At 43.4% G+C, this 144,179-nt stretch overlaps 2 protein-coding genes across 8 annotated transcripts; both read left to right on the forward strand.

The window, feature by feature from the left end:
• The first annotated feature begins 16,448 nt into the window (after window positions 1–16,448).
• APTX (APRATAXIN-like protein) lies at window positions 16,449–77,322 on the forward strand. 3 transcript variants are annotated; one of them, XM_087384584.1, is made up of 9 exons: window positions 16,449–16,571; window positions 16,786–17,020; window positions 54,430–54,671; window positions 61,933–62,882; window positions 69,945–70,303; window positions 70,391–70,501; window positions 70,584–70,765; window positions 72,850–73,020; window positions 76,611–77,322. In XM_087384584.1, exons 2-9 carry the CDS (start codon window positions 16,858–16,860, stop codon window positions 76,926–76,928), a joined length of 2,496 nt encoding a protein of 831 aa, XP_087240710.1. In that variant the 5' UTR covers window positions 16,449–16,571; window positions 16,786–16,857; the 3' UTR covers window positions 76,929–77,322. The 3 variants fall into 3 exon arrangements, with proteins under 3 accessions (XP_087240710.1, XP_087240712.1, XP_087240709.1); XM_087384586.1 differs by having other exon boundaries at window positions 61,933–62,584; window positions 62,726–62,882; window positions 69,945–70,501; XM_087384583.1 differs by having other exon boundaries at window positions 69,945–70,501.
• Window positions 77,323–99,002: 21,680 nt separating this feature from the next.
• On the forward strand, window positions 99,003–116,759 carry CNX3 (cofactor of nitrate reductase and xanthine dehydrogenase 3). 5 transcript variants are annotated; one of them, XM_087385452.1, is made up of 3 exons: window positions 99,003–99,402; window positions 99,457–100,163; window positions 115,968–116,759. In XM_087385452.1, exons 1-2 carry the CDS (start codon window positions 99,247–99,249, stop codon window positions 100,126–100,128), a joined length of 828 nt encoding a protein of 275 aa, XP_087241578.1. In that variant the 5' UTR covers window positions 99,003–99,246; the 3' UTR covers window positions 100,129–100,163; window positions 115,968–116,759. The 5 variants fall into 5 exon arrangements, with proteins under 5 accessions (XP_087241578.1, XP_087241579.1, XP_087241574.1 ...); XM_087385453.1 differs by having other exon boundaries at window positions 99,478–100,163; XM_087385448.1 differs by having other exon boundaries at window positions 99,003–100,163.
• Window positions 116,760–144,179: the final 27,420 nt, after the last annotated feature.

A 144,179-nucleotide genomic window follows, 5' to 3' on the forward strand; every position in this document is an offset into this window, starting at 1 on the left:
CAGATTTTTACAGTGAGCTCTTTCAGACAAAGAGGATGACTCTAGCTGGTCTTGTGGCCTGAGGTAGTTTGGGATCACGTCCCGATAGTAGTCTTATAGGATTTGTGCAGCAGTCTAGAGGAGCCGTTCACAGATGAGGAGCTTTGGGAATCCCTCAAGGCTCTCCTGACCCAAAAGTGTCCTGGCGAGGAAGGCTTGACTCTAGCCTTCTTCCAAAACTTTTGGGAGATCATTTTCACCCCTTTCTGACTAGCTTGCTAAGAAATTTTTGACATGGTCTCCCTCCCTTAGTCCCTGAGCCAGTCCCTGTGCAAAGGATGGATTTGTTTGATCCCAAAAGGGGGAGATAGGTCAAGAATCCAGCAGTGGAGATAGATCACTTCGCTTGATACTGCATACAAGATCCTCGCCAAGGTCTTGAGTTTGCAGTTACAACCCCATCTTACTGACATCATTCATGACATGCAGACCGGGTTTGTCCAGGAGCACAACATCTTGGACAACATCTTCACATTCTGGCTGGATTGGTCTAAGGAGGAGTCACAGCCATTGGCCATCCCCCTCTTGGATTTTGAGAAGGCCTATGACATGCTGGAGTGGTTCTTCCTAGAGGGTACTACACGAAGATTGTGTTTCTCAGACAAATGGGTCAGAGGAGTTTCTACACTTTATGCATGGAGCTTTAGCCAGACAGATGCTTATCGGAGGACACATGGGCGAGGCCTTCCCTCTCTCTCACTCGGTCTGCCATGGCTACCCCCTTGCTCCCTTCCTCTTCTTATTTGTGGCGGAGGCTTTGGGCTACTACTTGAGATCACAGGTAGCAGGCCTCACAGGGTTGAGGCTCCCAATCAAGCAAGAGGAGGAGTTGCTAGACTCTGAGTTTGTAGATGACATGGCCTTGTATGTAGAGGACACCACAATGAGTTTGCAGAGATTCAAGGGAGCCCTAACTATCTATTGTGAGTCCTCGAGTGCGCAGATCAACTGGACAAAGTGCATAGGTTTCTTCATAGGCTTTGAGGAGACATAGGAGATTCATGAGTGGGGGAGCGACTTTGGCTTTAGATGGATACCGCGAGGCCATACAGCAAGATACCTCGAATCCCAGGTTGGTATTGACATTACAGTAGAGCAGCAGATCGCCTCGATCCTTGAGAGTGTTTGGTGCAAGCTTCTCTACTCTAGCTTGGCCAAACTCTCCCTAACAGGTCATGCCTTAGTGGCAAACCAAGTCCTTCTTTCCACGGCCCAGTATATTGCCTCCTCTTGGTGTTGTCATAGAGGATTCATTAGGCAACTCCGATGATTGGTTTGGAATTTCCTTTGGGTAGGTTTGGACAGCACGAGGAATACTAAAGCCCAGGTCACTTGGTAGACCATGATCATGCTGCGAGCACTCAGAGGCTTGGGTATCATTGATCCAAAGATGCACTATAGAGCCCTCTTGGGCAAGTTGGTTATTTGTTGCAACCTCGCCCCGTGTACAGCCTTGGAAGCTCCTCTCACGCAGCAAGGGCTTCTTAGGAACACCCCACGCACTAGGGGTCAGTGGCAAATTTCATACAGAAGGATCTTCTCAGAGGCCCCATTTAAGAGATTAGCAGGGGGCCTCATCCGTGCTCAACCCAAATGTAGAGAGGAGTTTGAGTGTTAGCCCCTTGTTTGGCACCCTGAGATCCAAGATCAGGAGGGGCGTATGCTCGGATACCAGACTCACATTGGTTGGGCACAGTGGGAGACTATGGGATAGTGGACTGACCGGGTCCTTTGGTAGATGGAGCAGATTACCCACTATGGAGGTAGGGACAAGGCTTGGCGGCATAGTGCATCTGCAAGGGGTAGGGGAGTAGTAGATGAGAGAGATTGACCTAGCCATCCCTGAGTCTTGGTGGGAGGGACTTCACGTGTGGATGGACAGTAGATGGTTGGGCCAGTTTTCTCAGACTAGTGTCCCCTTGAGGATAATGATGCAGTGAGGTAGCATGCAGCTCAGTTTTTCCTGTGTAGGACCTGGAGGCCTACTTCAGGCACTCACTGAGAGAGACCCTAAGATGGATGGGAGTCTTGATGGGATTCACTGCCAGATGATCAGAGTGGTGGGACATTTGGGGAAGGAGTGGCACATTGACCCTCCCAACATCTCAAAGCAGGATGCCCCATATTGCACCTCTGGATTTGGGAGGGTAGGCCCTTGAGGGAGGTCCAGTGGGATCTGTGAGAGTGGTTCTGGCCCTTGAGGGAGGTCCAGTGGGATCTGGGAGAGTGGTTTTTCCAAGGGCAGCCTTGTTGAGCAGATAGACGAGGTGCCCTTCTTTTCCTACACCACACGAATTGGCAAGAGGCTTCAGATGGACTCTTTGATGTGGACCCCTTTGAGGTAGAGGCATTGGGTGGCCCAAAGAGTGCCTCAGGAACCATACTTCTTCTAGCTAGCTACCCATGGAGGCTTGCCCATCGGCCTATGGTTGGAGCAAATGTGGGTGGAGGGGCAATGTCACTGTTGCTCTGCTGGTTTTCTGGAGATGACCTCGCACTGCCTCTGGAGCTATCACAATGCAGTGAGGATTTGGATGGGAGCCCGCAGGATTATGATCCGTATGTAGAGTCTTCAAAGGGACTACACTTAAGGGATGGTGGCCAGGTTGACTGAGGGAGGACACGCATTCTAGATTGATGAGATCTCCCCAACTTACCGAATACAGGGTGAGAGCATTCAGAGGATAGAGCTCCATGAGGCTGTCCCTCTCCTGATAACTCCTCCTCCTCTAGAGGACATCGTATGGGAGGTAGTAGCCAGTATCACTGTGTGGAACATTTGGGTTGCTCGCTGTAGTCTGGTGATGGGTGAGCATCTGGTTCCACCCTCAGCTACCTTGGCTACCATCTAGTAGGATATCATCTACACCCTCTGCTCCACCTGGGAGCATGGGGCCCCAGGCTCTAGGGCAATTATCGCGAGGCATGCTCAATTTTGCAAGGCTTGGCTTGTAGGATTTTTTTACATTTTTACTCCATGAGGGATTTGCTGGTTGTATAGTCCCCCCACTTGGCTATTAGCCCCAGTACCAGAGAGCCCTTGAATCCTTATGTTACAATGAAGAACATCATCAATGATTGTGGCATTCCACAAGAATCTGCTCGTAAAAAGGGGCAAGTGACAAAGGAACTTACTGCATCACAAGGGAAGTGACAAGCTAAAGCAATTGGAGAGCCCCAATGGGTTCCCAAGGGCAAACCCTCAAGTTTTGCCTCTATTGCGGATTCCATTAACATCAAACTTGATAGTAACACATGAATCTACTCCTAAAAAGGAAGTAGTGCCACAAGAACCTATTGTTGCTCCTACTCTAAAGGTACTGGTTCAAATGTGGCAATCCACACAAGGGTCACATGGGATCAAGCTAAGCCACTAGGTTACCAAGACCTCAAGGCCACACTATTCCCAGTGGATGCTCATGCCAAACGGCAAGTCCCCTGCAGGTGCCTTCTTTTTTTAATTGCTTGGGAAGCTTTGCTACCAGTTGTTTCTTCTCCTTCTAGTTGATGTCCTTGGTTTGAGGTGGGCCCTTCTTAGAAGCCTCTAATGAGCCTTGAGACTTAGTAATTCCATTGGCTTTGATCGAGTCAATTACTTTGGCCAACACAACACGGCACTCAGGATTGATTTCCCTTCTTTTTAAATTTCTTTTGAGTAACTTGACATGCTCCAACCATACTTTGCACTTAGCCTTGGTATGACCATGTTCTTCACATAAGAAACTTTGAATCTATGGTGGCCCATATTTTTCCCCTTTGTCATTCTTAACTTTGCCTTTGCTTTGTTCGTGCCTTGCCTCCATCCTTGGGCTTGGTATCCTATGTTACTAACATTTGTGGTGCAGTTTTTATTGTACCAACACTCGAAATCGTCATGCCCAAACTTGATACACTTGTTACAATATTTGGTCTGACATCCATCTTGTGTGTGTCCTTATTGAGAACAGTTGTTGCACCACTTCCCATTCATATTGGGTTACCTCAAATACCCAATTCCTTCAATGCCTTCTCAAGGTTGGATTTAACTTTCTTAAATGAGGCATCCTCTTCATCACTCTCCTTGTACTTGAACAATTTTAAAGTCGTCTTTGCCAAAGTATAAGGAAAGTAGTTCATATGCTTTTCCTTGATTGTGGTTCCATTAATCTATCAAGCTCACAAGAAACTTGATACAAACTTGATACACTTGTTTTTTAATTGCTTTTGAGTAACTTGACATGCTCCAACCATACTTTGCACTTAGCCTTGGTATGACCATGTTCTTCACATAAGAAACTTTGAATCTATGGTGGCCCATATTTTTCCCCTTTGTCATTCTTAACTTTGCCTTTGCTTTGTTCATGCCTTGCCTCCATCCTTGGGCTTGGTATCCTATGTTACTAACATTTGTGGTGCAGTTTTTATTGTACCAACACTCGAAATCGTCATGCCCAAACTTGATACACTTGTTACAATATTTGGTCTGACATCCATCTTGTGTGTGTCCTTATTGAGAACAGTTGTTGCACCACTTCCCATTCATATTGGGTTACCTCAAATACCCAATTCCTTCAATGCCTTCTCAAGGTTGGATTTAACTTTCTTAAATGAGGCATCCTCTTCATCACTCTCCTTGTACTTGAACAATTTTAAAGTCGTCTTTGCCAAAGTATAAGGAAAGTAGTTCATATGCTTTTCCTTGATTGTGGTTCCATTAATCTATCAAGCTCACAAGAAACTCTACAAATGATTGTAAGGATCTTGAAACTTCACTTTGATAGGTTGTGCAACCTTTGATTTAATGAGTACCAGCTTAGGACACTTTGGTGACAATCGTCCCACATCAGTTGGGTTAGGAACCTTTAGGTTGAGGGGTGTTGGTCTTGGTCCCCCTATTCTAGCCCTAGGACCAACAGGTGTGGGATTTTTGGGTTGGGCTCATCTCATTCTAGGCTGGGTCCGATAGGTGTGGGTCTTAGGACTATTTGGTCACAGTCATCCCATTTCAGCCAAAGTATGACTTGGTACTTGGATTGTAGCAGCACGATGACCCAATTGGAGTTGGGTAACCACTCGTTCCATGTTGACAACTATCACTATGGACATGCATGTGTGTTCACCACTGGTACTCAACCACTGTGTCATCGAGAAGACACAAGTGGTTGCTTAGGTTCTAATATATCTTCTAGTTGGACTCACCTTCCACTAATGGGTGCTAGTATTAATATGTTGATCCAAGTTATTGTCGTAGAGCTTGTCACTTGTCAGCATGAATTGCTACTTTCAATGCATGTGCACTCAATTCTATGGACTGCCATGCTCAATCCACTGAATTCCCAACTCATTCTTTTGACACATCGATCCCTTATAGAATCCCCAAATCTTGAGAATCTTTTCCCCTCACCCCGCGGTTGACCGTTGTACCTAGTGCTTGGTGCTCTTTGCATGCACAATGCTAGTTAGAAATAACACTCAAGTGGTAGATGCCCTTTCTTGCACTCCAAGTGTATGCTTGGTATGCAAGACATACTCAATGCTCAAGTTTGAGTTAAATGCCATTTCTATCATGAGGGTTTGTGCTCATGCATGAAATTGTATGGAGATGACCGAATGAGCATGCACAAAGGAAACATGAGCATTGCAAGAAATCAAATTGGTGTATGGCTCATACTCTTACTCTCTCTTGCCTCGACTTGAGTTACAACACTGACTAAGAGTAGCAAGGCTAAACCTTATCTAGCCTAATTGACTCAGACTTACACAACTGACAAAAGTAAGGGAAGTGAGCTTGTTCTAGATTGGACCCTTGACTCAAATATCTTACATCTCTAGACTAGTCAGTTATGGTGAACGCCTTTTGATCTTGAACTTGGGAACCCATGAAACCTCTACCAAGTATTAGCTCCATGGCGTGGCTTCTATTGGCTCTTCCCTGATGCTCGCGGTCATGCCACTCGACTTCTCGGTGGGAGCTCCTGGATCACCTATGCCTGGTTACTCAAACCTGTCTCAAATAGATCGATAACCTGAGGCCAACTCTCAACTTGTAGGTAGAAGACCACCACCAGTCAATCAACTCCAAGACGAGCCTCACCATGAACTTTGGCAATTCATTTGATTCTCAAAATAAGCATCCATGAAGAGTTATTTTCCAACATTCCCCCCTATAATCCAAACCAGGGGGGGAAATCAAACTAAGAGGTCAACTAGAACACTATTGCAAAAAAGGAAAGACTAGACCAACACAATTCAAGATAGCTGGAAAAATAAGCACCAAGAATTGAAACTACACAATTCAAGACAAGTGCCAGAGCACCATATGAATTTAAAATGCCAAGTCATCATCCACAACCACAATGTGCTCAACATGTTCATTTGGAATGGATTCATCTATTGCACAACTCTTCTCATCCTTTTGGAATGGATTCATCTACTGCACAGGCTCTTCTCATCCTTATGGCACCTCTAGCAATGCTCCTCCACGTCGCTCAGCTTGCCACAGTGGCCACAACCTTCATGCTCTTTCTCAAAGTGTTGCCCTTCTTCTTCTCTTCAATTGAGTATGATTGTTCCCCCCACGACTACAAAAGATTCTTCTCTTGACTTCTTAGCTCGTAATAATGATACGGCATCAAGAAAATCCATGACATCATCTAATTGTAAAACTCTCATTGTTTTTCTATACCAAGAGGTAGATTTGCAAGCAAATTTGCTTTTTAATCATCCCCATCAATACAAATCCAAGAACCTTATGTTGTTTAAGTAAGACGGGAAAAGATTCAAGAACCTTAAGCTGTTTAAGTAGGATGATTAAAAAGCAAAATTGCTTTTTAATCATCCTCATCAACTACAGATCTAAGAACCTTAAGTTGTTTAAGTAAGGACTCGAAAACATTTAAGAACATAAGTAGAAGTTCATCTTATTTCATTGAAATGCTAAAGAGCTCTTGCTTCAAAGATGCCTTTGAATGCTTTCATCTTTACCCCAAACAAGGATTCAAGGATCTCCCAATGCAATTGTCTGCATCTAATTTTGTAACATCGAGATAATGAAAACAATCCTCTCCAAGTGCATGTTCTAACATTCTTATCTCCTCATTTTTGTCTCCTAAGCTACCATCTTATCCACATCTGGTTCTTTGTCTTCTTCTTAGCTCCAAAAAATAGACCCCGTAAACCCTTGTGCATGAACCATAGTCAACTTAAAAGCTACCAAGAAGCGAAGTTATGATTGAATGTCATGACAAAACCTTGTACCTTGTTCTTCCAGGAATCCATTACACTAGTCCACAAATTCTCCTTTGAGCTGGCAGAAGAGAAATAGCATAGACAACTCTTTAAAACTGGCAACATATACTCAAGACCTCGCAATTGACCAAAAACTTTACAAGTTCTATGCAAGGTTAGCTATCCCATCATCAAGCTAGGAGTGTCATGGCAATTGCACTCCGAGTTTTCTCTACACTTGTTAGTGTGGAGGTTAGGGTAAAGTGGTCAATCGCCTTAGCTTCTTTTAAAGAACGTTAAAGTATGTACATGTGGGTTTGGAGGCATCACGTGATAGCATGTCACAATTAATTCACAAGGTGTTAGAAATGGTGAAGCTAAGAATTATGTGAGTTAGCGGACCAAAATTGTGATGGGAGAGGGGTAATACTAAAATAAGTGAGATTTAATGCAGTGAGGTTACAATCTCCTCAAAGACCGAAACATGGATCATTACCACTGTAGTACAAGGGGACGGAACAAGTGCAAGGCGGCAATGGTATTGTATTAGCAAATGTGTGCACATTCGACCCCTTACCAGGCTTGAGATTTAGCTAATTCTAGCAACTAATTTTGATTAGCAAAAATTGTAAATAAAATTCACCTTTTTGGACTTATGATTGACAACATTGAAGGATTTAAATAGGGTGGGGATCCCACAAGGGCCCTGCCCACTGGACCATCATAGTAGGGATGAAGTTGTCATTGTATCATAGCCTATCTTATGTATGCGTACACAATGGAGTGGTTCGTCCAATAAGCATGCGATATCCCAGTTTGAATGTTTGATGGTGCTATGACGCTCCAAATGTGGTCCAACTATTTGTTTTTGTAGTTGCAGGCATAGCATGAGTTTTTCCATTATTATTTCCAAATTTTTTGAGTTGGACGAGTGCTTACCCATGTCTATGTTGAAGTCTCCTAACAATATTGTGCAGTAATCTGTCTTTCTTGTGTTTATTATTATGTTTTGAAGGTAACCTAGGAATAGATTACATTTTTGAGATGGTGGCCTATATCCATTGTAGATTTGAAGCCTTTTGTTGTGAATGGTTGTGTTGATCCTTGTGATTTCTATTCCTTGCATGAATGTATCGACATTATGTATCAGTAATCATTCTTATAGTAGTGTACATTGGCCTGAGTGAGAGAAATTTTCAATGACATTGGATCTTGAAAGGGCGAGCTGGCGATGGTTTTTTGTTTTGGTTTCTTGTAGGCAAACAATGTCGAAGCCCACAAGTGTTCTTGCTTCTCTAATATCTAAGATGTATTTCTGTAGCGATCTTGTGTTTCGTGATGTGATCAAGATGTTGTGTTTTCCTTGTCGCTTATGTGAAGCAACTATAGTCTTCCAAGGGGCATTGGTGAGTCTTTGCATTTCCTTTTGCACATCTTTGTCGATGTGAAATTTTTCATTATGAAGGTTCTCTAATAAGTACAAACTCTGAATTTCTTTAACACGTGATAGGGCTGTGTACAACAAGCCATGGCCACCATGAACCCCCTTTAGGGAAATGCAAGTCATTGTAATGTGAGCCCCTAGGTTCTATGTATTGTCCTTGTTGTTGCTGGCTGAATAGAAAATTGTTCTCGAGTAAGGATACTTGTTTTTAATGGGCCTATCTGCATGTCTTTCACGATCTTGAAGATAGGTGTCCATTGCAGTGCAATGCGCTCTTTCGTAAGCTTCACTATTATTCCATCGACCCACCGTCTTTGGAAGGGAAAAGTATCCACACAATGTCCCTCCCCATGGGCGATGATGCAGTCATGAAAACTCCATCGGCCCCATTAACCAACCCCTCTTGTTGGTCGATGTTGCCACAGCATAGCTCGACCAACATACCCTCTTTTATTTCAATTTTGGTATGTAGGCCGCACGTGTTTTTTGGATCCATCCAGCACCTTGCTTATACTATATGTTGCATTCGAGAAATGGTCTTTTGCTACAAGGACGTGCTTTTGTCCTTTGCATAATTGGATCACCATGTCATTGTGTTTTTTGTTTGGGAGTTTGTGTAGTATAGGTGTGGAAGTGTGTGATCAAGTGGGACAAGAGGGACTCACCTTTTATTCATGTACTCTATTTCTTCCATTGTGTGGTTACATTTTCTGAAGGAGTTCCAGCCGAATGTTAATGAATGTGTTGTTGTTTTGACACATGACTGATGTGAGCTCATAACATTTAGGTTTTGTGTGCCAATATGTGTTGGCAAGGCAATCAAGGTCATTTTCCATTATTTTGAAAACCCATGAGTCTTTCACTAGCTTTGCTTGGTAGAAGTCCCCACATGCAATGACATCCAAATCACCAAAAAATCCAAGTGCAATGACATCCAAATCACCAAAAAAGTGCTCATGGTCTCTTTTGAAAGCGTACATCCTCATGTTAGCAAAGTTTAATGTTCTTCTATTGACCCACGAGATTTCATTTTTAAAAAAAAAGTTGTACTTGTGGATATAGGCTTGTTAGCGTGTCCAACTTGTCCTTTAAAAGAGATGTCAAGTTACTTATATGTGGGGGCAGATGCAACATTGAGTGAATTGTGTTTCCATCATTAATGTTACGCTCTACTTTTCCAGTGTAGGTCAGCATCAACAATTTGGGTAGATTGCAATCGATGTCTGAGAGTACACGGTTGTAATGTCGTAATAGACCTTGCATTAACAGTAGTAGCAGATAAGTTTTCCCAGTGTCAACCCCTCCAGTCAAGAACAAATGTATTTTTCATGTGGATGTAAACGTTTTCTTAGCATGATGTCGTCAAAGAGCTCACATTGTTCTCTGTTCAATGTTCTTATCTTTTGGAAGGACTCGTTGTTGTCCATGAGTACTTGTTTTTTGACGGAAATGGTGAATTGGTCATTTTTTATAGCCTTTGACAATGTGGGCATATCTAATAATATGTCATATAAATCCTCCTTCAGGATTTTGTTGTTATCATCAATGGCCTCGGCGTTGTCATGCAGTTTGTCCACATCATCATTTTGATATTAGTCATAGTTGTACTTCTTCCTGTTCTCATGTATAATAGATTCTCTTATGTAATAAGCATTTCTCCAACTCCCATGTTGCCATAGCTCCATTGACTGTGTAATCATGTTGTCCATTTTTGTGACGTATGAAGTACTCTGGGTGCATATGTGATGAGGCATATAACTATTGTAAGCTTTTGAGTATTCATAAGAGGACTATATGTGAGTCTTTCATAACTCCACCCTTTTCCCTTATAATTTGTCTTAGATACTGAATCAGCATTTAAAGATAAAAAAACACTAATAAGTTCTTGACTGTGGGTTTTACTATCCCAAGATCATTGACTTGGATTAGTCCTTAATGGAGAAAAGGAAAATTGCTTATGGTGGACATTATAGATTTACACTTTCAATGCTATCTAATCTAGTTGATCTTGTCCTTTTATGTATGTGTGTGTGTGTGTGTGTGTGTGTGTGTGTGTGTGTGTGTGTGTGTGTGTGTGTGTGTCTGTGTGTGTGTACATACACACACTTATATTGTCATCAATGGAAGTCCGTCACTTTCCCTTTTGTTGGGCCGAGGAGAAACTATGTGGATCTGAACACTCTACTTCTTCATTGCTTCTGCCATCGATGGCATTTGTGACTTTCTTTAGCTATAGGACCTTCCTTTTGATGCTATAGAGTGAAATGCTATATGGAGGGTATTTTTGTTGCATGCACTCTTTAATAGTGTTGGTTTTTATATGCCCTTCCTACATCACAAGCTCTTCCAAGGAATCCTCCATGTTTGTAGTCCATCGCTTCCTTTTGTTCTTGCGTTCCACAAACGTGAAAGGGCAAACGATCATACTTGACCCTAGAATCAAAATACGCATGGTAAGACTTCTGGCACAATGGCTGCTACACTTATACAATTCATATATCCTATTATCACTCTTAGCATATAGTTCCAGCCTAATGCATACGTGGCTACTAAAGCATACAATGCAAATAAGTCAAGAGGCTTTAGCATAAAGTTTTCATCTTCCATGCAAAGCTTTCAAAATCTTTGATTCCTAGATAGATGCTCTCGAATGTTGTGTTGCTAAAAGTATTTTTCCATTCAATGAAGCTCGTGTTTTTTAACGCCATCAAGTCCTTTAGTTTTCTACATATGGATGATTTCAAGGTGTTAGTTGATATGTGATAGCAAAACAGCGAGAAGAACTCTTACAAGTACCTCTCAAGGAAAGTGAATGAGAAATTATGCTTTTATGGAGCACGGACACTTCCTTATAAACTTCAAATTATAGAAGCACAAAATCAAGAGTTTGCAGGAGGAAATTAAACTTTTATGAAAGATAGGAACCTTTCTTACAAACTTTGTATTGTAGAAGCACACAATCAATAGAAGTTTTATTAGTAAACGTAGAGTTGAGATGAAACCCTCAATGAATGGGACATTACAATTCTATGTACAAAAGCACACACTTCGTAGAAGTCTTTATTAGCAAACATAGAATATATACAAAGTGCTTCTTTGCAAGTACTTTTCTCACTAGAATTTTGTTTACATTAATTGAGCTGCTCACTTTGTGTCCTCAGCAAAGCAGCAGGAGGAATAAGCTAGTGATGCAACCGAACGTGTTTGTCAAAAAGCGTCCTTCAACCTTCTTGACAAAAAGATATGATTTCAGTAAGAATGTGTTTCCGTGAAGCGATTCTACAAATGAATGTGGAAGCTTTAGGACTTTGTCAACAATTGCATCCTTGAGGATGATGTTGATCGTCCCACCTTCAAATGTTGTTATGAGGGCCTTCACCTTGGGGATTTTGATCAAAGAACATGCTTTATCACAAGACAGGAAAAATACATTGTCTACATCTCTTGATATTTGCTTCCCCTGCAGATGCCACATGCACCCTTGTACGAGGCTAAATTAACACCCATCACTATTAAAGTCTCGATCACCTACAAAGTATTGTGATGGTCTTATTAATATTCTCATGCAAATTCAACTGTGAAACTACTTGGATTACAAGCCTCCCACATAGAACAAAACTTGGTTGCCATAGCCAAGGTGCTGGATGTGGGCACTGAACACATGCAACAAATAGGCTCCGAGTGATGAGTCCTTGACGAGTACAATTATAGTCATGTCCAACATATTTAACAAAATAGATCTTCTTGCAACCAACCTTGTGTAATATGATATGGGCTTCTCCAAAAACCTTAAATTTGTCAGCGATCTTAAGAAAGACGAAACGTCGGTTGCTCCAAAAGGTGAGCTGTATGCATGTTTCAAAATTGGTGACTATGATTTAAATAAACACAAAAAAAGTGCAAGAAGTAATTATCATATTCAAAGCTAGTGTGGGAGGTCTTACTATTATAAGATCTTATGGGAAGTCCCCAGCTCCCACGATGACCTCGTCACATTGCTTGTAAGAAGCCCCCAACTTTATGATAGTCACGGCTAGAGTGGCTAAAGGCAATTGATTTCCCTCACCCTATTTATCAGATCCCTACACCTCTCTTTATATTGGTAGATGGATCCTCGAGGATAAATTTCTAGCACTACATCAAAGGGTGCTATCCTGTCAACCCTTGTTGAAGGATCGAAAGCAATACTGTAGTCAATGGTTCCACCATCATCCCTGGGGTTTCTAGGGCAAACACAGAAGGAAATGTGATACTCACAGCTCCAAGCAAGCTATTTGCATATTAGAATATCCAAAAAATCTCAGCAACCAAGGCCGACCCTATCAACTAGATCTGCTTTCGGGCGTCTTTGATAATTCACATTGTTCAACATAAAAGCTTTATATTTGTTTAGGACTTTTCCATCGAAGAAGCAGTTCTTGACCGTCAAATCAATTTCATAAACCTGAAGGACTCTAACAAATGGCTCTATTTCTGGGCCGCACCAATTATGTGCTTCATGTAAAGCAAGCATGTTAATAGTCTCTATACATTGGGGGTACTCCTCTTTTGCTTCAACTAATTTGGGCTTCTTGTCATGAGAAGGATCTGTTTCACATAGCTTTCTCTTCGGAGATACCTTCATGATCACGGGGGCTTTCATAATGGGGGGCGGTGAGCAACTTAGAAGGGAATGCAACCCCACCTATGAGAGAAGGACTAGCAACATGAACGCTCACAGGGGAGATGTCGGTTGCAAGAATGCTATCTCTCTTTGTTTGAGGATTAACAACATCTGTTTCAAACAAAGTTAGCACGGTACAATTTAGTCCCACCACGTACAAAGCATTGGGAATGAGGCATCTTCTGAATCAATGACATGATGCAACCAACCCATCATTGTTTTAACTATTCTTTGTTATCATTGTTGGTTCTCTATCATTACTTTCTTCATTGCTTGTAGGGGGCTCGAAAGAAAATCTCAATTAAAATGATTGGATTTTTTGAACTCTTGTTTGGAAAAATGAGACAGGAAATACCATATATAAAAGCCTCATGTACATAAACAATGTGGGGGGTGCCCTATATCCAAATGAGTACATTCACAAACACTTTGATCATGGAATTTTGTTTCTTTGCATCACTCATTTCTCCCATAGCAACTAAGTTGCTTTATTGAGAGACTCATACAAATGCTTCCATGACACACCATCTAGCCACATTGTTTTCAGATCTTTGAGATTATGTAATTTTATTTCGCTTTAAAATTTCAAACAAATTGTTCTATGCCTCTCTTTTCTCCAATCGTTCATTTCTCCCACTATTAAATTTGTTTTCAAAGACTACAGCAAGTTATTCAACATTTTGTTCAAATTTGCTTTTGTTTGTGTATGGCCACAAAATGTGTGGGAGTACATAACCTACATGCCACTATACCTATCACATCTTCCCACAAACAATCACATGCAATGCAATCAAAGAAATGCACCACAAATGCACACACAATACACACAACTGCAGAAAGCTACTATTTAGAAAGCAACCCACAAATGCACACGCAATACATGCGATTGCAGAAACAAACACATATCAAACACGTAATCGCAGAGAGAAACATACAACAGATCTCACAGATACGTCGTCTGCATCCTTTCCTCTAAACTCGACAAGATACACACAATTAGATAGGTGAACATGCAACAAACGTCACTGACACATCTTTTCCACCCTCTCCTCTGAACCCATCTACAAAATACATGCAAATACAGAGACAAATACCAAGCAAACCTCAATGACATGTTCTCTGTACCGTCTTCTGTGCCCTTTCCTCTACACTGGAACGTCCCTTGCACCTGTTTACAAAACCATATGTCTCCATCCATATTGCCAACCGTCTATATCACATCTCACCATCTAAGAACCGCCTATTTCAAGTTCATACGATCGACCAGACCCCTCCTAACAATTAATGAACATCTCGGCACCCCCTCCCATTTCATGTCAACCATAGGAACCCAACACAAACCGACGCCAAAACTGTCCACCACCGAAAAGGCCCCTTCACGACTCTCAATAATAGGAACAGAGCACACCACACACAACAATAGTGCTTAAGTTCATACCATTGACCAGACCCCTCGTAAACGATCAACAAACATGGCACCCCCTCTCCTTTCATGTCAACCACAACAACCCAACACAAACTGACGCAACAACGCTTGCAATAATCCCTATTCACCTACAATCTAAGGCTCTCCACTCTGAAATGTAACACCCAAAGTCACGACATAGAGAGTGACATCCGCAATCGTGCATGCGTGTGCTAGCAAACCGTCCACACAGAAAAGCAAACGGAAAAGCACCTTGCAACCATGCATGCATCAAAAAATGAAAACTAGAGAAAGCTTCAGGACCTTCCGAATTGGCCATTTTTGTATCGAAATCCTCACAACACGACTAGCACAAAGCATAAACAACCATGACAAGCTGATTGTAGACAAACTGCTCTTATATAATCATCCAACCATGCACATAATGCAAATCTAGATCGTGTTAGAGCAGATAGCGATCTGTTTGACACGACCATCCCCCTTTACTACTTCAATTTGCGATTTTCTAAAGAGGTGCAAGCCAAGAATGGCTACCCTCTTCAACAATCATGAACAACCTACTCGATATGCAACAAAAACAGAGATGGTCCTCCATCACGATGCAGAGCGACATCTACTCCTCCATTGCCACGCCCGTTGCGATCTAAAAGAAGATATCCACAATTCGGAGGTGCACAACAAGGTCTACTCCTCTATTATCACGACCACACACAACCATCACCACAACACCTCCGACCACGCACAACCATCACCACAACACCTCCGACCACTGCAGAGAATATAGTCGCTAGACCCCAAAAACTACCAACACATTCAAAACTCCGAATGAGTTCAAAGAATCTTCCCTAATCACACACCCTAAAACCTAAAATTCAACTGACCATGGGCTTAACACAAGTCAAAGTGACCAAACCCAAACGAAATATTCGTATGGGTGTCATTAGGCAAATGAAGCCCTATGGACCCTTGCAGAGCCAAAAAATCTTGGACTTCGAAATCTCAAATTGCCTTTATTGATGGGAAAGAACACTAAAATTTGCAATGACTAGGTCAAATCTCCTAACTCTATACATTGTATATGCCCACACTTCTATGGTTGGGTTGTCACATCGGGTAGCGACTGTTCTTCCAAATGGTATGTGAAGTGTTGCTATCATAGGAAGAGCATGCACTTTACAAATTGCATACAAATTAGGCAAAAAAGGTTGGATGGCATGTAGTGATCGGACAAGAGATGGGCGTAGATTGTGATTGGCTTGCCCTACTGTCCCATACATTCTAGACCAACCAACCGTTTGACGAACATTGATGCGTAGGATGACCTCCGCCCGGTGTGAACAAGAGACCACCCAACCATCCATCTTGCAATGGAACCTAGGGTAGTCTGAACCCACCCTATGTGGAATCCCACGACACATGGTGTGGACAACATGTTTACGGGTTCACATTGCTTGCCCACATTCCGTTGGGAAGGGTTGTGCTTCGACTTGGACCAATAAAAACTTTGGGGCCGGACTATATTTCCCAAAAAATTTATCCGAGTGCTGCTTGTTCAGTGGGTGGCTTGATTAATGCACCTACGAAGGGATACCTCTTTCCATTGAGCTAATGGGTGGTTGTTGATCGGAGCTTCCTGTCTCCCGAAATACTGTTTGATCCATGCAAACTGCAATTCTCTTAGCTACTGTTGTTGCTCAGCTCGAAATTTTTGTATCGAGCCTGCACTAAGTTGTCTCTCTGGAGCATACAAATATTCTGCAAGTCTTCAAAGAACAAGCGAGTAATCAATCGTGGTATGAGCACAGTTCTTTCTTAGCTTGAAGTTATATGCTGCTTTACCAACAAAGGCTTTATCCTCTGTAGAGCTTGCTTTGTTTGGTATGAGTCAGCGGCCCTGTGAACTTGCAGGCGTATCAAGTTTCAACCTTTAATCTAGGTTGCTTTAGGGGTTTCGTATACGAGTATCTTGCTCATTACACAAACAGACTTAGCATTTCTTTCTTCCAGGGAAAGATATCCGGGGCATCCGTCCGTCAGGCTTTGGAATTAGTCGGGGTCCAACGTTCTTTAATTTGGGCGATGGGTGAGCGCGCACAAGACGAGCGTGAGGCTGATATAGGCTCTGCGGAATTTTATGGAACGAAGTCCGAGTGCAAAGACGGCTACCATGGTCCAGCAAACAACTCAGAACACTGCCCCACAGAGATCAATGATCTTCAAGCAAACATTTTAAAAACGCCGGGTCTTTGACTTCACTTCTTTTGAGTTGACAGGGTGCAAAATAGTTTAAACAGAAATGATCGAGTTGAGATTTAGAAATGCATATGTATTAACACGTTCCTAAGCTATAGTTTACAGAGATATGACACCAATATGATTAGACTCTGTCCAAAGTCACTAAGATCTCGCATTGTCTTAGCGTCTTTAATATCAAGACCGGCCACAATGGAGAGGCCGTGTTCAAGCGGATTGCATACTACTGGGAGATTTCTTATTAGGCACTCTACGGAATTATGGTTGTAGCTCATTATACTCGAGGTATTAGGGGTGCTGCTTGTCCACATGTCGTTGGTTGCAATGTAAATGGTCATGCAGCCTTGGGGAATGTATGGTAGAGGTGGAATAAGTTCTCAACTTATGGGAAATTGAATGTTCCCATTATTGGCTGGCCAGTTGGTGGCCGCGTTGGTAGCATGGTTTATAGGTGAACAATTTGTTTTCCAACCGAATTTTTGCTTGTGTAGAAAGGTGACGAGCTTATTTCAAAATTTTCCTCTCCATTTTGAAGCCCTAAGACACTTTGACTTTTTTTTTTTACTCTTCCTTGAAGACTAAATATGCAAATCTTCCTTTACTCATTCCAAGCAGAATAAATTGGAAATCCTTGTTCAGTAAACGTCATTCTGTTGTGGCTTTTCCACAACATGTTTCAACCTTCCCCGTCCTAGCCCTCCAAGGATACCCTACCTACGTCAAAACATTATTTTTTAAACAAACTACCTATTTCATGTAGATTTGAGATTTAGTAGAAGTTTAGGTTAACCTAAGTTTGCAATTTGTTTTTGTACAGTTCTACCTCTCTCTTTTATGATCTTCTGCGCTCTAGTTGTGAAGCATGTTATGTCCACATATCGACATAACATGGCTAGTATTATGGAGGTCAGGTTAACCTATGGTCTCGTGTTCTAACTTTGGGACAGTTGGGACACGTGGCACCCTTGGTACACTAAGGTTGACACACCTGAGATTCCCAGCATCTATATAAGTGAGAGCAATTACTCACTTGGGGCATTCTTGGGAATAGGGCTTCCCAAGAATACCCCGTTAGGTTGAGAGCCTGTCTGGGTGTGTGTCTCCCTAACAGCATCTGTGCGTAGATGGGGGTGCATGGTAGCTTGAGAGCCCGTCTAGCCTAACAACATCTCTGCGCAGATGAGGCTGCATGGTATGGGACATGTAGTCTTACGTCTCTATAGGAAAATGTTTTTTGTGAACATGGGATAGGGCTCCTAATTTTGGGAATAATAGTGGTAGAAGTAGGTCGGGAAATTGAAGGCCAAATTTTACTATTGGGATGGACTATGGTCGGAGGTTACCTGACTTCTACTCTGGAGCGATCCTGAGGGATCTTCGGTTGGGTGGTGACACACTAGCCAATACGATATGCGTCCCTGTGTTTATATACTGATGATTGATTGTGCGTGCAGATTAGCACGGAGATAAGAGCCTTCAGGCTAGTGGTGACTAACCTATAGGGGTTGTTTCATTTGGTATCAGAGCCATCTTTATCCTCTTGTTTGTGAGAGCTTCGCTCGTTTGCATGATTTTTACAATTGCATGCATGTGATTGGCTAGTGTGAGCTGCTGGAACAGATCTGCTGGAGGCGACTGGCAAAAAACGGAAAATAGAGGGTAGTTGGTTTCGCCTCCTGGCAGCACATGGCACAGCTTGGAACAGTCACGAATCTGTTACTGCAAATTATGGTGCCAAGTTTGGATGGCTTGGCTGTCTACTTGCTCCTGGAATTGGCGCTGCAGGAATCTGGCATAATTTATGCTGTTCTGTCTGCTTGATGGCTTCAGGACCATGCATGGGACTCCAAGGGTTGGGTGGGGCCTGTTAGAAGCTGAAGCGAAGATGGACTCAGTTGCTTATAGGGCAATCCTACTCTTTTGGGTAAATAGAGGTTGCATGAGGTCATGCATTTACTTTTTGGGGAAGCAAAGCCTTAAAAAGTTACTTTACTAGTTGGGACTGCTAAAGGCCTCTACTTCACAGCTTGGTTTGTGCCTGAAGCTAGCTTCATGAAAGCACTAAAGGTGCATGCATGCTTACTTGCCATGCTATCATAGGACTACATAGTAGTTCTAAAGTTGACAAGTGGCTACATACATGCATGTAAGAGTACTTTAGTGGAAAATGCCATGCGTGGCATACATGGCGAAAAGGATCCCTACTAGAATTAAGTTCTTCGTTCAATTTTAGCAAAGCCAATTTTTAGTCCTTAAATACACTCCTTAAATACACTTTAAAAGTTAGACCAACCCTTTTGGAAAGTTCTAAAAGAAAGATAAGGTATGCCGTCATACCTTTTCCCATACCCACCTAGCAAGGTATGTAGCCCATGCATGCACCTACTTTTCTCCCTCTATTTCACACCTTTTGAACTCACCAACTAGCATCTTGTCCAGTTCATGTCCAGCACCCGTAAACTACCCTATTCTCCACCAAATTGCCCTCTCTTGGTTGGAAATAATGCCCAGATCATGCTGCCCCCACCCTCAGTACAACCTCAGCAGCCCACCTTCATTCCAAGCCCTCTCGAGATCCAGTTCCCACCTGGACCAGGACATCTTAGGCCCCCGCCAGATGCTTGGGACTCCCTATTGGCTGAGATACACAGCATCCGGGCCCGTCAGACAGAGCTGACACATTACACCCAGGAGCAGGCTTGCATTATACAGGAGCAGGGCACCCTTATCTAGGGACTCAGACACGACATCACAGCTTCGAGAGGAGCTCGAGACCCTCAGAGCAGCGCTTGGAGGGACCCTAGTCACAGAGATGGAGGCACAGATAGCCACAATACAATCGGCTATAGCAGAGACGACTAGATGGATGGATGTGGCGAAACGGGAGCCCGCAAAGGCAACCGTTTCAGCCGCCATATAGGAGAGCAGCAGAGGGCTTCGAAGGCCTTCAACATGCAGGTACGAGGGATCACGCGAGATAGCACCAGCACCACGACGACGCCCATGGAGGAGGCGATCACCTTTGTGACCACCACCATGCGAGTCCCCGACCATGGCAGAGGGAGCATGGCGTGCTGGAAGAGATCCCAACCGAGAGCAGCCCCTAGTCATTCGCTTCAGAGATTCACATGCTCGACTAGCGACACTCCGACGCCGAGCCTCTCTACGAGAGCATCCCACCCTGTCCATGGACGAGGATTTGACTAACTGCTGTATCCGGTCTTGCTTCATCTCCATTGACATAATCCCAAAGATGTTTGCCAACCAAGATATTGCCTGTGTGAGAACTCTGAACACCTCATTGGGGTTGTTTTGAGCCATTTTCACTAGATAATCTCAAAAAATACAGCAAGCTGACCAAGTAAAATCCCTTCTTGGGATCTAAAATGCACAAGTAAAATCTACAAAGAAAATCTGCCCACAGTGACAAATATTGTCACAGTCTATCAAAGGCTCAAAATGCACTTCAATTATCCTGCAAATGGTTTCAATTTGCCAAAAAACACTGCAAAATTTGCCAATGTCTGCAATGTCACTCAAAATGAGTCCAAAAATTGCTTGCAACAGTCCCAAAATGCTTGTACACTGCGAAATTGCATCAGAATGCCAAAAGTCCCAATTTCTTTAGGAAAATTGCATTCAAAAGAGAGCGAATTGGCTGAAAGCCCAAAAAATGCAAGAAATTGCAGTGTAAAGCAAAAAGCCCCAATTTTTTGCAAGAAATTGCAACTCAAAAAGGGGCAAATTGACTGAAAGCCCCAATTTGCAATTTATCTGCAAATGAACCAAATTCTACTGCCAATGTGTGCAAATGAGCACACCCACAATCTCAAAATGCACCTGCTTGAATCCACAGCCAAACAATGGCTCAAAATGCACTAGAGTAAAATATTTGCAAAAATTCCCAAATGCTCAAATGTGACTCAAATTGAGTCCAAAAAGCCTGCAAAGCTCCCAAATTGCTCTTCTATTGCAAAATTGCAATCCAAGTGCAAAAGCCCCAATTTCTTGCCAGAAATTGCAATCTGCCTGCAATACTTGTCCAAGAATGCACAGAAGCCCTAAATTTTTGTTCCAAAAAATGCAATGTGTCTACAAAAGATTATCTGCTACCAAAATAGAGGTACGTGTACCTTGAGTCTGCTGCTGGATGTACGGACAACAGCTCAAATTTCTAGACAAATAGCCCGTACACTGTGTACGGACTGTACGGAAATGTCCGAAGGTACATATGTGGGTCACAGATTTCGAGGCAAGTATAGGTCGCACGTGCTATCTAAGCTGTATGGCATGTACGACGTAGATGTACGGAGAATGTACGGTCAGCGTCAGTTGTATGGACTGGTAGCTCGCGTTCAAACTGAAGAGTTTTACGGATGCAGGTACGGCACTGCATGTGTGGTTGTACGGACAGGCACAGTTGGAAGTATGTATGGATGGACAACAGGGCTCTGCGTTGCAAGCTGTATGGTGCCGTAGGCTTGTATGGACGGAGTGTTGTACGGGGTAGATCGCCGTATGTTGTATGGGCTACGTGCGAATGGGAACTTGCAGGTGTACGGATGATTACAATGTTGCTTGTACGGCTGATGGCATCGTGAGTAGGTACGGAATCTGTACTATTGTACGGACGGCTGTTGCATGGATGTACGGGCTCGGAGCAGGGAGCTGGGTGGTGGGAGGAAGGAGCTGGGCCAGAAGGACGGGTTGCTCTGATACCAAATGATAGAAATGGGTGATAGAGAGCAAGAAGAGAGAGTGAGCAGAATGTCGTATGTGCAATAGAATAGAGTGTGAACAATATAAAGGGGGGGTAAGGTTTTGTCTAAGTGACAAACCTTATCCTTCACTAACCGTAGTTAGTGAACTAACTGTGGTTAGGGGGAAAAACCTCTAAATGAGGGAAAAGCGCCCCCAACCTACTTACTGACTTTACATTGGTCACTGCCTAGAATTTATCAATAATTCTAACAACTCTCCCTGGATGCAGGATCCAGGAGTTTTACATCAAGTTCCGTGATCGAGGTACCCTTGAAGCAGTGTGGTTGGCCGAAGATTTTTTCCAGGAGTTTCCCTAGTTATTGGCGGACTACTTGGAAGCAATGAACCTACCACCAAGTTAAGGAGGGGGGAATGTCACATGCACCCCTGCACTTGGGTGCAAAGTGACACACTGGCTACATCGATAAGTGCGTAATTGTTCCCTAATAGGAGATTTTGTCGTATGCTGTGCCCCTTTGTGAGCCCTTGTCCAGGGAGAGTCAGGCACAAGCTACATAAGTCAGTCTCTTAGCCTTAGGTGAAGATCAGTCCTTGTTCACTAGTACCCACTTGGAGAACTGTAGGGTAGTGTTTCCGTCTTAGGTTTAGGGATAGGTTTAGGTCCAGCCTAGGATAGGAGCCCTTTTGGGCCCCCTCAAAGCTGGAACAAGTGAAGAGAATGGCAGGGGAAGGGCTGCCTTTATAGGCTGCTGTGCACCCCTTCCTAGGCTACATTTATGGGGCCTAGGGCTGCCTTTATGGGGCCTAGCGCTGCCATTTATGGGGCCTAGGGCTGCCTTTATGGGACCTAGCCAACCAGCCCCAAAAGCCCTATAAGAAGGGGCCTCCAGGCCCCCTTTCCTTATTCAGTTTCCCCCCTCCTTCAGCCTCAGCTCCTCCTCAGCCCCCTCTGAACAGCCTGAGAATCACCCCCAGTGGCCCTCTGACCAGCCTCAGCCTTTGGCATCAGTTCAGCACTTTGGGAAGGTGTTCATGCAGCGCATTGGACCGGAAGTCAGGACAGTGAACGGAGTAAGGTTTGGGGTCTGTTTTAGCAGCTCTTTTCAGTTATCTTTTACAGTTTTACACAGCTCATTCTCAGCTCTTTATTTCAGTCATCTCTTAGCTCTCTTATAGGATCTATCACTCCTAGCTTTCACTCTCTCACTCACGCAGTAACCCTGCATTCTGATGGACAGCACAAGCCTCTCCCTTGCCTTACGGAAGCGTCCTGCATGGTCAGTGTGGACAGCATCAAGGTCTCGGTATTGGTCGGCGTTGCCTCTCAGGTCTTTAGGTCTGCTATACGTGTGCACAATGAGCTCTTCAGAAGCGCGTTTTCCGTGCTCTCTGGAAGAGTGTTCTTTGTATTTTTCAGTTCTCCAAGTATAAAGCAAATTCTCCCCTGATTGGGGGAGGGGGCCCTCAGTGGGTACAGGGACGCAATCGGTTGTCGACTCTACTCTCTCTCTACCCTCATCTCCTTTCTCTCTCTATGGTGTACAACGCTAATTCCTCTCTAAAGGTTTAAAGAAGGTCTTGCTGTGAATTATTACCGTTGCATGTTACTGTTCTAAGGACTCTGGTCATGTTTGGGTTGCAAATATTGATTTGTAAGGATTTCCCACCAAAATTTCTAAGTCTAACTATTTCTCATATGACTTCTATGCGTTTTAGAGCTTGAGAGATAGGTTGGTGCCGATATTGTAGGCCATCTTTTGGTGGTTCTAGTGATGCTCTATAGGCCATGGTATGTGGCTTGTAGGCATAAATATAGGCACTTGTAGTTTTAGTGCCTTTTAGGTCACTTAGGACACTCAGTCCTATGTGATATCTAGGACACTTAGTCCTTGGTCTAGGTACAAGTACTTTTGTACTCTTTCATTTATTCATCTATCCTAGTTGACGTGACGGTAGACTCTATCGACTCTTTGTACCTTGCTCTCACTCTCTTTCTATTCATTGATCCTACAGTGGTATCAGAGCCCGGATCTGCTTCCTGTCCCCGTACAATCTGTACAAATGCCCGTACATTTTCATACCAGCTGTCCGTACATTTTCGTACTTGCGTCGCCGCACACTGTACCTACAATAGTACATCGTACAACTCTCGTATCTGCGCCACCGTACAGTCGTACAACAGTCTTTGCACTTGTCGGTACTGGCATCCGTACTGCGCTCAGGACACCGTACTTGCCCCGTACCTGCATCCGTACAGGCGTCGTACAACTTCTGTACATGCACTCTGTACAGGCATCATACATGTTTCTATAATGTGCTTTCGTACATTCATACAGACGTACACCGTACAGCTTGGTACATGCGTTTCGTACACCCTACAGCTCTGCATCTGTACAGTTGTACTTGCTCCGGGATTTGGTACAGCATTTGGCACGTGTGAAATTACTTGTAGTCTTTTACTGTTCTTTGATAGTTTTTACTGTCAAACCCTAATTTCCGACAGAAAATTTAGGGTTTTTGACATTTGAATCTTCAACCTGTCAATACAATACTTTGGACAAGGTTGACAACTGAAACCCTTCCAAAAATTAAAGTTTTCAGTTAATTTTAGGTTCAGGACTGTCACATTGTGCCACATCATCACTCAGGTCAACAAAATTTGGGGCTTTTGTGTTGGGAGCTCAATTTCAATTGGTGTTTGGGATAGTAACTCATACTTTTGCAGTTTCAAGCCTTGAGGCTATACATTGGGTCAGATTATCATTCATTGGGTCACATTTGCAAAAATTTCAGCAAAATTTGGGGCTTTTCTGCATTTGCCCTCATTAAATTTGGGGCTTTTGCTAGATTTGCTGTTTTTGCAGTGAACATTGCTTGCCACAGTCACATTTGGGTCAGATCTGCATTTGCCCTTTGTTTTGGGTTGGAAATTTGCAGATATTTGCTGTCATTTTTGAACAGCCAGCTTTTTGCAGTGATAGCCTTGAGGCTTTTGGGTTTTCAGGTCTCTTTCAGGGTATCACATTTGCTATGGCTGGGAACAATCAAGATCTATTTGGCGTTCTTCGTGAAGATGATAAGTTGGATGGCACCAACTATCCGATATGGTCTTATCTTATGAAACATATTCTTGTTGCAAAGCATTTGTGGAATATTGTTTCTGGGGTTGATCTGAGGCCAGCCAATGCTACAGTGGTTGCTTCTGCTGCTGGTCTCTCTGCAAGGGCTACTCCTCCTGATGCCTCATCTTCTAGCACTCCTGCTACTATTCCAACTCAGGAACAGTCAAGATGCAAGACATGCAAATGCACATTCATGTATTGCTTTTGTGCATAGCAGCTGCAATTCCTCCCATGCATCTAGAAATACAGCAGATAAGGCAAAGAAGAAAAGATGCAACTATTGTCGCAAGCTTGGACATGACATTTCAGAATGTAGGAAGCGCATTGCTTCAGAGATAAAGAAAGAAGGATTGACAATTAATGCCTCTCATGCTATTGAATCCCATGAGCCAGAAGATGCTTCACATGCACATGCTCTTCAAGATGATTGGGCATGGGCTGTCCATTGCTCATTTGATCCCTCCAAAGCTGATGCACTCTTTACTACTAATGATGCTCAGTCCTGGTACTTTGATAGTGGTGCTTCCAAGCATGTCACATCTTGCAAACAGTTGTTTCACTCTTTAGCTGATGCATCTCGAGGGGGGACTGTCACATGTGCTAATAATGCTTCATATGTTGTAAAAGGAATTGGAGATGTGCAGGTCACATCTATTTCAAGTCATCCTGTCACTTTGACAAATGTTCTTTTTGTGCCTGGAATTGAAGTCAACTTGATCTCAATTTCAGCAATTGCTACTTCAGGTTTCAGAGTTATTTTTGATGGCTATAGATGCCTAGTTTATGATCTTCGTGATGACATCTTCGTGATGACAATGCCATAGTTCTCACTCGCACTTGCAAAAGTTGCAAAAGGGGCTTATCGCCTTGATCATCACTCGGCTGCACTTTCTCTTGAAGCATTTGCTATTTCAGATTCACAGCTTGCTGAAACTCATCTTTGGCATGAGAGAATGGGTCATCTCAATTATAGAGCTCTTGCAAAGCTACATTCACAGCAGATGGCAAATGATGTACCTCAAACTCACACAGTTTCCAAACATGTGTGTGAGGGTTGTCTTTTGGGTAAGATGCATCGGTTTCCTTTTCAAAAGAATTGTCCAAAACTCTCACAAAGGAAATTGCAGCTAATACACAGTGATGTCTGTGGCCCAATGAGGACAAATGCCATTGGGGGGTACAAATATTTTATGACTCTCATTGATGATTTCACAAGATATTGCTGGGTATATCCTTTAAAAGCCAAATCTAAAGTTTTCTCATGCTTTCAGAGGTGGCTAAATATGGTTGAGAATGAATCAGGATGCAAGCTTGTCACTCTCAACACAGATAGGGGGGGAGAGTATATGTTAAAGGAGTTTGATGCATTTCTGTCTTCACGGGGCATTATTCACTCATGCACTACTCCTTACACTCCTTTGTAGAATCCTGTTTTTATAAGGAAAAATAGGTCCACAATGGAGATTGCCAGATGCATGCTTAAGGCCAAGTCTTTGCCCAATAAATTTTGGCTTGATGCAGTGCTGTGTGCCAACTATGTGCTGAATTTTTTTTGCCGAAAAAACAGTGCTAATTATATTACTTCGAGAACAAGATACAAGAGGTCAGCTTGTAGCTGACGGCTGCGTTCACAAATCGGACGCAGCCCTAACAGGTAGCAAAATAAAAACCCATCCTCTCACGGAGGGATAAGACGAGTATGAATGAACAGCCATCGGGGTGGTGAGTAATGCCACCGAAGGCCCTGCGTAGTCTGTGCGAAGAAGAGGCCCTGTGTGTCCCAAGCCCGGAGGAAGCGTCTCCGCTTCTCCTGACCGGCCCGGGAGTCTCCCTGAATCTGGTCCCACTGGCCTCTAAGAGTATGAATAATCTCGCTCCAAATCTCCGCCATGATCTGGGCAGTAGATAAGGAGGTGCCACCTAGGATCCGCGCGCAGCGTGAGGTCCAGATGTGCCACCCTGTGATGCTGCTAATAATCTCCCAGACTGGCTGCCTCTCCCGGACTCCTGTATCAGCCTCTGCTAGGTGCTGTGGGATGCCCTCGAGCGGTCCCCACGTCCCCTGTGTAATAAGGAAAGTGGGGTCCCGCTGGCGTGCCTCGAATAGGTGATGAAGACCAGGTGCAGTGCTGCACCAACAGAACGCGCCCCAAGTGATCAATCCTAGCTCTGGTGCTGCGCGAGTAAGAATCCCAAAAGTCCACCTCCACACTTCCTGGGCGCGCGTGCAGCTCCACAGGCAGTGTTTTGGTGTCTCCTCCTCCTCATGGCAAATCTGGCAGCAACCGTCCTGGCCTAACTATCTCAACCAGCTCCCCACTGGAAGACCTTTGTGGGCAAGAAGCCACAGGAAGTATGAGATCTTCCGCGGCCGCCAGCTCTCCCACAAGGCCTTCCAGAATGCCTGCAAAAAGAACCTGGAAATACCCTGTGCATACCAGCTGGGTCGCTGGGTGGGGGGGCGGCACTGCATCCTCCCGAGAACTCGCCTGCCCAGAGTCGTACTGTAGGGGAAGAAGGAGGTCGGCCCCTGTCCTGTCACAATCTCTGGCCACCACCACTCTCCTGGGTCCCACTCAAGCTCTGACAGGGCCCGCCCCTCCCAGAGCCAAAGGCGCCAAAGCTGCACCTGGTCCTGCTCGATGCTAGGGTCGGTACACCAGACCTTCCCCAAGAGGCCTACGATCCGAACCCTCTGCCACGGGAGTAGGGGGTCGATGAGCGCACCCTCTCTCCTGAGTCGGCCATCCCCAGAGACCGCGAAGAAGGAGATAGAAGAGTCATCCAAGCGTCCTGCGATCACCAGTGGAATGCCGCGGGGGGTGAACTGTCCTAGCCAGCGGGTGTCACCAGGCATGAGAATATGATGCTCAGGTGGAACCAACCAGGCAGCTGGGATCGCACCGTCGATCTCCGTACGTCTCGCCTGGGCTCCACGTGCACCTCCAGCTGCGTCTGCAAGATCAGTCATCTCCAGATGTCTGTATGTATCCCTCCAGACACGAAGGGATCGGGCTGGCCCCCTCATCCAGCCGTCCCACCTGATATGTGATCTCTCCCCCAACTGAAGACCCTCGGCATCTCTGACCTGACCGTTCCAGATAAGCGGCTGACGATCGATCTCCTCCTGACAGCTGGGAGGGGACTGAATGAGACTGAGACGCAGCCGCCTCCAAACCATGAGGAGGCTACGAACGAGTGGGGAGCGGGGCTGAGTGAGCGGGGCGGAAGTGAAGATCCACCTGAAGGACGGTAGCCACTCTCCACCTCGGCGCGGGACACAAGAGCCGACTCCCTGCTGAAGTAACATCTTCCACGTCTGCCCCCCTGGGGTCAAACCGCGGATGATAAGCTTGCCTAACAAGGCCTGACTCTGAAGCTCTGGATCAATGACCCCCAGACCACCCTCAACCTGCGGAAGAATGACTGTCTGCCAAGCAACCCTGGCTCTGGTATCTCTATGCCCATCCTCCCCAGACCAAAGGAAGTTCCGAACCAACCTCCTGAGCTGTGCCACGCTGGATCTCGAGAAGCACCAGCAGGAAGCCACATACCAAGCCGTGGCTAGAAGGACCTGGTTCACTACCAAGGCACGACCTGCAAGGGAAAGCTTAGCAGTGCTCCAGAAAGCCAGCTTCCGTCGGATGGAATCTAGCACCGGGAGAAACTGCTGAGCTGGCGTAATGTCTAGGCCAACCTGGAAGCCAAGGTATCTAGCTGTCTGTCCACGTGGAATCCATCTGAAGCCCAGAAATTGCCCCCACTGAGAACACGCCCCCGGGTCTGTGAGAAAACCAACTGATTTGTTCCAGTTGATTTTCGCACCAGCGGCCGAGCAGAAAACCTCCAGGGCCATTCGTACCCTCTCTAGCATCCTCTCATCGTCCTGGACATAAAGGGCTGTATCATCTGCGTACTCTGAGTCCAGAAGCTCCGTGTCCTCCCGGAGTGGAAGGCGAACACCCCTGAGCCCTGTGGACCTCGCCCGAAGGTAGTAAGTCATGGCCTCGGCGAAGAAGAGAAACAGATAAGGAGCCAGGGGACAGCCCTGACGTACTGATCTCTCCAAGCTGAAGCGCTCACCCATCCTGCCTCCAATGATGACTCTGCTAGACGCTGTCCTGTACAAAGCTGAGATACCCTGAATCCAGCTTGCCGGGAAACCTAGCCGCTCCAGAGTCCCCTCCAAAAAGGACCAATCCACGCGATCGTAGGCCTTCTCGAAGTCGAGAAGTAAAATGGCAAGGTGTGATCCGCTGTACTGAGCCCACTCCGCCGCCTCTGAAAAGGTGAAGACATTATCCAGGATACTGCGATCCTGGACAAAGCCTGTCTGAGTGTCATGGACGAGGTCTGGAAGTAGAGGTCGAACTCTGGCACTGATCATCTTGGCGAGGATTTTGTAGGCAGTGGTAAGGAGAGTGATCGGACGCCACTGGCGGATCTCCTGTCTATCTCCTCCCTTCGGGATGAGGCAAATCAGTCCCGAGGAAAGGCTCTCTGGCATCTGACCGCTGCTGAAAATCCCCTGCAGAGCTGCAAGGAGGGGCTGATGGATCTGGTCCCAGAAGGAGGTGAAGAATGCTCGGGATAGCCCATCCTCACCTGGGCATTTCTGCCCATCAATAGCCATCAAGGCCTCCAACATCTGATCCGAGGTGAACGGCGTCAACAACGTCGCCTGCATGCTAGGCTGGACCAGGGATGGAATGTGCCTCCACACCTCCTCACGGGCACGACTAGCACGAGGGGCAAGTGGCTCCTGCTGGAAGAGGGTTCTGTAGAAGTCAGTGGCCAACCCCAGGACCTCCCCCGGGTCCGTAACGATGTGACCATCCGCTGTCCTGAGACTCCGAAGCTGATCACCTGCAGCTCTCTGGCCGTGTGTCCTGAAGAACTCCCTGCACATCCGGTCACCCTTCCGGGCCCAGAAGGAGAGAGAGGCGTGATAGGAGAACTCGGAGCGACGCTGGAGGGTCTCCTCCAAGAGGGCTCTGGCTCGAAGGGCCTGGATCCGAAGCTCCTCCGAGCCCGGGGAAGACTGCTGAAGTCGCTGAATGGAGGCGAGGTCCCTCCGAAGAGCTCTCTCTCTGCCCCACCAATCCTGTCGAACCTGTAGGGCTGCGAGCTGGCAGATCTGGCTGGACTCCTGCAGAGCCTGCGCGACCGAGTCTACCAGATCCGCGCCCTCCCCCCAGTCTCTGTCCCAAAGACTGCAAATGCTGCTACGGACGTCCACCCTCGAGAAGATGGAATCGGGAATCCTGCATGATCGGGGGGGGAGAGTCTGGGCTGCCGAATCTAATGATAGGAGCACAGGCGCATGGTCGGAGAGTGTCGTCCCTGGAACAATGCCCGCCTGGCCACCTCTGCTGATGGCCCAATCACTGACATAAAACCTATCAAGCCGCTCCAGGAGTCTGCCTCCTTCCCTGCGGAAGCCCCAAGAGAAGTCCAGGCTCCCGTGCCAACGCCGGAAGGACGGGTCTCTCCAACTGTCCCTCCCTCCTGTCGCGAAGATGAAAGAGTCCCAAGCTGACTGCTCTGCCTGAGCCATACCTGTGAACTCCGGATCTCTACCCTGCTGGTCCTCCAAGGTCTCCAGGTTGTTGAAGTCTCCTCCAACAATCCAGGAATCCATGTCTGGAAGAATCCCTGTAAGTGTCCTCCAGAAGGTGGCTCTGCATCGGAGGTCTGTGGGAGCATAAATGTTGAGGATTCCTATTTTGGATCCCTCCAAATTCAGGCCTACCCAAAGAGCTCGGCCTGGGATCAACGTGCCATGACCGAAAACTAACTGAGCTAGCTGCTCGCACACGGAGGTACAGACCCCCCCGCTCCTCCCCTGTGCGCCGATCGAAGGCTCCCAATAAGTGTAGGAGCGTCCAGGGAGAACCTTCCCGCAGCTACGGGCATGAGCCGCAGAAAGCTTGTGCTCCTGGAGCAGCAGTACATCCAATCGACCAATCACTGCAGGCTGAAGTTCCTGACGCAAAATGAGCTTCCTGGGACCACGGGTGCCCGAAGAGTGAAACCCGTTCACATTCCAGGATACGAGGTGTAGGCTCATGGAGAGGGATGGGGGGCTGCGAACAGCTGTCTGCTCGCAGTCGAGGTCGAAGAAGAATCAGACATATCGGAGTGGAGGCGCTGCCGCTTATGAGAAGGTTTGGAGGGGGAGACGGGGTCGTCCTGCCCGTTCTTCAACACCTTCAGCAATGGCGAGAGGCCTCTAGTGCCATGAGCAAATGCTTTCTCGAGCCAGCTCGAGATCTCTGAAGTGGTCATCCCGTAGAAGGTTCGGAGTTTCTGTTGGGACCAAGCTCTGACATCCTGGGGAAGAGGCCATGACAGGGGGGGTCTGAGGATCACGATCAATCGGAAACGTTTGGCAGCGCAACGCCACCGCAAGCGCACATCGCCCTCGGACCACTGAGTCTCGAGGAGCTGCCCACCGGACGGGCCTATCCAGGAGCAAATCTGGGCGTGTGTCTGCTCTCTGAGAGCCTCCCACACCGAGTCGTCTGTCCAGGTCTCGGTGCCATCGCTGAGGAACGTGAAGGCGAAGCTAGGGCCATCCCTGGGAGCCAAGGCAGCAATCTTCCCATCCGCCCCTTTGCGGAGCATGAAGATACTAATGTCGAGACAAGCCGGGAAGGTCCCAAGGTCGGCCACATCCAGGTAGTCCCAGGGGCCAGATCTGTAAAAGTCTCGAGGGAGCTCTCTCTCCTGGAGCTGAGACCCAGCTGAATCTGCCACTGAGGGGCTAGCGGGAAGGGAAACCTGCTCCACTGGTGGTACAGACTCCGGGTGTCCTGCAATCGGGGGGGGGAGGGGGAGGAGGCTGCGGGATAGGCGACTCGGGCTCCACGGAGGCGACTGGCGGAGAAGGTGGAGGAGGTGGAGCGGAGGCTGCACTCGGCTGGAAAGGCGACGGTGCAGCTAACTCTGTAGGAGAGGCGAGGGGAGCAGGGGGGGAGGGGGATGGGGATGCATCTGGAACTGGGGCTGAGGGGGAGGGGGAGGGGGAGGAGACTGAGGAAAAGGAGGCGGGGGCTGAAACTGCGGGGCGGGCGAAGGGGGGGGAAACTGGGGAGAAGGCGGGGGGGTGGGAGAGAGGAGGATCTGAGGCTGTGGAGGGCGGGCTGCCGTCGAAGAAGAAGCTCTCCCAGGTCCCTGGGGCATCTGCCTGTCAGGTCTCTGGAGTGCTGCTGCAGGAAGGGTGACCTCTGCCTCCTTGCCTTTATCCGAAATCTTCTTATTCTTTCCTCTTTTCCTTCGAACCTCGGTCCAACCGCCCACCACCTCTGGCCTAGGCTCCGACTGCCTCGGCTCCTCCTGACGTGGCTGTCCGGGGGGGGGAGGTGGGGGCGGAGGGGGCGGGGGCGGGGGCGGGGAGGGTCGAGACGAGCTGGCGAAGCGTGGACAAGCAGCCGCCAAGTGCCCAAAGCCGTGGCACCGCAGGCACTGACCTGGCTGTCCGGTGACTATCATGCTCTAGGTGATACTGCCGGCACCTGTCACGATCTCGATCACTGCAGGGAGAGTCGCAGGATCCGCCACAGCCACACGGACTCGGGGAGCTCCTGCCGTGGTCACCGCGTCGGCAAAGGTGTCGTGCATAACCCAGCCAAAATGGGAGCCCAAGTCCCTGACAATCGGCCGCAGCTCAGTAGCAAGCCCTGGAAAAACTAGTGTCACTGGGTGGCGAGGTATACGGAACCGAATATCGAAATCCGCTGCGCTGAAACCACGGTACCACGGGACTATCATGATGATCTTCCCATCCACCGATGTGGGGGAACCGGCAATCAGATTGCTCGCAGCTTTCTCACTGGAGAGTTTGAGCCAGAAGATGCCCCTTCCCATAAGGGCCACCTCCTCAATATGGCCATCCTCTAGCAAGAGAGTGGACTGGAGCCAGTCCCTGATGGTAGACCTGGAGGGGGAGTGTCCAATGACTCTACCGTAAACAGAGGTACGAGCAAAGTCACTGGCTACCTCCTGAACACGGAATGATTGTTGCTCTGTCAGGATAACGCGGTAGGCATCTGGAGAGGGAGGGTCCGACTGGGCCTCCGGATCCGGGCTGGGGGCCGCCATACCGCCAAGACTAACTGCAAGCTTCCGATGAAGAAAAACAGGCTGCCACCCAAGAAGGGGATGAAACGGCGGTGGAGCCTGGGGGTGAGGCGGGCGAGGCGAAATGAAGGGGCGGAAGGGTCGAAGCGGAGGGCGGGGCGAAGGCTGCGGGGTGCGGGGAGTACGGAAGGGCGCGGGAGGGCGGGGGGGGGGGCGAGGTTGGAATGGCGGGGGTGGAGGGGTGAAGCGGGGGGCGGGGGGAGCGGAATGAGGCGGAGGCGGGTGAAGCGAGGGGGTGAAGGAGCAGCGAGGGGGCGGGTTGGAGCGGGGTGGAGGGCGAGTGAGCAGCGAGGGGCGGAATGGAGCGGAGGCGGGGCGAGGGCGAGGCGGGCTGGAGAGAAGGGGGGGGGGGACGAGGCGAGGCGAGGCGGGTTGGAGTGGAGGGGGTGGTTGGAGCGGCGGCGAGGGGCGGGTGGAGCGGGGGCGAGGGGCGGGTTGGAGCAAGGGGGCGGGATGGAGCGGAGGCAAGGGGGCGGGATGGAGCGAGGGGGCGGGATGGAGCGAGGGGCGGCTGGAGCGGGGGCGAGGGGCGGGTTGGAGCGAGGGGGCGGGATGGAGCGGAGGCAAGGGGGCGGGATGGAGCGAGGGGGCGGGATGGAGCGAGGGGCGGCTGGAGCGGAGGTGAGGCGAGGGGTAGCGGGGTGCCGGCGGGGGGGGGGAGGAGAGGGGACGGGGGTCGAGGGCGGAAGGGAGGGGTGGAGGTGGTCGCGGCGAGGGGGGGGAGCGAGGGGGGAGGTAGGGGCTAACGGCGAGGGGGGGAGGGGAAGCTCGCAGGAGCGTTTCGCCAACTATGTGCTGAATAGATCACCTACACGGGCATTGAAGACTGTTATACCTTATGAAGCATGGAAAGGTAGGAAGCCTTCACTTTCACACATGAGAGTTTCTGGGTCTCTTGCATATGTTCATGTACCATCTCAGCTGAGACATAAGCTTGATGACAAGGCAATCAAATGCATATTTATTGGTTACAGCCAGGAGAGTAGAGGGTATCAGTTATACCAACCAAATACTGGGAAGATTATTGTCAGTAGAGATGTAATCTTTGCTAACATTCAGCTTCTCCTCTTGTGGACTGTAAAGCTAAGCTAGATGTTGACATATTTGATGCTTTTGACTCTTGGTTACCTTTGCCGTCATCAGAGGAAGACTTTGACCAGCAACATGAGTCTCCTGCAGGCCTTTCAACAACCAATGATTAGCGAGTACCCCATGCTGATTTGCAGGTTTCTCTTCCAGCACAAAATGATCCCACTATTCATGATGCAGTGATTGAAGAAAGAGCTGTCAATAGACAGCAAAGGCAAGTTCCCAGATGGCTTCTTGATACATTGAGGGACAGCAAACAAGATCAGCCTTTTGCTGCCCGGACAAGATCAGGGAATAGACAGATGCATGGTCACTTTCTTGAGTTTGCACTCTTGCTACAGCTTGCAATGAAGAGCCTTTGTGCCATAAAGATGCTTTTGACAGCAAAGAGTGTATGGATGCAATGAGAGCTGAGTTACAATCCATTGCCAAAAATGACACATGGGAATTAGTAGATCTCCCTTCCGGCAAGCATGCCATTGGTACTCGGTGAATCTACAAATTAAAAAGGAAATCTGATGGTAGTATAGATCGATACAAAGCCTGTCTTGTTGCAAAAGGGTATGCCCAACAACAAGGCATAGACTTGGAGGAGACATTTGCTCCCACATCTAGGATTACTACCATCAGATGTGTCATTGCCATTGCAGCCCATCACCATTGGCGAGTGCCCCAACTTGACATCAACACTGCTTTTCTTCATGGGGATTTGCAGGCTTTGAGGTTGTTAATTTTGAAAACAAGGTATGCCAGCTTAGAAAAGCCCTTTATGGTTTGAAGCAAGCACCTAGGGCATGGTATGCCAAAATTCATGCACACTTACTATCTCTTGGTTTTCAGAATAGCCCCACAGAACCCACTCTTTATGTCCGTGGGAGTGGATCTGATTTTTTAGTGCTGATTTTATATGTGGATGATATGCTCATCACGGGCCGAGATACTCAGCATATTGCAGCTTTCAAGGCTGATTTGCAGCAGGTTTTTGAAATGTCAGACATGGGACAGCTCCACTATTATTTGGGCATTCCATTTGCTCATGTTGAGGGGGGTATCATGATGTCACAGTCCAGGTATATTGTACAACTCCTTGATCGTTTTCAGTTCGAGGATTGCAAGCCAATCTCTACTCCAATAGACCCTCGCTTCAAATTCTTAGCTCATGATGGGAGCCCACCATGTGATATCACTCTTTATCAGCAGGCTGTTGGATGCCTTATTTATTTATGTCACACCAGACCTGAGTTACAGTATGCAGTTTCTCAGCTCAGCAGATTCATGCACATGCCTAGTTCACAGCATTGGCAAGCAATGAAGAGAGTCTTCAGATATCTCAGAGGCACTCAAGATTTAGCCCTCTTCTATGGTGATCAGGGTTCACTTACCATGCATGCTTACACGGATAGTGACTGGGCAGGATGTTTCGACACCAGGGTGTCACATACTGGCAATTGTTTTTTGCTTGGCAATCCATGTATCTCTTGGCTCAGCAAGAGCCCATCCCATGGAGGGGGGTTTGTAGGCCATCTTCTAGTGGTTCTAGTGATGCCCTATAGGCCATGGTATGTGCCTTGTAGGCATAAATAGAGGCACTTGTAGTTTTAGTGACTTTTAGGCCACTTAGGACACTTAGTCCTAGGTCTAGGTACAAGTGCTTTTGTACTCTTTCATTTATTCATCTATCCTAGTTGACGTGACGGCATACTCTATCGACTCTTTGTACCTTGCTCTCACTCTGTTTCTATTCATCGATCCTACAGTTATAGTGATATTACGACACCCGACCCTGATATATTGATGAGACTGTGCCCGTGCCCTGCCAATGGTTGCTTTCTAATATTTTCAGCAGTTTTCTTCTACTTTGGATTCTCTTTTATATTTTCATTCATTGGGGAGATCATTGTAAATTCGACTATATATTTATGTTCTAGGACTTCAATGTTGCCTTGGGTTCTGAGTATGGATCAGTATAGCTATTGTATTTCATGAACATCGTTCTAATAATGAAATATACTTGGGATTGGCACAGGTAGGCAGTCTACCTCATTCACACCCAGCGGGTGCTAGAGTCTTTTCTTTTTCTCTCCTCTACTCTATCCTTTCTGTGGAAATTGAATAATATGTGTGTGATTGTTAATTTCTCAGTAATGGCTATCTGGAATTCTAAGTTTACTAAGTAATTTAACTAAAAATTGCATTTCCGCATAAGCACGACTCTGATAGGTTTCAGAGGATGGTTTCCTTTCCAATTGAAGAGCTTGGTAAAATGTAGAACATAGGCTTATGTCAGCTTAGGAATTCTTGTGTGCGTGATTCTGTGTTGTGTGAGAGTCCGTGTTTACCCCAAACTTTAAAATTGTGCCAGAAGTACCAATTGAAGATCAACAAATAAAGTAACCCTTGCAGCCAAGAAGATTGTGCCCACCAAGAAGCGAAAGACTGAGAGGCATGTTGACTGGATGAGACCTATTCACTTGGAGGTTGAGGAGGAGACTCCTTTGACACAGGATGTAACAATAGTGAGTCTTAGTTTAGCAGTCAGTCAAATAATAGGCCCTGAGAGTCTATAAAAGGGTCACACTATTTGTAACCAATTCAGTATTTTTTTGTACATTTAGTAGTGTTATTAGGCTTTCATGAGGGCTTACCACATGGAACCCTTGTTGTATTATCCCATAGACAATTAGGTGCCGGCTCACTTTCCTAGAACTGTAAAGGGGGCTTCAGCTGTACTTGCAAGGCATTAAGTCAAGGACATTATCTGCTTTCCTAATTGTTTGGTACTTTCAAGCATCAGCGCACATGCAAGGACAACTAAATCTAGCCTTGGCTACCTGGCCTCCTGGGAGCTCACATACCATGGTGAATCTTCCTTCTTCTATTTCTGCTATTTCTTCTATCTAGTTTCTCAGTTTCCCTAAACTAGTTACTGTTGCCAAAGGGCCTCTGTGCAAAAATTCATTGCCAAAGGTGCTAGGAATCCTGTTCTGTCATGTGTCACCCATCTAGAGGGTTGAAGTTTCAAAATGCTAAAAAAGTGGAGCTTTTGGGTTCAACAGAGACCTCGACTTTTTGGTCCTCCCGATGTTCTGGAATTTCAAAAAATTGAAGAAATTGAACCTGCATTGGAGCTTTTGGACTGGTGCTGCTGGAAGCACCCTAGTGCTGACGATATACTTTTTTGAATGCACCAAATACTTGGATTGTCCTGGTTGTCCTAGCCTCTAGGTCCTGCTCCTGCAGTTTGGTAGAGATTGGAGGGCAGATAGGGAGCATCATTCGACTGGCAGAGAATCCTTAAACTGCTGTGATCTGCATATTCACAGTTCTATTTCCCACCAATCGAAGTGTACAGTGTCGCTTAATCACTTGGATGAGGATGGCATAGCTGTGACAGTGATTTGATCTAATTCTCTTGAGCTTTGGGCAGTTGGTTCCTAGAAACAGGCGCAATCAGCAAGCTGGTTATGGTTATTGCCTAATTCTGAAATCCAGTGCATCTGTGCTGAATTCCACCTCCGTTTGGCTTATGGATTCTCTATTTGTAGGGAGATTGCCTAATTCCGAAGGAAATTTCACTTGTGAAATTGGGACAGAATCTGGAATTTGTGGCTTTCGGTTATAATCTCTAATTTCAGGACTGTTCTATGATTAAATACCCCTGAAGAATCTTTCCATTCACATTTGGCTGTACGGACGACTCCCGTGGTATGGTGGCTACGCAGGCTGATCGTATGGACCGTATGGATTGGCTGATAGACTATACAGATGTGATGTATGGCTGATGCTGTGTATGGGTTGTATGGGTTCCCAGACTGTGTACAGACTGCTACCGTATGGCTGTTGTACGGGCAGTCTATGCTGTTATATGCTGCTGTACGGGCTGAGTATGCTAATGTATGGGCAAGATAATGCACCATTGAGAATGGGTTGTACAAGCTCGAGTATGAGCTTAGTTCGATGTCCCTAGGTTGACTAGGACAAGCTAGTTGCTTTCTCTTGATCCTGCTCCTTGATTGTGAGCTGTCTTGGAGAGACTTTGTTGGCAGGGTGGTTTACAGTAGATGCTTCCAGTCTGAGTGCAAGTTTCCGAGATTGTAGGCTGATCATTTATGCTTTTGCCCATTGCTTGGGAATGTGAGTGGTCCAGTGGACACCCAAGGCAGTCAGGGGAGTTGTGTGACCCTGCATGGGTTGCTAGTAACAACTCCAAACTTCATGCAAGCATTTGGATGCCTTTTGCTTTGTGAAGTGAGAGCAGAGCCCAGCAGGGTTATTGCTTGTGGTATTGATGCCCTTTGGAAGTGAGATACACACCAAATGCAAGTGAGCTTAATTCGAGTGTGTATCCTATTTGCTGGGTTCTCCAACTAATAAAGAAATACCGAAAGGGGTGCCAAGGTTTGGGGCCGGTTTGAGTTATTGTCTTGAGCATGAGCATTCCAGCTCCCATTCTACCGGTTGTTTATTTGCTGAATTGTTATTGTGGCTGGATGATTGTCTAATAAAGCCCTCTTGTGGCGTTGGGCTTTATTTTCCCAATTTGGGCGCTGAATTCCGTTTCCAAGTCTAGTGGGTCCTTTTAGAGTGGAGCACCGCTTTGTTGGTGCTTTTGCTCTTGTGGGAACTGCTTTTTGGCACTTGCCTCCTAAAATTTGGGCCTATTTGCACTCCTCTAGGTCCTACACACTAAATAGAGAATATCCAACAATTTAACCCATTAGAGGTAGACAAATGTAGGCATTTTGATTCTTGGACTATTCCTAGTCCCTTGTGGGCGTCCCCACAATTCTCTTAACCAAAAATGAAACTCTTTCTAGTTAACCGAAGTCAACTTTCTTTGACTGAAGTCAATCTAATAAAGATTTCTCTTTATTTCTTGGGATAACTATGATTTCGTGACATCCCCTCGGCTTCTAATTTGTTGTCCTCAAATAAAAAGCTTCTTGGACAAGTGTAAAACTTGAGGATATTCCAAGAAGAATTCTTCATGTAGCCCCATGGCATCAAGTGCTGAATAGTTTTTGAACTTGACAAGGTACCCGCGGTAATCTTGCCTTGAGTTCTTTCTTTTCTTTGGAGGTTCCCCTCCATCTCTTCCACCTCTGGTGGCCTTTGCTAACTTCCGATCATTAATTTAGATTTGTCTTGTGGCTTTCTCTGCTGCCTTTTTGGTTGACTGGCCCTCTAGGGCATTGGGCAGCCACATGCCCCTTTTTTCCACATCTAAAGTACTTCCTTTCCTTGCAGAGAATCTTTGGCGTTTCTTGCTCTTCAAGAGCACTGGGCAGCCATGGGCCCTTCTTTCTTGGCAAATCCATGCCCTTTTTCTTGGCAAATCCATACGCTTTTACTTGTGGAGTTGACTGCTTCTAAGACAACCATGGTAGAAATCCATTAATTTTCAAATTTGCCTTAACCTCTTTCTTACAGATAATCCTCAAATAGTTTTGGAATAAGATTGGCTGTTTCTTTCAAGGGCTTTGTATTCCCCTTGGCTTCTTTAGTTTCAACGTGATCTTCAAATCCGAATTAAAGAAAAGCATATTAAGCTCCATGGACTTCTCATTTATGAGTAGTGTCTTCCTAAAACAAATTCAAGAAAACAATCCACTATTCTCCTTGCATTGTTGTACAAGGGTTAGCTCTTCAAATAAACACGAGGCAAGCTTTATCAACACAAAAGAGATACTTAGCCTTAGACGTTTGTGAAAACTATTTCGTGGAGCCTTTCTTTGTCTTCTTTCTTTGAGAGACTCTTCAAGTTTTCTCAAGTGGAGTGATCTGCAAGACATGCCCATACATCTCCGCACATCTACCTCGAGACATGCCACGATACCTCGATCGAGGTATGTCAGCAGCAGCCGGATGCCACATGTCTCGATTGATGTATTCGACCTGCGGCCAAGTCATCGGTCCAGCATACCTCAATCGAGGTATGTCAGCTGCCCTGTCGGATCGCACATACCTTGATCGAGGTATAGCTGGACATGCCACGCTACCTCGATCGAGGTGTAGCTGGATTGCCACAATACCTCGAACGAGGTATATGTGGCATGTATAGGTGGCATGCTAGCAAACCTCGATCGAGGTATAGGCTTGGTCCAGTGAAAAAAGCCCAGCACCTCGATCGAGGTATTGGCTTGGCTCGGTTGTCCTCGTGTGTGATTTTCATTGGAACTTATACCTCGATCGAGGTATTGCAGACCGAAGCAAAACCTTTGTATTTTCACTCGAGCGGGTGTCACACTCACCCGAAAGTGGTCTGGAAGTGAACACCCTTAGCTTGCTACCACCCATCACGCCTTATACACCGTTTTTTCCCTAGTGGTATGCACATCTGCAAAAAAACACGCCCTTAGGTATGTTATCTATCTAGTGCAATGTATGGATGCAAGTACAATGCATGATGCACGGATGTACGGCGACGCATGTACGGAGTTGTAAGATGGCTGTACGTAACGCAGGTACGTAGATGTACGGTGGTCCAGGTACAGAGCTGAGTGTACGTCTATACGTCGGCGCAGGTACGTAATGCAGTACGCCGAAGTACGGAACGTAGGTACGTAGATGTACAGTGGTTCAGGTATGGAGCTAAGTGTACGTTTGTACGTCGGCACAGGTACGGAATGCAGTACGGGGGAAGTACGGAACGTAGGTATGGAAGTACAGCACAAGTACGTTGTTTTGTGCGGGCCGTGTGTACGAGCGTCCGTACAGTCGTACGGACTGTACGGATGGAGGAGCAGGTAGGTTGAGAGGAGCTGGTGCAAGTCTAGGAGCAGGAGACGAGTCAAACTTGGCTCTAATACCACTGTAGGATCGAATGAAAGAGAGAGAGAGTGCAGGTAGCAAAGAGTCGCACGAGTCTTAGCCGTCAAAACTAGGATAATGAAAAAATAGGAGTACAAGGTACTTGTACCTAGAACTAGGACTAAGTGTCCTAGGTGTCACATAGGACTAAGTGTCCTAGGTGTTACATAGGACTAAGTGTCCTATGTGGCCTAAAAGGCACTAACACTACAAGTGCCTACATTTATGCCTACAAGGCACATACCATGGCCTATAGGGCATCACTAGAACCACTAGAGGATGGCCTACAGTCCTAGATTTTATGGATGAAAGTCACTGTTTGAAAGATGGCATCAAGTTGTAGTGGTGTCATTGTGAACTCTACCTCTCATGCGGGACTGAGGGCTTGCTCCGAATCATCCTAGATCCCATGGTCACTTGTAGTTGCTCAAATGTTTTCCACATTGCTATCAGTAGATCACATACCCAGAAAGGTGCTGCATATATGGTAGTTGGTTGCACTAGCGTATCGAAAAGCCAGCACTCCATCGATGGATTCTGGAAGTGTGCCTAGAAACACTCTCTCCAATCGGGTTAGAGCACCCCGTCCCCGTGTGAGTTGTGCCTGGGCTGCATGTGTCATAGTGAAAAGGGGTCTTGTGAAGACTGCTCCCAAATATGTGTATGACTGCACTATCTCCACGGCTCGGTTCGATAAGTGAAACTGGGGAGAGCAGGGGGGTGGCTGTAGATGGGGAGGGCAGGGTGCCGGCTAGCGGGGGGGAGGCGGAGTCCTAGCAGGGAGGGGGGAGGCAGGACAACAGAGAGGAGGTGAAGGCAGAGCAGCAAAGCGGGAGCAGCAGGGTGGGAGGGGGCGGAGGAGCAGAGCGGAAGGGGCAGAGGAGTAGAGTGAGAGGATGTGCAGATGGGGAGGGCAGGGTGTGGCTGCAGACGGGTGGCTACAGATGGGGAGGGTGGGGTGCTCGCTAGGGGGGTGGATTTGGAGCAGCAGGGGGGAGGTGGAGTCATGGCAGTGAGGGGGGAGGCGGAACAACAGAGAGGAGGTGAAGGCGGAGCAGCGGAGCAGAGAGAGGATGCATGTTTATGTGACTATCTTTGTTCCTTTTGTTGGTGCCTGGCAATTCCCCCCTATAAATTTTGTTTTTCATTGAAGAGGGCTTGTCTGAGTCCCACTAAAGGGCTATGCTGAGAGTGTGAAGCTATCGATGGCCGAGCCTATGGCTGAGACTATACCGTAGATGCTATGGCTGATCTGTCCCCACTAAAGGTAAGATCCTGTAGAGGCTATGGTGTCTGATCCTGAGAGTGCTGCGTGGGCTTCTAGGGCTATTGCGGTTATCTGGAGCTGCTGCATGGATTGCATCGATTGTGGCTGAAGGTGCTACTGCTGCTGCTGTAGGTGTTACCACTGCATTGCTGCATGCTGCTGGAGTGGAGCCACACCATTAGAGGGACTGCTGCTGCTTTGGGGGAGGCTCCTGCTGAAGGAGGGAATCTTGAAGGGACCACGACTATCCTGGGAGATAATAGAATGAGAGGGGACTGCCCTCTTTTATAGATACCAAGCCAGTTTGTGGCCTTTGAGATGCCACAGACTGGCTCGACCTGACAGACTGACCCGACCGTTACTGATGTGGGATTATGTTACGCTCTAGCCGAGGTAGCATGACCTCGGAAGAATCAGTCGACATTTCCCTTATAGGATCTATCTTTGTAATATATGTGTTTGCGCTTTATGTAAATGATCGGGAGGGATTAATGTCAAGGTCCTAGGTGAGGGCTGATAGCACCAGACTAGATAGATCTGAGACCAGGGGCCTAGTGCAAAGAATGTGCCTAGGGGCAAGGAATTAAATGCATCCCAAGAGAGGGGTGAAATGTTGCATTAGAAAGGCCCTATATGGATGACATGTGGCATCTAGATCTATCTAGGGAATTGGGGTCTGTCAAGGCTTGTGAGAGAATGGAAGAATTGTGGATTTACGTGATTTTGATATAGCTCTCTCTCTCATGCTTGAAGCCTTGGTAGTTTGGCTGGGTGGAAAAGAAAGGTGCTACTCCCGTGATTTGCAGTAGAGCCTAGGACAGAGAAATCAGTTAACATTTGGTATCAGAGCCCAAGGTTGGGAAGGAGAGAATGAATTGACGCTGGTCAGCGGAAAGTCCTAAGGGAGACACCGATTGATGCAGCGGCCCGTGAGCGGCGAAATTGAAGGCTGGCTGGTCGACGAGCAGTGACGGGTTGATGGCGCTTGTAAGAGCTCACAAGCGGGATGTTCGACAATTGCTCAAGGATTAGTGTTGGCCGTCGCGTGGGTAGGGATTCACGTGAAGGGTCGCGTGAGCTCGTGAAGGACCTGTGTGCACGTCGTCCGGGGGAGTGGCCAGAACTGTCGGTGCACGGATTGGTGGTTTGGGAGCGCTGGTGGCGAATCACCCGAGGGTGACGACGAGAAGACTGCCGACGAGATCCGTGAGGAGCGGCGCTCACGTGAAAGGTTTTGACGTGCTGCGGTGATTCGACGCAGATGGTCCGTGGGCTGGGCGATATATTCGTCGACAGTCCATAGGTTGGCGTGGACAGCACAATCTGGAGGATACGCGACACCAAAGAAGGCTTTTTATTCGCAGGCAGACAGAGCGTGGAGGTTGCAGGAATTGGAGACTCGAACTGCTTGGAACAAAAAAAAAGGGTGTGGTTGTTCGTGGATGACCAGGAAGCTCTCTTCAAACCCCATTAGTTTCATGTTGTTTTTTTCCCTCCTTGATTTAGTCTGGTGAGGCTATATTTTTTTGTAGATAGGACCTCGTGGATAATCAGCCTCAGCCTGTATGAGGCTTTAATGCTGTAGTAAGGACAGATTATGCTTGAGGATATGCCTGTGGGCTTCAGTCAGAGTAAAATGCAGTAGTTTCCCTAGTATAGGGAAAGGCGGGATTGAATATATATGCCTGTGTCAAATACGTAATTAGTGTGCATGTCAGATTGCAGGAGTTCCCTAGTATAGGGAATTGTGTTCGGAGTGTCAGTACCCTGAATTGTGTCAGCTTGTGATTACAGTGTTCTAGGGGTGTTTTATTTTAATTAAAAAAAAAAAAAAAGCCCCAAACCAAAACACCTACTGAACTAAATGGAAGCAGAAGAAGGAGCTTCCAGGAGGGACCCTGGTGAATCAGGAGTCCGGCCGACCCAGCAGGGATCGCGCCCAGTAGCTCACACTTTATCTGGCAGGATTGCATTGTTGGAGGATGCCTTGCAACAGTTGTTAGCGCAGCAATTACAAGCCAATGCAGGGCAGTCCGAACTTAGGAGAGTGCTACAGAGTATGTCTGCCAGACCTTCTCGAGAGGAGAAGGGAAAGGCTCCAATGGAACCGGAGTCTAGTGTCCATACGGTCGAGCCTAGGAAGGCTAAAGTGCCAAATATTGCAAATTACAGACCGGAAAAGTATTCTGGTCGGATGAACGACCGTAGCTCCGATGTCATTGAGACATGGTTACACAAATGGGACGAGGCGTTCGCCATTTGTGAGATCAGAAATGACATCAAAAAGATCCGCGAGGCCACCCATATGTTTAGTGAGGCAGCGGATCGGTGGTGGATTAAGCAACAAAAAGATGGCATAGCATCCACTACCTGGGAGGGGTTTAAAAGAGAGTTCAGGAAACACTTCTTACCTCCTGACGAGGCATCCCGAGCTTGGAATCAATATAGGAACCTTCGTCAGAGAAATTTATCAGTGGCAGAATACACTGATAAGTTTCGAGAGAGTGTAATGAAGGTTGACGAACCCCTGCCTCAATCAATCCAAGTGAAAGATTTCATATTTGGATTGAATGACCGAATAAAAATGGAAGTTCGGGCTAAGTACGCGAACACGCTAGATGATGCAATAGCTATAGCCCTGAACTACGAAGATGCCAAGGGCAGCAAGCCAAGTGGGTTTGCACAGGTCGGAACCCAGTATGGGTATCCGAAGAAATCTGGGTTTAAGAAGAAGTGGGCTAGTAGAGGGAGTGGTTCGCAGCCGAGTGGTCAAGCCAAGCAGGCGAGACCGGCTGAAACTCCTAAACCAAGTACCACCATTGGAGTGAAGAGAAAAGTAACTCCAATGGCAGCCCGGGCTTGGTCTAAGTCTCCCTTGAACCCGGAACAAAGGGAAAAAGCGAGGAGAGAAGGCTTATGCTTTGGTTGCCTTCAACCTCATCAGTGGAGAGATTGTCCACGTAATAAAGATCGTCGGATGGCTGAGATGGTGATCTCAGAGTGCGACGTGGAGATGCAGGGAAGTCCCAGAGCAGAAGAGATGCAGATTCAGCTAGCGGGATCTTCTCAGAGGTTAGTACCTTGTTTGTTCTGTGTGTCTGTTACTAAGTTAGTGACGAGTGCACCTGATAACATCCTATCTAAGCCCGCAGCAACGGGGTATACAGCCTTCAATGATACGGAGTTAATCAAAATGAAAGGGCAAGTGGCCAGTCATGATGTCATTGTGTTGTTTGACTCAGCGTCAACTCACAATGTGATTAACTCCAAGCTCGTGAAGAGGCTGAAATTAAAGACAAGTCCATCTGACTATGTGTATACAGTCAGGATGGCTGATGGAAGTTCAACTGAAGTATGGGACCAAAGGGTTACCCAGTTGGAGCTTCAGATTCAGGACTATACTGAGAAGCTTGATTTTGAAATAACCAAGCTTGCTCATGCGGATATAGCCCTGGGAATGGCGTGGCATTCTAGTAAGAATCCAGCCATTGATTGGAAAAAGCACGTATATCAATTCAAGATGAATGATGTGCTTTATGTCTTGCGAGGTGAAAAAGATATACCTCAGGGACCGTTGGTTTCCGTGATGGAAATCAGAAAAGCTCAAGTAGAGTTTTTGTACCTTTGCACCGCATCGGTAGAGCCGGTGGAGGAGTCTTCGGCTAGCACTGATGTTACGCAAAGTGGTGAGATGGCCAAGCTGGCTAATCTTATAACAGAGGAGTTCTCTGAATGCTTTAGGGATGAACTACCTTATGGGTTACCTCCAGAGCGGAATGTTCAGCATAAGATTGAACTGATCCCGGGGGCAGAACCTGTAAATAGACCTCCCTATAGAATGAGCTTTACTGAAGAAGCGGAGGTGCGTAGGCAACTGGAAGAATACCTCAAGCTGGGGCAGATTCAACCAAGTTTTTCACCTTTTGCTTTACCAGTGATATTAAAGAGGAAAAAGGATGATACGTTTCGTCTCTGTATAGATTACAGAGCATTAAATAATATCACTGTTAAGCACAGGTATCCGATGGCTCGGATTGATGATTTGCTAGATGCATTACATGGAGCCGTGATTTTCAGCAAGATAGATCTTAAGTGCGGCTATCATCAGATCCGGATTAGAGCCGAGGATGTGCATAAAACCGCTTTTAGAAGCAGGTTTGGTCATTATGAGTTTTTGGTAATGCCCTTCGGACTTACCAATGCTCCAGCGACCTTCGTCATGCTTATGAATGATTTACTACGTCCGTATATCGGAAAGTTCGTAGTACATTTTATTGACGATATCTTGATATTCAGTAAAAGTGTTACTGAGCATTGTGAACACTTAAGGATAGTGTTCAGTACTTTGAGGAAAGCCAGTCTTTACGTGAATAAAAAGAAAACTATACTGTGTATGGTTAGGCTTGAGTACTTAGGATTCATAATTACTCCACAGGGGGTAGAAATGGATCCGAAGAAAGTGGCTGCGATACTGACTTGGCCAATCCCTCAGAGTCTGACCGCGTTGCGATCATTCTTGGGATTTGTCCAGTTTTATAGAAGGCATATCAAAGGATATTCCGGAATAGTATCGCCATTGACTGATCTGACCTCAGATAAAGTACCTTTGTTTGGGGGCAGAATCAACAGGAAAGTTTTAACACCATAAAACAAGCTGTGGTCTCAGGACCGGTGTTAAAAATAGTTGATCCCCAGAAACCGTTGTTCCTAGAAACCGATGCAAGTGGCATTGCGGTAGGAGCAGTCCTCCTTCAAGAGGGAAGGCCAGTAGCCTTTGAAAGCAAGAAGCTTTCTCCCTCTCAAAGGAATTGGCCAACTCATGAATTGGAGTTGTATGCTGTTATCCATGCTTTGAAAACATGGAGGCATTATCTGTATGGTTCGGAGTTTTATGTGGATGTAGATCATGATACTCTGAAACATTTTTGTAAACAGCCTGACTTGAGGGGCCGCCAAGCTAGGTGGGCAGAGCTCATGCAGGAGTTTAATTTAACGATTCGGTACCGAAGAGGAAAAGACAATAAGGTAGCTGATGCGTTATCTCGCATTATGCACAACCTGAGTTTCACGGTATTAGAGAGTGCTCTAATGACCGAGATCAGAGAAACTCAGAAGGTGGACGAGTTTGTCCAGAGCTTATGGCCTAAAGCTCATGTGTTAAAACCCGGGGAAAGTGAAAAGGATGACCTGGCATCCAGAAAAGGCCAAACTTATGCAAGATATACCATAAGGGATGGTATGCTAGTTAGAAATGGCAAGGTTGTAGTACCTGGTCAGAATGATCTCAGGCAGAGAGTCATTCGACAATGCCATGATAGCCCGTGTGCGGGACATCCAGGGGTCGAGAAGACATATGATCTCGTGAAGCGAGATTTTTTTTGGCCAAAGATGAAAAAGCATATTCATGAATATGTGACACGGTGTTTCTCGTGTCAGGTAAGTAAGGCCGAGCGGGTGAAGCCACCCGGACTTTTACAGCCCTTGGAAATACCACTAAGTAAGTGGGAGAGCATTTCCATGGACTTTATTGTAGGGTTACCTGCAACACAAGGAGAGTATAATTCTATCCTTGTGGTGGTTGATCGTCTAACCAAGATGGCTCACTTCATTCCGACTAGAGAGTCTGTTAGTGCCCCGCAAGTGGCGGATTTGTTTATTAGACATATATTTTGTCTGCATGGATTGCCTAGATCCATAGTGTCAGACAGAGATGTCAGGTTTACCGGTCATTTTTGGACAGCGGTATTTGAGACACTAAGGACTGAGTTGGGAATGAGTAGTGGGGATCATCCTGAGACGGATGGTCAGACGGAGAGAGTCAACCAGACTTTAGAGGATATGCTGAGAGCATATGTATCATTGAGGCAACATACGTGGGACAAGTGGTTGCCATTGTTGGAGTTTGCCTACAATGATAGGAAACACTCATCTACTGGGTTCAGTCCGTTTGAGCTGAACTATGGTTATAGACCAGCCAATCCGACTATAGTTGGAGTACCTCAGAAAGTGCCTAGTGCCGCGAACTTTGTAGTTCAGATGCGGGAGATGCTAGCACTTGCGAGAGCTAACATCCGCCAGGCGATGGATAGAGCCAAGGTGTATGCGGATGAAAATCGGTCTATAAGAGTATTTGAAGAAGGAGAAAAAGTTTTTCTCAGAATTCCTTCACACTCGAAGTCGTTGACTTCAGGAGAGTGTGCTAAGTTATCACCTCGATACTGTGGGCCGTGGTTAATTCTGAAAAGAATAGGCAGTGTAGCCTATAAATTAGAATTGCCACAGGGGTGTAAGGTGCACCCGGTTTTTCATGTTTCACGTTTAAAGAAATTTTTACATACTGGTGACTCACTAATCGAAGGTGTGGTTTTGTTTCAGGAGATAGAGGATATTGCAAGGCGCAAACCAACAAGAATCCTGGACCGAGGAACAATGCAAATACGAAATCGGAAGATACCCACGGTGTTGGTTGCATGGCATGGTCAGCCTCTATCCGAAGCTACCTGGGAATCCGTATATCAGTTGCGGAGAGTATTTCCAGACTTTATCATTGAGGACGCTGATTTCTGAAGAGGGAAGGAATGTTACGCTCTAGCCGAGGTAGCATGACCTCGGAAGAATCAGTCGACATTTCCCTTATAGGATCTATCTTTGTAATATATGTGTTTGCGCTTTATGTAAATGATCGGGAGGGATTAATGTCAAGGTCCTAGGTGAGGGCTGATAGCACCAGACTAGATAGATCTGAGACCAGGGGCCTAGTGCAAAGAATGTGCCTAGGGGCAAGGAATTAAATGCATCCCAAGAGAGGGGTGAAATGTTGCATTAGAAAGGCCCTATATGGATGACATGTGGCATCTAGATCTATCTAGGGAATTGGGGTCTGTCAAGGCTTGTGAGAGAATGGAAGAATTGTGGATTTACGTGATTTTGATATAGCTCTCTCTCTCATGCTTGAAGCCTTGGTAGTTTGGCTGGGTGGAAAAGAAAGGTGCTACTCCCGTGATTTGCAGTAGAGCCTAGGACAGAGAAATCAGTTAACAGATTACTGCTGCTGTTGACCCGACCCGCCATGTGGCAGCATGCAGTCTTTCCCTTTCCCTTCTCCGCCTTCCTCCCCATCCACCCATCTCCTATGCCAGAGGGCTCTAAGAGGCAGGATAAATCAGAGGGGCTGACCCTAGTTCCTTGCGGAACAGGGGACGGGAGCGCTGAAACGGAGCCCAAACTACCGGCAGTTGGAGGAGAAGGGGGGCGGGTGTGAAGGCGAATACATGAAACCGCTGATCCTGTCTGTAGATTGCTGTCTGTTGTCCTGTACTGCTGTGCTGTTGCTGTTGCTGACGGTGCAGACTTGCTCTGCTGTACAGCTGCTGCTGTGGGCTGCACAACGCATGGGCTGCAAAACTTGGGACAGAGAGAACATCTCCTTCTGCTGAACTTGTGGGCTGCAGAATGCATGGGCTGCAAAACTTGGGACAGAGAGAACATCTCCTTCTGCTGAACTTGGAACAGAGGGCAGAGCTGAAGACCCCTGTCCGAGAAGTGCCTGGAGAAAGAGGGGAGAGGAGAGTGTAGATGGAGGAAAGAGGCACAGCTAGGAAGCCCACTCACACGTGTGAACCAAGTAGTATTTTGGCGATTATCTTTTGCATTAGACGACTTGTAGTCATAACAGACTCTTTAGTAAGTCAATTCACCTGCATGCAATATGTGCAGATGCAACTTAGAACACTTTGAATGCACGTGTCATCTTCAAAGATACAGAGCACAAACTAAGCAATTGTGAAATAGAAGCTAAATAACTAGCTTCACTAATAGGTGAACTGATTTATTGCTAACTGTTGAAAATTAAATAAGAAGTTATCTGTACGTATAAGGACAGCATTTTGGAAGAAAAAGACCAAGAAATGCAAGCCGAGGGGATTGGGCAAGAGAAAGTTAATTGAAAAAATATTTGTGAAAGCTTTTTCTTTTCTTAATATTTATTGCAGAGCCAAATATGACTAATATTTAGCGCTCTGACATGGAACATGTGATTAAAAATGGATCCCAAAGCGCCATCAGTGAGCTCCAATGACTTGCACTACAAAAGGTTATTGATGTTTGAATGAAAGAACGGTAAAGATAGAGATGAGATAGAGTAGACGTAGAGATAAATAGAATCGCAGATGAACGTATATTTACATAAGACCTAGAAGAAGAAATATGTTTGCTAGATAAGCATAAGAACTACATTATGGAAGAGAAAGAGCTCATGTAGAAGTTGAATGCTAGAACCAATCTTTGATAGCAACTTCCAAGTGATGAAAGTTTTCTTGGGGTGTATTGCTTCTAAAATTCATACCATCTTGTCACCTCTCATCATGACAAAAATTCCATTTTAATGGAGTACATCATGCTTTTCTTCCATGTAACTTTTTAACTTTTCCCAGACTTCAACTAAGAGTAAGAGTGAGAATATTATTGGAAAATTGGTCATCTATAGATTTGTGCACCCCCCCTGGTCCTAGTAAGAGTGGAAATACAATTAAATAGGTGATCATCTATAGATTTGCGCCGATCTGGTCCTCCCCCCTGTCCCCCCTGTCCCCACTGGAGCGGCAGGCGGGAGAGGGCGGAGGAGCAGAGTCAGAGGACGTGCAGATGGGGAGGGCAGGGTGTGGCTGCAGATGGGGAGGGTGGGTGGCCTGCTGGGGGGGTGGAGTTGGAGCAGCAGGTGGGAGGCGGAGTCATAACAGGGAGGGGGGAGGTGGAACAGCAGAGAGGAGGTGAAGGCAGAGCAGCAGAGCGGGAGGCAACGGAGCAGAGAGAGGATGCATGTTTATGCGACATCTTCGTTCCTTCTGTTGGTGCTGGGCAATTCGCCTCTGTATTGTTCTTTTTCATTGAAGAGGGCTTGTCTGAGTCCTAAAGGGCTCTGCTGAGGGTGTGAAGCTACCGATGGCCGAGCCTATGGCTGAGACTATACTGTAGATGCTATGGCTGATGATCTGTCCCCACAAAAGCTAATGTTCTTTCTAGGGCTACTGTGGGGCTATCTGGAGCTGCTGCATGGATTTCATTGATTGTGGCTGAAGGTGCTACTGCTGCTGCTGTAGGTGTTGCCACTGCATTGCTGTATGCTGCTGGACTGGAGCCACCCTTATAGGGACTGCTGCTGCTTTGGGGGAGGCTTCTGCTGAAGGAGGGAATCTTGAAGGGACCACGGCTATCCTGGGAGATAATAGATTGAGAGGGGAATGGCGTCTTTTATAGATATAGGCTGACTGTTTGCCAAGACAGTTTGTGGCCTTTGAGATGCCACAGACTGGCCCGAGCTGACAGACTGACCCGACTGTTACTGATGTGGACTTACGTCGCTGCTGACTGCTCTGTTGACCCGACCTGCCAGCATGCGATTGGTCCTGGAGTCTGTGCCTGTCTGTAGACTGCTGCTTCTTGTCCTGTACTGCGGTGCTGTTGCTGTTGCCGACGACACATACTTGCTCTGCTGTACAGCTGCTGCTGTGGGCTGCACAATGCATGGGCTGCAAAACTTGGGACAGAGAGAACATCTCCTTTTGCTGAACTTGGAACAGAGGGCAGAGCTGAAGACCCCTGTCCGAGAAGTGCCAGGAGAAACAGGGGAGAGGAGAGTGTAGATGATACGCTCACTAACGTATAAGCTGTTCCAATTAACCCAATCTACGATCAATCACGGTGCAGGCACATGTTTCCTCCCAGCCAAATCTGGTGTTAGCAAGCTCTCACAAAATCTGAATCACACGTGAAAAGCTTCTGCTTGCAAATCCACCAAGCCCCAATTTCCTAGATGGATCTAGTATGCCACATGTCCTCATTCTAGGGTACCTCTTAAATGCACCATATACCCCTCTCTTGGGATATCCATTACTTCACTTGCCCCTAGACACATTACACATTCAATGCATTTAAGATCCATAGCCTTAGACCCATCTAGTCCGTGACCTGTCACCCTCATCAAGGACCTTGACATTAACCCCTTTGACCATTTACATGAAGCCCAATAAATATAATATAAACATTGATCCTTAAAAGGAAAATGTCGACTGACCCTTGCGAGGTCATGTTCAGAATAGAAATGTGCAGCCTTCAATGTTCAGGCCCTGGATCGCCTCTATTCAACACCATGCCAGTTCGATATATTTAAATCCCCTCAAAAGCACCTCCAAACTGGTTTTCTGTCAAGTTCCGTCCAGTTTCGTCAATATATGGACGGAAAAAAACGGGATTTCGTCACTGATTGACAGAATTCTATGTACTGTAAATTTTGATTTTCCCAAACGTTGTGTTGACCTGGTCACGCCCACGGGAGTGCTGGGATATCTCAGGGCAAGCCAATACGAGCATGTAACACTTGCGTAGAGAACCCTGTGCTAACTGTGTAACATTTTCTAGCGTAGGTTCGACCCGCAGCTAACAGAGGAGATTATGCATTCCTAGAATCAACTCCAGTGTGTCCAACCAACTAGAGTGTCTTACGAAATACGTGCACCTGCTACTCTCCCACGATGGCCAAGCAACTAGTCTTACACAACATGCGTAATTGGACGAGAGTTGCGCCGCTTGTCTCTCTGTGGGGATTGTCCGAAGCTGAAGATGGACCAGAAATAGCTCGGTTGCGCTTCGTTCATTGGTTATTCGTCGGGAATAGATGAAGCATCGAGTGGATTGTCAGCAGTTGCGATGGCCCCTAACTATTCGTCGTGTGTCACGGTTGCTTCTTCGCTTGACGATCCCCTACGGGCACAATGATCCTCACGTGGCTCTGATACCAAATGAAACGCTCACTAACGTATAAGTCGTTCCAATTAACCAAACCTACAAAAAATTATTTGCAGGCACACGTGTCTTTCCTCCTAGCCAAATCTTGGTGTTAGCAAGCTCTCACAAAATCTGAATTGCACGTGAAGAGCTTCTGCTTGCAAATCCACCAAGCCCCAATTCCCTAGATGGATCTAGTATGCCACATGTCCTCATTCTAGGGTACCTCTTAAATGCACCATATGCCCCTCTCTTGGGATATCCATTACTTTACTTGCCCCTAGGCACATTACACATTCAATGCATTTAAGACCCATAGCCTTAGACCCATCTAGTCTGTGTCCTGTCACCCTCATCAAGGACCTTGACATTAACCCCTTTGACCATTTACATGAAGCCCAATAAATTTTAGATCACATGTTCCATGTCAAAGAGCTTCTATTTCACAATTGCTTAGTTTGTGCTCTGTATCTTTGAAGATAACACATGCATGCAAAGTGTTCTATAGTTGCATCTGCACATATTGCATGCATGCAAATTGACTTACTAAAGAGTCTTTTATTGGAGAATCAAAGCACGTATTTCTAGCTTACAACTCAAGCTTGGAACCATGTTAGAAGAGTAATGAGCTTGCATCAACCACCAGCCTTGACCACAGTCATCTAATGCAAAAGATAATTGCCAAAATACTACTCGGTTGACACATGTGAGTGGGCTTCCTAGCTGTGCCTCTTTCCTCCATCTATTGTTACGCCCAAGTTAAGGTAACATGACCTCGGAAGGGTCAGTCAACATTTTCCTTTAAAGGATCAATGTTTATATTTATGGGCACAACACGACTACGACATAACCGAGCGCGCCACTTATCAAGACATAGCACGATGGGAGCTCACTAATAACACAGACGCTTTGCTATGTCAATAGAGAACTTCTTTTTCAATCAAATTATGGTCCGCCAAGTACCATCCGCAATGTGGGTTCGCATACAAAAAGGCCAATTGAAAGGGAGTTCACAAGCCAAAGATGCTTTGGTGGACACAAACGTAGAAAAACTCGAATATTGCTTGAGAAAATATGAACACGTAGAACACTACCTCTACCTGCAAGCTACACCTCTAAAGCCACCTCCCCCGGCTCTGCTCTTATAATATGCCTCGTCCAGCTTGCTACTCGGCCACACGAACGTCAAGTGTAGGCCATCTTCACCCAGTTCTAGTGATGCCCTATGGACCCTGGTATGTACCTTGTAGGCATAGTTATAGGCACTTACCTTGTATCCCCTTGTCTTGCTCACAAGCCAAGGGAAAGAAAGTTTTGCCAGAAACCTAAAGCCATGGCCTTCATTTTTGGAAATTCAACTATTTTCTTGCAAGTTTTTAATGGTTTATTGTCGTCTTACTGGTTGTTATCATCTTATTTGTTGTTGATCATGTTGTTGACGGATAGAACTTTGGCTCGATGCAGAGAAGTGCCAGGCTGATGTTTTAGATGGAGCTGGGTTGAAAGACGACAATTCATCATTGACTTATGGTGAGCGGCCACCTTGTGATCATACGATTGTTGCTTCCAATGCAGCAACAAGTTCTAGCCATGAGAGTTCAAGAAATGTTTGTTTGATCCTTGTGGGGTTGCCTGGAAGTGGGAAAAGCACCTTTTGTGCGAAAATCTTGCAAAGTCAAGCTCCAAAGTGGAAACGCATATGCCAGGTTTCGTCGAAAAACCAGCTGGTGAACTTGAACTTACGTGTTGTTTGCTTATCATATGTAAAGTGAGATGTAGATGATCTCTCTATCATACATGCATTGTGGGTATTTGAGTGGTTCTTTTTGTTCTCTAGGGATATTCAGAAAACAATATCAAAAAATTGCCGCATTCTTGGAATTGGCGGGCAATTTTTTTTAAAGTAGATGAGGCAGCTACTACTTCATAAGCTAAAAAGTAAAATTTATATTCAAGGAAGTGTACTCTAATACCATTGCAATGGAAAATATTGAAATTGAAATTGATATTTTTCTTTGAAACTCAGAGAACTCCCTAGTTTGTAGCTTTAATATTAGTTTTCTTTCTTCAATGCATGAAGCTTCCATTTGTAAATTTCAGCAAAGTATGTGGTGACCTCGTGCTTAATAAGCTTTGAAATCCCAACCGAATAACAAAAATCTTGATAGCAATCAAGAAGAAACAAAGTAGCAATTGCAAGAAGTTTGTTTGCAATCTCTTTTGAGAGAAATTAACTCTAAGAGGAAGGCTTGTTTCAATTTTAGGCACAAATTTAAAAAAGACAGATGAGATCTATATATGAGCTGAAATAAAAAGATCTTGACATTCATTTGGAAAAGGAAAATTGCACCAAGCTTGTAGATGTTGAAGATGTATAGTGTTTGCCAACCTAGGGACCGGTTATTCCAATAAAGAATTGGTATTCCCAAGGGCACTAATTGTGTTGTATTCTTACCATAGCGAGGGTCAAGCCACTTATGTACCCTTTGTGCCTATGACTGCTTGTAGCGGGGCTTCAGTAACTTCCCTAAACCTGCCCTTAGACAGCAATTAACTGGATCTTAGCTTGAAGTGTTATTCACTCTATCTGATATCCATTACTCCTAGTTTATTGCGTAACCCAACTAACTAGGGTTAGCATGAGACGTAACACTTCACAATTGTTTCAAATGCGGATTGACCACATAATGTCAATATAGATTCTGTTGGTAAAGAATACGATGAATATAAAGTGCTCTAATTATGAGAATAGCAAGATGGTCTCTAGCGATTAGTCTATGAGAAAACGAATTCTTAGTGAATCCATGATTTGGCATCAATTATAGCTCATATGCGGACTCTTTTTTTTTTCTTTTTGGGTATAGTCTTTTTTTTGTGCACAGAAAAGTGCATTGCATTTGCTCATCCCTATTGGACTGTTGGTGGTCAACACCTCTGCCTGAAAGCTTGGCGAAGTTGGGGACCAACCTTTGGGTTTCATCAATATTTGAAATTGAAATTCTTGTTTTACTAAAAATGTCATTGTCAAATTTGTGCGTGAAGACACTAGCAGACTTGGGAGTGATAGATTTACCTGAGAGTAGTTTGGAGGTGAGGGGATCTCAGAGAAAGGCTCCTACCGTGAACTATGCACTTATGGTTCAAATTCAAAAGATTGTGGAGCCAAGGACCTTTTATGAAGCAAAGGGAGTACCAAAAATGGCAGGCTACTATGAGAGCAAAGTTGGAGGCCGTTTTGGAGAACCACACTTGGAACCTAGTTGAGATACCTTGAAAGAGGAAGATAATTGGAACCAAGTGGTGTACCGTGCCAAATACAAGTCTGATGGCAGTTTGGACAAGTACATCTCATTTAGCCCTGGTAAACTAATTAAGACTTTAAAAGCAAAGGGGCAAAATAAGAAGCGTCCTGTCCTATAATTTCATGTTTACAAAGTTAAAAACATAAAAGGGACTTAGGATGCTTTTACAGCTTCAAGGAAGCTGTGTTGCATGCCAATATATGTGAATCCTCCCATTATTTAGGAAGATGGGGATGGAAATGCTCTATTCATGCCATTTTAACATTTTCATTGTGCAAATGCCATGTGTGGTCGACAATTTGTTTGGAACGGTTCCCCCTAGGTCTGTGGTACCACCTACTTTAGGAGAAAGATGGGCCGCTCTGAATTGAGTGAACTCCATTTCCTTGTTATATTGATGCAAATAGGATATACTTATTGCAAAAATCCAAGGAAGCTAAACTGCAGTGTTAATTTTATATGGATTTTTTGAGGTTGAGGTTTGGATTTTAGCACTGCTAAGATAGGAGACAGAAATTTAGAACAACAAAGTGTAGAGGGAGAAACGAAGCAACAGAAAAGAAGACAAGGAAGCGAAGAAGGCAAGAATGAGGTTCAGGGATGCAAAATGGGAGCAAAGGGTATGATTTTTTGATAAAATTTTCAGTCAAGAAGTAATGATCTCATCTAGACTTGGCCATGCGTATGTAGTAAAACTAGTTAGGTAGCCTTTACAAGCAAAGGGGAAAGATGAGAGGCAGACGGCACGGCATATAACCTAATGTTTATAAAGTACAAACTCCGGGCAGATAGCTGTATTGACAAAAGAATATGTTTTATCTGAATTTTGTAACTTTAGCATATATCTCGAAGTCATGTTTTACAAAATTGAATTTAGCACATAGCAATTTGAATTCGGCACGTAGCAATTCACATTCAGCAAATAGCACTTTGCATTCTGCACATAGTACTTTGCATTAACCACATAACCACACATTTGTGTGGGGGGAGAGTTGGCACACACTTTCTCTCCACAAATTATAAGACCAAGGAACGTGCCCTTCCTTGGGTTCAGTTCAATCTCCATTTAGCATAAAGCAATTTGAATTTGGCACATAGTACTTTGAAACTTGGGAATGAAGTCCATCCTCTAATCCATTGAAATGCAACATTAGACAATGAGATCTAATTCCTATAGAAGTTTGCAACTCATGTAATGAGTCGATGCAATACCCCAAGCATGTTATTGCCTAGCAGAATTAGACATTAGCACAATCAGTAGTGATATGCAAAATCTCTAGTAGAACCTACAATGCCTTGACTACAAAAAAAATGGGAATATAGAAAATTTGAAGCCGTAAGGCATGCACTGTGGGTGCCTTCGTTTTCATTTGTATCCATACTTCCATTATGCAGTTTTCTATCACATAGCTATTGGAGCTTGCATCAATGGTGAGGAAAAATCGGCCGCCCCTTTCAACACAAAAAGAAAGGGGATTGCAGTGTGTGCTAAATACATACCACAAAGTTTGAGAGGGTCTTGTAGCTTGACAGCCAGTCTTTCAACGAGTATTTGGAGACGTGTATGAGTAGTGTCGTCAAGTGTTCGGAACTAATAATGTCTTCAGCTTTCACCAGGTTGGAAAGGTCTCGAACTGCCATGCTGAAACATATGCTATCAAGAATCAGGTTTTGGAAATTGTTAAAGTAACGCTATTAAGAACTAGATCCGGGCATGCCGCTGTTAGATTGTGAAAGTGAATGATGAGTTTATGTTTGAGGGTGGAACTCGAGAAGTATTCATATAAATTTGAAGAACATCTTTTCATCTGAGATAATGAGTTGACAATTATTTTGCTGTGAGACTTCATGATATTGAAGCATCTTGACTATTGATCGCCGAGGATCACATAGATTTTGAGCAGTGTATATGGATGGATGCATGCCTCTCCTAGCCATATTTTCACTGTGTGTGTATACTATAGCTGCGGCTTTCTTGTATACTCTTTCATGGTATATTTCATGCTCGCTCCTGTCTTTTGGGGCAGCAAACTGTGGTTTGTTGTTTCAAGAGAGGGATATGGCACGGGGGCGTGAAATTCTAAGTACTTTAATGTACTACAAGACTGTGACAACTTTAGTTTTAAAAGTCCAAGCGTGGGCTTAATAATGTGTAATTAAACGTGGCATGGTGCCTAGCACATAAGCGTAATTAATCCCTAGGCCCAAAGGCATTCAAAGGAATTAAAAGAGTGGTTGTTGGGAAATGATGACGTGGTATTTTTAATGGGCCCCCTAGAGGGCCATGTACCTTCAGTGGCCCCCCTAGAGTTCCAAGTGGCTCTAGTGTCTTCTACATGCTCCTTTGCCATTCCTGGACCTTTTGAACTTCACATGTGTGGTTTTCTCTCTCATCTTTTCCCTTTGTTGAGATTTGGGGCTAGTTTTCAGCCTCTTGTAGCCGAATTTCGTTTTTCTTCATAACTCCTCACGTGTTTGGATTCCTCGACTTCCGTTTGATCCGATGGCTTCCCCTCTGCCTCCCCTTCGCAGTGATATGCTTTTCCCTCGGTGCGTTTGGTAGAACGGGCAGAGCTGAGCACTTCTTTTGCTGGTCGAATTTGCAAAAGTGGCTTTTTTTGGACTTTTTTGCTTCTACGGCCTCCTAGGCCTCTCCTCTTGCAAATCTACAGCTTTCTGTTGAGTTTCGAGTGGTCCCACACGTTGGTTGACTGGTTTTTCTCAGTTTTGGAGGACTTTCCAGCGATGAAACTTCTCCAAAACCTTCTCAATGCATTCCTCTCTAAAGCACGCTTCTTTTGAGCCCAAGAACTTCCACTTCTTCGCGATAGAAGTGCTTCTTTTCGCATTTTTTGATGGAATTCTTGCTGGTCGGCTCTTGTAAATGCTCCTTCTTCATGCCTTTGCACTCCTCTTTGGCTGAGAATGCAATTGGGCATTGGCTACTATGTCCTCTTGGCGATTGAGGACTTGGTTCGAGTTTTCAGGGCTTGGTGAGTTGTGATTTTGCTGCTGCAATTTCTTTTTGCCATAAGCTATTGGTTGGCCTCATGTGCCGCCTCTTTCTTGGTTCACAGGTGCCCAGGCAATGCTACATGAGTCATTCTTTGGTTGGATACTTTGCTGATTTTATTTTGGAGCTTTGAAAAGCTTTGCTGCAATTTCTTTTTGCCATAAGCTATTGGTTGGCCTCATGTGCCACCTCTTTCTTGGTTCAGAGGTGCCCAGGCAATGCTGCATGAGTCATTCTTTGGTTGGATACTTTGCTGATTTTATTTTGGAGCTTTGAAAAGCTTTGTGAATGCCATCTGGAAACCACTCAAAGAAAGTGCAGCTGGGGTGCAATGTGATTGCATTTGGACAGCCAATGGAATTGCCCTCGGAAAAGAGAATGCCTTTGGATTTAGCTATGGGTTAAGTGCACTTATGTGATGGTGTTCTATGCTTGAAAGCCTTGCGAAGGCTCAGTGAATTGGAGCTGCATGCTCAGTTGCAAGGAAGGTCTCCCAGATGCAACTTGTAATCATTTCACTGTGAAATATAAAGAAATACCGAAAGGGGCGCGACGGTGTTTGTTGAGCAGGGGCATTCTAGCCTCCATCCATTTTTCAGTGGTTTTGTTTGTGAACAAATGGGTAAATGCCAAATGGTGATCATGCAATGGTTAATGGTTGTGATATATGCTTTGTGATTAAAGGTTTAGTTCCACTGCCCTCTGAGTGATTAAAGGTTTAGTTCCACTGCCTCTGAGTGATTAGAGGCCGGTTTCATACTTAGAATTTCACGCTCCCATGACAGGAACTGCTTTGTCGATTGATTGCACCAGAGTTCAGCTGTTGAGGGCTTTGTCTTGCAGTTGTTCAGCTGTGTTTGGCTGGTTGGGCACTTGGTTGTGCGATTGCAGGTGTGGCTGAGACAGTGGATGCTATTGGCGTCTCTGTTGCATGCTTTGGTTGGCTGAGGATACAGGATTGTCTAGTGATTGGATGCTATTCATCGTTTGAAGTTAAGTAAGGAATTACAGGGTGGGCTGGACGGGGAGTCTGCGGCATTGGTTTACCTGTGGTGCAGCTTCCCAGAGACCTTTGTAATCAGCCGCTTGGCTTCAAATGAATGTTAAATAAATACCGCAAGGGGCACCAATGTTTGGGGCAATCGGTGTCCTTGTTTCTGAGTAGGAGCGCTCTAGCTCCCTTGTGATTTGTTCTGTGGTGCATATTTACTTGTCAATTTATTGTGTATGCTGTAATTAAGTGGATCCTACCACCCTTTACGTTGTTGAGGCTGGTTTCAGTGTTTGAAAAAAAAAATCGCAACAAAACTTTCGAAAATCCAATCATGTATATCTTGTGATATAGGAATCTATAGGGACCCCTTCTACTGACAATGTTCCTGATTTGGCAACGGATCTTGTGAGTCACCCCCTCTACAACTGAATTCACCTTAACCCACAGGAATGATAGCGTTAGTAAATGCCATTGATATCTGTAATGAAAGCAATCTTCCTGAATAAATGCTGCTGTGCACCTTGATCAGATCATCACTGAGGGCCAGTAGTGAGTTAAGCGTCCCAACTCTCAAGTCCGGGATATGTAACTGCACACACGGAAAACAATTTGGAGATCGATTATCAAAGGATATTTCCCGATCGGAGAGCATGGGTAGATGTCACGCCTCCCTTATTGATACTTGTATCTCTATTAGTTGGATTCTTGTAAAGCTTTGATGTATTAGGAATTGCATTGAAACCATCATCATTGGAAAAGGGGGTACCTTCTGGTAGCGCACTTCTAGTGTGTGTCTTTGGAGGAATGCGGTAGGCAGTAGTACTTGCTTGCGGTGGGCAAGGAAGTCAGCGGTAAGAGAAGGATACCGACTGGAAAGAAATGAAAAGAGAAGGAAGAGATCGGTGAGATGGAGACGGTTCGAGAATTCCTGGACGAGATACGGACAAGATTCATTTTCTTGTCCCTAAAAGTTTACAATAAATATTTAGAATTGAAAAGCATTGGAAAAATTATGACAGGTGGCTCAAGGAGAGCTCAACTTTCCATTTCATGGCACAATGCAACCTGCCTAAACATAAGAAGGGACTAAGAATACTCTTACAAGCTTCAGGGAAAGCTGTGCTGCATGCCAATATATGTGAACATCCCATTATTTAGGTAGACTAGGCTGGAAATGCTAGATTCATGTCATTTTACTGCCATGGGCGGTTGACAATTTGTTTGGGATGGTTTCCCCTTGCTATTTGGTACCATTTATTTAGGGAACACTTTTTTAATGTCTGTGTAATCCGGGCAGCTCTGAATTAAAGGTGATCCCATTTTCTGAACTCTTCTTGTGCCAATGCAAACAGGATGCACTTACTGCAAAAATGGAAGAAACAAACATTACAGTTGTAATTTTATTTAAAAATTTTAAAGTTGAGGTTTGGGTTATAAACTCCTAGATAGAAGGCATAAATTTTAGGATGGCAAGCATTGAACATTGCAGTTCTGTTATTTTTTTAAGAAATGAGAATACAATATTACGAATCTTAAAGTAACGTTGGCATTTTTTCTTCTTTCTGCCATGCAAGGTTTCTTAGACTTCTGACGTAAGGAAAAGAACAAATTGAACATCCTTTTACACATGAGCACACTTTCTCCTGTTGTCTGTGCAGGATGTCATATCAAATGGAAAACGGGGATCAAAAGAACAATGCTTGAGACATGCAGAAAAGGCATTGAAACAAGGTTTAAATGTGATGATAGATCGTTGTAACCTTAATAGAGATCAGCGGCTTGAATTTTTGGAGCTAGCAAGGAAGCTTCACATAGAAGTGGAAGCATTGGTTCTTGACTTACCCACAAAACTGTGCATACAGCGTGCTGTGCAGCGCACAAAGCATGAAGGAGGCTTGGAGGGCAAGGGTGCTCCACCTGCTATACAACGTATGGCCCAGAACAAAGAACTTCCATCTACTACTGAGGGTTTTTCTTCGATCATTAGGTGTCAGACTGATGTTGATGTTGAGAAAGCTTTAGGCTTGTATCTGCAATTCAATGGTTGTCGAGTGACATCCTCAGTTGAAAATGATTATCAAGAACAAAAGAAAAATATCCATATGCGATTGAAGGTTGGGGATGCTGAGAAGCCGTTTTCAGGGAATGAACTGAAAGAGAGAGATTGTGAAAGGAGCATCAAGGAAAGTAATGGAAGAGGCCTTGTAGAGAAGCCTCATTCAACACTGGAAATGAGAGACTTTGTAAGGGGAATAAACAGATGTGAACAGGATCTGAGTGTATGTAGTAAAAGGATGTCAATGGATCAAGGTGCTAGAACACTTGCTTTTCCTTCGCTTTCTACTGCTGACTTTCAATTTGATCATGAAAAAGCAGCTGACATTATCATTGAGAGAGTCTCCGATTTCCTCTTCAAATACAAGAAATGTGGTTTTAGACTTGTGTTTGTAGATTTGAAAGAGGATTCAGATATGCTGGTACGTGTCCGTCAGAGAGCTGCTAAATGTGGTCTGAATTTTGCACAGTTTTCTGTATTAGCTGGAGACATAACCAGGCTACGTTCTACTTGTGGAGTATTTTGCAACTTCATTGCAAATGCCACCAATTGGTAAGATACATTGACTTTCTGATGCCAGAAAATGGTTGCTACATTTATACTGACAGGCTTTGGCAGGGTATAGGTTGTGTTAAGGATCTCTACTGTAAAAGAGGGTAATAAATATGTGATAGCCAGAATTCATTCTCCTTTTCAGGTGGGCTGCAAAAGTATTTAGAGTTATACAGTTGTTTTCTCAACTATAAAGTTTTGTGTACTTGCAAAGCTTATAAAATTTTGAAAATGGACTGCAAAATACCTACAATTGAGGAGCAATAGATTTTTTCAAAAACCTGGGTGGACGTTAAGAGAGAACTTAGGCTTGGAAATAACCCTAAGTACTAGTGTAGAAGAGCAGGAAAGAGAGTCCTTTGGCAGTGGGTGATCATACTCCACGTTTGGAGGGTTTCTTGGTGTACTTTAGCATGTAATCGGTATACCTAAGGGTGGGGTCAGCCATTGGCCTCAATAATGGCTTAGCTTCTCAGCCTCAGCCTCTGTCCTCTCAGTTCTTTGTTTATTCTTTTTAATATTTTTGTTCAGCTATGCTCTCTCTGCCTATCGCACTCCACTCTGCTCCCTACCCCCCATGACACCCTGCTCCCCCCTGCATTGCTCCCCTTCTGCCACCTGCTCCACACAAAATCTCCCCTCTTTATTTATTTAAATTAAAAAAAAAAAACACCCCCCCGCTTCACACAGTCCACTGCTCTCTCACCAGATCCCCTTACTCTAGCCTCTACCTCGCTGCTGCCTATCCCTGCCTAGCTGCTGCCCTGCTCCTCACTTCCTGTGCCCCCCTCCCGTCGTCTACCTACATATGCTTCCCTTTTGCAAAATGTAGGGCATGAAGGCACCATACCCTTCACTGTGAGATGAAACAGCAACAATAGCAGCAACATAGGAAGAGTGAGAGAATGGGAAAACATAGCAAAAGAGACAAAGGACCCAAACAACAGAAAGAACAGAGGATCTAGTCGACAATATTAACAATTGGCAGACATGCAGTGACTGCAGACTGATAGTACTGCTGTGTAGAAGTCGGCACGACAGCATCGGTTATAGTCTCAAAAGTAGCTGCAACCTCAGTATCAGCTATAGCCTCAACATCATTATCATCAGCCTCGGTATGTCACTTCCAGTCTGAGCTTTGCTACCACAATAACCCCCTTTGACCCATATTATTCTACCTTTCTGTCTCCTCTCCCTCTCAGCCAGCCCACCTACCACCAGGCTGACCTCAGTCATGCTTCCTCCTCCCTCCCAGTCCTTTGTCATTTCCCACCACCTGCCCCTATCCCCTATATCCCTCAGCCAGCCCCCCTTCATGACCTCCGTATCCATTGCCAAGCTCCCATCGTCCCACATCCAGCCCTCCGCTCCCTACTCTACTCATACTGGCCACAACAGTTTTAGCCCCATGGATGTCTTGTAGCAGATAATGCCTCGTAAGCGTTCTTCATTGGGATGTCAGGAGTAAGCTTGGATTTGGGCAGTGGAGTGCTGTCCTTTTTTAGTTTAATCGGGCTGATTGGACGAACAGGAGCTTCCAACTGTTTGGGAGCTTCAGGCTGTTTGGGAGTCCATTTTTCCTTAGGAACCTGAGGAGGATCAGTGTTCCCTTTGGGCTTGGATCGCTTCAAGGGACAGCTTTTAACTATGTTGTCTGAAAGACCAAGCAAAAAACATGAATTGGGCAAGTTAGTATACATAGCTTTTTGTTCTCTAATCACTCCACCCCTATGATTGAGGATTACAATGGTTTCAGGAAACTCTTCGGCTAAATCTAGTTGCACACAGACCTGAGGATTACCTATGGGATTAATGAGCTGCTCTCTTTCGACACTGACTACCTCTTCTAGGCTGCTGCAGCAAATTGAAGCAGCTTGATCACAGAGCAAGAACGGCAAGTCAGGAAGGTCTAGAGATAGCCGGCAGATAGTAGAAATACCTTGTGGTAAGATCAAAGTACCACACTCTGGTGGGACTTTGGATCTATGTCTCTTTTGTTGTGTCCATAGTTTTGGACGGAAATATATTGTTTTGGTAGCTTCTATATCTGGCTGGTTCATTGTCTATTGATGAGTCTGCACATCTATTTGATGAACATAAGTTAAAGAAGTTTGTGATTCCACTCCACACACACACTGTGTGAGATCCTGGGCTATTCTATCAATCTTCTGCTTTGCGTACTCTCTGTTGGTTGATTTCTAACACCAAGCCCAATCCACCTCTAAAAGATGAGGGGCCCAACATGGGCTGCCAAACATACCAGCTAGACATGGACCAAAGGATCAAAGAGAAGAGACTTTGTCTAGATATCCTACAAATGAGAATGAAAGCACTAGTGCTAAGCCTAGAAAGTGTGGCACATCCCCTGGTCAGTTGGGCCTCCATCATCCTGATCTCATTGTGAAGATTGAGCCTAAGAAAAACACTCCCCAAGTATGTGTGATCTACAACAGTCTCTGTTGGCATAGGTGACCTGCCCTCTCTGCCTAATTGCCCTCGATGTGTTGAAGATCATAACCTTGGTTTTACCAAGAAAAAGGTGTGAAGGTTGGAGGCTCTCAACTGAAGAGGAGAGTAAGACCATGTTCTCCACAAGAGAACCGACGAGAGATGAGCCTGTCCCTCCTCCGCCAGCCTAGGTGAGCTGCCAATGAGTGAGCTAAGTCCGCAGGTCTCTAGCCAAGTTCACCTCCAAGATGAGGCCCAATTGTTGCCGCTGGTGCTGTTCCTTTCTGCACCTCAAAGGCTGCTCCAAAGGTAAGATATGAGGGCACAAAGGCCCTCGTTTTATAGTCCCCAAGGGCTGTCAGAATACCGACCAGTCAGCCCTAATGGGCTGACTGGCTTGCTGGCTGACTTGGTTGGCTGGTCCAACCAGCCCTATATAAGGGCCTATGCCAGGCCCTTTCGAGCTGCTGCCTTGTCACAGTCAGAGCCTATTGCAGGCCATGGCCACCTGGTAGCTGCTCCTGATCCGCCTATGTACATCATGCTTCAAGGGCCTGTTTGCAGACCAAGATCCTGCCCATAGCCCTCGCCATGCTGTCACCTGTTGCCCAGAGCCTCTCAGCCATGTGGCACCTCTTGCCATCCAGGGGCTGTTGCCCTTGCCATCCATTCTGCATAGTCTTGCCATCTGAGGCAGCCTCTAGAGCTCCAGGTATTTGTCTTTTCTTTCTCTGATCTTTGCACCCATGGCAGCCATAGTGCTGCCCATGTGGCGTTCTCTCAAAACTTAGCCCCCCCCCCCCCCCCCCCTTCAATGCTCTCCTCATATGGGGGTGTACAGATGGGGAGGTGACCTTTCCAACACCCCCTCTCACCGACACATCTCGGCATTGGGCCTGCAATAGGCCCCCGCCTGGTAGCTGCTCCTGATCCGCCTATGTACGTCATGCTTCAAGGGCCTGTTTGCAGACCAAGATCCTGCCCATAGCCCTCGCCATGTTGTCACCTGTTGCCCAGAGCCTCTCAGCCATGTGGCACCCTCTTGCCATCCAGGGGCTGTTGCCCTTGCCATCCATTCTGCATAGTCTTGCCATCTGAGGCAGCCTCTAGAGCTCCAGGTACTTGTCTTTTCTTTCTCTGATCTTTGCACCCATGGCAGCCATAGTGCTGCCCATGTGGCGTTCTCTCAAAACTTAGTCCCCCCCCCCCCCCCCCCCCCCCAATGCTCTCCTCATATGGGGGTGTACAGATGGGGAGGTGACCTTTCCAACACCCCCTCTCACCGACACATCTCGGCCCAATGCCAACACGTCGATGACGATGCTTCAGTAACTCCTTGGTCGTAGTCCTCTGGAACATTTTGATGTCGTAATCTTTTCCTGGCCTTTCATCCAGTGGCTCCTGCTCCACTAGGTCTGGTTTCGTTTTCGCACACCATTCTAATACACATGTCCATCACTAGTAGCACCTCTTGGCACCACCACCTTGTGTCACATTCCCGCCTTTGAACTCGAGCAATCCAGACGCCATGATCCCCCCTCATAATGAGTGAATAACCTGTAGTCTTCCAGGCACCATGCTCCGAGGGTCTGTTTCAACCGTCCTTCCTTTGGCAAGGTCCGCAACAAAAGAATATCTCCAGATAACTTGGGCCACAAACTCTCACTGAGCTCTCTAGCAGGTACTCTTTTGGCTTCAGTACATCTTGTCCATCACCTTTCAGTAATCTGTGAAGAAGCACCCCCACTTCCCCTTCTACCTTCGAAGAAGGCCAATTAATCTCGCATTACGTGAGACATATGAAGAGCAGATTCTGTCCACAACATGCTATAAAGGCTCAAATTAAGAACATCAAGTACATACCAGATCCTTGTACTGTCTATGTGCTTGCTCTAAAAGCAAACCATGCACCTCATCGAGGCACATAGCAATAACCAATGTAATCCTATACTGCCCCCTTATGAATTACAGCATCCATCTGAACATGAAACCCTAGGGCACTCCATGGAATCCACCCTCGTGTCAGTATCAACAGCCATGCATCTGGGAGATTCCAAGCACTCCATGTTGTCCTTCACCTTCACAAAGGTCTTTGATTCCTTGTTGACCCACATCTCAATGTCAGACATCATCACTGTGGTTTCTAGGTCGGCATATCTGACCTCAATAACACAAGGAGATGTCACCAAGAATAGTTATTCGCTTTGGCTTTAATGTTGCCCTTTGAATCTGAGTCAGACTTCTCCTTGTTTTTCTGATCTGCCTTCTTCTTTCTGCAGTCCTTCGCTAAATGGCTTGGCTTGCACAATAGAAGCACTTCTTCTTCTGCTTCCTCTTCTGGGAAGTTTCCTTGTCATGAGAGTCATCCTTCTTGGACTTGCCACCGTTAGACTTGCCCTCATGAAAAAAAGAGAGAATAAAATATAACTTTTGATTAATTAGATGTCAATCTTTCTTTTTAAACTTTTGACCGATGACCCCTTTACCTATGCACACAATTAATTACACAAATAGGCCTAGAACATATAGCATTTCCTAGGCTTGCTAGGGCTATTAAGAGCTATTAACAGGTCTCAGATTTAACTCAAATTTGAACCAGTAGATAGCTCTTAATGTGTACCATGTAACGTGCCAGTGAGTGATTGATGTATTCCAGGATTCATTAAAAAATTGTTGGTTTTGGGGATTATGTCCATCTCATAGGTTAAACTAAATATTCTTATTTTGTCCTCGTAACCCAAGCACTATTGCCCAGCATAGCAAGCCACACCCTCAAGGCCTCGTTTGAAGGTATCAACATGTCTATAGGGTGTATAAGATTTAAATCCTGTCAATGGGTATGGAAAATCTGTGGATGTGTGGCGCAGCCTAGTGTCGTGAGACATGCTAACAGATGGAGGGTGTTCTGGTAAGAAAGTACCAAGCCCTACAAGTCTAAATAACCCTAATGGGTTGTAAGATAATTCCACATGAGCTTAACTCTTCCAAAGAGGCATACATTTATGAAGAGGCACTTCTATTGTAACGTCCTTGCTTTATTTAAGAGAGGCCTCTTGTACACTTTTAACACTTCAAACATATGAAGCAATAGATATATTATTGTTCTCTGCTATCATGTCAGCCTCCTTTCTGCTGCTCAGCTCACTAATGATAATAGATTACTATGATTTCTTACAATTTACGCCATGCTCTAGCTCTTAACATCCTATCACTGGACGGTGAAGTGTCATGGTATATGAACCGTGGAAAATTGATTTAATTGTAACTAAGATGATGAACACGTTGGAATTGGTGAAGATATCAGCCAGGTGTTTGAAGTCTTGAAACAAGAACTCAAGACAAAACACTCAAATATGTGATCAGTAAATAAATAATATATAAATGAGCTGAAAATGGTATAAATGTCCATGGAAAAATGATAGTCTGCTACAACATGATATTCTATTTCGACAAGTCGTCGTCTGTGCAGAATGTAATGGGGCATCATGAATCCTCCACCTATGTGTTTTTCCAAGGAGTTTCAATTAGAGAGGCAAAAGCAAAGTGGTTAGCACATCTCTATGGAAGTCCTAGGCTAGAAAATGTAAAAGAGAGCAAGACAAAGGCGACAGGTATAGGATGGGCATCTACACTCTATCGCTATGGTCATTATGAGTATTGTGTTAGTTCTTTAGGTTTGATCAATTTTAATATAGATCTCTTTGCTGGATTGCTCGGGTTTACAGCTATTGTCAAGCAGCCACATGATGAGCATTGCACAGATTTTCTTGGCATCTTGAATTTCAATGTTGTAAGATCCTTGATTTTTCGCAGGCTGCTATGACAACTGACCTTATCGTAAAATGGCCGATTCTAGTCAACATTTTGATATTGTGATGCATGTGAATTTGCTGAAAAGTGACACTTCTGTGTGGTTGAGTATGATACTCTTTATACTTGGTGAATGATACATCCATCAATTCCCCTTGGTGAGCCAGGGGTTGTGAGCAATAGAAATGAGTAAGAGAGGTTGTGAGGTACTATATTTTAGAATTAGAAGCTTTTTAAGGCAATATGGGAACAAGTGAAGGCTGGTAGCGGTTGAAGAAGCGTAGGGAAAACTAGGGAAATAAACCCAGTGAGGCAACAGCTGTAAAGTGATAGGTAAGAGTAGTGAGTGTTGGATGCTAAGTCCTGTTTCAAAGCTACTTAAACAAGGAATCTGAGTAATGCAAGTACTCGGATAATGTGAAAGATTTCTGGCAGTGGTACAAAAAGCTTGGGAATTTTTTCAAGAGAACAAAACTGTTCATGTTGTGAGCTCTATATAATTGGCCAAGGAGCTTCATGATGGAAGGTCCTAAATGCTACTCGATCCTCATGTAATGTAGATGGATATGCAGCATGGAGCTAGTGGGTATGCGGACTGGACATGCATATAATTCTCTTTGAGATCTAGGCCTGTGCCATTTCACATCTTGAATAGAATGTTGATGTTGCTCGGCATTTATTTTTCTCAAGCCCTTGACAACAGATTCCAGTTATCAATATGGGATTAAGAATGGCAGGGTAGTTTTGCTCATGGTAATTTTAATATAAGAACTGAAGCATTTTTTTGGCCTTGGGTATGCACAGGCGTCTAAAGCCAGGGGGTGGTGGTGTCAATGGAGCAATATTTAAAGCGGCAGGTGAGGTCTTGGAAATCGAAACCAAGAAATGTGCCAAAACCTTGAATCCAGGAACAGCTCTTGTTGTTCCGCTCCCCCCAGCTTCTCCATTGCATACAACTGAAGGAGTAACTCATATAATACACGTTCTTGGTCCAAACATGAATCCTCAGAGACCAAATTGTCTGCAAGGAGACTACATTGAAGGCTGTAAGGTTCTGAAGGATGCATACTCATGTCTGTTTCAGTCCTTTGCGTCAACTGCGGAACCTCAAGTTTCAGATGAACTCTGCAGAGAACCAACTTGGCATGGCGGTCACTCAAAGGGTACAACTGGTGACACGCAGAAAGGAAAACGTTTTGATGCTTTTACTGTCTTGATGCAATCAGCGAAACGTAAGCATGTAAATGCAGGAAATGAACAGAAAGCAAAGCATGGGAGGCAAGCCGCAGATTGCACTAAAAATCTGATGTTCCATGATGCTGCGACCTCTAGAGATGCAACAAATGATATACCTGACACAGGTGACAATCACTTTCCTAGCTGATTTTACGCTTTTTAGTCATGTTGAAAGCATGACTACCGATGGTTTGGATATTAGTGCAGGTCGTAGTGAAGGTCCAGACCAAAAGCATGGTACTTTCTATAATAATGAACACGAGAAGTCGAAGAAGTGGGGATCATGGGCACAAGGATTACGGGACATTGCTTTGCACCCTGAACAACACAAAGATACTGTGCTTGAAATGACACCAGAGGCTGTTGTAATTACTGATCTGTATCCTAAGGTATCAAGTAATCTTACAGGCTTGCTAGAATGCAAAATACATGCTGTTCATATTCCGACATTCATATATGGCAAGAAACCATTATGTATGAAATGGTGCACTGCTTTTCTAGTACTAATTTTACATGTTAAGGTTGGTGAAAACTTGAGAGAAGGAGAGCCTTGAATTCTAGAGCATCTCATCTGAAATGCATCTTTTGCAGTATATGCATCTACTTGGTCATTATTAGTTGCAATGCTTCAGGAGTTGACTTAGACAATTAAACATCTTTTATCCTCCTTTTACCATTTACAAATGATTAAAGCATCGCACTATCTTTAGGTTTTTAATTGCACTCGAAGCAGATAATACAGTGTCACTACACATTCTCTTGAAGACTGAGATATTCTCTTTTTTTAAAGGTAATCTTGTCTCTCATATTCAGCATAGGATTGGTCTATGCTTTGTGTGATGTAGTTTATGGTTTGCAACCTTGCGAGTGACTATCATGAGATTGAAACTGCACTATATGTTGTGTGTTTAGAGGATGAGTTAGATATAGGATTGGTCTCTTTCCTATAAAATTCTATTTTCTCTCATTGTTCATGACATAGCTTATCCAACATCTTTTTGTTACCAATTCTCCATTTCCTCTCTGTTGGTGAGGCAGGCTGATGGCATTGAGCCCCCAAATCTCCAGCCCAATTAATTCCATCTTTGTACCAACCATGGTTTTTTGTTGCATCCATAGCTTTGACTGGGGGTCTTTTGCATTTATCTTAACCAATGTTAAGGTAGTGAACATGCTAACATAGTGCTTCCCCTTCCATAAGCGTCATCGTGTGTGTGCTAGCAAGATGGGGGATGATGGGGTAAGGGGTTTGTATCTTGATCCGAACTCTCCTATTTGCATTGCCTCTACTCTTTTCCAGTATTTCCTAGAGAGTCTAGGTGCCCAAGCTTGGCATCCATAGAGAACCACTGTTTGCACTAATATTGTGTATACAAGAACTTTCCCATCTCCCAGGTTCACAAGTGTGACTTTCTGCGTTTTTTTGGAAGCTGTATAGGGCCCTCAAGCCGCCCATAACTATTTTCTCTATGCATGTATTCCATTTATAATTGCTAGCAAACTTTAGATCTAAACATTTGTATGATGAACCACTCTAATTCTTCCTTCAAAAGTAAAAGATATATGCTGGTCTCGTGTCCCAATGATCATGATCTTTGTCTGTACAAGGTTCACCTGCATTCTTGAGTGCTAACGAACTGACTTAGTGCATCCAAGTGTCTTTGTAGGCTACTTGTAACTTTTGTGAAGAGGACTACATCGTCTGCATATACCAGTAGAAGTAGGGCATAAGCTGCAATTTGTACCTCCATCTCCGTTGTGAGATTTCATCCATTCTTCTAATTCATCAACGAATAGCTATACCAAAGAGAGTTGGTGAAAGCGGATGTCCTGATTTGACCCCTATCACTGCCTACGATTAACTTTTTCTTGGAGTTTGATCCGTCTACTAACGGCTTGGTGATTCAGCCAATACCTTTATGTACAACCTGAACGTGGCCTCTCTCAATTCTTGGGGTATTTCAGCTCCTCTATTCTTTCCCATAGTTTCGGGTACAGTGCCAAATACGATATTGGAAGTCAGAGAGAGAGAGATGTTTGTATTAAACTCTGTGTGAGCCCCTTGAGGATCTATGGGACTGTTGATCACTATAAACAGATAGTGATCTTTTACATCTAGTGAAAGAAAATATTATAAACTTGCTATGTGTTGAGTACTTGTTGAACTAGCTGGTGCTGTAGTCCGAATAATTTGTTGCAGTGTTCCAAGGCTTCTTTTAAGTAGCTTACTGGCTTTTGGCTGGCTGCTCCAGTAAATTTTTCAGGTTGCCTCTGCTGTGCCCATAGCTTTCTCTGATGTGTGCATAGGATCGGCAGCTTAGGAGTACATGCTGCTCTGAGAGAGAGAGAGAGAGAGAGAGAGAGAGGGAGGTGCAGATGCACATTTATGCACATGCGTGCTCACAAAGTAATGGAAATGCTTCTATTGACAGAATGGTTTTCGTTCTGACAGTTTCCCTTCCCATCAATGTAGGGACGGAAACACTTGCTTGTAATATCGAGGACAGATGGCCTTGACAGCATAGCAGAATTGAGGAGCTCACATCTTGCACTTTTACAGCATATGCATACCCTGGGTCAAATGTGGGCCAAGTCTTTAATAGCTCAAGATCATTCATTGGTATTTCGTATGGGATATCACTCGGTAATGTATTACTATCGTTTTAAAAGTGATCATTCCTGTTTATCTATCGAGAAAATCTGTACAGAGTTTACTGCATTCTGTATGCACCTCTCTTAGAAGGGATCAAATTTCATGATGACTTTCAGATATGTGCATGTGTGTGTGTGTGCACTTAAGTGAGATAATAGGAATGCAATTTTTATCAAACTGAAAGGGGAGTATAACCTTGGTGATGGGTTTCTATGAAGGGGATTTTGTAGAAACGAGAGTTTTGGCCTCAATTCATAAACCAAGGCACATGAAGCCACAAACTGTGAAGAATAAGCTTCCTCTCAGCGATGTAACACCTTTCAAAGAGGTTTAGAATGGACTTACAATCCCCAAATTGTGAGACTCTCTCCTGTTATCAATATACTAGGCACTAACATGTAATTGTGATAAAGGACAGGTGACGTTGACAAACATCGGCTCACATATTTGGATATTACAACATATGCCTTCCTGGGTTTTCTTTACTATATGACAGTCATTCAGTAGTAGCATTGTCTATATCCTAGCTCATTCTGAAATATTAATAGAAGGGATTTCTAGTGGCCTCTTTCTACCCTCCTCAAAAGAATAGAAGGGACCAAATGCCAGATTTACTTCATGAAATTTTCTTAATTAACATTAAGAATTAAATAGCTATGAAACATAAACATACATCACAGGAGTAGTTTTTAGAGAACCTGAATATATATAAGTGACATGGCATGGGTTATGAACAAGCATCACCCTCTGCCAAGAATGCTTCTTGGTGTATTTTCTAATTCAGTGATACTTGACTTGTAAATACAGTCATTCCAATTATGGAACCGAAATCTAGAAGTCTGAGAGCATTTATAAGCTACTTGACTTGCAAATACATTGATATTGCCAATTATGGATGGAACCAAAATCTAGAAGTCTTAAAGCATATATAAGCTATGCTGGATTACAATAATCTCGCTGAAATAGGAGTCCAAAGAGGAACAAAATTTGCCAGGGTATAGGGTAGAATATCCACAAACTCTATGCTTGGTGCCAAAAGCCAGCAAATAACGAGGGTGGAAAATGTAAAACATCAAGGAACAGGCATTGCTTTCCATGCAGGCTGTGCTGCAGGCATCCGACAGTCAATAACACCAAAGTTAGATACTTCGATGCTGACAGCTAAAGCTGTTGGGGACGCTATTTTGGTCAAAGCAGAACATTGCACACAGATGAAACCTTGGATATGTCTAGGGGCTATCATTACAAGCATACAATGTCAAGGGCATCATATAAAAACATTACAGGGTCTCTCTCATTGCATGATAATCTGATCAAGTTGGTCAACCAAGAATGTGGCTTCTGTTTGAAACTTCATCATATGCCCGCTGCGTGGCTCCTCTCTCTTCTTTTTTCTTATTCTTCTCCTTGTTGGTTGTCCTCAGTGTGTGTGCGCGTGTGTGTTGCACAGAGAGAGAGAGAGAGAGAGAGAGAAGGGGAGGGGGAGGGAGTTTAATAGAGAGTTGATTAAAGTCTTCGGAAGACCAATGGATATATGAGACTGAGAAACATGAGAGAGAGAGAGAGAGAGAGAGAGAGAGAGAGAGAGTCTAATAACGTCCACTGGAGACCAAAAGGTCTATGGGATAGCAAGAAACCCTCCAGTACATCCTGCTTTACGGAAGGCACATGGCAGCTCAAACGCAACCCCCATTATTTTAGAGTACCTACATAATAGTCTGATAGAGTAAACAGCCATACATCAGTTTAAGACTGAGAGTCTTTTGGTTTTGATTTAAACTCTTTGATCAGGGCTACGCCTTCACGGTAAACTGCCCATTTTCGATCCTTTCTGGCCGGCCTGAATTTAGCTAATTCAGCTGCCTTATTCGTGAGTTGAGCTTGTGTAAGCTCCTCTGCTATCCATACTTTGGTACCCTTCAACTTGTAAGATTGTCGAAGAAGCCTGATCCGCATACCTTTTGACTTCAGTGTAAGGATTGCATGACCTTTATAGTGCATAATAGAAGCTGGCTTGGAGTCGTCATCATCGTGCTCATCATCATCCACCCATTCAATGTTGGGCAAGCTTGCTTTGATCTTAGTCAATATTTCATTGTGTCCTCTTTGTACCAATCTTCTGGGAGTCCCCCTATTCTAATCATCAGTGCATTATCACATCTAGCTTCGTATCCTTTAATCTTTGCTTGAATATTAGACTTTACTTGCTTTGGTGTCGACTTCCATTGTCTCTTCCTTCTTAGTAGTTTGTACTTCAATGTGAACAAGATCTTTGACTAAAGAGACTAGCTGCGGAGTAGGGGGGGAATCCTTAACAAGATTTTACAGCCTCATCAATTACTGCTTGCTTACGAGGCCCTTCCAGAATGTGAAGTCGAGCCTTTACTTCTGCTAGTTCCAATCGTAGCTCTCTCACTGCTTGCTGCAGATAAAAAGTCTGATCTTGTTGCCCAAGGATGGGTCATTTTGAGCCTTCTTGTTGGTAATTCCGTGCATATGGATTGGGTGTCATGGCTGCAACTGTAGAGTACCGAGTCTTGATGGAGGTCGAAGGAGTTGAGGGGGACTTAGAGGAGAGGGTAGGCCAATCCATAATTGGCTGTCTATTGAACCCCCTAGCTTAACCCAACCCCCCGAGTTGGGTTGGAGGTTTAGCCCAACTCGGGGTTAGGGTTAGTGTGTTTGCTGCTAGCCGAGGTAACTGCTGGCTGAGGCAAAGGGCTGATGGGTGGAGGGCTGCTAACGGCCTGACGGGTTGTACGGGGAGGTACGGGCTGCTGAAGGAGAGGTACGGACTGTTGACGGGCTGGTACGGGCTGCTCACGGAGATGTATGGACGGAGAGGTATGGGCTGCTGCTGACGGGCGACCGGCTGTATGGAGAGTTACGCACAGACGGTACGGGGGGGGGAGAGAGAGAGAGAGAGAGAGAGAGAGAGAGAGAGAGAGAGAGGAGTTTTTTACTTCGTAGCAACAATGCCAAGAAGCCTTAACAGGCTTATCCGAAGCGATCACAGGGATCGAACACACACACACCACGACATGAACTAGAGCCTCAACCACCAAGACCCACGCGGGTTTAGAGAGAGAGAGAGAGAGAGAGAGAGAGAGAGAGAGAGAGAGAGAGATGATATGATATGATTTTATTAAAGTCTGCTTGAGACCCTTCAGGATCTATGGGACTGGAGACCACTATTAACTTCTTTTACATCCAGTGAGAAAACTTTACAAAGCTTGCTACGTTGTGAGTACTTGCTTAGCTAGCTTGTGCACTAGTCCGAGTACTTCGCTGCAGTGTTCCAGGACTTCCTTTAGGTAGCTCCCCAGCTTTTTGGCTGGTTGTTCCAACAGGTTTTTCAGGTTGCCACTGCTGTCACTATATTTGTGTGTGTGTGTGTGTGTGTGTGTGAGAGAGAGAGAGAGAGAGAGAGAGAGAGAGAGCTAAAATTAGCATTCAGTGCATCAATAGTGTCTATCAGGAGGTTCTCTTTGATGTGCTTGAGCGGGTAGTTGTAAATGAGGCAATTTCAAAGCTGCTGCTGTGATTGGTTGCCTAAAGCATTGGGCATTCTTTTGATACAGGATCCGTCAATGAGACAACTTCACATGCATGTAATTAGCCAAGATTTTGACTCACCTTGCTTAAAGAACAAGAAACATTGGAATTCTTTTACCACAGATTTTTTCCGTGAGTCTAAGAATGTCATCGAGGAGCTGGAACAATCAGGCAGAGTGAAACCTTACGGTGACGAGACAACCTTGCTCAAAACAGAGCTACGATGCCACAAATGCCGAAGTGTACAGCCAAATATACCACGGTTAAAGCAGCATATTGTTTCCTGTCAGGTTCCCTTTCCTTCTGACCCAACGCAACAGGGATATCTCATAAAAGCGAACTAAGAGAGCTGAAGCCGTGATTTGAATCCTTCACAAGCATGCACTGCCTTTTGGCATAGGCCTCTCTTTCTTTACTACATTCAAATTTCAATCTGGTTTTGGTGGTTATTTTTGTCCTGTAGCAAACAAATGTATAAATAAACAAGCAGTAAGATGCAATACAAGAGAAACTTTAGGTATCCTATCACTTGTGTTCTGAAGGACTTTTGTAAGGTTGTAAAAACACCTGTCCTTCCTGTTTAAGTCACTTCTTGGCAAGTATTCCTTGCCAAGAAGTGACTTGATGACAAAACTTCTGCTCGTGTCCTCTAAGTTGTGCTGAGGAAAGTGGAAAGCCTTTCAGAAAAGAAGTTTCTGTTCATTAAACCTTTGCGACCTTTTTGCATGTTTGCGCTCGCCGGGCATTAAAATTAAGTTGCAAAATTATTCAATATCAGAAAATGTAAGGTGCCATGCAGTGACGAGTTTGCGATTAGACAAGCGTGTTAAGGGAGCATGGCTTAGCATTTCTTAGTATGCCCTCATCAAGCACTTTGAGCATGAATGTAGCGTGATCTAACATTTTAGGGCCTGCAATGCGTAAGATTTGTAAGCTTTCCAGACGACGTTTGGTGGCTATGGGGTGTAATCACTTCAGAAAACAGTCATACAATCACCACAGAAAACTGCTCACTAATCTTAAAGAATATCTGTATTGAATTTAAGATTTGATTAACGGCACGGTCGATTCAACACCAATATCTATATAGAGCACATGGCTTGATAGTGTCAGAATAAATTTTATTTGATGCAGATGGGAAATGTATCATCAACATGGTCGTTTGTGTTGCCTACCAAATATATCCTTTGGCACTCATGAAGCTAAAAGAGTCTTGTGCTCACTTTGCTCATATTTTTGTTAGCTAGAAATGTGTTTGAGCATACATGCACCAGTATGTACTGTGTGCATGTGTACAGAAAAATATACACAATTTGTGGACCTACTTACAGCCTACTTACATACACACATTACATATGATACATACATACTTGTGTGTATGCTTGAACACATAGATATATATGCATTTATACATTGGATAACATGCATGCATGTATAGCTACTAGACATACATGTCCACTGCACACCAATCTATACCTACCCACTTAACATGTACATATGCGTTATATAAATACATGTATTGCATGCCTACATACACAGACGTGCACAAGTATGCTAGCTACATAGGTACATATTCTTACTTTGATGTATAAATGAATGCATTTGGGATGCATATGTACCTATTTGGATACACATACATGTATACATGAACATATATACATACACACTTGTGTCCGCACGCTCACACACTCTTTTTTTTTTTTGGTACCGCATGCTCACACACACACATGCATGTGTGCTCACGACACACGCATATATATGTGTTCTTCAATCTCTGTTTGGTCTAGAGTTTTTGTTGGAAAGGCAAGTCCATCATTCATTTGATGGCATGACATGTTTGGATGTTGTATTCAAATCTCTAATATTTTCACACAATTAATTACATTAGTTTTAAATCTCATCTACATAAACATGTAATTCTCTCAAGTAAAAAAATGCTTCCCACCATTAACTAAAGTTCTATGTTTATAAGGAAATCTCTTGGGAACGCTATCAATGCATACTTGTGAATGTATGTTTGCATCTTCTCACTTTTGAGAATTTGTTCAAATGCAATGGGAATTGTGGCCAAAGCTCCTTGTATAGGTGAGGCCTAGTGCTTGCAAAGAAAGGTGTCTAAATTTATTTTGAATGAATGTGTGAATGAAAAGATTATTCATAAGCATTACTATTGGCATAAGGTTGAAATAAAGACACGCAAATTAATAATCTAGATGAAAACATGCCTTGAAGAAGTTTAGAGAGAACTATAAGTGGCATTTCTTTCTTTTTTTAGGGTGGTAGGGAAGGGGTGATGTTTAAGATTAGGGCCTTGGAAAGAGAGGGTTTTGAAGGAAACGAGGAGGAAAGTATTAACGTCATTGATATAGTCCTAGTAATTTTTTGGTTCAATTTAAGCTTAGAATGATGGGAGTCTTAAGTTGATAAAGTTAGGCAAAAAACTTAGGGGAAAAAATGGCTCTTGATGCCTGTATCTTTGGTGTGAATAGACCTTGGAGACTTGAGATAACTTTAGTATTAGTCTTTAGCATGGGAGTAACTAGTAACTCAGGGTTAACCATGGTTAAGTGTAGTAATGGTTTGCCCGTGCGGGATTGGCTAGAGGAAGTGCACACTTTCTAGAAGTTCCTAGGTGCAAAGTCTAGGTGCACCATTAGGTCCTACAAGCCCCCTACAGGCAAGGCAAAGGCTTTAAAAGAGGGGTCTAAAAGTTGGGCCCAATGACATCCAACGTTGTCCTTGGTATGGGGGTTAGGACTTTAATGAAGGGAAAAATTGCAAGGAGGTGCCATTTGTCATGCATGTGTATGCATGTCCTTCTCCTACCTTTCATCTCTCTCCCCTTACTCTCCCAGAGGTGTTGGACGTTTTCAATTGTTATTTTTTAAAAGGTTTTCACTTTCTAAAAGGTTGTGGACGGATTGTATGGACGTCCGTACGACTATGAAATTTGTAGAGACGTGTACAACTGGTTGCCTTCAGTAGGTGCCCAAGGTTATCTTTTGTTGTTCTAGACCTTTTTGCATGTGTTTCTGGCTGCGTGGTGGGTTTTGGAGCTGTTTTGGCTGTAGGAGTGCCTGACTCCTCCTAAGAGAGCATGCCAAAAGCAACAGGGAAAGTTTTAGATCCCAAGGCAATCATTTCGGGGCAGATTTGTGGACCATATTTCCTCTACAGCTTTCTTGTTCACCCTCCGCTCTCTACCTTCATTTCTCTCTTTTCTTGATTGTTGGAAGACAACTACACCCTGCGGGAAGCCTGGACAGAGAATAGGTGCGAGGAAGGAGCTCGTCCCTCTATCACAGACAGCAGCAATTGGTTCCAGGTTCTGGTTTTCCTTGTTTCTTTCTTTGCAGCTTTTTGCAGTGCATGCGTGTTGTTTGCAGTTTGCAGTCCTTTTAGGACTGCTACATGTTCTAGCAAGCACGCAGAGGCAAGGGTGATCTTGTGGTAGGCCTAAGGACAGTGTGGATGCATGTGATAGCCTTGAGGATGCCTTGAGCTCAGTTTGCCAGTGGTTTGGATGCCTGAATGCCTCTCAGTTGGGTCCGATTAGAAGTGGATGCCTGAGTATGCCTTGCCAGTTGGAATTCTAGTGGTACACTGGATTAGATGGCTTGAAGACAAGTAGAGGATTTGCAGAGAGAAACAATGTAGGGGTGAACCCCTGTTGTAAATCATTTCCATTCAGAAGCAGTAAATATATACCGTAAGGGGTGCCAAGGCATTTGGGGCCAATGGGTACACTGTGTACTATTTTCATTGAGCAGGGGCATTGTTATTGAAGTTTGTTTCTAAGTTGTGCTAAGTGATTGAAGTTACTGAAGCTTGCATTGTGTCCATTTATGAAGTCTATGACTGAGTAGATCACTGCCCTTTTGTTTATCGAAAGCCGGTTTCGGTTAACTTGACGTCCACTAACACGATGAATTGTGGCTATCTTAAATACACCAACTTTGGTTAGTTGGACCTCATCCAAATTGGACACTATGGATTTAAAGGTTAGATATGCTATTACTATCACGCGAAAAAAATTAAATGTCATAATGTGGCCTTGTTGCATTGATGTGGCAACGAATGGATTAAATTTACGACTTGGGAAGTAGCTTGTCCTAGGGATGATGTGGCTTAAGTGTAATATGGATTTGTGAGTACATATCATAGTTTGGATCAGATGGACCTTGAAGATAAGGTGAATAGCAATTTGAATGATGATGTAGTGATGTGGGGTTGATACATGATTCTCTTAGATTGGTTGATTTGTATGTTATAAAATAAAGTATTTTCCTTACTTGGAATTCGAAATTTGAAGCTACAAAGAACACTTGCAAAATTTTCCTAGGGGTGCATTGTAAGAGTTGTGATTTTGGATATCTGGAGGTGTTATGATTCTTGTCTGCAAAATTTTCCTAGGGGTGCATTGTAAGAGATGTGACTTTGGATCTCTCGAGATGTTATAATTCTTGTAGAGTGGACAAGCTAAGAGCAAGAGAGACCTAGTGCATAGTTTTGAAGCTACACTACACCAATGAAGTAGCGTGAGTGCTCAATAGTGATAATAAAGCTACACAATAGAAATAAAGATACGAAATAGCATTAAAGTAGCTGGAGGTCTCAATAGCTAAATAGGAGCATAGTGATTTGGATATTGCAATAGTGGCAAAATGATGCAAGAATGTTGCACAATAATAGTTGGAATAGTAGTTGCCATAGTAGCTAGAGGGGGTGATGAAATATTCATTTCCAACACAAGGTATCCCTTGAAACACACAATCATCCAAACGTGGTAGTTCTTCTCGTCATACTATCTCCTCATCTACAATTGACCATTCCTTTTCAACCATAATTAAAATATTTTTTTACTTTTTAATTGTTTATCTTAAGGTAAATTAAATGGCATTCGTTTATCCATTTAATACTCAAAGGAACTTGTTTAACCTTTCATTAATTAGAGGGGGTTCTTTTACCCCTGTCATTACTTAACGAAACTTCTTTTACTCCTTTAGCTTGAGGCAAATGAAAGACACTTCTTTTACAACTTTCATAATTAAACTATGTTGGACCTCAAGGCCTCTTCAAAATATTATCTAAAGCCCTCCTAAGGCACACTTTAAAGTCTTTTATTTGAAGTTTCAAGGCTCACCTTCAGGCCCTCTACTCTAATGGCGTTTGAGCTCCTTATTTATTTTTTCAAGCCTCTTCCAAGGCCTTATTTAAAGCAAACTAAGCCCATCTTAGAGACTCTCTTGAAGTTTTCAAACCCATTTTAAGCCCAAATTATAAGCCTTGACAAGCATGTGCAAGGATTCTCAAGACCTTTTAAGTTCATCATTAACTTCCTCCAAGGTTAAATTGCACATGTTTATTATGAAGGTGTTTCAAGTTCATCATTTACGTCCTCCAAGGTTAAATTTCACACGTATTTTATCAATGTCATGAAAAAAAACTTAAGATATTTTTTGCCCCAAAAGTTCTCAAATTTCCATACCAGCAAGAAGGTGAACTTCTTACAAATTTAAAAAAAACTCAAGGTGTTTCTTTTCAAACGTAATCAAAGAAGTTTACAAACCAATAGGAATGTGAACCTCAAGCAAAAAGAAGGTAAACTTCAAGAAAATCAGATCCTCTTTTGCAAACCATGTTAATGATCCTTCTTTAACAAAGTACAAGCCTACATTCTATTTTAACACTGTTTGAGTAGATCCACATTTGCACAATGAATTTCTTTATTGAAATCAATGCCTTCACTTGAATCAAGTTTGAGTAGTATAGATATGTTCTATTGCATTTCGGTCTTCATTAAACAAGTGGCATTCCTAAGTCTTTTAGAACATAAATGAGAATCCTTATCAAGGGGCAATCACTCTTCAGGAGATCGATCACATGCATTCAAGAACCTATTAAAATATGCTTTGTATTAATGTTGTATTTGCAATTTAAGACCCCTTTCCGCTTTGTCATATATAAATTTAAGGCTATATAATATTCTATCCACCCCCTTGGATATACATTATGTACAGATATATGCATTAGTAAAATTAAGCCCTTTGGAGAACTCACATGATATCAAATAAACATGTTCAAATAAAACAGATATTTCAATTTCTAATGATTTGCTTTGAGTACATCCTTTGCCAACATCTTAGTCAATAACATATACGTGTGGTGTGTATTTTACAAGCACAAAGTTAGTAGCTCAACATTAGTTTACTAGTGGAAAATCCCATGATGATATCATTTTCTTAGACTAGAATAGCACATGGATGATAATATTTATGGCGATTGGCAAGTCAAGCGTATCATTTTCTTTCAATTGAAGGAATTGCATAAAAGCAAATTTGCAAGAATCTTGGCGTACTCCTCAACGAAACTATCAAATAAAAGAAATTTGATTGGAATGAAAGAGCAAGCTCAACGATAAAATTTATAAAATTCCAATGTCAAATCTCTAAAGATTTTGTTCATCAAAGACAAGAAGTTAATAATAGATCCATGGAAAGCATTGGAAAATAAGTTTATGCCAAAAGGGGGCAAAGGCGTACCTCTCAAGATTTGCTTTGAGACAGTGGCCATCTGTGCAAAGGTGGCCATGGGGGAAATGAAGCACATTTAAAGCTTAGGGTCTCTCTCTCTCTCTGTCTCTGTGTGTGTGTGTGTGTGTGCATTATTGCAATGAAGTAAAATACTATTGTTTTATTATTGTTGCTACAAAGTAAAAATTTCTAGGGTGTGTTGGGTTCATGGATTTTCCAATAGCATGCATTTCAAGAGCATCTCATTGCCACACACCAAACATATAGTTTCTTTAGTAGATGTGATTCTGCCAATCTAAGGAGGACTTTTGTAAACTGTATGGGTTGAGTTTGGGCAAGCAAAACCCATGGTATTGTTAGACAAAGATTTCCTTGAAATGGTGTATTCTCTATATTTACGTGAGCCTGTACTGGGTAGGGTAAGGTTCACTTAAGGACTCTAATGCCAAATTTGAATAAGAAGTTGGTAGTATTGCTACACCAAAAGGTGTATTATTGCCTGCCCTCAAACAATGAAGTCTAAATTTCTTTTGCATGAGGTTTCACATTGGAGCAATGCAAAATGGCATAGGTCCTTCCAAGAAGGAAAACTGCACGGTGGCATGGGCAAAATTCGTAGAGAGTGCCATGGAAACCATAGAGAGGTAGGGTAAGCTCTACAAGGAGATGGATTGTTAAAGGTAGGCAACAATGCCTTAAACATTTTTTCTCATAGCAATACATCTAATATGAGCCAACAATATGATTTACAAAATTTAGAGGGTGGAATGCAGTTAAAAAGGGCATCAACAATGATTGATGTGGCAAGTGCAAATAAATACATCCACATAATTGGAATATTCATTCTACAATTGCAAAATATAACCTTGTGATTTTTATCGACAAATTTACTATGATGGCTTTCTTTTCCCTTGGTCGTGGTTTTGAAAAATATTTTGATTTCTTTTTTGATTCATATGACACAAATATATTTTATGCTGAGAGAAGAAAACATATTTACCTATTTTCTTTTATTGATTCATTTCCATTCTTTTGTCGATTACATATTCTAATTTACTACTATTCTTCCTTACTTAGTCTTTTCTTTAATGCATTTGCTCTATGCATGGTATGATATAAGTATCTTCTAATCAACTTCTAATGACCTTTTTTCATCCTATTTTAATTTTTGTTCCTAAAGGTATATTTGTTTTATATGAGTTGTTGATGGCCCTTATGATTTATTATCTAAGGGTTTGACTTCCCCCCCTTAGCTAGCATTTGTATTCTTTATTGAAACATCATAAGGGTCCCTTAATCAACCTTATGGTCCCTTCCTAATTTTATCTTTGTCCTTCAACCCTTCTTATTATTTTGTAAAATTGGTCCACCTCTATTCATTTAAAGTTTATTCATTGCTTAATTGCTTTATTTTCTAAAACAATATTCCTATAAAAAATTGGTTATCTTTTTTTCAATTGCTTCATTCAATTTCGGTTTTTAAATACATTGAATTGTAGAGTAGGAATCGTGGTTCTTTTTAAACTGCTTTAAATACAATTTTTTTTTCTTTCACTTATTAGCACTCTTATTTTATAGACTGTTTAAACATGGGTTTTACGTGTGCTAGTTAATTGCCATGGGTGAGGATTATCCCCCATTTTTAATGTACAGTACCCCATGTGGAGTGGATTACCCTCCATTCTCTCTGTAATTAAAGTTGAATTTTTTATATCTCTACTTTAATTATTAAAAGTTTCCTTAATTAACTTTCATGGTAGTGGATTACCCCCCTTCTCTAATGTTATTAATCCAAATAATTTGTTTGGCCCTCAATTACCTTAAAATTTTAAACTTTTCATTAATTAACTTTCATGGGAGTGGATTACCCCCCTTCTCTAAGCCAATTAATCCAATTAATTTGTTTGGCCCTCAATTACCACTCAGGGATGAGGTTTACTCCCCTTCTTCATGCTTTTCTTCACTCTTGGGCGTGGATTACCCCCCTTTTGGATTTTTTCACTTTATTAGAATTCTTTAGAATATAAACCCCCGCTATGTTCTTAAATTCCTTTAGGGCTCCTTTTCATCATAGAATTCTGAAAGGTTTGTTCATGTTCTTTGGTAAAGCGATAATAAGCCAAGGGATACATGCATGGACTCGAGGGAACATGGTTTGCTCATTGGTACACCTCAAATACCTTCCTAAATATCCCTTAAAATTAGGAAACACTAATTAGAGGCTTTTTGAGACCCAAATCTCCCCTAATGAGCACTAGGTTTGGTCAGTTATTTTATGACAAATGCATGTGAGTATTGCTACTGTAGGCTGGTAAAAAGGATCTTCAAGTATTTGAAAGGAACAATGAACCATCAATTTTCATATCTATAGAATCCAAATGAAAAACCTTCTCATGGGATTATGTGATGTAGACAAGGGTGGAGGTAAATATGTAAAGTCAACAACTCGTCTTACATTCTTGCTCAATCCTAATAGTATAGTACACGTATGGTATGGTCAAGCAAAAGGAAAAAAATTTCTTTGTCAACAATAGAAGTAAACGAAGGATTCTAGGTGAACTTTATGTAGCCCAAGGGGAAGCTACTATGACCTTTTATGATAACATGAGCACAATCACAATGAATAGAAAATGTAATGGGATGTTGACTACTATTCCATTCAACATTAAATCGAAGAGGGACAAATCCAAAGAATGCTTGGCAAGCCTATTAACGAGACATTGACAAGAGCAAAGTTTCAGGGATTCAGATAAAGTCTATGTAGCATTGACAAGAGACCTTCAACTAAAGGAAAGTGTTAGAAGAGTGTTAGAATAAGTTAATATTGTGCTCTCATGAGGTGTACATAGGTTAATGTGTCAGTTGTCAAGTTAGTACTCTAGGGAATCAGGACCTAGCCTGAACCTATCAAGTGTATGTATATAAATAATCTTTCTTTATTAGATGTCCAACTATGGGTTATCTTTTGGTGTCGTATTTCTTCCTCATGAGACTATATTACTAACGCTAACATACATCTTTGCACTTCTACACATGGAACTTCAAAAGTGTATATTTTGAAAGCAAAGACAAAACAAATGGCTTTGTATTGCCAAAAAAGACTATTTAAGCTTAAATCTCTATCTACACTCCTCTTAATAGTATGTCATACTCCTTCTTACATACCATGTATCATGATTATCATTATTGAAGTTTATATACATCTTACATTTTCACTAGATCAGAACTTTCGCTCATTGTAATACTCCACTTCACATCAACTTTATAATTGCAAAAACATAAGAAATAACTAAGAATTGAGGAAAAATCTATTGAGCTCTCACACCCTAGCTTAAATGCCTCTCCTCCTCCTTGTTAATAATAAATTTTATCTTATATTGTTTCAAATTCATGTTTATATATCCTCTTGCTAGTTGACTTCATGTATATTTTTCCTTTGCTAAGTGTTCAAATGTCTACCTATATTTTTATAATTCCTCTCAAATTCACATCTATATGTCTATATTTCCTTTGAAGATTGTTTAAATAGATTTTATTTTCCCAAGGTTAGGTACCTTCAACCTTGGCTACCTATTTATAATTGAAATTTTATTTTCCAAAGGGAGGCAATAACTCGAAACTTAAAAGTCGAGGATGGGTGTCCTGAATAAAAATATTTTTTTTCAAGGATGAATGGTGTGAGAGTGCAATATTTTAAACTATTCAAGTACATCATGAAGTAACGTGGTCCCATCAATGAGAGCAAGTTGAGAACAATTAGCAAAAGCTAAGTAGCTATAAATCCAAAACATCTCCACTAAGGCTTTCATTCTAAAGGCACTCTTTAATACACATATTAATCTCTCTAATGATACACTAAGGGATAAATAAAGGTTACATCATTCATGAACCAGGAATAATTAAAGAGCTGTGAGATAATTCAAAAAGAGAAAAGATACACTTTTGCTAGTCTATCAGAAACATAGGGAAATGGACACCTGTATACCAGAAAAACTAACTTGGTTTACCATAATGGCATAGCACCCCAACATTGTTCATGCTATTGAACAATACAAGGACGAGTAGAGTCTCTACCACCTTATTTTGAAAGCATAGACATGTAACAAATAGCTTAAAATTTCAAAAACCAACTATAATTTAAGATTGATCTTATAATAATCAGAGGATTGAATAGCTGAAAATTTCAAGAACCAACCATTTAAGATTAATCCTATAATAATCAGAGGATCTTTATGTTATACTCCACTTATCCATTCTCTTCTTCTTGATGATTTGTGAAATATACGATATACTTCTCTTAAAAATTACCTTGATTTGTTGAAACTAACAGTAAATTTACACATTTTCGCTCTTCACTAGAGTGGCTTATTATCAAAATCAACATACTATTCAAAATTTTTGGACTTGTGTAAAGTCCAATGTGAGAAATGGACTAAAAAATAGTCCAAAAATTTTGAATATACTAGTAATGTTGTTTTTTGAACTAGATTTGACAACTCCAAACAAAAGATTTGGTGATTAAGTACTAAGAACATCAATGCATAACCAAATCTCTTATAGAGGTGGTCTACATAAACATCTTCATAACTTCTTATGAATTGAGCTACTATCACCTAAGAACATCAATAGATGACCAATTCTCTTAGAAAGGTGGTGTAAATAAACACCTTTATGTATAAGTGGTGTGCACACACCTTGATGACCATTTCTTTTAGAAAGGTGGTGTACATAAACCCCTTAGAAAGATAGTGTACATAGATCCTTTTATGTGTAAGTGGTGTACATATACACCTCACTTGGTATTAAAAAACACCCTTAACTATAAAAATACATTGACATAAAGTTTAAAATACACCATTAAGTATAAAATGAACCTCATAAACAATCTTTATACACAATAATGAGAGTAAAGAAATAAAAAAAGTAGTTAACTTTTTATTGGATATTTGCTTTACATAGAAGTTCAAAACTCGTGATTACAAAGCCGTCAGCCATCATGTTCCTCAGTACCAATGTCCTCAATGCCAGGCCCTTGACTACCAAGGTCCTGACTAATAGGCTGCTATAAGATAGTATCAATGTCCTCAATGCACCCTTGACTACCAGGGTCCTGACTAATAGGCTGCTTTAAGACTGGAGTCTCAGTAGCAAGGTCCTCAATAGTTTACTCTTCAGTTCCAAGAACTTGACTAGTAGGCTGCTCTAAAGTCTCATATCCAAGTTCTTGGTGAGTAGGGTCCTGGCTACTAGGTTCCTGACTAGTAGGTTGCTCTCGAGTTTGTAAGGTCATGGCTGAAGAACCATCTATGCCTCCTAGTAGCTCCTCTTGGTCATGCTTTGCCTCATCCATACCTTCTTTGGGTAAGGCTTCCTTGCTTGATCCACTTGCATGTCCACCCAAGATCAAAGGTGCCTTCCTCACTTTTAATTTCAAGGGAAGTGCTTCCACCTCTTTAACCTTACCTTTTCCTATGACATGTTGTACTACGACTTCTTACTGCCATGAGCCTTCTCGTATGATGAGTGGAACCTCCTTGACTCTAGTTGACAATTGATCACCCTTATTCTTTATGTGGATTTCTTCTTGGCATAAGTCATCGGATGCAGAGCTTTCATCCTCATCATCACTTGAGCTAGAATCATTACCCTTAGACTCACTACCCTTGTCTTCGACATTTTCCTCACTACCCTCTTCTTCAACATTTTCCTCTTAAAAGAAGGTAGTGCAACTGTAATATGTGTCAAAGAACTCAATCTGATGGGGGGTATCAATGACATTTACATTTCTACCATGGCGTAGCAATTTCTCAGCAGCAAAACCTATTCGATACAATGCTACTTCCCACCCATCATTCAGTAAATTCTTTGTCATCTCTAGTATCACATCAGGATCCATCGGCTTTCTGTAATCCACCATTGCTGCATCAAGTTTAACCTTATTATCCTCAAAGTAATGAAGCTCGAGAGTCCTTAAAGGAATTTTGATTAGATTGCCACCACCCCTAGATAAGAAGCACATCAAGAAAGGCTGCAAGACTTGAATGGCAGTGCCTTCCAAGACAGTCATATGATTGCATAGGACTATACCATGGTATACGTTTGAAAGTAAATACCCAAATGCAGATGTCACAAATAGGACCAACGTTGATCTTTTCTTATCTGCCATAGGACCTTCTATGATAAACCACACAAGTTCAACTATTTGTGACGTTGCAAGGTCTTGCAATTCATCCATGAAAAATACACATGGCTTCTCCTAAGCATGACTGCTTATTTTTATGAAATCCTTTGTATCAATGCCATTGATGTATGCAAACTTTGTATCATTCTCTGATAGCAAGATATCATAGGAGAAATTGAATGGAGAACCATCATCTAAACCACCAATTGCTCTACCTTGGGCAGTGGACTGCAAGGCCTTTTTCTTGATGACCATATATTCTGTCTCAACAACCTTTGGCATTTTAGCTCTTAGATCCTTTGTTGGTGTGGCATCTGCATCTATTGAAGCCAACCACTTTCTAGCCCATGTCTTATCAAGGAGTTGACCTAGGCTAAGTGCTTTCTTCTTATCCACATTAATTGACTTGCCAGCTAACTCATCATCAGATTTCAATAAAAACAATAGTGCCGAGAGAGCAGCCTCACTTTGAATCATTCGAGTGACCACTTCATCCAAGTTGCTATGCTTGCTCTTCTTTCCAAAGAAGCAGTCACCGCTTAGGATCTTCTTGCATACTTCTTCTGTTATTGCATCTAGAACAAACCTTAATGCTCTCCACCAAACAATAGACATCGGTTTCATTATTTCTTTCCTCTGAGTTGCAGTGTGCTTTGGTGCCTCAAAGGATATCTTTCCTGTTTCATATGCTTGGCAAACATCCACCATGCTCTGAAACACTGAGTCCTCACGAAGTAACATCCCTGTATCTTGCAACGGTGGTGTTCAGATCCTTTGCCTCAACCTTATTACTTGGTATGCCTTGCGTATTGCTTACAACACCTTTCAAGCATCTATAGAACCAAGTCCTCTTTGCCATGTACTTAGATGTTGGTCTCCTGCCCTTCATTGTTTGTGGCTTTCCACAGCCCACCCATAACTCCCTTGCCTTTATCAGGATCTCAGAAAGAGAAGAGCTTTTTTTCAAACTAAATGGAGTAGAATTCAGTCTTTTTGTTTCTAGAATGTACTTCGAGTCATCATTAAATATGCATACATGACAAATGACCTGTTGAAACTTTTCCTTCCACTCAATCTATGGCAAGTTTCCTTTTCTTCCCTCATCAAGGGCGATCCTGCAAGCTTCACAAAAGTGTTGCCCATCAATGGGCTCAAACCTGCATCTTTCCAAGAATCTATTCTTTGCCAGCATGTATCTCTTCTCGATGTCAGTCCCATATCGGCTTTGGTACAAAGACTCTCCACGAACAAAGTCACTCCTTCTAAAGTTCTCAAAAGCATCAAGAAAGTCCACGTGCTTTTGAAATGTGACATCAGGCAATGTAGGATCATCTTCTTGAAGTCTCTTAAATGCCATAGGATGAAGAGTGATATTAGTGGCAACTGGAGTTCTTGTTTTCCTCATATCTTCATACAATTTGCGTGCAAATGTCTTATCTAGCTTTCTTTGATTTGTGAACACGAAGCTCGATCAATAAGCATTATGGCCACGCTGAATTGTGAAAATCCCCAAATGTACCCCTCATCCTCTAGAGGATGTAAGTCTGCCACACTTATAGAAAAGTTTGCGAGACTTGTATCTTCTCATTGTGGATCCTCCTGATCATCACTATCCAATTTTTTGCTTGGTTTTAAATAACCTACACTTGAACGATCTGCACGTGGAGAAGGAGTTATTTTTGCTCTCTTTCTGGGAATAGTTGTGGAACTTGAATTTGCTCGAGGATCACTCCTTGTTCCTGTAGTTGCAGCAGTCAAAGGTGTAGGTACAGTTGGAGATACTATAGTTACTACTGCAAATATTGTAGTTACTCTTGTCGGAGATACTATAGTTATCACCATAGATATTGGCGGGTACAACTTGAGGGTTACATGTTATAGATGGCGTACTTACTGCTGCTGAAGGTACAACACCACCACTTGGAAATGCATTCCACATTTTCTTCAATGCTTCCAAGGCACTAAGTAATTCTTGGGATCCCTCAATTGAATCTGGTAAGGGCTTCAAGAAGCGCTTGTGTGTAACTCGTAACTTGTAGACCACATCGTCATTCTTCCCTTTGCACACAACTTCTATCAAATTGTTTTCTTTAATGTTGATGGTTGAGACCATGCCACCATTTCTTACTACCTCTGGAGAATATTTCACGCTTGACACATTCTCGACAGTGATCACCAAAAAATACTTTTGATTTGTGCTCCATAAAATACCAAGCATGTTCAAGATATTTGAAAGACACCTTGGAACCAAAACTCGAAGCCATAGTTTTCTGCAAAGCAATCAAAAACAAAAAATGAGAATTACAATGATTTTCAAACTCAAAATATTAAAAAAATTGCTAATTAAATATTAAATATTGAAAATTAAAAATTAATTAAAATTTCAAAAGTTTAAAAATATTTTTTAAAAAATATTTTTATATTTCTAGATACTAATTTTTAATCTAATATTTTTCTACATAAATAATTTAATTCAAAATATTTTATAAACATAGATAAAAGAATTTTATTTAATTTAATTTTATTTATTTAAATTTATTTATTTATATATCTATATATTTAAAATTTTAATTCAAAATATTTTATAAACATAGATAAAAGAATTTTAAAAAATTTTATTTTATTTATTTAAATTTATTTATTTATATATCTATATATTTAAAATTTAATTTATTTTTTCTAAAAATAATGTAAAAATTTTTAAAATTTATTTATTTATTTAATTTTGATTTTTAAATTAAATGAAAATTTTTAATTTAATTTAATTAATTATTCATATATTTAAAATTTAATTTAATTTTTTAATTTTATTTATTTATTAATTTTATTTTTTAAAATTAAAATAATTAAATTTATTTTTTTCGTTTTTTTTTTGGGAGCCCCAAAGGGCCCCCACTTAAGGAGAGGAGGGGATTAACCCTCCCTAACGTCACGCAACAAGTTGGGGGGGTTAATCCCCCCGCCCTCCCCTCCTCTCTCGTCAGCCCGCCCCACCTCTCCCCGCCCCGCCCCGCCCCTCCCCTCCCCTCCCCTCCTCGCCCCTCCCACCTCCCCGCCTCTCCCCTCCCCTCCCCTCCCGTCTCCCCTTCCCTCCCCGCCTGTCTCCCCTCCCAGCCCCTCCTGTCCTCCTCCCCGCCCTCCCCCCTCCCCTCCTCGCCCCTCCCCTCCCCTCCCCTCTCCTCCCGCCTCCTTGTCTCTCCCCTCCCCTCTCGTCTCCCCTCCTCTCCCCTCCCCTCTAGGCGGGGAGGGGAGAGGAGGGGTGGGGAGGCAGGAGGGGTGGGGAGGGGAGGCGAGAGAGGAGGGGTGAGGGGAGGCGAGAGGGGATAGGTGGGGAGGAGAGAGGCGGGATTAATGCCCCCCCACCTATTGCGTGCACAACAGGTTAGCCCACACGGGCCTCCCCTCCCCGCCTCTCCCCTCTCGCCTCCCCTCCTCACCCCTCCCTTCCCCCTCCCCTCATCCCTCCCCTCCCCCTCCCCTCGTGCCTCCGCTCTCGCCTCCCCTCCCCGCCCCTCCCCTCTCCTCCTACCTCCCCGCCCCTCCCCCTCTCGCCTCCCCTCCCCACGCCCCTCCCCTCCCCCCGCACCTCCCTTGCCCCCTCCCCTCCCCTCCCCGCCCCGCCCCTCCCCTCTGCTCCCCTCACCTCCCCCTCACCGCTCGGAGGGGGAAGCGGGAGAAGAGGGGAGGGGAAGCGGGAGGAGAGGGGAAGGGAGGAGAGGGGAGGGAGGAAAGGAGGGGAGGGGAGGCGAGAGGATAGGGGAAGGGAGGGGAGGGGAGGGAGGAAAGGAGGGGAGGGGGAAGCGGGAGGAGAGGGGAAGGGAGGGGGAGGGGGAGGGGAGGAGAGGGGGAAGCAGGAGGAGAGGGGAAGGGGAAGCGGGAGGAGGGAGACGACAGGGGAAGGGAGGGGGAGGGGAGGGGAAGGGAGGAGAGGGGAAGGGGGAAGCGGAAGGAGGGAGGGGGGAGGGGAGAGAGGAAGCAGGAGGAGAGGGAATGGGAAGCGGGAGGAGGTGGAAAGGGAGGAGAGGGGATGGGAAGCGGGAGGAGAGGGGAAGGGAAGGGAGGGAGGAGAGGGGAAGGGAGGAAAGGAGGGAGTACCTGGGTGGAGAGGTGGTGGAGGAGCTCCAAGAAAGTTGTGAAAGAGAATGAGGAGAAGTAGAGTTTTATTAAGAAATGGGTAGCTTTTAAGTTGTCAGCTTTTTTTAGTTTTTTAGGTTTTTTTAGTTCTTTTAGGTTCACTCTAAGTGGAATGTTTTTCATTCTCTTTCATTCAAAGTTCATTCTTTCACACTCCACGCTTCTCTCCTCTCATCAACCTGTTGCATGATTCTCAAAATTTTCAAAATGTTGTAAAAGGTGAGTTCATTTTCAACATATTGCATATGCAAGAACTTCTAAGAGTCAAGTTTTTGTAAATTTATTTATTTTTTCAAATCCGATTCTTTTCTTAAAAACTTGTTGCATATGCAACAACTTCAAAAAACCATCTTTTGCGTTAAATCTTTTTTCCCACAAATTTCCCTCTTTACCTCAAACTCTCACAACCTATTGTCACAAATTTCGCTCAACCTTAAACTCTCCCAGCCTATTGGGCACGCAATAATTTTTTTTTTAAAAAAAAGAAGAAAACAATCTATTACAAATTTCTCTAACGTCAAAACCACTCAAACCTCCCTACCAATATGCAAGAACTTCAAAACAAAATTTAACCATAAATCTCTCCAAAAACTCTTCTCACGATACTTTATTAATATAAGAAATCCATTTATAATATTTTTACTCCATAATATAATAAAATTTTATTAACTAATATTAAAATATAATTTTACTAAAAATATATATTATTAATCTTTAAATTAATATAAACATTATATAATTATTATATAAAAATATATATAAATACATTAATTAAAAAAATATAATAATGAAAATATTTTTGAATGGGAAATCTTCTCGCATATGTGCTTTATATAATACTTATGCTTAAAACAATGAAGAATTAGTAAATGTATTTGTAAGGTAGTTCTTAATATGAAAAATCTCTACAATATTCTTCCTACTATTAACTAGATATTAAATTTTAGTTTTAATAAAAATATACATTATTAACTTAAAAACTAATATAATTATAATGTAATTATTGTATAAATTTAAATAAATATATAAATTATTAATATTATATATTAATAATATTTAAAATTATATGTATTATATACTAATAACCTTTATATTTTAAAAAGGTAGTCAATCAAAGAATTGAATTAATTTAAAAAATGAGGAAATATTAAAATTTACACAAGTGCTTTTAGCATGTATGCTTTTCTTCCACGTGTATAATACTTGTTAGTCAAAGAATGAAGAATTAAATTATGTATTTGTAAGGTAGGTATTTAAAACCATAGAAACTGGAAGAGGTTTAGCATACTTGCTTATCTTTGTTACAATATGTAATACTTTGCAAAAGCCTTAAACTTTGTTTAAGGCTTTGCACAAAACTACAGTGTCATTGAATCCATATTATTTTTCTACTTTAGCAACCACCAGATATCCATGGTATGAATCCATGATATGGAATACATATCATTTCTTTTGATACATCATGTAGCATGAATGTAAGAAAATATGAATCGGTGTGCTTTTAGCTAATGTGCTTGTCCCTAATAAGTAGGATACTTTAACTAGGTAGACTTATAATTACTTAAAGTAAAGCCTTTGCAAAGGATCGTCGTACCTAGTATTGGATATATCCAACCTGTTGCACAAATCAAGAATTTTATTGATTTGTGCAACAGATTGGATATACGGTTGGTTGGATAAACTTTAAACAATTAATACCAAAACATCTTAACCACCGTAAATCCTAAACTTTAAACATTTAATTCCTAAACCCTAAATCCTAAACTCCTAAACAATAAATCCTAAACCCTAAACCCTAAACCCTAAATCCTATATCTTAAATCCTAAATCCTAAACCCTAACCTAACCCTAAAAAATACAACCAAAATTTATTGAATTTTTTTGATTTGTGCAACAAGTTGGATATATCCCCAACCTGTTGCTTGAGCAACAGGTTGGGGGATATATCCAACCTGCTCCACAAGTCAAGGATTTTCTTAATTTGTGCAACAGGTTGGGGGATATATTCAACCTGTTGCACAAATCAAGAAAATTCCTTGATTTGTGCAATAGATTGGATATACCTCCCAACCTATTGTAAGAGGTTGGGGGTGCACCCCTAACCTGTTGCTCAAGGTTGGGGGATATCCAACCTGTTGCACAAATCAATAATTTTGTTGATCTATGCAACAGATTGGATATACCTCCCAACCTGTTGTAAGAGGTTGGGGGATATCCAACCTCTTGCACAAATCAATAATTTTCTTGATTTGTGCAATAGATTGGATATATCTCCCAACCTGTTGCTCAAGCAATAGGTTGGGAGATATATCCAACTTGTTCTACAAGTCAAGAATTTTCTTGATTTGTGCAACAGGCTGATATACCCCCCAATCTGTTACTCAATATATCCAACTTGTTCCACAAGTCAAGAATTTTCTTGATTTGTGCAACAAGTTAGATATATCCCCTAACCTGTTGCTCAATCCAACCTGTTGCACAAATTAAGAAAATTCTTGACTTGTGGAATAGGTTGGATATATCCCCCAACCGTATATCGAATCTATTGCACAAATCAAGAAAATTCTTGATTTGTGTAATTTTTTTGATTTGTGCAACAGGTTGGATATATCCCCTAACCTATTGCTCAAGCAACAGGTTGGGGGATATATCCAACCTGTTGCACAAATCAAAAAAATTCATTAAATTTGGTTGTATTTTAGGGTTAGGGTGTAGGGTTTAGGGTTTAGGATTTAGGATTTAGGATTTAGAGTTTAGGGTTTAGGGTTTAGGATTTATTGTTTAGGAGTTTAGGATTTAGGGTTTAGGGTCTAGGAATTAAATGTTTAAAGTTTAGGATTTATGATGGTTAAGATGTTTTGGTATTAATTATTTAAAGTTTAGGATGTAGGGTTTAGGTTTAATGCCTTCTCTGCTAGTTTTTATATAAAATTTATTAAGTAATAATAAGCTCAATGATTATTTATTGTGTCTTTTTTTTAGTTGCTAATCTATTTTTGTACATAAAACAGGTATTCAACCTAACAGAGGGTATGGATGTGGTGTTATATAAGAAGAATGAAGTGGTGGCTTTTGGACAAATTCATAGTCTTAATCCTATGAATGTGTGTCATTTCCAATGTTGTGGTGAGAGAAGATGTGTAGTGATAATCACCAACATTGTAAATCCTGAAGTAGATTTAAAATATCCACGTGGAGACTTTGAAATATTGGGAGATATCTTACAATGTGACATATTTGATATGCAAGCACACAGAACGCTCTGGTGCTCTGGAGAAGTTTTAGCAATTGGCTACTTTTAGGGCTATGCTCAGAGTTTTCTCTGTATAGTGGAGATAATTAAGTTAACTACTGTAGGTGTCATTCAAAATGCAATGGATAGTACTTCACATCTAGACGTCCATAATACTATGTCTCATCTACAAGTTCATAGTACTTGTAAATGGGGGTGAGCGAGGGGTGAGCTTTCTTGAAATCAAGTTTGTCCAAGACAGTTTTCTTCAATGTCATGGAAGAAACAACATAATATTATCAGAAGAAAAGGACTATAACACAAATGGGATCCAAATTGATAAGAAGCTATAGTAGTGATCAAGAGTATCATAGTGGTATGCTCACAGGTATTAAGGACATTATAGTAACAGATGTTGATGTAGAAAAGGTTTCTTGTGTTGCAAGTGACTCAAATATACTCACTGGTATAGAAGACTTGTCTTGTGTTGCAAGTGACTCGAACGGGCTCATTGGTATAGAAGACTTGTCTTGTGTTGCAAGTGACTCGAATAGGCTCACTGGTATAGAAGACTTGTCTTGTGTTACAAGTGACTCGAATAGGCTCACTGGTATAGAAGACTTGTCTTGTGTTGCAAGTGACTCAAACATGCTTACTGATATAGAAGACTTGTCTTCTGTTAAGAATAATAAGATGGTACTTTGCTACACTTCAATCATGCTTTTGACAAGTGCATCTTTACACACGGTTCACCATCCTCATGCCAGAGAGCACAAAAAATAATTGTATTGGGGATCGGGAAGTATTTTTCTTCTAGCAACAAGGGGAGGTAGAGGAGGGTATGAGGGAGGGTTATGTGGGAGAGGAAGTTTTCAAGCTCTCTTGAACCTTGAAGATGTGTATAAAAAAGGTATGTGCGAGAGGAGAGTGTTTAAGTGATGGTCCTTTATTTAGTGTGCTACTAATATTCATGTGAGTACTAAAGGGAAAATTGAACATCACTAAACCATTTGTCTACTATATCTGGTAATAAATCTATGAAAAAACGTGCGCTACTTCGGACTTCCTCTATTGGTAGTTGTCTTTTTGTGATGTCTACAGTCTACTGAATGATCTGAGAATGTTGGAATCATCCTGCTCAAGGACACACGCAAATCCTCTGAGGCTGACATTGGCAAATTTTTGGGATATTGTCTCTAAGATCAAACAAATCGCCAAAAGAGGATGAGAATTTGAATTTTGCCTAGTGCGTTGCTCGTAGTGATTTTACTAGTGTTTGACTATAATTATGATCATGTAATATGCCTATATCTCGATGCTAATATTCTCAACGTTAATATTCTCAACATAGCCTTATTCATGTATTTGTTGGACTTCAGCTTCCAAAATATGGACATCGTGAAAAATAAATCACCACCCTTGGCATTTGCAAGGAGGATTAAGTCCTAATAACGGACCCTGTGTCGCATTGCCTGTCCACAATTTTACTTTTTCGCTTTTTAAATTAAAATTTTGATAGAATACTAGGACTTAGGTTCAATTTTGAATTAGTAGTTACATGCTCCATGACAGAAAGGCTACCTGTCGTAAATCTTGTTGTTTTAATAGACAAAGACACAATAAAAAACATTAGATTGCCCACAATAATCGACGCCCTATGTGGACCAACACAACAAGGTGAATGATAATAAATCATTCATAAGGCTTGTCGAAGATCCAAAAAGCGAAAGAGGGCAGAGATGATGAATTGAAAGGGATGAGGGGAAAGAGAGAGAGAGAGAGAGAGAGAGAGAGACGCTCTGAAAATGTGGAGGAGAAAAATAACAAGTAAAAATCGTGATTTTTTTATTATAGATGGCCATTTTCGCTTTTGAATTCGCCTTCAGTTAGGCTTCCTTGTGGCAGGCTAAAAAGTGAAACATGATGGCTAGAAAGGGGCGTGGAAAGGGGAAAGAGGGGAAAAATGCAAATGCAAATTCAAATTTAAACGCAAACAGAAAAAGTCTCAAAAAATAAAATAAATAAATAGGTATTTTCGCTTCTACTGAGCGTTGCCTTCACTTAGGCCTCCTTGTGGGCAGGCCAAAAAACAAGGGAGCATGTGCTCGACAATAGTGCCTTGATTATGAGAGAGAGAGAGAGAGAGAGAGAGAACGAGTATATTATTCATCTTGTTCTTTCAACAACAGCATTGCTGGAGGCTCTGCGAGACGGACGAAGAGGGAGCGCGATGGAGATGCAAGATTGAAGAGAGCAGCACAGCACATCATAGACCAGTTAGAGGCAGCGACCCAGAGAGGATTGAGACAGGGGAAGAGAGGAGCCACTCGCAGACGAAGAGGGAGCGCGATGGAGATGCAAGATTGAAGAGAGCAGCACAGCACATCATAGACCAGTTAGAGGCAGCGACCCAGAGAGGATTGAGACAGGGGAAGAGAGGAGCCATGATTCATGCAGAGAAGTTCGCTCCAAAAGGTAACACTCGCTCAAACCAGCTGCCCAACCAGCTGCCTTACGATTAAGCATCCCATGACATACTCGGAAGATAGGTTTGGAAGGTCTCTGGTGCCCGAGGAGAAGATATGTGGACACGGCAGATTAAGCTACTGATGACCACGAGCTTGAGAAATAGAAGTTGCAGAAGGAGTGAGGCCATTGCCTTCCCACGCCTTTCTTCCTTTTCCTCCTCCTGCGAAGGGGGTTACCATCTCGACCGCCAAATACGTGAGCTTAACCAGGTAACCAGTTTTCGCTCTTTATTCCGTATCATACACACTGTTTCTTTTTCCAAGGTTCCAATTCGCTGCTTTCAGGAATTAGAAGGCGTATTTGGCCCATCTGGCGATTACATCACTGGGAAATCGCCCTCTGCGCCAGCGCAAGTGAATGATAGTTGCATCTTATCACCAAATCTACACGAGCAATCTACAGATGAAGGCCATGTCCATGGGAACTGTTCTTTCAGTAGGGAAGTATCGAACCTCGACAGGCTCTCCCATGTTGATGCGTATGGAAAAGCTTCTATGGTCGACGTGTCCCAGAAAGCTTACAGCAAAAGGGTTGCGGTTGCATCAGGAAGAGTCGTGTTGGGACGGACCGCATTTGCCCTGGTTTCTGCCAACCAGATTGCTAAAGGGGATGTTCTAGCGGTGGCCAAGATTGCAGGTATTTATGGGGCTAAGCAGACAGGGAATCTGATTCCGCTGTGCCACAACATAGCATTAAGCAATGTAGAAGTTAACCTAGAGCTCGATGAAGAAGAGAATTCTGTAATTATTAAAGCGCAGGTAACGGCAGTTGGTGCGACTGGTGTGGAAATGGAAGCTTTGACAGCAGTTTCTGTTGCTGCCCTCACCGTGTACGATATGTGTAAGGCTGTATCCAAACACGTTAGGATCAGCAGTATACAGCTCGAGTCAAAAACGGGAGGGAAGGGTGGAGATTGGTGCAGGAGTAAGGACTAGGTGGGAACTCTGCATCTGCCTAGCTCGCTTTTCATGTAAGTTACAGCCATGCAGCGATCATTGAATCTGCCTGTTCATTGGAAGCAAGCCTTGTTTTCTGTACTACAGAAGAGCAGAGAGATTTAGAAAGTTCTATACGTATGATTTGTGTGGATACGTACACAAATATACGTTTATATATGTGTGTATATGCATGTGTGTGTGTGTAGGCACGCGCGTACGCATTCGCGACTTGTACACATACATGTACATATCAATCAGTTAACTAATTTATATCTGCATACACATGCATAATATACATTATGTTTGTGTCTATGTACATATGTATTTATGAATGTATGTGCGTACTTATGGTGTATGTGCTTGCTATATCTATCTATATGTGAGAGGTATTTATTTTAAGTAAATGAATCAATATATACACAATAAACGAATGAATAAGTATACACATTTGTAAATATAGATTTTCATGTATGTGAGTGCGGGATGTACACATGAACCAAAAATTTTCATTAGACTGCATGGCAGTAGGAGATATAAAGGATATTTCGTGCACTGTGTGCAGTGTGATCGTTATGGTTTTTAAGAAGCAAGAAGACACTCTTGGAGAATGTATATCCAAGTCTATTTTCTCCACGTAGGTCTTACCCCAGGCTCTAGAAGAAGGTGGAGCAACGTATGCAACTGCTCAATTATGATAGAGCTGTTAAACAAGGAGAAAAGCAAGAGGAAAATTGTCAGGCGAGGAGATTAGAGACACATAAAATGTTTTATATGGATGATAGTCAGGGCTGTGCAGTGTGGGCTATCTGGTTTTGGAGGAATAAGGTGATTTCCCATGCTTGATGTCAGTCTTTATTCAATTGGTGAAAATGTATCAACAAGGTGTATAGGATATCTCCAACCAGCCAGCAGCCTAGTTGTTTCCTGGAGCAGCAGAGTGGGAGCTTGTGGAGCTGCCTGCCCCAACTTACACTAGCCATTTGGGTCAGCCAATGAGGAGAGGTTTTCGTCTTCTTGCAGCCCAGTACATCCTCATAAGGTTCTTTGCTTCCATCATGCTCCTTGCCATCTCCGTAATGACTCTCTTCTTGTGCTCCACTACTCCATTTTGTTGAGGTGTGTGGGAAAATTAATTCTTGCCAACATATTCTGCACCTATGTCAGTTCGAAGAGTCTTCAGTTGGCGACAGCCACTCTTTCCACTTCCCAAAGGCACATACCCACACCTTCTGGCTATCATCATCTGTAAATGTAAGAGAATACAAACCACCACCAAAGGATCTGTGGACATCTGTCCACACAAGTCAAGGTCCAAAGTGTGCGGTGCTCCGTTTCTGGCTTTGTGGAAAGGGATTCTGATGTTGTTTACCCTCAAGGCAAGTTGTGCAAATAGAAGGATATGGGTGAAGCTTGGGAAGTCCTGTCACCATATTCTTCTGATTCATCTTTGCTGATGTGGTGAGTGGTACATGCCCAAAATACTTGACGTGCTAGCTAGCTGATTCTTGATCACGAGCACAGCACCGTCCGTGATCCCTTGAGCCACATTGCTTTTACGATTTTTGACTAAGACTTCCTACTCCTACTTCGGTCATGGCAGAGATTAAAAGCAAATGCTTTGCAAGAGTCGGCACAGACAAAACATTAGAGAAAGTTGTATGCAAACCATCACGAGTAGAGAAAGGAATAAAATCTCTCCTTTTTATTAGACGTTTGAGCCATCCCCTATGGTGATAGCCAACTCATGAGGAACAAGTTCAAGTTGCGAGAACCACTCCTTGTGTCTTGTCATATGGCAAGTTGCTCCACTATTGATGCACCATGGATCCTCGAGGTAGATACAAGTGCCGCCACACAAGCTTTTGCGAAGAGTAACTTGACGATGTTCGTGGATTCTTTCTTTGGCTTGGCTAGAGTAGAGTTGGACTGCTTTGCATTATTTGCCTGCTTCTTCCTACAATCCTTAGCATAGTGTGTTGGAGTTTAGAGGTTAACTCACCACCTGTAAACCCCCACACGAGGAAGACATGGGGGAGTTGTACCAGCAGCATAGGATAGGATTTGACGGAAGCCACGGGGATTGATATGAGAGAGAGAGAGAGAGAGAGAGAGAGAGAGAGAGAGAGAGAGATTAATGTCCACAGGAGACCTCGTGGGTCTATGCGACAAAAAAACACACACCAAAAACATCAACATCAGTTAGAGACAGAGTCTTTGGGGGAGTATATCAGCTCAGCCCCAGTTTATTTAGATGCATAACTAGCTACTAATTTTATCTTAGAAAAAAACGGCTTGAGCAACATCAGTTTAAGACTGAGAGTCTTTGGGTTTAGATTTGAAATCACGGATCAAGGCTTGTCCATCCCTATATACTGCCCATTTTCCATCTTTGCGTGCATCCTTCAATTTAGTAAGTTCAACATTCCTTTGTTTGAGCTGATTCGGGGTAAGCTCCTCAGATATCCATACCTGTGTGCCTTTCGATTTGTTTGTCTGTCGGAGAATCTTGACTCTACCTGCCCTCTCTGTGAACTCAACTTGTACTTGTGTTTCCTTCTGAGAGATCCAATTGATGTCGGTTTCATCCCATTCTACTGGGAATCTTCTCTTCTACTGTTCGTAAAATCATTTGCAGGACAATGCTCTGGCAGCCCCCCTATACGCAATCTCTTCTTGTTTTTTGCTATGGCTTCTTGTTCTTTTACCTCCGTATATAGATCTGCTTTGTTGATTTTGTTGTTGGCTAGAATAGCCACAGAGAGAGAGAGAGAGAGAGAGAGAGAGAGAGAGAGAGAGAGAGAGTTTATTAAGAGTCTCGGAAGATGAAATTATCTATGAGCCTAAAAGAACCTGATACAATGAGTGTGAAGAACCAGACTTTTCGATAATGCAAATGTGTGCAATGCATGCGGAATTTGAATGCCAATTGGCCCTCCAATGGGGAAGAGCGCCCTTGTGAGAGTACTTGTTTCTATTTCAACCTACATGCAAGGTGGGAGAGAGATGGCGGATGAATGCAATGTGGTAGAGGATATTCTTCATACGCTAGTGGGCTGGTAATTTCAGCTCATACGCTCTGGATCCTTATTTTGGATATAAAGCTGCTGAAATCTGAAATGGGCCATAAAACTTCGGTGCTAACTTGACATGTTTTGTACTTCCTCTCACTGACTTGATTCTTCTTTTATCAATCTTCAGTAAAACGCAGTCATCCTCCTTGTAATAAACTTCTTTTCTTTTTTAATTGGCTGTGTTGGATTGTTGAACCTGGGCCTTCTTAATATGTTCTTTTACCTGCTCAATAACCTGTGACATATCCTCAGCAAACTGGTCAGCAGCAAAAATTCGCTCCCCCAAGTGTGTTATTGGAGTAGGTAAACATTGCCCATAGATGATTTCAAATGGGGCTTTCTTGGTGGAAGTATGTATAGTGTTATTACAAGCAAACTCTAACATGGGTAAGAACTCTTGCCACCTTCTAGGTTGGTCATGGACATAAGCTCGAAGTAAAGTAATTATGGTTTGATTGGCATTCTCACTTTGTCCATCTCCTTGAGGATGGAAGGCTGTAGTAAATTTCAGTTTGGTTCCAAGATTCTCTAATAGGGCTGTCCAAAAGTTGCTAATGAAACGGCCATCATTATCGGATACAATAGATTTTGGTAACCCATGTAACCTAAAGATTTCCTTAATGAATAACCTTGCTGTTTCAGGAGCAGACAACTCCTTTTTTAAATGAGCCTGTTTACTCAGCCTATCTATAACAGTGAAAATCTGTTCAAACTTACTAACCTTGGGGAAACTTGACACAAAATCCATTGTAATGTGCTCCCACCTTTCAAAGGGAATAGGCAAAGGTTGCAAAAGACCAGCAATCTTACTTGTGTCAGATTTAATGCGCTGACATACGTTACATTGTTGAACAAAGGTTAAAACTTCTTTGCGAAGTTTAGGCCAATGGAAGTACCTCTCAATATTGTAAATGGTCCCTCTAATGCCTCTATGTCCAGAATATGGACTCGCATGTAACTCACTCATGACTAGATACCGAAATGTTTTGGGATGGCACGTCCCAACAATACACGATGGAATAAGCCTCTAAACCCCCGACCTCGTTACGTTGAATCTTCTCATAAATGTCAGCGAAGTCCTCATCTAAATGATCTCAAGTAGGTAATCCTTAGGTGACAGTATATTCTCTTGAGTTGTAGATGTCTGTCTCCACCACGAAGGCTTCAACAGGTTCATCAAGTTCTGCTTCCAGCAACCTGCAGCTGAGCTTTGAAAAAGCTCCAAGACTTCCTCCTAAAACCGGTCTCCAGGAACACCAAAGGGCAGTGAGCAGATAATATAACCAGCAAATACCATAATTTCAGGCACTTAGAGAATTATTACAGCCAACCAGAAAATAATAACAGCCAAACAAATAATCACAGAATAAGCACCAGGAGCTAGATCGCCCCTGTCGTGAAGCCGGACATTAGATTGGCCCTAAACTTAGCGCCCCTTTCGGAATTTCTTTATCTTTATTCAGAAGGCTTGCAAATACAAGAATTAGCACCGTGCATCCAAGTCCAGCGCAACATTCCATGGCAGCCCTTCTTCCGAATCTAGCCGAGGGTTCTAACTAGGCAGCTCTAATACCCACTAGGGGAGTTCTGGCTGGAGAGAATCAGTGCAATTGTGGTAGCTCTGAATACCCGTCAAGGGAGTCCTAGCAAGATAGAGCCCAGCAAAACAACCACACCTATTTGCTCCTGGCAAACAGAAAGGCTAGCTGCACAAAGCAAAAGGATTTGAAGGTTCCGAGGTAGTAGGAAAGCTCCCGGGAAGAATGAACCGATCGGAAAGCTTGGAAAATAAGCAAACATGAAAAAAAAACAAAATTCCCTGGCAAGATCTTTGGCACCCTGGTAGGTGAAAATCAGCAAAAGCAACCTTGGAAAACCTGCTGGGAGAGAATCACGAAGTCTGGAAGCAAATTGAGTTGCCAAACTGCTTGGAAAAGTGCGATTTTGTTAGGCACCTGGCGTGGAAAGCTCCTGGAAGAAGTGCGAATCAGATTTGGGCCTTTGGGAAGGCATGAACAGTGGGCATGCAACAAAAACTAACTGATCTGGAGGCTCCTGGCACAAAAACGAATTTTGTTTTTGAGCTTCTGGCAGCCCTAGCAGCCCACCAACAGCCAACAGACTGCCTTGGTTGTCAAAAATCAGCAAGGCGATGTGATAGAGTAGCCTTGAAGCACTTTCCCAACTTGTGACTTGCCTCTCCCTGTTCTTCTATGGTCCAGAAAAGAGCCCTGAAAGCAAACTTCGACTTTTCTGCTTGCTTTCCAAGGCAGCTAGCCAAACGTGGCTCCTGGAGCTATTTTTAGCGGAAGGGATTTTTACCCCTCTCCAATCTTCAGTCCCTTGCCTTGGCCTATGGAATTAATTGCATTGAAGTGTCCATTACAATTTTGATCTGTTTGAGGCCAGGTCAATCACTGTAAATTCCTAAAATTTAGAAATTCACGTCCCCGTGACACCCCCTTTGCCTACCGGGAAGGCTTTTACCCTCAAGAATCTCAAAATGTGAGAAACACAAAGCAAAGACTTTGCCCATGGCATGCTACTAAAGTCTGAATGTATGCACAAAGAATATACATTCCAAAGAATCCACCCATTTGTTTGCTTGCTTTGAAAACAAGCTAGGTACCTCACAGAGGCACCCACAGCTTCCTTGTGTAAACCTATAGTGCTATGTTCAGGTACTTGCATCCATCTAACTCCGATTCTTTAGGTCCTCTCTAAGACACCTCAGCTTTGTTCCCAAAGCAATTTGAGCAAACATTGCTGTCCTTCACCTTCACAAAGCTTTTCGATCTCTTTGACTCTTCAAACCATCTCTCAATGTTAGACATACACACCAGAACGTCAAGATTTGTGTATCTTATCTTAGCAACACTTGGAGTTGTCACCAAGATAAGTTCCTCTTTTATTGTTACGACATTGGGTGCTGGTTTTGACTCCTTCGACTCTTGTTTGAAGTTCTCTTCTTCTTTCTACAGTCCTTCGTTGTTGTTGTTCTTTGTTCTTTTGCTTTTACTTTCTGTCTCGGGCTACTTCCTTTAGAAGCAGAGGCACTAGCTCCTTGAAAGTGAAACAGAACTTGCCCTAACTCTAGCTAGCTCTAACTAATTCTAGCTGACTGTAGAGTCCATTTCAATTCTTAGAGCAAAAATGAATACTTCAAACAGGGAGTTCATTACCTACACTAGATAAATTCCATTCATTAGCTTAGAATCACAATTCTGAAATGAGCAAGGAGGCACCTTTTAGATTTGGAACGTATGGAACGCCGTTCTAGACGAAGGACATGCGGGGAACGCATGTAATGTGCCCGGAACATTCTCAGGCAGGCTGTATCAGGGAACGCCATTCCAGCATTCCCACAACGTGTTCCAACCCTAAAATCTGGCGTTCCGACTCAGGCCGAATCATGGCCTTGTAAAAAGTCCCGAACAGCACATTTTTTGGCCGTTTTGTCTCCACTGTTTCCTGCTCCAGCTCCTACACTACTCCAGCCCTACACTACTTCAGCCCCCTTAGAAGCCCCCTCTCTCTCAACCCCTTCTCTCCACTCCCTTCTCTGGAGTTTCCACTCTCTCAGCCCCCTTCTCTCCAGCCCTTCTCTCAACATGCTTCTTTTCATCTTGTTCTGGAAGCATACTTTGGCTTGTGTCCCCTCCTGTAAGACATCTGTCATCTATACATCTTCAGCTTCCCACTCTACTTGTGGGATTCTCTCCATGATATTTTCCAGCTTTTCCTTTTGACTTCCTTCAAACCAGCCCTCTGGTAGCCCCCCCCCTATGCGTATAAGTCATGCATTAGCCACCCTCTTTTCTTGTTCTTGTACTTCTTCATATACATCCGATGTGTTGACTTTATTGTCCAATGTTGCTGTAATTTCCTGTTCCACTGATTGGAGCTGATGAGTTGTAACCAAGTCCTGGACTTTAGTCACCATATGTGGTGTGGGTGTTGTTGTATTGTGTATTTGCAATACTTTGTGAATGATTTCCTGTTTTCCTTGTCCTTTCCAAGCATTTGTTTTCCTCTCTAGAGCTGCAAGTCTGAGCTTGAGCTCACAGATTTGTAATAAATATACTCTTGTGGGTCTATCATGCTCACCATTCTCTTCTGCTGTAAATACTTAAGCTTTGGTCGGAGTCCGGAGAAAAGTCTTGACTTTGGGGAAAGCCATGGGCGTCTTGGTACAACCGTAGTTTACGAAACAGCACTGAGAGTGGAAAAACAGCAATAGCTTCACGTCAACGACGGAATTACATGCTCCAAAGGCTCTCCCTCACTCCCTCTCTCTGAACATACACTAGGGCCCAGGACAAATTGTCGGGCTGGACCCCCCCGAAGGTCTTTATTCATTTCAGAAAAATCCATTACAGAAAATTGAACTTCAGCTTAGAGCTGTCTCGTAAGTCTCTCCTCAAAACGTGAAAAGAAAAATCCTTTTACAAGAGCTTCAAGCCCCATTCAAATTGGCAACATGCCACTTGTCTAAAATCTAGACTAAAACCTATTACAAGCCTCTAAGGGCCATTCTGGAGTCTTCAAAGCTCTCGGTCACACGAACCGCTTCCTAGGTGCTTGTCAGGCTCCCATTTCGCTTAGGAAAAATAATCCTTCCTAGTACCTGCAACAATTAATTAAAGCGCACCACCATGGTACCCATTAATTGTTAGCGCTTTGCATGCAAATAACACACTGTGGACTAATCCTAGTCACGGTGGGCGTCCCCACTTAACACATGTGCACATCTAAACAAATATATATATATAAAAATAAATATATATATTTTCTCTGGTTGACCGGAGTCAACACTCTTGATTATAATTAAAGAGCTTCGACCCAAGGTCAAGGCGCCTTAATTATAGCCAAGTCTCTCCAACCGAGGTTGGCACATCTTGGTTAACCGGGGTTAACCCCTCTTGGCGCATGCCAAGTCTTGTTGACCGAAGTCAACACTCTCTGACCGTAGTCAGGTTTACTTGACTAAAGTCAAGTATCTTTGACCATAATCAATCCTTTGACCATTAAAATAACTCTTTGACCGTAATTAACACATATAAAACTCTTTAATTATAATCAAATAAATGGTCAACTGTACTTTGACTTAGGATATTTACATTGTGGTGACATCCCCTCGGCTTCTATTCAGTTGACCGCAACTGAAAAGCTTCCTTGTAAACATCCAAAAGCTGTGGATGATCGGATAACATGTCTTCGTCCATCCACTTGGCATCTAATGCCGTATAATTCTTGAATTTTACAAGATACCTGTAAAATTCCTTACCCTGAGGGCCTTTACGTATAGTATGGTACACAATTTGCTCTGGCTGAAGGACTTCCTCCAGCTCATCCACTTCTGGTGGATCCTCTGATACTGGTTCTGTAGGCTCTGGTCCCTGGAATTTCTTTAGAAGACTCACATGGAATGCATTGTGAATCCTCCAATGCTCTGGCAATGCTAATCTGTATGCAACCTCATTTATTCTTTCTGTAACCCTGAAAGGGCCATAGTATCTGGGAGATAACTTTGCATACACTTTCTGTTTGCCTTTAAACTTGCGGAGCCTAGCTTTTTCAAACCTCAAAAGTATCCAGTCCCCTTCCTTGAGATCTAACTGTCTCCTATGTTTATCTGCAGCCTTTTTATGTTTCTCTTGAGACCTTTCAATTGCTGTCCGGACTTGGCTGTAAGCTGTCTGGAGGTCTCTTACAAACTGATCAGCTGCAAATATTTCATCTTTAGTCCTCAATATAGGTGGCAAAATTACCTTCCCATATATGACTTCAAAAGGGGCTTTCCCTGTAGAGCTATGTACTGTATTATTGTAAGCAAACTCTACTAAGGGTAGGTACTTTTCCCAGTCTGAACTCTGGTCACCCACGTAGCATTTCAGCATATCCAAAATGGTAGAATTTGCTACTTCACTTTGACCATCTGTCTGGGGATGGAAAGAAGAAGAAAAATTCAGACTCGTCCCCATGTTATCAAATAAAGCTCTCCAGAATAGACTGGTCATTCTGGGATCTCGATCACTAACAATGGACTTAGGCATACCATGATGTTTAAAGATTTGTGCCATGAACATCTTAGCCATATGATCTGCCTTTATGGTTTTGCGAACCGGAATGAAATGAGCTTGCTTGCTGAATCTATCAATGATAGTCCAAATCCCATCATTCCCTGACTTTGATCTCGGCAAATCAAAAATAAAGTCCATTGTAATATTTTCCCATGGTGCCTGAGGCACGGGACGAGGCATAAGTAGGCCAGGTGCCTTCTGTCTATCATACTTCATTTTGTGACACGTAAGGCATTCAGTAACAAACTGATGTATATCTTTCCGCATTCCTGGCCAAAAGAAATACCTCTCTAGTGCTAGAGTTGTTGCTGTAATCCCTCTGTGTCCAGCATAGGGAGGTGCATGGCATTCTTCCAAAATCTTTTTCCTCATCTCCTGGGTGATGCATAGGCAATCATCTTTCATTAAATACCCATCTTTCAGGGAATAGTGACTGGTAGATTGCCCTTCTTGCATTTGCTGTAAAATTTCACCAAAATCAGAATCATGAGCATATTGTTCCCTCATACCTTCCAGGTCCTGATGATAAGCAATAGTCACATTATTGACCTGGGGTCTTCGGGACAAGGCATCTGCCACTCTGTTCCGAATTTCTGGGGTATGGACAATCTGAAAATGATACATTGACAGCATGTTTGCCCATTTCATATGCTTCTCTGAAAGCTTGGTCTGAGTCAAAAAGTATTTCAGACTTTGGTGATCTGTTTTGACAGTAAAATCTGCACCCAAAAGATAATGTTTCCAGGTATGGATAGCATGAATTACAGCCAATAACTCTTTCTCATAGATTCCTAAATATCTTTCCGCATCCCGAAGTCGTCTGCTTTCATAGGCTACTACATGACCATTCTGATGCAATGCAGCCCCAACACATTCTCCACAAGCATCGCAATCCACATCAAAAGATTGATACAGATCCGGAACTACCAGAATAGGCTCTGTAGTCAACTTTTCCTTGAGTGTATTGAATGCTTTCTTCTGTGATAATCCCCATGTGAAGGCTGCATTTTTCTTAGTGAGGTCATGTAATGGAGCTGCGATATCAGCAAAATGTCGGATAAATCTTCTGTAGTAAGAACACAAGCCTAAAAAGCTTCGAACTTCATGCACAGTTTTCAACTCTGGCCATTCCTGAATGGCACGGATCTTCGCTGGATCCATTTGTATCCCATTCTTGGATATTATATGCCCCAGATAGTGGATTTCTTCCAGGAAGAATTCACTTTTCTTGCTGTTGGCATAGAGCTGATGATTTCTCAGCTCTTGAAACACTATAGCAAGATGTTCTTTGTGGTCTTCCTCTGTCTTAGAGAAAACTAAGATATCATCAAAGAAAGTACCAGTAAAATGCCTGTACTTCCGGAAGATGCGATCCATCATTCTATTGAATGTGGCTGGAGCATTTGTCAACCCAAAAGGCATCACTAAGTATTCATACAACCCGAATGTTGTGCGGAATGCTGTCTTATGCACATCTTGAGGCTGTATCCTCACTTGGTGGTAGCCACTCTTTAAATCTATTCTGCTGAAAACTGAAGCTCCATTTAACTGATCCAAGACATCATCAATACGCGGAATAGGGAATCTATTCTTGATGGTCATTTTGTTCAGTGCGCGATAATCGACGCACATACGGAATGAACCATCTTTCTTCTGTACTAACAGTACAGGGGAACAAAAAGGAGACGAGCTGGGCTGAATCAAACCTTTGGACAGCAAGTCCTGTACCTGAGCCATAATCTCCTCTCTCTGAGTCGCACCGACTCTATAAGGGGGTCTGTTTGGTGGCTCACTACCAGGCATTAACTCTATCTGATGATCTTCTGGTCTCTCTGGGGGTAACTCCCCTGGCAAAACATCAGAAAAGCAATCTTTAAAGTTTACAAGAAACTGGAACTTATTTTTGTCTGCATCATTCATTTCCGCATGCATATCATTCTCTTTTTCTTTTACAAAAACCATGTACGCAGAAATTGCAGACTTTATTGCTTTACCGCATGAAACATCAGATAGAATGGGGATAGTGTCCCCTTTATTCCTGGCAATTACACGCTGATTTTTCCCCCTATGCACAAATTCCAGCACTCTTTCAGGAAGAGTCAACTTCACTGCCTTGCGGTGAAACCAAGGCATCCCCAAAACTACATCATAATGTTTCAGTGGAGAAATGAAGAAGTCTTCCTGATCCACATAACTCTGAATATGAAGACGGAGCTTCCCTATCAAGGGAGTAACTGGTACAGGATTCCCACAAAACATTTGATCAGCATCCAAAGCCCTGCCTAACTCTTCCGTCTTAATTCCCAGCCTCAGGGCTAGATCCTCTGATATGAAATTATCAGTAGCCCCTGGATCAAATAAAATTAGCGCTTGCTGGTCTCTAACTTTGCCCCATGATAGCAGCAATTCTCGTTCTTCTGGGTTCAAAGCATGACCCAGTATATCAGGAATACCCCCCGCCATTGGCTTTTGCGGTCCTCGTGGCTTCTCTGCCTCTTTTCCCTTCGATGATGAAGGCTTTTCTGGGCACTGGGCAGCCACATGCCCCTCTTTACCGCACCTGAAGCATTTCCCATCTCTACGGAATTCCGCTATCTGTTCAGGGGTGAATAGAGATTTGCCCTTATAGGTCTTTGAGAATTGAGTACCCCTCGGCTTCTGAGGCTGAAATCCTTTCTTTTCAGCCTTAGGGGACTCTTTCTTTTCTGATTTTTGAAAATCAGTTTTCTTTTTATCAGCACGTCCTGCATGCAAGGATGGCACTGTAGATGGATCTTGTAGCGGCACAAGACTCGCTACTGAGGCTGAATGCATAAGATCTTGAATATTCTTTGCCCCCAAAGCATTCACTACTGCCTGAATTCTTGGAGTGAGACCTGCTCTGTACTTCCTCATCTGGGTACCTTTGGAGATCTTTTTGAACGGTGCAACCTGCAAATAAGCATCCCAAAACTTTTGGTTGTACCCATCCACTGTATCTCCTGCATCCATGTGCAAGCTGTCCCAGTCTTGAAGAACATGGTCTCGAAACTGTTTAGGCATGAACTGCTGGTAGAAGGCTTTCTTGAAGCCCTTCCACTTTCTTGGGGCTGACCCATCTGTGGTCAGTGCACTCCACCATGCACTAGCCGTTGCTGTTAAGTGTAGGCTGACCATTCTTAACTTGGAGGATTCTGAAAATTTCTCTATACCGAATGCAGCATCAAACTGTCTGATAAACTGCAATGCTTTGTCTGTATGACCATACTGTCCATTGTAGGTCATAAACTTGACAGATTTTCCTCCCTCTTTAAATTCCCTGGTCGCTTTGGAAGACTTTCTCTTCCCAGACTTCTCGTGTTTCCTTCTTTTCCTGGATGGTCTATCTGATAAGGAAGAAGAAGACACAGAAGTCGAACTCGAGGTAGACGGTGATGGACTAGGAGATCGGTGATGACGCCTCGATCTCTTTTTACTATGGGACCGTCTCCTATGAGATCTATGAGATCTCTCTCTCTCAGACTGTACACGAGAGTGTGCCTCTGGCATTGGCACGTCATATACTGGATTAGGCATAGCCTCTGCTGGAAACAAATGCTGAACCCTGGGATCCCTTTTTAGATTTTCCAGCTCTTGTATACGAGTGCGTACCATTTGTTCAAATTCTTGTTGAGTTTGCGGCACATTCCTCTGTCTTGGATGCACATCCCTATCTTGAGAATCCCACTGGATAGGTGATTGATCCATATTTTGAGATCTGCAGATTTTTTCTCACACTGTGCAAGTAACTAATGCACACTACCTTTGCTTTTCCAACAGAAAAGGTACCTCAACAAGAGGTGTTTTGCATTCACAATCTATGCCAGTACTGGCTGTCAGTTCAAGGCATGTACCCACACAGTTACCAAAGCATCATCAACTATATTGCCCTTCCCTGGCTGCTGCAGATGGCTTCAAAAGGCATCTGTTTTTCCCTCTTTTTACTGCTCAAAGGCATGCATACTCCTTTTTCTGCAAATTTCTGTTTTCTCTGCTTTCTCTGGTTTTCTGCTACTTTTCTGACAGTAAAAGTCTGACAGGCAGGGAAAAAAATTTGATAGCCAAAACTGTCTCTGCACCTGTCTTTTTTTTTAATAAAGAACAGTAACCAGATGGAGTAACTGCTAGTTAGTCTAACCAGACTAACTGGTTCTGGTCTGGTTAGTCTGTGACTGGATAGTTACTGTCTGGTCAAACTGACCAGACTGGTTCTGCTCTGGTCTGGTTTGGTTGGGCCAACTAACTGGACATCTGATCAAAGTCCAGCTAACCAGACTTACACTAACCACAGTTTTACCACCTGTCTGCCACGTGTCAGTGCTATGTCAGCATCTGAGCTGACTGCCACCTGTACTGCCACGTCAGGAATCCACACGTGTCTGCCACGTCACCTGCCACGTGTCAGAATACACACGTGCGCCACATCAGCACCTTGCAAGACCTCTGCCAGGTGTCCTGCGCCACGTGTCCCGCGCCACGTCAACTCTGGCAAGCCTGCCCAAACCTTTGCAAAAATCTCCGTCAAGAGGATCGTATGTCATCGCATCAGCGTCGCCAGCTCCGTTGACCATGATAAATCCATTTCTTCGTCTTTTTCACGCACGCATCATGGGCGCAAAGAACCTGACGAATGCTTTTCCATCATGAATCTTCCGCCAAGCGTAGCTTATCAAAAGGCAACGGTCTCTGTCGTATCTCCATCAAGCAACGGACTTGCGCCATGAGCGCCCGCGTGAGAGCACCTGTTATCCCTGCTAGCCCTCCGCCCAGGGTATCAAGGAATTATCTACTGGGGACATCTCCGTCGATTCCTTTGCCATAACGTGCGCTTGCGTAGACTTCTATATGGCGCCGAATAATTCCACCGGTGCTCACGCAATAATCAAACAGTTACGTCGCTCGTGATACCAATACAATCTTCCCTTGAAAAATCTCGCAGCAAATTACTACAGAAACTATGTAATTCTTTGATCGAGATCGCCATAGGAGGCAATCCTAACCTTCGCTCTGATACCAATACAACCGTAGTTTACGAAACAGCACTGAGAGTGGAAAAACAGCAATAGCTTCACGTCAACGACGGAATTACATGCTCCAAAGGCTCTCCCTCACTCCCTCTCTCTGAACATACACTAGGGCCCAAGACAAATTGTCGGGCTGGACCCCCCCGAAGGTCTTTATTCATTTCAGAAAAATCCATTACAGAAAATTCAACTTCAGCTTAGAGCTGTCTCGTAAGTCTCTCCTCAAAACGTGAAAAGAAAAATCCTTTTACAAGAGCTTCAAGCCCCATTCAAATTGGCAACATGCCACTTGTCTAAAATCTAGACTAAAACCTATTACAAGCCTCTAAGGGCCATTCTGGAGTCTTCAAAGCTCTCGGTCACACGAACCGCTTCCTAGGTGCTTGTCAGGCTCCCATTTCGCTTAGGAAAAATAATCCTTCCTAGTACCTGCAACAATTAATTAAAGCGCACCACCATGGTACCCATTAATTGTTAGCGCTTTGCATGCAAATAACACACTGTGGACTAATCCTAGTCACGGTGGGCGTCCCCACTGAACACATGTGCACATCTAAACAAATATATATATATATATAAATAAATATATATATTTTCTCTGGTTGACCGGAGTCAACACTCTTGATTATAATTAAAGAGCTTCGACCCAAGGTCAAGGCGCCTTAATTATAGCCAAGTCTCTCCAACCGAGGTTGGCACATCTTGGTTAACCGGGGTTAACCCCTCTTGGCGCATGCCAAGTCTTGTTGACCGAAGTCAACACTCTCTGACCGTAGTCAGGTTTACTTGACTAAAGTCAAGTATCTTTGACCATAATCAATCCTTTGACCATTAAAATAACTCTTTGACCGTAATTAACACATATAAAACTCTTTAATTATGATCAAATAAATGGTCAACTGTACTTTGACTTAGGATATTTACATTGTGGTGACACTTGGCATCCCCATCCATAGTGGCGTTCTTTATTTGGGGCACCCCCTGCTGTGACTAACCCCCCGGGTTGGGTTAGGGCTCAGTCCAAACCTTGGAGTGAGGTGAAAGGTAAACCTTGCTGCTGCCTCTACCACGACCTATGCTGACGACGACTCCTCTGCTTGGTGACAGGTTAGGGTTTTCTATTGGGCGACGGGGTAACAGCAGTGGCTCTCTCTCTCTCTCTCTCTCTCTCTCTCTCTCTCTCTCTCTCTTTCTTATATATATATATATCTCTCTCTCTCTCTCTCTGTGGTTCGTTGCTGGGCGGCAGGGGGTGGCAGCGGCGGCTAGGTCAAACGAGCTCGAGCTTGACGACAATGACCTTCAACTGGGTGATGGCGGCAAGCTTGACGACGACGGCGGTGATGGGATGCTGCCGAGCAACCAGTGACAAGTGAGGAGTGACAGTGATGGTGACGAGCTGCTGAGTAACGGTGACGGTGAAGAAGGGCCACAGGCGATGGGTGATGGAGAGAGCTACGGACGATGGAGAGAGAGAGAGAGAGAGAGAGAGAGAGAGAGAGAGAGAACAAAAATGTGCATGCAGAGTCTGTCAGGAGGTTCGCTCTTGATATGCTTGAATAGGTAATTTGTAGATGGGATAATTTCAAAACTACTGATGCAATTGGTTGCCTAAAGCATCGAGCGTTCTTTTGATACAGGATCTTTCGATGAGACTACTTCACATGCATGTAATTAGCCAAGTTTTTGAGTCACCTTGCTTAAAGAACAAGAAACATTGGAATTCTTTCACTACAGATTTTCTGGGATTCTAAGAATGTCATTGAGGAGCTGGAACAATCAGGCAAAGTGAAACCTTATGGTGACGAGACAACCTTGCTCGAAACAGAGCTACGATGCCACAGATGCCAGAGCGTACAGTGAAATATTTCTCAGTTAAAGCAGCATATTTTTTCCTGTCAGATTCTCTTTCCTTCTGACCTAACACAACAGAGATATATCATAACAGCAACCTAAGAGAGCTGAAGCTGTGATTTGAATCCTTAACGAGCATGCACTGCCTTTTAACTGATGCTAACTTTGGCCTCTGTCATGAGCATCTTTCCTGCAGGCAATTTTCAATCAGGTTTTGGTAGTTATTTTTTTCATGTAGCAAAGAAATGTATAAATAAGCGAGCAGTAAGATGCCATACAAGAGAAACTTTAGGTAGGCTATCACTTGTGTCCTGAAGGACTTTTGTAAGCTAGAAAAGACACCTGTCCTTCCTCTCAAGTCACTTCTGGCAAGTATTCCTCGCCAAGAAGTGACTTGAGTGCAAAACTTCTGCTTGTGTTCTCTGAAGTAAGTTGTGCTGAGAAAAGTGGAAAGTCTGTTTAATCACTCCAGAAAACGCTCATACAACCACTGCAGAAAACGGCTCACTGATCTTTAAGAATTTCTGTATTGAATTTAAGATTTCACAACGGCACAGTCGATTCAACTCCAATATCTATATAAAGCACATGGCTTGTTTGTGTCAAAATCTGTATGCCAAAATTTATTTTGATGCATGGAAAATATATTGTTAATAGTTATCGGTGGCTTGTGTTGCCTAAACCAAATATATCCTCTGGCACATCATTGAGTTAAGAGTCTTGTGCTCATTTGTTCACATTTTTGAAAGCTAGAATGTATGTGAGCACAATGCACCACCATGTGCTGTGAACTCTGAATATGCACTTGCATGCCCATGTGTACAGAAAAACATGCACAATTCGTGGACCTAGTAAAAGCCTTCTTATGTACACACATTATATAACATAGATTGTCACGGGGATGTGAATTTCTAATTTTTAGGAATTTACGATGATTGACCTGGCCTCAAACTGACATTTCAGTGCAATTAATTCCATGGGCCAAGGCAAAGGATCTGAGGGTTAGAGAGGGGGTAAAAATCCAGTGGCTTCCAGGGCAAGCAAAGGTAGCTATTCTTGGCTCAAGTGGATTGGGGACTAAGCCAGGGCTGGTTCAGCTCAGAATCTCATTTTTCTTTCTTCCTAGCTATCCACACACCTTCCAGGAGCCCGTTTCTCTGTTTTGCCATCAACCAGGAGCCTTGCCAGGTCCCAAACGGCAAAATCATCCTTCCCAGGAGCTGCTACAGGAATTCGCAATTCATCAGGGCCTTCCCGGGAGCTAATTTCTAAAATCTCAATTCAGCAGGGTGCTTCCAGGGCATGTGTTTGCTAATTGCGCACTTCTCCAGGCTTGTTTCAGTCTAGACTGGACGATTCATTGTTCTGCATGCTCCCAGAGCTAATCCAGTTGATTTGCTGATTGCAGGAGCTTGCCAGGGTGGTTCTGAGATTTCACAATTTGCCAGAGGGTCTCTCTGGTCAGTTGTTTTTAATTTTGCACCTGTTTGGGCTGCTTTGGTGACTTCAGCAAATCGCCTTCAGGTTTTCTCATCTGCTAGGGCTTCCAGGCTTGGCGATTTTCCTCCAGCAGGTTTCTAGGGGTTTTTCGAGCCTTCTGATCAGTTGTTTGCTTTCCGGAAGCTTTCCTATTGCCTCAGAACCTTTAGATCCTATTGCTTTGTTGCAGCTAGTCTTTCTGTTTACCAGGAACAGCCAAGGTTGGTTGTTTTGTTGGCCTTTGTCTTGCTAGGACTCCCTTGCCACGACTCCCCTAGTGGGTATCAGAGGTACCAAGTTAGAACCCTCTCTCAAAATCGGAAGAAAGGTTGTTAGGGGATGTTGCACTGGATTGAGATGCCTTTTTGTGATTGCGTAGCAAGACAGAAGTGCCTATGAACGGGTTATGCAGTTGGTTGGCTTTGGGTTGATGCACGACAGTGCTTTCTTTGTATTTGAATGCCTTTTGAATAAAAGATCAGGAAATACTGAAGGGGCGCTAAGTTTAGGGCCAATCTGGTGTCTGGTGCAGGACAAGGTCGATCTAGCTCTTGGGTGTTGTTTTCTAAGTTGTTTTGGTTTGCTGTGGGAAGTTTGAAGTGGCTGGAAATTAAGTATTTGCTGGTTATTAACTGTTCATTGCCCTTTGGTGCTCTCGAATGTCGGTTACAGTGGTGGATATCACCATCTTCTTCAAGAGGGTGAGTGTCTGGTTATGTTTGGGTTAGGACAGCAAATAGTAGTTGTTGTAATAAATTTGCAGCCTAGAGAATTTTTAAGCCATGGCTCATAGCAGTAATGGTGAGGAGGAATCGGGGTCGTTTGATTATATTGCATGGTGGGAGGGAGATGAGGAACAACCCGTTCAATCGGAACATGCCACTGAGCGTTCTCGACATGAACAGAGAAGTTGAGAAGCCAAATGCATATGAATAGTTCAGGGCACAGTTGCAGGGAACCGCTCGGAGTTTTGCATAGTTGATGCAAGATCCACGCTTTGCAGAGTTGGTGAATGCCCCTCTGAAGCTTGAGAAGAAGAAGAAGACGCAACAGCCTAGTGCAATGCCTCCTGCATTTGGTATGGGTGCAAATCCCTAGAGCTTTTCACTTTTTGGTTCACAATAGAAGAATTTCCCTCCATCCACAGGTTATTTAGGACGAGGTTCAGTATTTCAGGCGGTGGTTTGAGAGCCTGAGTAAGGCATGGGGATGCATGGAAATTTTCCTTCTGGATTTTAGCCTAGCATGCAAGACATATGTTTGGAGTATGTCGGCTATGATGTCTAACAATTGGAATTCATTTTGTATCTTTGTTGAATAGGCTTAGCATATGGGCACTAAAGGTATCTTATGCTGACATAGTTCAGGAGGAACTCCTCTCAGATCCTTGTAACGCCATGCAAATGCATCCTTGTACTTCACAAATAAATCCCTTTGATTCTGAGTTGCTCGGTAGATAGGTGGGCACTTACCACTACCATTGCTGCGTGATCTTGTGTTCCTAAATTCAACTCTTGCGTGGGTTCTGGAATTTTCTCCTTCATTGTCTTTAGTAAAATTGCTCAGAAAAAGATACTTTTGTAAAGCAATCTGTTCCTCTCAAAATTTTTGCTTAAGATTTGCAACCACTTGGAAAATGTGAAGAATGCACTCCTTTTTGCTCTATACTTGCTTGTCTTTTGTTGTTTTTTGTTACTTCATGTTGTTTATTAGGTAGAGTAGTAAGAAAAGTAGTCTCCAAGCATGTATGCTATATTATAAGGCAGTGCACGGCGGGTAAAAAATTCGTTGCATTAATTGTTGATCACACTGTGTTAGCATCATGGATGATTTTGTGCTCTTAGTTTCATTAAGAAGTGAAACTTTTATATTGGAGTCGAAATTTCGTACGCCTTAAGAAAATAATGGATTGAAACATTTGCCAAGATTTGAAGCTTTTATGGAAAATATTTTAAAGTTTCGTCAAGATGTACAACTTTTTCTTTAAATTTTAAAAGAATATAAATAATATTGTAATATGTTCTATTAATATTATGGAACTAAAAAATCTAGCTTGATTAATTTTCGTTAGGATTTTATATAAATATATAAGTACAACTTCGATAAAAACATCCTTGGTTAGCATTGACGATGTTGCATTAAAAATTGGCACTTTGACATCCACCAACCTTACACTCGATAAAATCTATCAGTTGGCATAGTTAATGCACAGAATCTTGTCCAAAATAGGGGTCAACTCTAACCTGGCGCATGTTGGGGTGATATCCCAATGCACGGCACATTAGCAAGTTAGCATATGGTGCATTAGTATTGTAATGCATGTCACATTAATAACCCAGTGCAAACCAAGTTAAAAACCCAGTGCACGTCGGGTTAATTGGTCAATGGTTAATTGAATTTTGTGATCCAAATCTAATCATTAAGTGACCTTGCATGCTCAGGATCTCCACCAACCTTCTACAATCACTGAATCGATCCCTTCAGAAATTGACACAGGAGTGGGGGTGTGCATGATATAAACACACACAAAAATCCTAAAGAGACCATTAAACTAAATCACACCAAGTAAGCTGGGAGTCGATATCACTTCTAAGAATATGCTAGGGTTACTCAAAAGTCCAACTGAGTCTCCAAACTACCACTACAATAATCATAATGCATCATACATTATAATATAATGTATTGCATGTCGGGTTAATAACCTAGTGCATGTTGGGTTAGCCAGTTGATTGGTAGAGGGATCTGTTGACTAGAACTAGGGTGGCTAGTTAAGGGTCCACTCACCTTGGCCGACCTACATGAAATTGAGGTCCAGGAGAATCTTAGGAGTTGAACCAGAGTTGGAGGATAGCACTTTCAATGACGTATTTTGATCAAGTACTAGCTTTAGCATTAGGGTTATTGGAGAACTCAACTCTAAGCTCATACTCTGTGCACGTCCCATCACAAGCCGACATCTCCACATCACATGACTCAATGAGCTTTGATGCAAAAATGGGTGAAAATCCAAATCTCGGGGCCTCTATGGTCCCTAACGTCAGCTTAGTCAAACCCCATTGACGCACACCTTCAACCACGACCTCAAAGCAGTTGAGAGAATTACTTGTCGACATTTTGGGGAAGTTTGGTTGGCTTGACCTCAACATGGTAAACCCATTTGCAAGGCAAATCGGAGTGCTTGAGGAGTCATAGGGCCCTCCCATAACATTTGTACCAGGAAGCATGTAGAGTGTTCCTATTCCCGCCTCATCGATGAATCCTATGGTACCGCATGTGTAGTACCATGAGGGAGAGCCATACTTCATTTGAACCTTCAAGCCAAGGATACCTAGCTATCAGCCCGTCGAATCCTACAGTGTAAGGGAATGAACAAATAGACTTTGGGGGAAACACATTGCCATGAAAAATGGCTCCTCACCCCCCTCTATACCCAGCTTGGATAGGTGGACCAGAAGACACTCACTACCCCTCGGTTGCACCCTATAGACCAATCGCCAACATGAGTGTGCCTATGCCCAGGCCATCATTGGTGCATCCAGTAAGGCCAAGCTCACAGCAGTGAGTGCCTATTCTAGGGGTGTGTGGGCCAAGACCCACTAATGCCATGTTTGCACAGCCAACTAGGCCAAGGACTTTTTATAATCCACTTCTAGTGCCACCTAACTATGGCACTGTGTCTGCCCCACCAGCAAATTCTCCTATGCCACAAATGGGGCTCACTGATGAGGCTATGAAGATTGTAGCACAAGCATTAAGAAAGGGGGTTGCGCCACCAACCTTTGCTGAAAGGGATACCGACTCTTCAAGGAGTAAACCAGTCACCATCTCCAAGCTTATTACGGAATTCCTAGGAGAAGGAGATCCAGTGTTCCATGTGGAAATTTGCAAGATCTTCAGAGACATAGGTGACTTGGATAAGGTCAATACATTTGTATTAAGCCCCGATGGCAAGGTAGGTCTATGGTATAGGGTGCTAAACCCTGAAGAGAAAGTTAACTAGGATACACTTAGAAAGTCATTCATAGTGGGGTCCCAAATGGATCCCTATCAACCAGCTATATGAGGTTAGGTAGAAAGATACTCAGTCTCTTTGAGATCATATTACAAGAATCAAAAACTTAAACTCCCGCTTTGCGAGTCTCACAAGAGGATGAGAGATCAAGTAAAGTGATGCCAGGGCCAGCATAACATGAGAAAATTGTTGATAGTGTGAGCCCATGGAGTGGTCGATTTAGGGGGAGTAAGCATGTGGATAAAGGCAAGCAAAAATTGAAGTGGAAGAGAGTGTTAAGGATGCAAATTGTGACGAAGAGAGTGATTTACAGCTTCTGAAGGCTCAAGAGACCAAGCATGCTTCAAAGTATGTTCTGCCACATGCTAGAAAGTGAATGGCAAATACATAGCCCTTAAGAAGATCGAAAAGGGTGAGACATCCAGTTGATAGATTGACTTACAATGGATTGACTTAAAATGATTTATGAGGAGGCACTATGCATACATTAGCAAAGTGCAACATGTTGAGCCCTCAAGTTTTAAAGAGGCTGTAAAAAATTCAGTTTGGAGAGATGCCATGGATCAAGAAATGGATGCTATGGATGCCATGGTGAGACATCTCGTTGATAGATTGACTTACAATGGATTTATGAGGATGCACTATGCATACATCGTTAGCAAAGTGCAACATGTTAAGCCCTTAAGTTTTGAGGAGGTTGTAAAAAATTTAGATTGGAGAGATGCCATGGATCAAACAATGGATGCCTTTGGATACTGTAAAGTTAGGAGATGCGTGGATTTCTATGGGGTAACAAGTTCTCAACAACGAGCTCCTTCTTAGTCTGTCAAAGATAATCCAACCCAAAACTGAAGCATCTTAAAAAGCAAAAGAAGGCAACGTGTTTGGAGCATTTGTAAACTCAAAGAAACAAGTTGAAAACAAACCTTCATCCTCAATAGCTTGATTAATAGAGCATTTTGTATAAGGATATTCCGTTTGTGATTTTGTACTACCACTAGAAAATGCCAATAGACAATCCAATGAAGAGTTATAACATCTAAAAACAATAATGGATGAAAGCATAGAAATACAAGCGGAGCGCACATTTTAGAAAGCATGACTCAACATGCCAATCGATGCAAAAGCAAATGAGAGAGAGAGAGAGAGAGAGAGAGAGAGAGAGAGAGAGAGAGAGAGAGAGAGAGAGAGAGAGAGAGAGAGAGCAGTTACATCCATGCTTCCTCATTGGACTATGGGATTCACAACTTCATGACCATCTCTTTTCCATGAGTCCCACATCATTTGAGTTGTGCAACAAGACTGCTAGGTGCTTAGATGACAACATGAAAGAGAAGACCCAACTAGAAAAGACAAGGGCGGATTCATCTAATGTGTCCCACACTAGTAAAACTATTAGTGCAGGTGAAGACAAGGAGGCAAGTCCGCCCACCAAGGGTGTAAAAATAGTTGAGGTCGCCACCAACCTTTTGAATTGGTTGAGCCAACGACTAAAGGGGGACTGACAAGGGAAGGCTCAGATAATCCTCACCTAGACGAGACAACGTATGGTATGGTATTTGCACGGACAACCATCCGACTAATGAGTGCACCATGCCTTAGGGCTAGGCTAACACTCTACTATGCCCATTGCGCTCAATGGGGAAACCATGAGACATCCGAGTGTCACTGCCATGAGTGTTGAAATAAGTGATTCTAGAGAGGGTAGAAGAGTAGTAGAAGAGAAAAGAATATGTGATTGGATGAGGAAGTTGTAAGAGATGTCGATTGGACTTAGAAGATAGGATGATTGAGATAGTGATATGTGGATGGATAGATAATGTACTCTGGCCTATTTAAAGAGGGTCTCTGTAATGGAATTGTGCTTGTTCTGCTTCTACTCGCTATGCTCCATTACTTTGAGCCTCCTTAGCCTTAGTTTCTCTTTTTCATATCAAATCCTTCTATCGTCTATCTTCATCATCTTCAGCGTCCTTCTCTACCACCTCTATGTTACATTGCATTAAGTGCTTCTTGCATCTTGCTTTACAAATGTTACATTGCATTGCTTGTTGTAAGTGCTTCTTGCTTTACAAATGTTGCTGCTTGTTGTTTGATTAGCGAACTTGTTTGCCTCTCCCAAAAGCAAAATCTAATGTGTAATCATATGCAATCCACCATTACTTTTATATGTTGAAAAGTGACGATCTCAATGCTACACATCCTCTACCTTAGAGCTACCTACTTGTTGCCTACTATGGTAGACTCGTAGTCCTCTATTAGCTGCCTTGAGATCAACCAAGATTTACATAAACTGGCCAACCAAGCCTTACATAAACGACTATACAAGGCTCCGTTGTCATCCCAGACAAGTTGCCTGTGAGTAGTCCGTTTGTTTAGGAGTAGTTCTTCATCTTAAGGACTGGCTCTTTTCATTCTTCATGATCCACCTGGGATTGACCAAATTTTTTTCCAAGCCTAAGTTGGAACATCCCAAAGCTACCCAGATGGCCTCGATTGTTAAGCACACCTCTCTCAGCCAGGCTGTTCCATTCTTGAGTAAGGACATAGCAACATCAACTTGGACTAGCCCAAGATCTATGCTTGGTGATGTTCATGACCTGCATTTTTTTCCTTTCTACTTTGCCAAAGCTCCACCCTTGAGACATTTGGCACTTTTATTTTTTGGTCTCTTCTAAGGTATTTCTCTTCTAAGGACTAAGCTTTCTACATGATTCCACCTTCTTATGAATGTGTGAATCACAAGAGGCTGAAGGTGAAGAGAACCACAACAAAACCGAAGAGTAAGTCCAAGAGCTAGCATTATAGTCATGCAAAACAACAAGGCTTTTCTGAATTTTTTGTGCAACAACATGCATTTATATGGTTGTGGAGATCTCTTTGTAAAAGAGTTAGACACTACCAAATAATAAAGATTGGTAGGACCACTCTAATGACTTCACATGAAGGCAATAGATTAGTTCACATGAGTCAAATTCCATACATGGCAATCTAAAATAATGTATTTACTCATGTGCACGAATTTGTGGGGATTAATCAAGGGATGCAACACACAAGAAAATCTAAAAGATGAATGGGAAACTAGCAATGAAAAGGCATTCATGATGTAGGCAAGGATGCAATTGAAGCATCTTACCTTATGAGGAGTATCCCACAAGAGTATGGAAATTTCCCACATCCTAGTTACACCACTGGCTAATGAGCCTGACAAGGGACTAAGGGGGGGGGAATTCTCATTATAATTTCACACTTTGGTGACATAGATATTTGGGCATGATCGGCCTAGCATCAAGGGGGGGTGTTGAAATAAGTGATGATAGAGAGGGCAAAAGAGTAGTAGAAGAGAAGGGAATATGTGATTGGATGAGGAAGTTGTGAGACATGTTGAATAGACTGAGAAGATAGGATAATTGAGATAGTGACATGTGGATGGATAGATAATGTACTTTGGCCTATTTACAGAAGCTCTCTCTTATGGAATTGTTCTTGGATTGCTTCTATTCATTGTGCTCTATTACTTTGAGCCTCTTTAGCCTTAGTTACTTTGTTCTAAGGCTATCCCCTAGCAAATGTACCAACAAAGGCCACCCCTGACCTTGCTTGCACCAACAAATCCGTCCAATTAGGAATAATTGACCATTCAAGGAGCCCCTCCTACCCACCAAGAGCCCCTCCTATCCACCAAGGCCAATATAGGGCTCAAAACCTTCCATTGCCTCTACCACACGACCCCGGATTACTCCTATGAGCCAAGTGAACCGAATTACTCCTAATTGAGGAGACACCAAGTGAGTGGGAGGAACTAGACCATGCCCCTTCAACAAGTGACTTCTCATGATATAAGAGTCTCCCATATCAATCCAGCTATGTAATCCATTACATCACTAGGATGAACTATATATTCTAGTGTACCCACGGAGGAACCCACATGGAATTAGTCTATAGAATAGCACCATATGTCCTTCTATAGCTTTGAAAAGCCAACATCAATAGGCCAAGAGCCAATTACCCAACTTTGAGATGTGGCAACTGACATAGCCACATTCCTATCCATGGAGGTAAAAATGCATGTTGCAACCTTGTTAAGAGGGAACCCCATCCGCCCACCCCATGTCCCGCTAACTCTTCACAATTGAATCCGACACTACCCAATAAACTAACGCAGTAAATGTGTTCCAAGCCTATAACAAGAAGGATGCAAGAGAGGATTGGGATGAGCACTGGTATGCTCCGCTGCCAGAATCCAAGTTCTCGCATAATTGGATGCACATCCTTGCAACCACCATAGACTCAGTCAAAAAGATAGGAACACAAATGGCTACTTACGACTCTAAGGCGCTAAGGGGTATAGTCCCCCTTAATATGATTTATATACTAAGGGCACTTGAGGAACAAAAGGGGGTAAGCAAGGTCAAGACTGACCTCCACTAGCTAAGGTATCTCGGTGCTGTCATGGTGTACCATGAGTTTCCTCTAGCTGGGGAGCTAGTTGGACAAGATAAAGGCCCCATTAGGGTTAGCCCCTCCACTGAAGGCTAAGACCCCATCCAAAGGAAGCCCCTACACTAAAGGCTAGGGCCCCCTCCAAAGGTAGAGGAAACCCCTCCACTAAAGGCTAAGGCCCCCTCCAAAGCTAAGCCCTCGCTTGAGGATAAGGTCCCAAGGGCCAAAAACAAGAAGACTTGTCCTAAGGAGAAGCAACCCGAAAAAAAAGGTTGATGTTAAGCATGTATCTACTCGCTTTGTTTAGGGAAGTCCCGGTTCGGGTGGACTTCCCAAACCTACCACCTTGGTGACTTAGTGGAGAGGTTGGTTGCAACATTGGGCTTACTCCTACGGGATCGGATTGCAAACATGCATGGATACTCTAGGAGCACAAGATAGTCCAGATTTCATCGAGGTCAAATTCTTTGAGGGGATTTCTCTGGCTCATCAGGTCAAGTTTGCCCCCTTCCCTTTACAAGGTCGTGCCTAGAGAGGATGGCAAACACTTAGTTGGTGAGTAGTAAGAAAGAGGACCTGATGAAGAAGCAGTCGGGAGACGACTCGAGAGAAGTACCACGATTGAAGGGGGATATGCATAGGTGGTTATGGTGCATGCTACAAAAGGTGCCTCAAGGGAAACTTTGGGTGTCATGGTCTAGGAACAGTCACATAAGACGCATGATGAAGTAATTGAGGAAGAACTGCTAGAAGCTTACCATATGAAGAGGCTCCTAGAGGACAAGAAATAGGAGATTCCACCATTGTCCACGGCCTGTCCAAGAGAATCAAAGAAGCAGCGAGGTCAGCAAGCACGTGGAGGAAAAACCAATTCAACTTCTTCAAGGATGTGTATAGGATGATAATTAGGACAATGGCAAGGATGCTTTGATTTAGAGGAAAAGGTGTATGCCATGGATGTAGAAGGATGCATTACTGCAGTGTCAATTTGTTTCAATAATTCTCAACTGGCTCATTGGGAATTTCATAGTGGCTAGAGAAAGATGTATGGGATAACCTTCATATGGCCATATCTCTGTGATGATGTGCCTAGGTACAAGGCCCCGTTTGGTCATTCAAGGGTTTAAGCAAGAGAAGGGTGTGGACTTTGATGAGATATTCTCTCCAGTTGTGAAGATGACCAACTTAGATGCATGCTTGGCCTAGTGGCAGTAGAGGATATGGAGCTTATGCAGATGGATGTCAAGACAACTTTCTTGCATGGGGATCTACATGAGGAAATTCACATGGTGCAGCCGGAAGGCTTTGAAGAAAAGGGCAAAGAGCATTTAGTTTGCAAGCTAAAGAAGAGTGTCTATGGTCTTAAGGAACCGCCTAGAGAATGGTATCAGAAGTTTGATGCTTTCATTTGGTCCCAGGGTTTTAGAAGGAGTGAAATTGATCACTGCCTCTATACTAAAAGGGCTAAGGATAATAGCCTGGTACTCCTGGCACTATATGTGGATGATATGCTATTGGCTAGCAAGAATACTTATGAGCTAGATGCATTAAAGGCCAAGTTGCATGAGGCCTTTGATATGAAGGATTTGAGACTTGCAGGTCATATTCTTGGTATGCGCATCATGCGTGATCGGAGTAGGAAACTCCTTTGGCTTTCACAGAAGAAGGAGTATGTTACAAAAGTATTACAACATTTCAATATGGAGGGGGGGAAGGTAGTGAGTACTCCATTGCCTCCATATGTGAAACTGAGTCATACAGATAGTCCCAAATCAGATAAGGAGAGGACCATGATGGCCAAGGTTCCTTATGCATCAGTGGTTGGGAGTCTTATGTATGCTATGATAGCTACTAGACCAGACATTGCATTTGCAGTGGAGTTGTTAACCGGTATATGGCTAATCCAAGAAAGAGGCATTGGGAGGTAGTTAAGTGCATCATGAGGTACATGAAGGGTACCAAGGAGATGTGCATCTGCTTTGGTAGAGGAGACATGCCTGTACTTGGATACAAAGATTCAGACTATGCAAGGCATGTGGATCGTAGGAGATCCTCACTTTTGGTTATGTGTTCACCTTTGCAGGTGGTGCAGTGTCATGGATATCTCATGCACAGAATTGCGTTGCTTTGTCTACCACAGAGGCTGAGTATGTTGCAGCCACAAAGGGTTGCAAGGAGGCTATATGGCTTGATCAGGTAGTGGGAGATTTGGGGATTTATACAGGTATACTGACATTGCATAATGATTCCATGAGTGCTATTCAGCTAGCACGGAATCTGATCTTTCATGCAAAGACCAAACACATTGAGGTCAGGTACCATTTCATCAGGGAGGTACTTGAGGACAAGCGTATAAAGCTTGTCAAGGTTTGTAAAGATGATAACCCTACAGATATGTTGAGGAAGAGTCTACCTAGTCAGCAGTTTGAGTATTGTCATGTATTGATGGGCATTGGATAGTATGCTCACTGGTTGTTCTCCCTTAAAGGCACATTGTCCTTTAAGTGGGAGGTTGTGGGGGTTAAAGGTCACTGTGCCTTTACCCCGGTTATGTACAATACTCACATATAAATGAATGAAAAAGAAGATAAGGGTGTTTTGCAGCAACCAAAAACTTGTGTGGCTCTCTGTTTCTCTCTCTTCCTCTTCCATTTTGCTTCTCACTAGTTGTTCTTCCTTGCAGGCACATTGTCCTTTAAGTGGGAGGTTGTGGGGGCTAAAGGTCACTGTGCCTTTCCCCCGGTTATGTACAATACTCAAACACATATATAAATGAATGAAAAAGAAGATGAGGGTGTTCTGCACCCACCAAAAACTTGTGTGGCTCTCTGTTTCTCCGTCTCCCTCTTCCATTCTGCTTCCATTGGGAGCACTCTCATGAAGTCTCTCCGCATCCTATGTGTCCTAGCCAGAATCCAAAAATATTCTTTCCAAATGCTCTATGCCCTCGGATGGTTTGATAAGCAATGGATTGTCTCCAACAACCCCTCCGTGCAGGAGCATATCTACTATCCACCCGCATCTGCTCTAGCCAGGGACTGATGGTAGGTAGATCCCCATGAGCCACCATCTAGAAGAAATACGATATCTTCTATGGTCTTAGCCTGGTGGACCATAGTCATGGCCAGAAGCTGCTATGCACCTCCCTTGGAACATCCTACTAGCTAGTGTTGCTCCCTTGAGGGGTCCATGTTGTTGCCTCCAATTGAATGCGTATGCCGATGCATGTCGTGTAAGAAAATAAAGGCACATCCTCTATCTTGTCCTAGTGTCCTTGTTGCACTGGCCAGAACCACTCTCCTAGGACCCACTGGATATCTCTAAGAAACCTTCCCTCCCACAGCCACAGATGCCAAACCACTCCCTCTAGACTAGAAAGGATCGTGGTTGGATCAATAAGCCACACTCTGCCCAAACGTCCAACCACCATGATCCTTTGGCGCCCTAACTCCTCCAAGGCTACGAGCTCCTTTGACTCCCTCTCTAGCTCTCCTTGTAAGAGCCCACCTAGTTCCATCCTATAAAACTTGCATTGGATGAATCCTAGGTGCTCTCTAAAGAAGCAGACCTTGCGAAGCACCCCTATCCAAGAGAACTGCTCATCCCAATAGTGGGGTGTCTAGGGGCTCCGCAACCCCTCCCATCATGACTCAAGGATCGCTGAATCAATCTCTGCCATCCATATACCTGATCCATGTAGGTGAGAGAGTGCCTATGACTTGGCCTCTATATCCCTTGGAAGCTATCTCTAGGAACCAAAGGATCTCGCTGGGCCACTGTCCCACTGTGCCTATCCAATGTGCGTCCTTTGCCCTAACATCCGTCTGTCTGCATCCCTAACCTCCGGGTGCCAAAGAATTAGATATCTCTCAAAACCTTCCCTATAGGAAGGGCTAGTTTGGATGAGTCCCCTTGAGACCCTACGCCGCAACCTGATCAGGCTCCTCATGAATGGGGATCCTCTCCCTATGAGCGGTGCCTCCAAGAAGATCCACATGTAAGATTGCTGCCACTAACCACCTCAGAAGTCCCCTCTATTGGAGAGGCTTCCATGACTCTATGCTAGGTGTGAGACCCTGAACCACTAGCTTATTGAGGAGGGCCTCGCTTTGCATCTTTGGGTCTATGATACCCAATCTGCCATGTGACTATGGAAGGATCACTATCTGCCAGGCCAATCTAGGGTTTTTCACGTGCCATCCAAATCCACCAAGAGAAAGTTCCACACCAGTTTTGTGAGCTATCCCATACCACCACTATGGAAACACCAGAAGGATGCAATGTACTAGGACATGGTCAGTAAGACTTGATTGGCAACTAGAGCTCTACCTACAAGAAGGACGTGGTGAGTAAGACTTGATTGGCAACTAGAGCTCTACGTAGAAGAAGAGTTTTACCAAGCTCCAATGTAGAGCTTGTGACAAATGCTCTCTAGAACCGGAGCAATCTACCGCTCTACCATAATATCCAGTTCCAACTGGCACCCTAGGTATCTCACTCTCTGTCTATGTGGAATCCACCTAAAGCCAAGGGATGCCCCCCAGTCACGGATCTCTTGGACCTCCTCCATGCCCATGAAGAAACAAACGGATTTGGTCCAGTTGATTCGTGCTTCAGAGGCCTTGCAATAAATGGCTAGACCCCCCCTAACCATCTCAAGGCTAGCAATTGATCCCTCCACAAACAAAGCTATGTCGCTCGCAAACTCTGCATCCAATAACTCATCCTCCTGTCAAATTGGGAGTCGCATGCCCAAAAGACCAGCGGCTGGAGAGCATAGAAAATAGGAAATGCCTCTCGTGTGTGGCCACCAATGGTCACTTGACTAGAACTCTCTACATAGAGGGATCAAACCCATCGGATCCATCTCTTTGAAAAGCCTAATCTCCTCATCGTGCCCTCCAAAAATGACCACACCACCTTGTCATACACCTTCTAAAAGTCCAAGAGAATGATAGCGAGAGGTTGAGCCTCCTCTTGCCCAAAAGCTTAAAATGTTGTCAACAATGCTACAGTCGTAAAAAAAACCAATCTGTGAATCTTGCATGATATCTGGAAGGTGGGGCCTTAATCTCACACTCAAGACCTTGGATAATAACTTGTAAGGTGTCTATTAGGGTAATCGGCCTCCATTGTCGAATGTCTGACGTGTCCCCCCCTTTCAGGAGCAAGCAAAAATAGCCGCAACTCATTGACAGATTGAGAGAGCTTGTGTCAAAAATATCCTAGTAGGCCCACCAGAGCAAAGTATAAATATGCTCCCAGAAGAAACAAAAGAAAGTCAAAGTCAGTAGACCATCCTCCTCGGGGCACTTCTAGGAAGGAAGGGCCTTGAGGGCTTCTTAGAGCTCCACCTCTGTGAAGGGGGCCTCTAAGCATCTGCTCAAGCTAGGAGAGACCACCATTGGAACCTACACCCACACTACCTCTCTGGCCATAAGGCAACCTGGGGTCTCCTCCACTATCTGAAACAACTACCTATAGAAGTCTGTGGTCATCTCTAGAATCTCCTGGAGGTCTATATGTATCTATCCCTGTACATCACACAGACACTACAACTGCGTCCCTATTGCACATGGCCTAGAAAAACTGTCGAGTCATCCTATTCCCTTACTGCACCCATCTAGCATGGGGAGAGTGGTATGAGAAGTTGGCCCTCTACACCTCTAGATCTTACAAGATCAACCTCGCGGACTCATATCTCTCACTAAGCCAATGCAAGCCAGGCTGCTACTCTTTGAGATGCTCTATGGAGGCCAAATCCCTCCTTAGGACTCTCTCCTTCTCTTGTAGGGCAAGACTCCTCCTAAGTTCATGGGATTATAGCTTTGCACTACTCCTATGGGTCGCCTCTGTCATCCAACTTGCTCATCCGGTTAGCCTCCCTCTGGCTACTGCTAGATCGGTGCTATGGAGTTCTGGACCTTTGCCTCCTGAAGCAAGCTATCTAGAGTGCGTATCCTCTTTTGGGGGAGATTAAGACGGGACTACTCAAGATGAAGTATGATCAGAGGATGATCCGACATCGTGGTACCTGCTAAAATATGGTAGTGGATCCCCCTCTGTGTAGAGCTTAGTCCCCAACATAGAGCCGGTCCAGGCACTCCAATAGCCCATCATGCCACCTTTTCCCAAAAGAAAAGTGTAGGCTGCCTGGAGTCTAGTAAACTCTACCTCACACTAGGGGTCTCTGCCACTAATTGCCAAAACAAACTCCTCCTAGGTGCTCCTCTCTGCTATTGGCATCTATGAAAAAGACGTCGCCCCTTGCTTGTCCTCTTTGAACTCAAGGTTATTAAACAAACCATGAGTTGACATGTGGGAGGCATACTATCAGGCATCTTCAAAAGGTTGGCCGATGCTATCTACATGCTAGTGCATAGACATTCAAGACCCCTATCCTGAGGCCAATTGCGCAAAGGCCCATCCACATTGTCCTGCCTGCTATCAACTCACCCTGATCAAAGACCTCAAAAGCCATTGCCTGTGAGACTAAGATATAAATCGCTCCTAGGATCTAGAACCCTCCCCCTTCCATGGAGGAGGTGATGGCGATAGGCAATATCATCCGTTATGAACATATGCTCCTAGAACAAGAGGAGGTCCATTGACCTTCATACCAGTGTGCTCTGTAGGATCCTGGCAAAGAATCAGATACTGAGACTGGCTACGTGCGCAATCATGAAGCCTATGCATGTTCCAACTCACCACTATCGAGCTCATGAGGAAGATGTCGAAGAGAACAAAGCTTGCCTATGGGTGGAAGCTTGTTCTAGGAAGCGGAACTTCTAAGATTTTGATGGGGGCTTAGAGGGAGAGTAGTCCATGTTCATGCACGTACAAACCAAACTGGCCACCAGCTCGACACTCACCTTCCGAGTGGATTGCACGAGGAAGGAAAAGTATAACCCAAACACCTCTGCACACTGTTGTAACGTCCAATATTGCTGCGTTGGATGAATCTTCACTTTCGATGGCAACCAGATAACTCCTACTACCAAACCTGAACCTGGTTTCTCTAGAGTGAAACCAAGCTAGAAGAAAGTCAGTGAGCCATAGGCGAGCCCGAGGTCCAAACTATATGGCCCCATCCACTTTCCCATCATGCAAAATAGCTGCTATCATCAAACATTTTCGGGCTCCACTTCTCCTTTCCTGTGGATGCCCCAGAATCGTCGATCACACTGAATGAACCCCCCTTTTGTGGCTATAGAATGAGAACTGCCAACCCAAGAGAGATAGGATATGAATCCAAAATTCTAGGTTGAAGCTCTCATCTGGAACTTGAAAAGGCGACATGTTGTCCCCTAACTCTTATCATGAGGACATGGTCCTCTGCGGGGGCTCCAACCTGCTGTTTTAGGGGAGGGGCTGGATTAGAGGTTGGTACCTTGCCCTTGCCTAGGCAAGGGCTGAGGGACAGGAGGGGCTCGGGAGGAGGAGGGGGCGGATCACTCTATTGTAGAGGGTGGAGTAGGGGGGTGGGATGGGGTGGGGCGGGTGACGAGGGTGATCACCGCTGGCGGGGCTAGAGGACGGGGGGGAGGGAGTAGGAGGGGGGGTAGCGGGGGCATCTAGTGGGTGATGGGGAGGGGAAGGAGGGGGGGGGGAAGGGGAGAAGGATCTAGAGGGGGGGGTGAAGGCTCCACCAAAGAAGAAGAGGGTACCCATTGCTATGTTAGGGCGTGACAACATTGCTGCTCCTCCTCCATATCCTGAGATGGTATCTCTAGGGGAGCCTCTATCATCATCACATCTGGTTCCTGCTGTTATAGTGTAGACTTGGGTGCTCAGGATCCACTGTAGAAACAAGAACCCTTTCTACTTGCAAGGGGGAATGACCTATAGGTGAGTCCACCGACTAATCCTCCTGAGGGGAGGAGGCTAACTCATGCTGCATCCGCTCCATCCCTTGCCTTGTATTGGCTCGCCATCTCCTATTCTTCCAAGTCCACTTACTCAACTTCTTCTTCCCTTTTACTGGGATCACTTGTCCTCAGAGGGCATCACCTAAGGTGTCAATGACTCTTGCTGGGCCTACTTGGGAGAACTCTGGGCCCTCTCTTCCTACATATCTCGCTATTGACTCTGTCAAACCTACGAAGGAGTGGGAGGATGTCATGTCTACCTGTGGGGGTTAAAGGTGCAATGTCTGGTCTAGTAGCTATCATAGCATACATAAGACTCGCAACTGCTGATGCATAAGGAACCTTGGCCATCATGGCCCTCTCCTCATCTGATTTGGGACTATCTGTATGACTCAGTTTCACATATGGAGGCAATGGAGTACTCACTGCCTTCCCCCCCTCCATATTGAAACGCTGCAATACTTTTGTAACATACTCTTTTTGTGAAAGCCAAAGGAGTTTCCTACTCCGATCACGTGTGATGCGCATACCAAGAATATGACCTGCAAGTCCCAAATCCTTCATATCAAAGGCCTCATGCAACTTGGCCTTTAATGCATCTAGCTCATAAGTATTCTTGCTAGCCAATAGCATATCATCCACATATAGTGCCAGGATTATCAGGCTACTATCCTTAGCCCTTTTAGTGTAGAGGCAGTGATCAATTTCACTCCTTCTAAAACCCTGGGACCGAATGAAAGCATCAAACTTCTGATACCATTCTCTAGGCGCTTGCTTAAGACCATAGAGACTCTTCTTTAGCTTGCAAACTAAATGCTCTTTGCCCTTTTCTTCAAAGCCTTCCGGCTGCACCATGTAAATTTCCTCATGCAAATCCCCATGCAAGAAAGCTGTCTTGACATCCATTTGCATAAGCTCCATATCCTCTACTGCCACTAGTCCAAGCATGCATCTAAGTGTGGTCATCTTCACAACTGGAGAGAATATCTCATCAAAGTCCACACCCTTCTCTTGCTTGAACCCTTTAGCAACCAATCGGGCCTTGTACCTAGGCACATCATCACCTGTGACCTTCATTTTGTAGACCCATTTACATGGCAATGCTTTCTTTCAATGTGGCAAAGAAACCAAGTCCCAAGTCTTATTCTTCATAAGTGAACTCATATCTGATTGCATAGCATACTCCCACTTGCGTTGATCCTCACGCATCATAGCCTCTCTGTAGCAAGAAGGCTCCCCGCAATCAGTAAGCATCACATAGTCTACCCCTGGAACAAACCTATCAAGCGGTCTAGACACTCTAGATGATCTTCTCAATGGCATTTCAGCTTGCTGTCCCACTTGCATATCAGCCACATTTGGCTCATCATTTCCACCAATAGATGATCCATCATCTACCCTTGATTGTATACCTGTGGGAGTACTTGGTTGTACCATTTCTTGCACATTTGGTGCATGGACAGCTTGCTGCCTATCAACATATGCAGGTGGATTCACATCCTGGAAAGTGATTCTGCCTCAATCACTTGGGTACACAGATTCAGACTATGCAGGGCATGTCGATAGTAGGAGATCCACTTCTGGTTATGTGTTCACCTTTGCAGGTGGTGCAGTGTCGTGGATGTCTCGCGCACAGAAGTGCGTGGCTTTGTCTACCACAGAGGCTGAGTATGTTGCAGCCACAGAGGGTTGCAAGGAGGCTATATGGCTTGATCGGCTAGTGGGAGATTTGGGGATTCATATAGGTGTACCGACATTGCATAGTGATTCCATGAGTGCTATTCAGCTAGCACGGAATCCAGTCTTTCATGCAAAGACCAAACACATTGAGGTCAGGTACCATTTCATCAGGGAGGTACTTGAGGACAAGCGCATAGAGCTTGTCAAGATTCATACAGATGATAACCCTGCAGATATGCTGACGAAGAGTCTACCTAGTCAGCGGTTTGAGTATTGTCGTGTATTGATGGGCATTGGATAGTATGCTCACTGGTTGTTCTCCCTTAAAGGCACATTGTCCTTTAAGTGGGAGGTTGTGGGGGTTAAAGGTCACTGTGCCTTAACCCCAGTTATGTACAATACTCAAACACATATATAAATGAATGAAAAAGAAGATTAGGGTGGTTCTGCACCTCCCAAAACTTGTGTGGCTCTCTGTCTCTCTCTCTCCTTCTTCCATTCTTGCTTCCGTTGAGAGCACTCTCACTACCCTCTATGGATAGTCTTGGGCTAGTAGGTTCTCTAGCTGCCTGCAGTGCCTACACTATCTAGGGAGTCCATAGCTCTCCAACCTTTGCCGAAGTGTTTCCCCATCTAGGGTCTCAAAAAGAATTATCGGGACTTTGTGTTCTCCACAACTAGTCTGAGCCTAGGAACCCCATCGTTTGCTACCAGTAAAGCTACTGTAACCTGAGGGGGCTCCAATAGAGTGGCAAAATTCCCCCTATAGAAGGAAGAATGGACTTGTACTCCCTCGAGAGCCCTGAGAAGCAGAGCGTCACTCGGGAAGTGGGGGACATGATGTGTCGTATCCATATCCTCCACCATGAAACTGTGGTACCAAGGGATAAGGTAGACAAAGTGTGGTCCCAAGATGATTGGAATTTGCTCCACAAGGACCTGTGAAGTGGGTGGATAGCTCAGTTGAAGGAGAACTACACCCCTCCCATAGATAGTGACCTCTGGAGTCTGGCTACCCTCTAGGGCTAAACCTCCTTGAGGGTGTCGGACCAACAGTCTATCCTACCACTACTCTGTTCTGAAGATATTTAATTGTATATTGAACCTGTTGCTTGTCTAAGGGGGACATGCAAATCTTAACAGCTTTGGGAGTCGAGGATGCTGCCATGAGAGCTCCTTCGGCCAGACCAAGGGGTCACCATCAAGACTCAGCTCCCCAAAAACAACCACTAATGCTCTACTACCACAAGGTGGGAAGGAACAAAAACCAAAGTAAACCAGCTCTACCAGAGGAATGGAAGCTAGGTGGGCTACAAGTGTAGTCCAAAATGAAAATTCTTGGAGCTTAGCTTAAGGGCAAATCACCTCCCAAGATCTTGAAGTGTCGGACACCCAATAATCCACTGCTTGACACTGAGATGAGCTTGAGGTGCAAGCTCTCCATATAAACTCACAGTGCTAGGTCTATTCAGAGGCTAGGAGCCTTTCTCGAGGCTGCCACTAAGTTGAATGACCCCTAGGAGGGTCATGCCTTGCTTGTGCAATAGGACGGGTAGCAAGAGGGAGGGCTATGAGCCACCCTCCCCTATCTGAATGACAAAGGCATCAAGGGGGGCCTCACCTCTCCCTTGCAGTTGTACTAATAGCAAATGGGGTTGGGGGCAGCCACCTAACGGATTGGCTGCCATACCAAGGGCAAAGGCAATGCGGGCCACTACATTGAGCCACCTAATGGACTGGGTGGCGCTGGACTAGGTAGGAGGTATAGGCCATAAAGAAGAGGAACAAGGAACATGTGGAGATGAAAATGGTGGCAATGATGGAGAGGGAAAGGGAGGTGTAGAGGGGCAAGGCTATGGCAGGGGGTGAAGGCAAGGCAACATCAGGTGAGCAGGAGATGTAGCTCCCAAGTCTCTAGTTTGCTTTTCAATCTCATTCTATATATTTTCCCCATTATAGCTTGCTATTTTTTATGTGGATAGAGTGGGTCATACATCAATTTGATTTCCTTGGTGGTTTGAGAATAGAAATCTACAAGTAGCTGTGCTAAATATTTTCTTCATGCTGGGGTTTCTAAGCAACATAAGTTCTCTTTCTATTGGAAGGAAACAAAGGTGTAATGACACATGGAGAGTAGGTTTCATCAATGAGGAGAACATGTCGAGGGTGTGTCATTCGAGGATTAATGTGAAACATCTCATGGAGATCTGCCCCATTGAACTACAATAGTGTGAAAGAATCATGCAAGTGTGTGGGCTATACATGTCAAACAATCATGAAGTAGAGCTGTAGACATAGAGGCATTTCTAAGTAGTTGTGACATGTGCTGGTGAGACTGTGTTCAAACCTATTGCCAAGGTAGGCCATGGTGAGTTATCGATGTGGGAGCATTTGTGATGCAGTTGTGTAGAACCTTTATGAGTATGTTTTCCATGAATCTTGGGTAATTGTTCCATGCCATACTCATTCAAAGTATTGTCTCTATACATGCTATTCAATTTGTATATGACGGATGATGTGCAAGTTAAGAGTTCCAATAATAATGTTGACTAGTGCCTCATTTATAATTGGAATCCAAACACCAAACAAGTCATCTACTCATAATTTTGGATTAGTGGGCTATATCAAAGATCTTCTTCAAAAGCAAAAATAAAACCAGAGCTATTTATTGTGAAGCTACTGCTTGGCCTCATGTCATGAAGCATCAAGCAGGGCTCCGATATACTATTTGTCTAGTAGTTTAGGAATGAGAGAATCTAGATGTAGCACACTATCCACATGGTTTCCTCTCACTTGCACTGAGATATCTATGTCATTTTGAAAGAGACTATGTCCTCTCATCCAAGAACCCTACACGATGTGCTAGATGGTGTTGTAGGGATAGCAATAAGAAATGGTGAAATTGTAATCTTGTAGGGGCAACACCCAGCAAGCAAGGTAGCCCTGTGAGCATTTCTTTTGCAAGAGGCTAGTTAGTGCTGCATGGTGATCAGTTTGTACTACAAAGTGGGTACCATGGATGTAAGTATGAAGCTTAGGATTGTCCATATAACCACAAGACATTTGAGTTTGGTGGTGGCATAGCATTACTCATGAGGAGTCAAAGAGCAACTGATGTAAACTATGGGTCGCCATGTACTTTAATCATGAGCTTGTAGGAGAAGTGCACCCAATCCTACTTTAGAGGCATTTGCACAGATGAGGAAAGGCTTGGAGGAATATGGATGTTGTAAAAGAGCATCCTCCTAAAGTAGAGTACGAATTTGATCAAAAGCACATTGGTAGTTGTTATCCCAAACAAAAGGGACATTTTTTAGTAAGAGATGACATAGAGGCACAAGACAATTCAAGCATGATATGTGCATTAAAGCTTATCATGCCAATGAAGTGCTGCAATTGGCTGACATTGGTTGAAGGAGGGAATCTACACAAAGATTGAACTTTGGAGGGATTAGGGTGGATACCTTCTGCTAAAATGATAAATCCTAAATACTTAGGTCTAACGACACTTTTGAGTATTTAATTTGAATTTGTAGTGCTGGAGCTGATGTAAGACTTATAATAGGACAACTTTATGCTCTTTCCAAGTTGCCATATGAATCAAGAGGTCATCGAGATAAACAAGACCCTTTCCTTGAACATTCAGATATTGGAAAAGAATTGGTAAACTTTGCTCCTGCAACACTCGATAATGAAAAATTTCAGAAAAATATTTTTTTGACCCTATTTATGAAAATTCTACAAAAGCGAGACTCTTGTCATTTCTAAATGCTTCTAGTGGAGATTACCTTCATGAGAATTATTGAAAGTGTGAATTTCCTCAATAGCATCAAGAATTATTGTTGCATCATCAACATCATCTTGAGCCTCCTTCATGCTATCTTTGCAAAGAGATAGCATGTCACAGAAGAGATTGGTAACATATCTTTTTTGATGTTTCTAGCTTTCTAGAATATGGGTTCTTAGAAAATTAGACAAGCAAGTGTAAGGTGATTGCTGCCTTCAATGGACCCTGATCCATATGGAATTCCGCATTCTTCACACCATATTTGCACTTTAGGCTTTCCATTAAGATCCTTTGTAAGGAGCTCAAATTTATCATCTCTAGGTGTCTTACGTTGTCTCAAATTTTTGTGAACTTTTTCACAATAACTCTCCCAATCTTCAAGAATAGACCTTGCTAAAAGTTTACTTTTGTGCATGTTTATACCAAGATTACAAGAAACATGCTCACCTCCTTCATCAATATTTACAATATCAACTTCTTTATGAATATTATCTGATGTTCTGCAAACATGTTTTGATGGTGTGATCTCATCGACAATCGTACTTAGAGCCCTCTTTATACCAACACACCTATCCTCTTTAACATTCCAATGTTCTTCTTGTGTTGTATTTAGTATGCAACCTTCACCATCATTATCATCTTTGATAACAAAATGAAAAGGAACATCAATGATTCCATCTTGCATAATCTCCTTACATATCATGCTATAGGTAGAGTCACCAAGTACTATAACATATCCCAAAAGCTTCTTCTCTGATGATCCATAGTCAAACACCTTTATATGATCAATAGTATACCTAATCAAAATAAGAGAAAAATAGTATGATCAATAGCCATGGTATGATCAATAGTATACCTAATCAAAATAAGAGAAAAATATAAATAAACTCATAACTTTTAAATTCAAAATGGTATGCAATAATCTAAATCACTAGTGAAAAAAGAGATGGACATTGAGTGCCCACTATGTCAAAACCATGGCCAAACAAATTAATGAGCTAACTGCATTTATTGAAGATCAATATTCTAGTCCAAGAGGAGAGAAAAATAAAGTATTTTGCAAATGCTATATCAAAACAAATAACGATAGACCTCTAATTCTTGCTTGTATCAACACAATATTACATAAACATTATCAACGAGTCATTTGAAATAATAAATTAAAAGAGTTGACATGTTTTTTATATACATAAATAGATCATGTACTAAAAAGAAAGCCATCAATCTTTGGAATATTATTTAGAAACTGTAGTGCTACAAAAGGTTACAATGCATCATGTTGTAATGCACTTTCACATGTCTCTTTGAATATAACTTGAAATGTATGAGTAACATCTGTTGCAGTAGGTCTAGCTTTAGGAATAGGATTTCTTATTTCCTCTATCCTTTTTGACCAATGCTTTAAGTGATCCAACTTAGTTGCATGTTGGATGTGAGCAAAGTACTTGTATGCTAGCTGATACAACTTTTCCAATGAAAAAGATGTAGCATAAATATCAGTTTCCTTGGAAAACTTTGCATATGGAAAAGTATACAACTCAGCAGCCAACCACTTTCTTTGCATGCATCGCTCTTTGAATTGAGGGTCACATCGATCCTTGTCATCATTGACATATTTATCACTCTTGCTTAATCCCCAATCAACAATTCCTATGAAAACCTTATCAAGCTCACTATCAAAGTGAAGCATTATGTTCAAAGGATGCAAGTCATTATGCAAAAGATCTTTTCCATGCAATGTGTATTTTAAGGTCCCCACCAAAGTACCAGCTAGATTTACAGCGTGAGCACGTACACGAGATAAATGGTTTAGCTCCTCTTCCACATAGACTTAGTTCATAGCATTTAACCTTGACCATTTGTCCAATGTCTCCCCATTCCAATACTGGTATACCAATCTTGGAGGATTTATCACACGAGCAATCGTGCGAACAAGTCCTCTATGAGGTAATTGGGCTTGCATTGTTTCAATGTTTGCCATTTACTCTCTCATGGACCTTCTCTCTCCCCTTTCACTTGGCTTTTAAGATACCTTAAGAATCTTAATGGCAAAGGTCTCTTTTGGATCAAAGTAGTCTACACCAATGATGTTACCTTTCACCACCTTTCCATATGAGCCTTCACCCAGCACATAATCTTTCTCCTGTACATGAATCTGTTGCTTCTCTAGAAAAAACAAAGATGGCATCTTCAATCGTATGGGATTGACACATTCTTTTAAAGAACTGGCATTGAATGCTTCCCTCTTTGAACTCATACATGCCTTCCACTTTGAGGAAAACCAATCAATCAACTCTTCGTTATTATTTGTATCTCTGGGATTTAATGTGCTTGTCCATATTTCATAAACACTTTTCACTCTCCCTAGTTCTATGCAAATACTCACACAAAAATTATCTTGAAATTCATATTGCATATTCCATTGTGGATCTTCATTTTTCATCATGGTAATGCCATCAGAGGAAAGATCCACACAAAGCTTATCCATCCCTCTTTCCCCTAAGTCAAAATATTTTTCCAAATCTTCTTGGGTTTTTGATAACAAGCTCATGCAAAGACACTTCGAGAATATTTTTTGCATTCCATCCTTGAATCTATATTCATATAGTATGCATTTTTTATGACTCTTCATCTTGTCCATGTTACCTTCTGCACATAAAACAAAATTAGTTGCTTTTGTAAGATTAATCTCTCTCTCTCTCTCTCTCTCTCTCTCTCTCTCTCTCTCCCTCCCTCCCTCTCTCTCTCTCTGTCTCTGTCTCTGTCTCTCTCTCTCTCTCCCACAACTATATAGTTTGACTCTTGTGAGCATGTAGATGTGTTTCCAATCATTGATTGACATGTGAGATCAGAGTAATGAAGGAAAATCCCTAGGTCTTGATTCTTGTACGGCTTGATTCTTGTGAGCATTCTGCCAGGGGAATTGCAAATCGTGTCAAGAGACTAGAGTGCTTCTAAGGCTAGATTGCTTACATATGTAACTTGATTGTCTAAGCATTCTGCCAGGGGAATTGCAGACCATGTCAAGAGACCGGAGTGCTCCCAGGGCTAGATTGCTTACATATGTAAGTTGATTCTGTAAGCATTCTGCTAAGGGAATTGCAGATCATGTCAAGAGACCGGAGTGCTCCTGAGGCTAGATTGCTTACATACTATACATTGCATGACTTGATTCTTGTGAGCATTCTTCCAGGGGAATTGCAGATCATGTCAAGAGACCGGAGTGCTCTCGAGGCTAGATTACTTACATACTATACATTGCATGATTGGATTCTCTAAGCATTCTGCCAGGGGAATTGCAGACCATGCCAAGAGACTGGAGTGCTCACGAGGCTAGATTGCTTAGATAATATACATTGCACGAGTTGATTCTCTGAGCATTCTTCCGGGGGAATTGCAGATCGTGTCAAGAGATCGGAGTGCTCTCGAGGCTAGATTGCTTACATACTATACATTGCACGACTTGATTTTTGTAAGCATTCTGCGATTCTCTAAGCATTCTACTAGGGGAATTGCAGACTATGTCAAGAGACCGGAGTTCTCCCAAGGCTAGATTGCTTACATACTATACATTGCATGACTTGATTCTCTAATCATTCTGTCAGGGGAATTGCAGACCATGTCAAGAGACCGGAGTGCTCCTCAGGCTAGATTTCTTACATATGTAACTTGATTCTCTCAGCATTCTGCTAGGGGAATTGCAGACCTTGTCAAGAGACTGGAGTGCTCCTGAAGCTAGATTGCTTACATACTAAGACTGGATTCTCAAAGTAATGGATTTCAAAGTTATGAGCTAAGACAACAAAGGAGTAAAATTCAAATACAATTTCTTATAGTGTTTAAATAGTTATTCAAATATAGCAGATATGCATAATCATAAAGTAAATATAAACTTACACCTCATTTAAATAATGACTTTGCAATTTAAAACCAATAAATATTTGACTAGAAAGACCTTAAAGGACTTATACCGACTCAACTTAACTCTTAAATTTTGATCTATAAGGCTATATCATCTTCAATAGAAAGGTCAAATCCTCTTAAACAATAAAAATATTATATGTGGGTGTATGTGTGTGTGTGTACACTCACACACACTTTTTTTAAAATGAAACCACAAAATTTATATTAGAAAAAGATTTTTAAAATGAGAATAGTCTCAAGAAAAGACTATTAAAAAAAACCAAAAGCATTGAGAAAACACCTCTAGAGAAGAGACATCCAAGTCATTCTCATGACAAGCAATACACACACACACACACACACACACACGAGAATAAAACCGAAGACTCAAATAGAATAATTAATGATGGGAAAGAACATGCTAGCTAGATGTCCATGTAACAACACTTAAAGAAGAATATAGAAGAAGCATAATGACATAGAAGCATATAGAAACATAGCCATAAGCATATAGAAACATAGGCATAGAGATACAAAAATGTAGAAGCATAAACATAGGCAAACATAGCATGAGCATAGCATTAACATACTCATTAACATAAGCATAATGACATAGAAGCATAAATTAAATTTTTAATGTTGTGTGAGAGAGAGAGAGAGAGAGAGAGAGAGAGAGAGAGAGAGAGAGAGAGTACAAAAAGCCATGCTATCACGAACCAAAATACATATATAGGCATAAACATAGGCATACATATATGCATAAACATAGAATCATAAACATAAATGTGGTTATATATATAGGCATAAACATAGAATCATGAACATA

The sequence above is a fragment of the Dipteris shenzhenensis genome, chromosome 14, assembly GCF_047967505.1.
Source record: "Dipteris shenzhenensis isolate YYH24624 ecotype China chromosome 14, Dip_SZ_1.0, whole genome shotgun sequence".
Classification (NCBI taxonomy): Eukaryota; Viridiplantae; Streptophyta; class Polypodiopsida; order Gleicheniales; family Dipteridaceae; genus Dipteris; species Dipteris shenzhenensis.

Bases quoted from the DNA above. Each gene is read 5' to 3' on its own strand.
- APTX (XM_087384583.1), top strand. From the start codon at position 16,858: ATGGGTGAGCGCGCACAAGACGAGCGTGAGGCTGATATAGGCTCTGCG. The intron at 54,672-61,932 runs GTTTCGTCGAAA...TTGTCTGTGCAG, and splicing joins AGTGGAAACGCATATGCCAG to GATGTCATATCAAATGGAAA. The intron at 73,021-76,610 runs GTAATGTATTAC...CTTTTGATACAG, and splicing joins TTCGTATGGGATATCACTCG to GATCCGTCAATGAGACAACT.
- CNX3 (XM_087385448.1), top strand. From the start codon at position 99,247: ATGTGGACACGGCAGATTAAGCTACTGATGACCACGAGCTTGAGAAAT.